Source organism: Chiloscyllium punctatum, chromosome 2 (assembly GCF_047496795.1).
Source record: "Chiloscyllium punctatum isolate Juve2018m chromosome 2, sChiPun1.3, whole genome shotgun sequence".
Taxonomy (NCBI): domain Eukaryota; kingdom Metazoa; phylum Chordata; class Chondrichthyes; order Orectolobiformes; family Hemiscylliidae; genus Chiloscyllium; species Chiloscyllium punctatum.
Window position 1 is genome coordinate 150,802,228 of NC_092740.1, and position 144,179 is coordinate 150,946,406.

General features: G+C 39.1%; 1 protein-coding gene across 4 annotated transcripts; it reads right to left on the reverse strand.

Annotated features, from left to right (window-relative positions):
- Positions 1-16,815: 16,815 nt before the first annotated feature.
- elavl2 (ELAV like neuron-specific RNA binding protein 2) lies at positions 16,816-109,972 on the reverse strand. Of its 4 annotated transcripts, none has more exons than XM_072590371.1 (8): positions 109,954-109,972; positions 76,624-76,714; positions 72,887-73,142; positions 54,775-54,878; positions 40,868-41,021; positions 32,850-33,075; positions 20,285-20,323; positions 16,816-19,490 (listed from the first exon to the last, which is right to left on the reverse strand). In XM_072590371.1, exons 2-8 carry the CDS (start codon positions 76,693-76,695, stop codon positions 19,163-19,165), a joined length of 1,179 nt encoding a protein of 392 aa, XP_072446472.1. In that variant the 5' UTR covers positions 76,696-76,714; positions 109,954-109,972; the 3' UTR covers positions 16,816-19,162. The 4 variants fall into 4 exon arrangements, with proteins under 4 accessions (XP_072446472.1, XP_072446463.1, XP_072446481.1 ...); XM_072590362.1 differs by lacking the exon at positions 109,954-109,972 and adding an exon at positions 98,472-98,916; XM_072590380.1 differs by lacking the exons at positions 76,624-76,714; positions 109,954-109,972 and adding an exon at positions 98,472-98,916.
- Between the last annotated feature and the right edge of the window lie 34,207 nt (positions 109,973-144,179).

The following is a 144,179-nucleotide window of genomic DNA, read 5'->3' on the forward strand; positions in this document are numbered from 1 at the left end:
ATGCTTCCTCATGTGAGGCAATCTGGAATGAGGAAATCACAATTTTAGGATAAGGGGTAGCAGATTCAAGTAGAGATGAGGAGAAATTCACTGTCCAGAGTGTGGTAGATTGAGGAAATTTAAGGAGGTAAGGCAAAGTTTTAATCAATAATGGGCTGAGGGTTTCGGGGAACCCAGTTGGAAAGTGGAGTAGAGATCAATATGAGACATGACAACTCCCAGCCATAATGAAATGGATAAGCCTCAACGGATGTGCAAAGTCCTATGTCAGATCGGTGTTGGACACCTCAATTTCCTTGACATGGATTGCAGACTTTGACACACCCACATACAAACTGACAATGCATCATCCAATGCATTACGCATTTCATAATTCACAGCTTTCTTCAATCAAGCTATCCATCAAATTTCTCGAGTCCACCACAACAGTATTTGTGTGACCTCGCCCTCTAGTGAGATGCCATTGCATTACACTATCCCTTGCTCTAGCTGTGAGTTACTTCTGCTTGGTTTCACACCCCCTACAGATCCTGCCATTCAAGCTGTCTTCTGTAGTGGTAACTGAGTGAGTGAGTGAGTGAGTGACAGACATTGTTTCTTCTTCAATATGCTCCTGCTCTTCCTTTTCCTTGATTTCTAGCCAGTCTGCAGTTCTGAGGAAGCTAATAGGAAAATAGTACAAAGGTAAGATTATGACAAGGGTAATGTAAGAAAAACTAAACCCGAACATGCTTACTCTCTGCAGCTTGTAAACTACAAGGAATTGTGCAATGTGGGATGGGAGAATGACACTTGCATATCATCAGCTTCAGTTACTTCAGCTATGTCCTTGCCAAGAGGCCTGGGGTCAAATTCCACCTGCTGGACGGGTACATAATAATATCTCTGATCAAGTTGGTAAAAATTCCATCTGGCTACACCCTCAGCACTGGCCCTTCATTGATAGTTAGGACCATTTTCATCAGGCCAAAAAGCAAGGACACAGAGTGGTACCTGTCTCTATTAATTATGTCAATTTCCTGCAAGATAGGGAAAAGCATACCAGTGAGTGTAGCAGAAAGCTGCACCGTAATAGTTGAATAAGTGGCAACGTATGCAAGGGGAGACCCTGTGGGCTATGGGGAGAATCTCTGGAAGTTGCATTCTTAGCCTGTGCATGGGTGTCTGAGTCTTCTATTGGATTGACAAGTGAAATCAGCGAGTGGTGTAGTTGGTGGGCTATTGTTACGAGGACATACCTTATCCTTTTGTACAAACTCATTAAATTTCTAACAATTGCATCCAAGCGCTCAGGGTCAGATTTCTATCTGACTACCACAGCACCCAGCTCCCACTGCCTTCTCACAAGCGGTTTGCAATACCTCCTGCTGATGAAAAATTTCTTTTCTCCCTTTGACAGTCATCCAGAAATGGGTCCTAAATCAGAGAAACGTAAGATCTGTCCTCTTTCACCACAATACAGTGTTTTTACTTACTCTTAACCTGATCCCACCAAAGGCCAGGAAATGATACTGGTGATCTGTGGCTTTGGCAGGTTACCAAGATTTTATAACAAGGCAGATCAGGCTACGCTAAGGTATGGGATTCAGGCTCCTATTTCTACAGGGCCATACACTTGAATCCAAAATGCTAAGCCTGGCTATGATCACCATTAGCAGGTCTAGGCTCTATATCCACACCAGAGTGTCCTTGAAAAGGGAGTATGCACTGTCCACTGCCAACTTTGAGTCCTTCTATGGCCAATGGGCAGCATAGCGTTCGAAGGCCTTGTCCATCACCAAACTAACAGCACGGTGTTAACTAACTAGGGCAGCACGGTGGCACAGTGGTTAGCACTGCTGCCTCACAGCACCAGAGACCCGGATTCAATTCCCACCTCAGGTGATTCTCTGTGTGGAGTTTGCACATTCTCCCCGTGTCTGCGTGGGTTTCCTCCGGGTGCTCCGGTTTCCTCCCACAGTCCAAAGATGTGCAGGTCAGGTGAATTGGTCATGCTAAATTGCCCGTAGTGTTAGGTAAGGGGTAGATGTAGGGGTATGGGTGGGTTGCGCTTCGGCAGGGCGGTGTGGACTTGTTGGGCCGAAGGGCCTGTTTCCACACTAAGTAATCTAATCTAATCTAATATGTTGATTTGATGATGTTGTTTCAATATTAAACATTAATTTTAGTTACAGTGCCTCTTTCAGGGCCAGTACCCTTTTTCATTTAACCCAGTTGGTTCAATTTAATTTGTTTTTTTAAGAAAAATCATTATGGGGGATGTGGGCTTCTTTTGCTGGGCCATGTTTATTTATTTATTGCTCAACCCTAAAATACCTTAAGAGTTTACTGCTCCTGCCTCTACCACAAATTTGTGCACTTTGTCTGACTAAGTACTAATGCTGACTTGAAATGATGTTAATGTCTCACAAGCTTGGAGCTTCTATTTTAATTTTATTCTTGGTACGGGGATTTTTGCAATATGTACTTCACCGGTAAAGACAATAACTTGTTCTACAAGAGTCAGGCGGGAAAACATCTTCACATTTAAAACATTTAGATTTATTTGCAAATCATATTTTGCAGTCTACAGTATTGCTCTGAACACTACCAGAATCACTGAATTAGAGCTAGTTACTTGTAAAATAAAACTAATTTTTACGTACAATTTGTTCAATGTCAGTAGAGGAAAATAGCATACAAATAAACAAGGGAGCGTAGCCTCCCGTTATAAATGTAATTATGTGTCCCACACATGTGAAGCAAGCAAATAAAGTTTGGAGGAAGATCAAGTTTAAGACTGGCTTATGAAATATTTTGAAAATAACAGTTCTTGTTAGTTCATAGTCTCAAATTAGAGACAATTCACCATTCTCAACTATTCATTGTTTGAGATTATGTTTACACTATGCAGTAATGTTTGGTGTAGACTAAAATGGTCATCGATTGAAGATTACTGTAACCATTGTGCTATTTCATCATTTCAAATCACAGCTGGATAATCAACTTGATACAAATTCACTTCAAACAGCTAACTTGAAAGTATACTACAGCTTGGATTCTTCCCCAGGTATACTGAAAATGTTCTCACCATAACAAACTACTTCTGAATATCTTTCATTCTCAGCAGCAACAGTAAACATGAAGCAGCTTCCAAATTGCATGTCTAAATTCAAGGGGATTCTTCAGCAAGCATACACTCCTCTTTCCAACCAGCACATTCCTTTATAACCTGTAACTTCTCTTTCCTTCAAGCTCCACAGAGGCCACCATCTCCCTCAACAAAGTTTAACGATCCAATTTCCTTGACTATATGCTCATCACTTAAGTGTACTGTCAGTTGGTTTACCACTGGTTGAGAACATCCTATTGTTTTATTACTTTTCATGGGATATGTGTAACTCTGGCTGGGGCTGCATTCATTGCCCATCCCTAACTGCCTTCAGGAAGAGCGATGGGAGCTGCCTTCTTGAACTGTCACAGTCCACATGACAGAAGTACACCAACATTGCTAGAAAAGCAAGTTCCAAGATCTTGACCAAGCACCAGTGAAGAAACAATAGATCAGGTTTGTGCATGGCTTGCAGGCGGTGGTGTTCCATGTAATTGCTCCCCTTGCCACAGGTTTGGAAGGTGGTAACAAAGGAGCATTGGTGAGTTAGAGACAATGTGGAGGAAGTGAATGATAGTGATGATGGGGGTACTAATCAAGTGAGCTGCTTTATGCTAAATGGCATCAAGCTTCTCAAAACATTGTTGAAACTGTACAAACCCAGGTAAAGAGAAAATTTCATCTCAGTCTTGCATTGTAACTCCTAGATGGTGGACAGGCTTTGGGGAAATGGTGTGGAGAGTTACTAGTCACAGCATTCCCAAGCCTCTGATCTAATCCTGCAAACACTGACCGGTCCAGTTCAGCTTCTGGTCAACAGTAAACCTCAGGTTCGGGAGTGTGGTGCTGAAAAAGCACAGCAGGTCAGGCAGTATCCGAGACATGGGAGAATTAAATGTTTTGGGCATAAGTCCTTCATCAGGAAACCTGCTCATGTCTGAAACATGGAGGAGAATTGCTGTTTCAGGCATAAACAGGCTGCCTGATGAACAGCTCATGCCCAAAACATTGATTCTCCTGCTTCAATGCTGCCTGACCTGCTGTGCTTTTCCAGCACCATACTTCTGACTGATGTCCAGCATCTGCAATCCTCACTTCCTTCTAGTTGATGTAAGCAAAGTTGTTGGGGCAAGGGAATTCAGCAAAGCAAGTGCCATTGAATATGATTCGCTCTCCTTGGAGATAGTTATTGGCTGATAGGTATGGCACAAGCCTGCAAGTTGCGTTGACCTTGCAGCATGTATATACATCATGCTTAAGGAATCTCAAATGGCGCTATATATTGGGATGTTCATTACTAATGAACATAGCTAACCACATGACATCTACTGACTGAATGGAAAATAATCCACAGTAAAGCCTGCAAGTGTCAATAGTTTAAGATGATTTAACTCCAACAACCACAACCATCTTTTGTTCTGGGCTTACAATCAGAGATAGGGGAGGTTTTTTTTAAAAAACACTTTTGCAGGTACAATGAGCATTTATTAGATCAGTTTGCAAAGTGCTTTGTTTTGCCTTGCTGTTCTTGCAAAGGTGAGCACAATAATAATGAAATTCCATAGAAGGCCATGGCTTGAGTGAGTCATCTTGAAGCTTCTAGGACCGAAGGCAACCTACAAATCAATCTATTGCAAAATTTCTGCTATTACATCAAGATGTAAACCACGTCTGCTTTTAACCTATGGTAAAAGCACCCAGATATGCCTTGAAATGTTACATAGGGCTCCTTGCACCTGCTTTTGACAAAGCAATTGTCCAATTTTATTTCTTGAAAACTTTTCACAACTGTGGGCATCTTAGTCTCTAAAAGCCAAGACAGTTACTTCCCCCACCCCCCTATGCCAGAATGCTCCCGGATTCTATATGAAAGCTAACTCTTTAAGCTGGCTGCTTTCTACCACAAGGCTGTGTCAGGGCTCTAGATTTCTTTCAATACCTGCATATTCAAGTCTTCCAACTGCATCACCTCACCGAACCCAAATTGTGAGATAGGTAAGTGTGGTTCAATGAAATGATTAGGTTAGTAATGTGTTTGGCATTTGAGCCTGTTATGTCAACAGACCTCTCAATCCAGCAACTTGCCACTTACCTCACCGAAAACACCAGATCAGAAAATGCCCCTCCATTCCCCAAAGAAACCACCTACCCCAAAGTCCCACCTCTAATGACTTGACTTGTTCTTGGATTTGATCCAAGTGTAAACAAGTCACACTATGCTACAGACTGATTCTACAAGCTATGCAAATATTTTCATTTCCTGATGGAGTTTTAGATTTTTTACTTTTTAAATGTAGATAATACAAATCCAAAAAGGTCACCCACTTCACTTTTCCACTATCGACTAACACACGATAAATATAGTTTACTTTTTAAAAAGTGCATTTAACCCAAGTTTTATCTACAGCAGTTATCACTTTCTCAGATGTCCACTTATCTTCCATTTAACACTAACCTCCAACCTGTAAGTTATATTTCAGAAACTAGATTGTGTTCCAAAACCTGTAATTCATAAATTGATTTTCACAACAGATTCAAGAATACTACAAAAGAGAATCAACAGCCAGACTGGAAACTAGTACACACCAACGCAAAAATCTTTAACACTTCAGCTTTGTGCCATTCTTAAATGAAATCCACTTGCTAGATTAAAAATCTATATAGTCTTCCTAATAAACAGGAAAAGAAGAACTGAGGTAATTTTGTCTGTAAACTTTACACTGTTAAAGTTGCATAAAACAATGACTTAATGAAATACTTTTCCAAGTTTCACAGTTTAAAAAATCATGTTAAAATAAGTTTCTGCGTGTTCAGATTGTTGCTTCATTTTTAAACAGTATGAAGACAATGTATAAAACATCCAAATAGTTTATCTGGAAAGGAAAGTCAACTCAATTAACCTTTAACATTGTAAAACATCTCTTTTGAGGTGATGTTATTTTCAGACTAGGACTTAACCTAAAGACACAAGTACAAGAGGTCTCTATACATTGGAATATCTCAATTTAGTGACACGAGATGCATACAATATGGATACATGTGGGTGTACGTTAGTGCAGCCCACATGTGTACTTAATAAACAGCCTGTTTAAATGAATCAAATATCAGTAAAGCAAACTTCAAAAATCTTTTGATCTGAAATTTGTATTGTATGCAAACAGGCATTGTGTAGTGAGAACAGCTAACTTTGGTGGAGCAAAATAATTAACTTTTGCACTGACATTTATTCTTAAAAAAAGGGAAAAAGCATTCATAGATCTGTAGTGTTCGCCTTTAGCCTTATTTCAGCTTGCTGTTTCTTTCACACTGTTCTGTGCCTATAATTCTGACTGTCCCATTAGCCTCATGGATATCAAGTGACCTATCGCATATCACCTATTGAAGATGGATCCCAAAAGGAGACCTGGGATTAGTAGTATTCCCACCATGATAAGTATCTGGCATAAAGTGGCTATCATTAGCCTTGAATATACATGAGATGGCAGTATTCAGCAATTCCGATCATTAGGGAATAAACAAACCCAGCTGCAGACTATGACACCATGACTTGAACAAAAACAAAATACTGAGGATGCCCAAAAATCAAACAAACAGCAAATACTAGACAAACCCAGTAGGTCTGGCAGCATCTGAGAAGATCAAATCAGTACGCTTAAGGACTCTTCCAGAACTGGGAATGGGTTGAAAGGTTATTAGGGGTGTAGGAATACCATCTTGAAAGAAATAAAAAGTGCCTTCCCAGTTATTCTGCACTGTATGCACGTGGAGGAATACCAGAATTGAATGAATAGAGACTTCAAGCAATTCTGATATTGCTAACCGTCCTTATTGATGCAAATGTAGATATTGTTTGACCATCACATATCTAAATGACAGTTCGAGATTCCTCAAACAGCTGTCACTTGCAGCTCAATTCATTTCACTGCTTCACTTGTCAAGTTTACTAAACACTGCATGGCTGAGTGCACTGCATTTATACCACATGATTTATTGTATTATGCATCATGGTTTGAGACTGCTGGACAGCTCAGTCACTATACCAACTCCCATCAGCCTACTTTTAAAACAATTTGGTTCCTCTTCCCATTAGCTCGAGCTAACACTCCACAAGAATGTAATCACGTGCCAGTCCTCACTACAGCTCACTCACCACAGACCTTTCACTGCTAAAAAAGGTATGCACTGTTGATTTCAGAGCTGGTCTTTGAGGTGTTCTCATAAATTGTCATGCCACCTGCAAAGCAAAAGTGAGGGCTACGAATGCTAGAGATCAGAGTAAAGATTAGAGTGGTGCAAGAAAAGCACATCAGGTCAGGCAGCATCCAAGGAGCAGGAAAAATTGACATTTCAGGCAAAAGCTCTCCTGATGCTACATGTAACCCCAACATGCTGTTCTGTATTTGTAAAGTCTTCCTTAAGGACATGTTTTGACATCACTTTAATAACTGATGACCTCTACCTTAGTTTGTAAGGTTTTGGGTTTTTTTGTTACTTTGGTTAAGGCACTCAGCATGCGACTCATACCTATCATATTATCCCAGCTGTTTGGTTTGTCTCCAGCAACCACCTTCTTATTTATTTTTTTGTAATTAACTCTGCCTCAGCTAATTGGATCAGAGGCTATCCCATTCATTTAATGTGACACTTTACCCACACCATCACTTTTGCTCACCTGGAGAGACTTATTATTCAGCCTATTGACACTCCACTCAACAATTTGTATGATCTTTTGATCTCTCTGCCTATAAGTTTGTGCCTGTATGGTTTTCTTCACTTCAGCTGATGCAGCAGCACTCCAAAACCTTAATTTCAAAAAATCTGTTGGACTATAAACCAGGTGGGACTTCTCACCTGGTTTCTCACATTGCCTCTTTGTTCTACAGTTGTTGCCAGAATGAGAAGGATCTAGACAGGAAAAAAATGGAGTTGGCTCTTGACACTGGAAAGCAGGTAAGTGGCAGCATGAAGGATCAATACTAATCAACAGCATCGAGGAAAAGTCTAATCTCAAGAGAAAGAAACACTACTAAACTTCATCTATTGCACTTTTAGGATCTCACTATCAGACAAGAGGCTCATATCAATAACTACCTCCATGGTGGAAGCTACTCCTGTAAGTCCATTAGCTACTCCTGCAGCAGTGCTGGAATGCTAGTATGGAAGTTAAAGGGTTACAAAAGGAAGTAGAATGTGGAAAGGGCACCAGAGGGTAACTCAGGGCTGAGTGTATGTGGAATCACACCATGCAGCTATTTGACCCATATCTGCAACATCTTTCTGCATAAACTTATTCCCTTTCTGCGATTCTCCCTGTAACCCTGCATATTCTTTTTTCAGGAAACAGTCCAATTGAAGGGTTTCATTGAACCAGGCTCCACCACACTTAGGATGTAGATTCCAGACATTAACCACTCACTGCATGGAGTTGGTTTTCACAATTACTTTAAATGTGCGCTTCATTTTGGATTTTTTAAACGCAAAGCAGTTTAACTTTGTTCAGATCCTTTCCTCTCAACTATTGGAAAGGATAATGTCAATCTGTCTTCCTAATCCTGGAATCCTCTTTCTGCAATATCTCCAACATATGCATAGTCTTCCTAAAGGGTCACATCCAGAAGTGGATGTGATACTAGACTCTAGTTAGGCTACATCTGGAGTAAGTTCAGCACATCCATGCTCTTGCACTGCTTTTAAATGAAGACTAGCATACTATATATTGCCTCAACCCATCTTGCTAACTGCAATAACATATGCATGCCTGTATTGGGGTCTTATGTCATTTAAAGGGATGCATTGGTAGAAAGAATGTGAAGTGATAACCAAAACTTGAGTTAATTTCTCTACATCAAACTTAAACAGCTGTTTGACTATCTGGTGCAATGGGCACTGTACGATTGAACTACACAAGATTACAATGCATCCAGGTTTTGCATTGCCTACCGAATTACAATCAGAAGGAAGCATTTAAATGCTGCTGTTTCAGGCAGAGAGATAGTAAGCAAGGATAGCTTGGTTTGCAAGAGCACAGATGACAGAAGGATGTGTGGAAAACAGCTCTCGTCAAGAAATTGTTTTTCTACTTTGATGCCTGGAAATTGTAATTAGATTACTCAAGTCAATTCTTTTGCTTATGCCAATTTCCATGGGACACCCCTTTCCTCATTACTTGTGGCATCAAGATTTCAAGTAACTGAGGAAGGTATAAGACACCTATGTTGGAATTAACAAAAACATTTTCCTTTCATGACAGCAAGGTTACCTATAGATTGATGAATGTGTTATGTATTTAAAATAGTAAAGTTGCCAATGAAAAACAAGTTGTATCAGCAATTGAAAGACGAAGTATCAGCCACACAAGATTTACAGCGATCATTTCAGATGTTTCAAAGAAATTGACAGGGTAGGTAGAAAATAAACTTCGAAGAGAGATTTTCTCAACTTCACACTGGTGATAATCTACCTTGGTCAGTGACAACGATACCTCCTAAACATTGTTTTGACATCTCAATCCACCCATTTTCAACTTCTCTGACTAATAGCGTCATGATTCTCCATTTCCTTTTTTGAACCTTTAATAGAAATTACCTTAGACCTTTTTATTCAAGGATCACCATCTTCAAATCAAAGCCATGAAAATGAGCTAATCAGCTGCTTTATATTTCCAGCTGAAGGCTGAAAACGATAGCAATAAATAAATTTTAGTAAACATTTAGTAAAAGCTTTAGTAAAATGTTTGAAAAAGTAAAGCAAATAGAAGTACAATTGCAACATTCAAAAAAGGCATCTGGATGGGTATATGCATGGGAAGGATTTGGAGGGATATGGGCCAGGTACTGGCAGGTGGGGCTAGATTGGGTTGGGATATCTGGTTGGCATGGATGGATTGGACTGAATGGTCTGTTTCCATGCTGTACATCTCTATGACTAATTTAATAAGTTGAAGGATCTATATAGGAAAAAAGCTTGGACAAGTGTATGGAAAATTGGAAGTCCTGAATGCAAGCAGAATTGGAGTTCTGATAAAAAAGTAAACAAAAGGCAGTTTTTAAAAAAGCAAAGGAGACCCTCATTAGTTCCATCATACCAGTATCAGCTCTTTGAATGCTCTGTAATTTACATTTCCCTATTTTCCACAGTTTTCTATTCCCCAGCCACCTGCAAGAATATTTCCAATGCCTCTTGGAAGCTGCTGGAGACAGGCAACCCCACTCTAGATGATAGGGGTATAACAAAAATCTCTTTACTCCTCTTCATGGTGCCAAAATTCACCTTCCAGCCTGTCCTCACCTCCACTCAGCACGAAACGCAACCATGAACAAGTTCTTGTTCTGGTCATTTGTACTTAGCTGACCACATCTGGTTTTAGTTTGTGATAATTGCAAAGAGCTTCACTAACAAAGCTGGGAGCAAACAATCAAGAACTATCAAGTGACCGTAAAGAAAAATGCAAACGACCATTAGGGCAGGGGTTAAGTCTTAAGCTTAAAATCTGCCTGACCTGCTGTGCTTTTGCAGCACCACTCTAATCTTGACTCAAGTCCTTAATGTCATTGACACACGCACCAATTCGGAGAACACCTACTTGGGTTATAACTGCTCACTCTTCATAACCTTGTCCATATATCCATCCACAAAATACAGGACTCAGCATTCTTTATCTACATTTCTCCTCACTTCATATGGCATAAGGGATATTTGTTCATTCTAACAAGTTCCAGCAGAAATGAACAGGAAAGATTTGGAGGGAGATGGATCAAGTGCAGGTAGGTGGGACCAGTTCAGTTTGGAAACATGGTCAGCATGGACTGGTTGGGCTGAAGGGTCGGGATTCCATGCTGTCTGACACTATGACTATGTATTAGACTAAAATTACTAGTATAGCAATGCATCATCCCAATAACTAGCTCAGCGATTGCTAAGTGTTCACTGACAAGTGCAGTCTTCAGTTTAATTCAATAGCTTTAATCAATCCTAAATTGCATAAGGATTCATTAAAGTTAAACTAAACAGGATTTTCAATCACAAGTATGCATACTTGCACTCCAAATGAAATAATATTTTAGCGTATCAAAAATGTTTCACCACTTGCAGAATTCAGGTTTAATAACGTGAAGCAAAAATTAAACATCACTTATACCTCTTAACGTGATTTTGTATGCATAACTTCTACTCTATTTTAAATACAGGAAGCTAGAGGAAACTTCCTTCATCTGTTTCATCCCAATGCATTGAAAATCATGACAAAAGCACCGGATTGCTCATGCATGTCAATGGGTCTCAATTTTCACAGGTAAAAATTTTTAGATAACAATTACATTTCAATTAACAGTGTTATGTAGAACAAAAAGTACCACAAGACCAGTCACCAGGATAACCTCTGAAATGAGTAGGGAGATTGGTAACATTGCCTTTTAGCAATCTATATGCTGTGATTTGGGAATAGTTTTAGTTGCCTCATGCAGTGAGAGTGACAAGAAAGTACAGGGTAAGATTAAAACACAACTGAAACTATTCTATTACTGGAAGAATTTAAAAAGCTGCGACTCCAGAAAAGTACAGACTTAGACATTATTTGAATGGTGAAGGGAATAGATTGCATGTGCATACATACCTTCAAATAAAATAATTGAGAGTGTAGAGGGAGATAGTGCCAAGTTAATGTACAGCCAAAATTTGGTTAAATATTGGATGCAGTTTTTTTTTAAAAAAAAAACTGGTAGCAAATGCATTGGCTCCTAATGAATACAGGTACACAATCCTTTATCTGAAATCCTTGGGACTATTTGTTTATTGGAATTTTTCAGATTTTGGAATAAGTGACATTTTCACAGTGAAATAAAAAAAGCTAAACAGTTTGGTATGCTTTCCTTTATTGGTCAGAGTATTGAGTACAGGAGTTGGGAGGTCATGTTGCAGCTGGACAGGATATTGGTTAGGACACTGTTGGAATATTGCGTGCAATTCTGGTCTCCTTCCTGTCAGAAGGATGTTGCAAAACCTGAAAGGACTCAGAAAAGACTTAAGGATGTTGCCAGGGTTGGAGGATTTAAACTATAGGGAGAGGCTGAACAGGCTGGGGCTATTTTCCCTGGAGCGCGGAGGCTGAGGGATGACCTTATAGAGGTTTACAAAATGAGGCGCATGGATAGGATAAATAGACACAGTCTTTTCCCTGGGGTCGGGGAGTTCAGAACTAGAGGGCATAGGTTTAGGGTGAGAGGGGAAGATATATATAAAAAAACCTAAGGGGCAACTTTTTCACACAGAGGGTGGTACTTGTATGGAATGAGCTGCCAGATGATATGGTGGAGGCTGGTACAATTGTAACATTTAAGAGGCATTTGGATGGGTATACGAATAGGAAGGGTTTGGAGGGGTATGGGCCGGGTGCTGGCAGGTGGGACTAGATTGGGTTGGGATATCTGGTCAGCATGAACAGGTTGGACTGAAGGGTCTGTTTCCATGCTGTACATCTCTGACTCTACTCGTGGTGTACTGCAAGTGTGGGTGTTGGGTCCACTGCTGTTGGTCATTTTTATAAATGACCTGGATGAGGGCGTAGAAGGGTGGGTTAGTAAATTTGCAGACGACACTAGGGTTGGTGGAGTTGTGGGTGGTGACGAAGGATGTTGTAGGTTACAGAGAGACGTAGATAAACTGCAGAGCTGGTCTGAGGGGTGGCAAATGGAGTTTAATGCAGACAAGTGAGGTGATTTACTTTGGTCCAAGTAACCAGAATGTCAAGTACTGGGCTAATGGTAAGATTCTTGGTAGTGTCGATGAACAGAGAGATCTCAGTGTTCATGTACACAGATCCTTGAAAATTGCCATCCAGGTTGGCTGGGTTAAGACGACATACAGGCATTTTAACTTTTATTAATAGAGGGATCGAGTTCCGGAACTGTGACGTTATGCTGCAGCTGTACAAAACTCTGGTGCGGCCGCACTTGGGAGTATTGTGTACAGTTCTGGTCACCGCATTATAGTGCGGGATGTGGAAGCTTTGGAAAGGGTGCTGAGGAGATCTACTAGAATGTTGCCTGGTATGGAGGAAAGGTCTTACGGGGAAAGGCTGAGGGACTTGAGGCTGTTTCCGTTCGAGAGAAGGTCAAGAGGCAACTTAATAGAGACAGAAGAGAATCAGAGGGTTAGGGTGGACAGGGAGAGCCTTTTTCCAAGAATAGTGACAGCTAGCACGAGGGGCAAAGCTTTAAATCGAGGGGTGACAGATATAGGACAGATGTCAGAGGTAGTTTCTTTACTCAGAGTAGTAAGGGTATGGAATGCTTTGCCTGCAACGGTAGTAGATTCGCCAAGTTTAAGTGCATTTAAGTCGTCATTGGACAAGCATATGGACGTACATGGAATAGTGTAGATTAGATGGGCTTCAGATTGGTATGACAGGTCGACGCAACATCAAGGGCCAAAGGGTCTGTACCGCGCTGTAATGTTCTATGTTCAGACATGAGTGTACTACAGCACTGAGACACAATCGATGCCCGCCAGTGCTGGGCCATGCTGCCATGTCACATCTGTGTAGAGTTTGGTCACCTGCTCACACTCCAAAGTAATGTTCCACACTCCATTTTAAAAAAAATCAGATTTCAGCTTTTGGTATCTTGAACTTTTAAAAATCAGATTTTGGTATTTTGGATAAACACTAGAATGCTGTGGGGGAATGAACACATTTTCAAAATTAATCTCCAACATTGAGAGAATTGAATTCTTGAAAAATTCCAAGTGAAAGTTCATGTTGAAATAAATTTTATGCTGAACTAATTCAGCATTCTTTCCCACAATTGAAAGATCCACAAATTAATAGGGGTCAAATCTTTTCACCATTAATACAAATGTGAAAGGTTGAAGATTTCCAGTGTTACATTGACGATTATCTACTTTCCTCCTTGCCCCAAAAAAAAAGTGCATCCGTAGCAATAGTTCAAATATTCCATTTGCATCATTCAGCATTCCAATAATACAGACCAACTTGAAGGACAGTTTAGCATGGGCTTACAGAAATGTAAAGATTTGGCCACACCTAGAAAAAAAATTAAATTTAAATGCAATACAAAAATCTGTGAAAGTAATTGCTCAGTCCAATTTTAAATTGTGTCCATGTGAAATAGCTAACAAATGCAGTCAGATTTTTAAAATTCGTTTTGGAAGCAAGGGTTATAAGGGAGGGGCAGGGAAGTAGAATGGAGGATCAGATCAGAATGTCCTTGTTGAATGGTAGAGCAAACTCGCTGGGCTGAATGGCCTCTACTTCTGCTCCCATTTATGGTTGAACGGTATTAGCTTGTGAAATGTGATAGGGAGATTTTTGCTCTGCTAGAAGAAACAAGGAGTCAAAGTGTGAAAGAAAAGGCAGATCTACAAGCGTTTCCCTTGGCTAAAATTCAATATTTTATTTCACATTTTATGCTTCCAGCAACCTGATAAGTTATTTTACTGCATCATGCTGCCTATTATCTTTGAGATCAGTGAGCAAAACCAAGCCTCCAATATAATTAGCTTTTTTTGTTTTATGGTTGGTAGCAACCTACATTTAGCAGTAAGTACAAATAGGGAATTCAACAGTCAATCACTGTTGGTTTTGATGAGTGATCGCGGGCAGTATTCGTACATCCACCTTGAGTGGATCTGACAGCAATAAAGAGGGATCCATGATGCGAATATTAGATTAGTGTGGAAACAGGCCCTATGGCCCAACAAGTCCACACTGACCCTCTGAAGAGCAACCCACCCAGATCCATTCCTCTACATTTACCCCTTCACCTAACAGTGCGGGCAATTTAGCATGGCCAATTCACCTAACCTGCACATCTTTGGACTGTGGGAGGAAACCAGAGCACCCAGAGGAAACCCACACAGACACAGGGAGAATTTGCAAACTCCACACAGACAGTTGCCCGAGGCGGGAATTGAACCCGGGTCTCTGGTGCTGTGAGGCAGCAGTGCCCCACCTTGCTGCCCATATGAAGGTGAAGGATTAGGAGTGATAGACCATCAGTTAGAAAATACAATAAGAAATCTTCAGTCCCAAATCAAAACTAATTTGGTTAATCATCCTTGCCTGTATTGGTAGAAAATACACACTGACTGATTTCAAGGTGAGGAACTCTACATTCACTTAAAGCTATTAAACATCCAGCAAAACTGATTATCTCCATTTACAAAATGATTATGTAATTGCATTGGCATCAATAGTATGCCCTTGAAAACAAGTTGACAAGGACTTATGGATGAGCTTTTAATTTCACAATTGCAGGGTCACTTCCCAGTCTTGGGAACACTTTACTCCAATTATTGATGCATGTTCTGTTCTTGTCCAAAGACAAGTAGGAAATCTAGAACATCAAGTTCAAGAGTTTGAGGAATCGGTTTCCAGTAGATACCTCCACTTCAAGAGAACATTCAACAAATCTACATGCAAAAAATATAAAAGTAACCCCTTACAGGAGTTATCACAAGCAAATGAGATTTGAAACCAACTATAATCAGTGAAGAGAGACTAAATGTCAGTCTGCTGCTGGGCAAAACCTCAGACTAAATGCCCAACATTAAAAGTCAAATTGAGGTGCTATATAACTTGCACATGAAAAAATTAAATAGCTACTTAAAGTGGCACTTTGATTTACATAGCACTGGATGCCACAAAATGCTCAATACATCATTACTGTAAGGCCAAGTTGTTTGAAGCTTTTACACACGAGATTATAAAGAACTTGTGCATATTTAAGCAGGAGAGCAATGATACAATTTAAACCTCTTCAGATAACTTCTACTTATCTTTCATATCCATATCAGAACAGATGGAGCCTTGGGAACTCATTCAAGTAGCCAGGAGCTCCTATAACATTGCCCTTCCTCAGATTTTATGAAATGTTAGCCTGGATTTTGCAATCAACTCTACACAGTGGGGCTTGGAAGATAACTAAACGTAGGAGCTGCTACTGAACCAAAGCTGACTGCTTACGTGCACATGGTGTTTGAAGGTGTTCTTCTGCTTTTAAAAGTCATAGTGGGTATGGCCACAGCTGAACTGTACCTCCTGAACTAATCAAATATCAAATCTACTGACGTCAGAAAGAACAAAGCTCAATTTCAAGTATTTCAAAAAGGACCTTCAGGCTCCTCACTGGATTTCTATTACATACATACTCTATACAGAGTAATGGTATCACTCACGTGGATAACCAATTTGTTTTCATTAAATGCTCGAGTTGAAAGCATATCAGACTCAAATTGGATAAAAGGTTGGTGAGATAATAAGGAAAAGATGTAGTAAAAGTGATTCCAAAGATGAGCTGAACAGTCATTGGAACACATTTGGGAAGTTGAGATTTCAGGAATGGCCAAAACACTGGCTTGGTGAAAGCAGAAAATCGATATTTTTTAAGCAGTCAGCTGCAAATCAGTCTTTGCTCCAGCTTTTTTGAAGCAAAATTAATAAATTTCCCATATTGTATTATGAACTAAAACTAGTTTCATCTGTACAAAAAGATAGCTCAACAGGGCTCACTGGCCCAAGACAGGATTTATTTTGATTAAATTTATTTTGATTAAATTCTTTGCAATGAGACATCGGTGCACTTCCAGGTTGAGTCAGAGCAACAATATCTTACTGAGCAAGATTTCCATTATCCGTTTGAAGATAACCAATTCTCTCCTTTTCCCAGTTTCACACAGCAGACAAATAAAGGCAAGTTCAGAGTCAATGATTAGGTGTACTGAACCTTAAAACAAGTTTTAATTCCCTTCAACTTTTGTTTATTGATGTACTGAACATGAAAAAGTACAAATGATCCAAACACAATATAAGGAAAGAAACATGTACAGCCTCTTAAATACTCAAAGGAACATACATTCTATTCAACCAACGTAAATTTAGTCATACTTTACAACTTCAAATAAATACAGACTTACATTTTATTAAGTGCTATGATAAACATCGTAAAGTGAAGACCAATTCACATGCTTTCCCACTAAGTTTTGCTGCATTTGACTCAGCTACAAATAGGCTATAGGCCAGAACATTCATGTTAACTATTGGCTTTAACAATTAACTGAAAGGAGTCTGTTTTTAAAGCTGCACATGGTTTCTTTTGCAACCCTTCTGTGCAAAGCCTAAAGGTTAGTCCTATATGACAGCATTGAGTGGGTTAGCATGAAAACATGGGTGTACACTTTCACGTGCTTCACAGTATATGTACTTCAACTAGGCTGAGAATTTATAACTACAGTATTCAAAAGCAATAGCAAAGATAAATGTACAACTGTTATGCATAGCACATTGCTTGTTCTAAGGGGAAGAGCACATGAGCATTTCAGTTTACACAAAGCAGGACATTTAACTACAGTTATCAGTGCACCTGGTCGAGGACTGCAATTCCACAACCAATTTGTTCTTAGAAGAATAAGTTAAGCTAGATGCTTCTCTGAAAATAGAGTTTTTCAAATTTATTCCTGTTATGATAAAGAACTGCTATATCTCCCCATAGTGATTTAAGCATTAATTGCAAATTTACTTTAAACGTTTCAACAGGATACCTTCCTTTTTAGTATGAAAATGTAAGCATATTTGTTCAAACTGTGGCTTTACCCATTGTACCACAAATGCATATATAACAAAAGCAGTGTCACTATAGTTTTAAAGAGCTGCAACAAGACTATCTACAGACCAACAACAAACAAATCTGATGCACTGCAATTCTGGTCATTAGGACAACAAAACAAGTAAACTTCAAGTAATGTTAATGCAGTCTACAAGAAACAAAAAACATACAAAGCATTCAGGTTCCTTAAACAGCACTTGGCATGTAGTCAAAAACAAAAAGCAGAAAAAGGTCCATAACACAAGGACTTATTTACATTACACAATGCTCAGGTGCAGTCTATTATATTTTTGCATTTTCTAAATTTATTCTGACCGCTTTGTAATCTGTATTGCAAAGCAAATCCAATCATTTTTCCACCCAATTCCAGCACAGACAATACAGCAGGAGAGTGTACATCACTAAACACCTTGAGCTTTAACAGAAGGGAATACTTTCAGGAAGAACATATTTCCCCCAATTTTCAATAATTGATATATTTGCATGCACTCTCAATGTTAAGCCTCTTTTTAATTCTTGAAATCACAATTAAACGTGAGCCATTTTGTCACAAATAACCAGGATGATCCACTGATTATACAAATGAAACCCACAGTGCCCACTGGTTCTACATCTTGGTAATACAAAGGTCTTCAAGGTAATCTCTACATCACATGTCTTTCCAATAAATGCCAGCCACTGGAAATTTCCTGGTTTTAATTTTTTCAAAAGCTCACTAGATGTCGTATGAAGAGATTCTCAAAGTAACCAAGTCAAAATATTTGTTCCAGGTCCTGTAAAAAGTTTCTCCAAATTTCTTTTATAAAAATAGATGCTTTTTTTTAAACCCACTTCAGCAAAGAGGCTCTCTCTCTTTGGCAAGGTACTGTGTTATGAAAAAAAAGGATTTCCAAGAATCTTACAATAAGGTATAATTGCAGCCCACCCTTTTCCCAATCCAAAATCTTATCAAAATAAAAACTTTACTTAACATGTAAATAAAGAAAACAAATGTAAACCAACACTTTTGAAACTGATCACTTAAATGCAATGAATTTAAAGGCAAATCAAATACTTGACCAAAATATATTTTCTTCTAAAAAAGAAAAAGAAACAAAGCCTCACAAATTCACTTTATGTACTGTTTCAAGGCAGTTGTGTAAAAATCTAGGAGTCTTTCTTCCTTCAGCTGAAACAGTTTCTTTTTTTAAAAGGTCCACCTCCTTCAAAAGGAGGTTACTAGAATGTTGTGTGACAGGTAAAAAACCCTGCACCTCGTCAATTTTCAAAACATAAAAGCTATGAAAGAAGATTTAATGCAAAGTTACCAGCAATATAAAACCTTCTCATATTCTTAGGATGCTAAATAGTCATACTTCTGTCTTAACACTGACTTACAAAGTCTTTGCACTAATATATAAAGTTTTGCTTTAACATGTCTTTTTGAATAGCTATATAACAGTTATGTTACATATTAGGCTTTGTGCGTTTTGTTGGTTTTGAAGGACACCTGCAGTACTCTGTCCCCTAGACGGTATCCGTTTAAACTGGCTATTGCCATGGCTGCTTCATCATAGTTGGTCATAGTCACAAATCCAAATCCTTTACACTTGTTTGTGTTGAAGTCGCGGATGACTTTCACATTGGTCACAGCACCAAATGGTCCAAACATTTGCCAAAGAATACTCTCATCTGCATCAGGTGCTAAATTGTAAACAAAGATACACCAGCCTGTTCCAGCATGTCCAGGGATATTGATGCCTGCCAAACTGGTCATTCCATCAATAGTCATTGGCGAAAACCTGCCAAAAATCAAAACTACAATGTATCCTCATACATAACAAAGTTGACAAGATTTTTAATATTGTTGCTTTACAATGAGTGTGATGAGTCCTGTATTTTTACTTTTTAAACCATAAATAGTTCAAATACTGATGTTGCATTATATATCAACATCCCATTGAGACTAGCCAATAACAATTAAGCATTCCAGTCTAACATTAAAATGGTCACAATAACTCGTGGGATGTGGGCCAGCATGTAATGTTCCTCCCTAGTTGCCCTGGAGGCATTAGCAAGCTGCCTTCTTGAACCACTGCAGTCAGTGCTGTAGGTAGACCCACAATCTGAGCAATTGAACACCCTCATGCATTCCTTTCTAAACATTTTCCTGTTTCAGAGAGTCTTAACTCAAAAGTTTTTGCTCTCCACAGATGCCGACACATTTACCAGCATTTCCTGTTTGATTTCAGATCTGCAGGGTCAAGACCTTTGTTTTTATGTTTCTCTAATATACTTAAGTTATTTTCACTTGGAACATAACCAAGAAACGAGAAAATAAAAATTCAAATAGCACTTTTATAGGTTGAACTTGAAACATGGACAAAAGAGCTGCATGGAAGTAACAAGTCTGATTAAAGACTAGCCTTATTCCAAAACTAGTAAATCGATTTCATAAATGGGATTATTGCAAATTGATTAATTGAAGTCAACATCTCAATCTAATAGACACTTGGAGTGCAATTCCTAAATACAGAAGTAAACTAGGAAAATACTTATCCTAAAATTCCAAATTGCTGGAAAAGGGGATAATTACCTTTTGACGCCATAAGCCATATTTAGAAGATTGTCCAACCTGCAAGACAGATATTTTGCAATTCAGTTGTGCAAAAAACGAAGCTGTCTACCCCAAAGAGATTAATATTCATTGTAGAATTTTTCTTGTTTGCAAATAAACTTGGGGAAAGCACTGCAGTGCTTTGTATTGTCAAATGAAGATTAAAACTGAAGCTAATCAAATTTGGAATGGGATAGGATGTTACGGAAGGGGAAAGGAAGGATTGGAAAAGCAGAAACATGATCACCCTTATACCCAGTAATCTCATGCAATTATACAAAAAGCCTTGCACTGAATTGACTCATCAGATTTTGCATACAATGAACGACAATGCATATACATCAAATAATAGCTTCAAGCAGAGCTTCGTACAAGGGAAGCTTTATTTTGTTTTGAATGAATTTATCTTGAATCTTGACAATGTTTAACTAAATTACTGATTATGTATAATTTGATATTCATGCCAGTGGACACAAGCACAAGTTTCCTGGTGTATTTACAGATTAGAAAAAAAATGTGCATTCAAGCAAAAGCACCAGTCAGTAATTACCTTATGTTGCAAGACAAGATTAAATTTCGACCTCACCACTTCTGGAGACTGGAGTTGCTCAACAATAGGATCCAACACATGTTGGATCCCGTCTGAGGGGATATGGTTTTAGAACCACTTTAAATCAAATCAGTTACTGGAAATAATAATGGATGGGCAAGAACTGAAAGGCTTTGTATTCAGTGAGCAAACTTCACCTCAACTGGGCAAGGTAGGTTCCCAATAAGTACTAAAGGTCTATGGCAAAATTTCTCCATTTAGAAAGGATACACTGCCTTGTTCCAGAATGGCAGTCTCATCCCAGCCATGGCTTCAAAAGTATCCCATTATTCAAGTTGGTGCTCCCCCAGCCCAGGAGCTGTTAACTGAACTGTCTTAACTGTACTTTTTGTTTTAGTTTGGTGCTTACTTCAAATGACAGAAGTCCAGAGTGGCAACTTAAGTTTTTACTGTTTTTCATATACAAGTACACATGACAAATTTACTATTAGTGGAGATAATATGTTGCAGAGTGCCTGTGCTCCAGAAGGAAGAATGTTGAGAGGTACAGCGAGTATCATGCAAAATTATAGTGTACAGACAGGGATAGGAGAACACCTATGGCTATCAGAAGGATATACAGCCGCCAGCTCTTCCCTAGTAATACTAAGTATCCAAGCTAATGTAGCTTTTAACGTATTGTGGTTGGTAATTAGGTGCATCTTGTTTAAAAGAGAGCCTATTCTCAGAAAATCAAATCAGAGACCTGTCCAGCTATTAGGTCAAAAACACTATGGTGGTAGCAAATGTAGTCGATGCACCATTTCCAAAGAGTCACAAGTCACAGCTGTAAAGCACCCTTTGGTCAAACATGTCCATGCTGACCAGATAGCCTGACTTAATCTAGCCCCATTTGGGCCCACATCCTTCTAAACCCTTCCTATTCAGATACCCATCCAAACGCCTTTCCGACTTGTGCATCCCAGGCGAAAGACGTGCCTATTTACCCTATTCAGGTCATGATTTTATAAACATCTATAAATCCCTCAGCCTCCGACACATTGAGGGGGGGGGGGGAAAAAAAGTAGCCCTGGCGCATTCAGCCTTTTCCCATAGCTCAAGCCCCCTAACCCTGGCAATATCCTTTTAAATCTTTTCTGAACCCCTTTCAAGTTTGCCAACATCCTTTCTATAGCAGGGAAACCAGAATTGCATGTAGTATCCGAAAGTGGCCTAATCAATGTCCTGTACAGCCAAAATATGACATCCCAACACTCTACTCAACAGCTCCTAAAATAGTTTGGTAGCCACCAGTGAAGATATTCTTCAATTTAACTAACAATTATTCAAATACATTTCTTACATAATGAGCCCTAACTGCATTTTACTAAATTCAAGACAGTTTCAATATATTGAGTCAAAGTCAAACCATGTTTATATCCAAAGATAGATTTGGTCAAAAGTGAAGGAATAAACACTCAAAAAAAGTCAGACCTTATTACTGGTGGCTACCAAAATATTTTAAGTGCTATCTTCTCTATTTTCGAGTTAAGTCAGTGATCAGCAACATTTTGAATGGTGAAAGAAAACCAAACAGGAGATTGAGCTGCTCAGTTTGATCAAAGCCCTCAGATTGTAAACAAGTGTGCTCACCTGGGTTTCAGGGCAGCAAATCACACCAAGTTGGTTTTTAAATTCATCATACAGTGCTTGTCAAGTTGCAACCCTAGATTCCTTAGCGCAAAATCTTTAAAGCAAAACTCCAGCATCTCACTTAGAAAGCAACTTTCCCAAATGCTCTTTGGGGGCAGCTGCAAATTTGTGAACCTTGCTCTTTTGTCAATAACCTTAGGAGCTTGAGAAGATTTGGAAAATGGCAGAGACTGCATTATTCATTACTTTTGGATCCACAGAACCCCATTATAATTGGAATTTACTTAAGCAAAAGCTCAAAAATTAAACTGTTCAAAGTTAAAAAGATTGATCTGAAATGTTAAAACATTTTTTCCCTCACGTGCAGCCACTTAGTTGATCATTTCTGGCATTTTCAGCATCTGCGCTGTGCATTTTTGTTTTCAAACATTTACTGGTCCATGGTAATTTTTTCCTTTGTTAGTAGAATAGATTGTTATGGAAATTAGTAAACCTTAAGAAATTTGAACTCCAATTAGTAAAAAGATATACACCTTTGGTTTTGTGGCTTTAAAAAAAGTCAATTGGCCAAATAAATTGAATGCTTTCTTGTTGAAAAGGTACAAGATTGAAGGGGATTAACAGTAAATGTTACATTGTTGTTTCTGCTAGTCAGTAATCTATGATGTGGGTGCAATGACATTATCAGGAGCTAAGTGTTTGCAATCTTCTGGAACTGAATATAAAATCAGCTGAAGTGAGAAATTTCCTCCAAATTGTAGAGTTACCTTTGACTATATGCAAGACTGGGACGGAAAGGGTTTTGGCTACAGAGAATTATGGAACGTGGAGGTGATCAGGAAAGTAGAACTGAAACCTAAGATTAGCCACAGTCATATTAATGGAAGCTCAATGGCCACATGCTCTACACCTGATTTCATTTAAGTTATACGTAGAGCACAAACAGATCCTTTGGCCCAGCTCATCCATGCCAACCAGATATCCTAAATTAATCTAGTCCCATTTGCAACATTTGGCCCATAACTCAATCTTTCCTATTCATGTACCCATCTAGGTGCCTTTTAAATGTGGCAATTGTACCAGCCTCCACCACTTCCTTTGGGAGTTCATTCAATACATGCACCACCCTCTTCATGAATCAAGTTTGCCCTTTCAGTTCCTTTTAAATCTTGCCCTGCTTACCTTAAATCCACATCCTCTACTTTTGGACTCCCCTATCCTGGGGAAAAGACCTTGGTTATTCACCCTATCCATGCTCATGATTTTAAACCTCTAAAAGGTTACTGCTCAACCTCCCATGCTTCAGGGGAAAACAGCCCCAGCCCATTCAACATCTCCCTGTAGCTTGTATAAGAGTTAAAGCCAAATTATAAACATTCTTTAGGCTCAAACTCAATATGAACCCCCAAATAAAATTCCATTCTCACCCAAGAGTATCTTGTATTTTGCAAGATTGAGATTGCCTTCATTTCTCCAGGAACCAAACTAAAATGCATCACAGCTCTCGTGAAATTCCAGCTATTGCAAGGCATGAGTTTTTCAGGAGTTCAATAACCTTCTGACTTCAGCTTGTTGCTACACTGCATCACATGCAGATTTTGACATCACAAATTTTCAAGCTAATCAATCTACCTAGGACAGGTCAAGTCCCATGCAAAATGTTAGGCTTAAAAACAACATAGCAATAAGGGGATGCAAAGAATGCAGCTGAAATGCTTAGCAGCAATGATTTGTCTGCAAATTTACCATTGGTAATACACACCTAACCTTGGTTAGTCAGTATTTGAGTTCACATACCCACTCCATACAAATGGAGTTTAGATTAAGTGAGCCAACTACTGAATGACATGTCCAACTGCATAGCTTCTTTGGTCACAGATCTCAAAAACAAAAAGTTGTGTATTTAAGGGCACACTACTCGACACAGCAACTGGCTCAAAAAAAGTATTTCTGATTCTTGGGATACGATCCATCCATCCATCCAAGATGGACAGATTTCACCTGAACAGAATTGGGATCTGTCCTTAAAATGATTACTAATCCTGCATGAGATGTTCTGGGAGTAGATGAGATGAGATTGTTCTTGAAGTACAGGAACTCTCAAAATTCCATTTTGGTGAGAAAGGAGAAACTGGTCTGTTAGTAACCAGAGATTGGTTGTTCTGTCAAATGTTTAGTCTAAAGCAATAAGGGAAAAACGTTAGGCAGCAATTTGGGAACTGGAATGCACTGCCTGAAAAAAGGTATCCAAAACAGGAGAATTTGATGAATTTTCCCTAAGTATTTAAGGTTTATGGATTGACAGCAAGGGAGTGGGACTAATTTGTTATCTGAAAAACTGGCTCAGGTACCACGTCCAAAATGATCTTGGTGTGAAGAACAGTTGTCCAATGCCGATGGGAGAGAGACATTCTTCAGTGATTCTCTAGAGGGAAAAAAAGACTTATAGCTATTTAGCTTATACAAGACAGATATGGACAAAAAAAAAACAAAATTGTAGCTTTGCCAGTGACATTAAAGTCAAGATATTTTGACCGAGGTGGGGGAAAAACGAGGAAAAAGGAGGAACAGCTGACCAGTCATAACCAACTAATTTGCTGCAATGGATATCCTTCGAGCACAGCTGAGGAACCAAACCAAATTATCCTGTGCACTAAATCTGCCAAGATGGAATACAACTTTCAAAGTGAACCCTGTGGTAAACGGATAGACGTTTTCAGGGGGAAGTATTTTGTGCTACCTATGCAGTCGACTGATGGGATACAACAAATCTATCCCCTAGTAGTGATCAAAGATCTGATCTGGAAAAGACACTGCTCCAAAATCTGTGGAGGACACAGTTCTGTAACATCCTTGCAGAGTCAAGCTGTAAAGATCAATAATATTTGAAAGATAAACAAACAAAGTAGAGAAAAAAAAAACAAAAGAGCAAGAAAACGTGAGTGATGCACAAGAGAATATGGACTGCTATCACACTTTCAGTAAAGAGCTATTGTGTTTTGTTCTCCAGATCGGTGATCTTGTTTCCTGTGCAAACTTCTCCAGAGAGAGGTACCTACCTCAGAGCTCTTACTAGCAGCCTACATCTGTTGGTCTTTTGGCAGTTCTCCTCCAACTGTTCATTATTTTTTGGTTTTATACCCCCAAAGCATCAGATTGTTTCATGGTGTTACTACTGTCAAAATTCTAAATTCAAACTTGGAGTTTGATATTTGAGGGATAATTTAAACTGATTGACAGAATTTCAATTTGTTTTTGTCTCCAGACAACCCAGCTAATCTAGCTGTTCAACCTGATGTTACAGAACACTTGCTGTTGTGTCAAGTAGTTCTGCTAGCTTTTAACTCTTATGGTACAGTACCCCTTACACCTTCATATCAACTTGCATAGTGTTAAGTTGAATGGACATTATTCTTAAGCTTCTAAAAGTCAAGATGTTCAGTTATACAAATAGCACCCAAGTGGGGAAATCTCAACTTTATTTTGTCTTGTTACTTTCACACTTCGATGAAAATGACCAGATTTCACTTAAGTCTGTATCATGTAGTTAATTGCACAGACCACAGTCAGATATTAAAAATAACTATGTGAGGTGTTCATTATATAACTGCTAAATCTGTTCTTAATTACACAAGAAGTGGAATTCAATTCTTGAAGATCAGTAGTTCAGGATTAGTGGCATACTTGAATAAGTATTTTGGAGTAACAGAAGGTAAACAAGCATGGAAACTTAACTTGTTTGCCTCTTTGCTTTTAGGTTTGCTTTTACTGGTTAATTTCTAAAGGTAATTAATATCATGGAATGGTTACAGTAGGAATAGTTACCCTGCTAGATCTCTGCTAAAGTGTGACTCAGGTCATTCCACTTCTGCTTATTCCTTCCCAAGTCCCTTTTTTATCCCCCCAGGTATTTATTCAATTCCTTCTGTCAGCCATAACTGAATCTGCCTCAACTCTCCTCCCTTCTCCTCCGCTCCCGCCCCCCCCATACATTCCAGATCTTAAGTCACATGAACCAACAGACACAAAACACTTTAAATCTGTCCTCTACTAGTGGGAGCAATATAATCCAATTACTCTATTTTAGACAATTATTTTGACCTGTCAAACTGCCTTTCAACTGTCTGCTCCAAGATGAAACCCAGTTTCTCCAGTCTTGGAAACTAGAAGCCCTTCATATCAAAAGCCACTCGCATACACACCGAGGAACCTCGATTATTCAAAGGGCACAGGTGGACAGTATTGTGTTCAGTTAGTCAAATTCCGGATTATCGAATGTTAACAGTTTAGCCCAACTTTGCGATTTTGGGGGATAATCAGATATTTGGATAATCAGATGCTAGATAAATAGAGATTCTCTCGACAGTTTCTGCATCCTCTCAAATGCCTTCACATCTTTCATCAAGTATGGTATCCAGATTGAATACACCAGCCGAGCTCACTTTTTATAGTGGATTAAGTACTAAAGCAAGGATGTTTATGACCCAAGATCCCTTAGCTACTTTCTCAATTAGTTCTAGCATCACAATCTCCACATTATTCCAAAAATGCATCACTTCACACTGCTCTACATTAAAGTGTCATGGTTATCAACTTCATCAGACCACATTGGTGCTGATATCAGCACCATCTTCCGTTCACAATATGGCCACATCTTCAACAAAAACTTTGCAATCATGCCCTGCATAACCAAGTTTAGGTAATTACAAATCATAGTCAGTCCTTAGTCTGCCAGTCTTTGTTCAGACCATGTACGTACCGTTTGCTACTTACTATTATTTAGCCAGTTTTGTACGCATGCTGCGACCACCCAGTTTAAACTATGCATTTTGATTCTGCTGACAAGACTACCTTGCGGCACTTGCCGAATGCTTCAAAGTTCTACGTTATCTTCAAGATTCCTTTCATGTCCCAAGATATATTAATTTCAGTTGTGAGTATGTGACAACTGAGCACCTGTAAGCCTCTGGGCACAGAATTATTAAAGATACCCAACCCTAAGTGAAGGAATGCTTCACCTCAGTCTAAATAACCTTCTCACCCAAGGATTCAGATGAGCAAATCTAAGTATATCCTTCCTATAACAATTTGACCAAAATTGCACACAGTATTCTAGATGTGGACTGAAAGAACTGCTACAAGATTTTTCTTTAAACTTGCATAAACTAGGTTCCTTGCAATAAAGTCCAACCCATTGTGTAACTGCAGCTGCATGCCTTAAAGGAAATCTAAATCTTTCTCCATTAATTTCAATATGGAGAGAATCTTTGCAAAACACTTGGTATCTTTCACCCTGACAAGTTATCTAATTCAATGAAGCAATCAGAGTACTAGTAACAAAACCAAAAATCTGATTTTAAAAGACTTCAGACTTAGAAGCCAAAAATGTTTACATTGACAAATGCAGTCATCATGATAGTGCACATATGGGTGATTTTGCTACTGTAACAAGCATGATTGCTAACAGCTTCACAGAGCATGAACCCAAACTCAGTCAGGAAAGGTCATTTTAACTAAATTACACTGTCTGCAAACACAATGGAGATTTACATTTTGGAACAGTACAGGTATCACCAGATCCACTTGTGTTTGTGCATGTTGGGGAGGGGTAGCAGCAAAGAGGAAGGGGGTGGGGAGGAGAGAATGCAGCATGAGCTCATTCCATCCACTGATAAAAGGAAGAAGGAGGAAGGAGAGGGGGTCAATACATAAACGTGGTAAGTTTTATTTGAACCAATATCAGTTGTATATTTAATATAGTTATTAATTCACTGTATATACTCAAGTGATTACAAGAGTCAGGTTTTAATTTTGACTTAAATCCTTAATGTTACATGTACCTAATGCTGTGTTTTTTTTAAAAAAAACCACAGTATACTTGAGGGAATTCTTATTATACAATTGTTTTTCATTTAAAAGAGCTCAGAAGTACTGATAAAGCCAGGGCAGTCATCCCCCGATTTCAGGACCAGGGCCAGCAACCAAAGTGAATGAGGATCATTATGAAACCAACGAGCCCGATTCAGTCACGGGTTCCAATCTTCAGCAGGCCATCTGTCCCTGCCCATTCTCAGTGTGGGACAGCATTTCCAGCTGGGCATGCTCTGTTCACCACCTGCTTTCTCTGGAGCCCAGCCAAGCAAAGTGCAGTGTGATATATAAAAAAAACTTGCATTTGAACCCAAGAAGTGCTCGACTTAAAACAAAAAGGAAACAAAGAGCTGGGTGGCAGGTATCTCGGGAGACACGACCAAAAGGAGAACCTGGAATTCATAAGATGCAGAGTGGAAAACTGGCAGAGGAGCCAATAAAGGCGGTTTCCAGGTAAAAAGGAACAGAGCTAGTTCCATGTAACTAGGGCAAAAACAAACCCGGGAAAGCTCAGAAGGAGCTGCAGTTAGAAACCAGTTTATAATGATTAGATTGAAGCATGGGGTGGGGTACTTGAGATGTTCTGGTACAAGTCACAACAGCAAGGGGGGGGGGGGGGTGGGTGGGAAGACAGGGGAAGCAAAAGGAGAATTCAAAAACTGGCTCTGACAGCAAGGAGTAGAAATTCCTCAAGAGGAACACAACATAAGACTGTTTGATTGTCTGGCCAGATTGCTCACAAATGCATGCATCCACCATTTATAATGCAGCATGTTTACTTACTGGCTCTGTAGTTGGCATGGTGCAAGGTAAATTTTGCAAAGCTGGAAATAAAATTGCTTACAAAGTAAAAATTCATTTTGGTTCTTAAAACTTATGGAGTTCTGTTATAGCTAATTAGAAAGGATTTGAGATTTCCAAACCTCAACCTATTTTTAAATAAGGTTAGGGGCTTCCAACCAGGTCATCAAAACAGAGGTCTCAGCCAGGATAATTTGTTTGATAGGTGAGTCATGGATTCTAAGCCAAGTATTGTGTGAAAGGAGAAAATCTGCACTTTTTGACTAAGTGATAATTCCATAGTAAAAGGGTGGCAGGTTTCAATCATGCGTCTAATGTCTTGCGTTTAGATCAATTCCTACAGTGTTAACAAAAATGTTTTAAGAATGACCTTGGAATTGATAGCATTGGACAGACAAAAAAAAAGACCCATTAACAGCCTAAATGAGACCAAATTGTTTTTTCCTTCAACCAGCCAGGCTGCAGTGGGGGACATGTAACAGACATCTGCTTTGTTTGTATGAAAACTGACTGGGTGCGGTTAATTAGAAAAGGACACTAGTATAAGACAAATCAGCTTTTTGTACTTTTATAGCTTTGAGAAACAGATCTGTTTCACTCAAGCAATACAAGCAAGATCCTATACTCCAGCAGTTTATTTTAACATTAAGAAAGCCATCCCACTGTTTGCCCAAAGTTGGTTCAATCTGCTTATTGATGTATAGGAGTGTTTAAATGCATGGAGATTGTACTCACTTCTATACAATCTTATTTCTACTATTCTGAATTACATTCCTGGCAGCCAATAGGTGAGCAAGATCAAAAACGTATCCTCAATTATTTCTGATCTGGATAGCATTCAAGAGCATCAAGTTCAATTCCCAAAAACAAACATGCTGAATTTAGAGGAAAGGAATACCAAGACCAAGAGTGGTTATCCTGAGGAAGTTGCAAAGGTCTATACTTGATTGCATGCAAGAACAATAATTTTCCAAGTCAGTAAAGCCTTCCAGTTCAGAACTCCCAGGTCTAACAGATCCTGAGCACAAAGTGTTATTTAGTTTCCCAATAAATTCAAATGACCAATTCAAAAAAAAATGTACAAGGTGAAGAACCTATTCAGAAAATCAAAAGTGATCCTTTTATGTGAGAGCATATGGCAGTAATGTTAATGGGCGGCACAGTAGTTAGCACTGCTGCCTCACAGCGCCAGAGACCCGGGTTCAATTCCTGCCTAAGGTGACTATCTGTGTGGAGTTTGCACATTCTCCCCGTGTCTGCGTGGGTTTTCACCGGGTGCTCCAGTTTCCTCCCACAGTCCAACGATGTGCAGGTCAGGTGAATTGGCCATGCTAAATTGCCCGTGTTAGGAGAAGCGGTAAATGTATGGGTGGGTTGCACTTTGACGGGCCAGTGTGGACTTGTTGGGCCGAAGGGCCTGTTTCCATACTATCTAATCTAAACACAGCAACTGGCATCCTTGCGACATTTGATGCAAGCCAATATAGATAGTGAACCAAAGCGAGAGAACCATGCTCAAGGTCAATGAGGCTGCCACACTGCTCAATACTCGGAAGTGACAGACTTGCTCCTCAAAGTCAGCAGATATGAACATGTTCATACCAGTAAGCAGTCGATTATAGGTCTCCAAAACAGAAAACACCCAACACATCTACTGTGTGCATTCAATCTGAACATTAGAAGTTACATTTGTGGACAATGGGCTCTAACAGAAGAGAGAGGGGTTGGGAAGATTTTGAAACTAGTTACAGCAAGCCTCACAATGCAACTTGCTCAGGAAGATCAATCTGAAAATCCAAAAATAAGTTCTTATAGAAAGGCACTGGAGTGGATGTTGACCATGGTTAAGCTCAACTAAGAGAAGGGCAAAACAGGTTTTAAGAAAATCTGACAGGAAAATGGTGTCATTGTGATTAAGACAACAGGATTAAACTGTGTCTAGTCTTTACGGTCCTTTCAGTAGAAGTATCGCACTACAAATAGCCACCTTTGTCAGTCAGCACACAATCAGATTTTGGGACAAAGGATTATAATTCCAGACATGCCTCTTCTCAATCTAGGAGAGTTAAACAGGAATTAATGTGCAAATATGCAGAATTATAAACTTTGTTGAATTTAAACTCAAACAGGACTGCCAGCAAGAATCACAATCAATAACGTGTAACCTGCAATTTCCTGATATTCTTTTGAAGTGTACTCGATCACAATCACTAATACTTCCTTTTCATAAAGAGCAGCCACCTGACTGTACAAATGGAATTTTTAAAAACTGCTAGTCCAAGAAGTTGGCAAAAATATCATTGATTTTCCATCCCCCACCAGCTATGTGACACAGATCCCAAATAATTACTTTTACGAATCGACAAACAATCACAAAGACCAGCCAGAAAAATTCTGAACAAAAAGCTTAAAAATCAAGTTCCTGATCTGTTCAACATTCAGATCCAAGAGAGAGAATCTTGAGTAATCCAAGACAAATCTTTAACTTGGAAATTTAAAAAATCTCAGCCTTTTCTTCTAATCACCTTTGAGTCACTGTCTTAACAGTTGAGACTCGATTACATCATAAATTGCACAGTTAATTCAAGATCAATGATTATGTTCAACTGTTGAAGAAATTAAAAGCTAGTTCAAACTTGGCCAGACTCTGGTATTACAACCATAGCAGGGGAATATCAACTCATACTGCCAAGCACCAAATGCAATGACCCAAGGTAACAAGTCAAGCCAAAGAGGTAATCCTTGGATTTGATTCTGTACTTGCAAATACACTCATAGCTGCAAAAGGGCTGGAGTTAATAACCAACATCTTAATAGAGTACATACACTATGTTCATTGCAGAGAAGATCTAAACTAAATCCTAGAATTTCAAGTTGGACAAACTCCTTATTAAAAGTATTTGAACAATCAAAAACCTCAGGCAACACTCAGTACTCAACTGCATTTTTTGGTCTGTTTTTCTTTAAAAAAATACAATTGGAACAAAAGTACTGCTGGTCAGTAGTCACCAAGAATCTAACTAAATTTTTGGCTTTTGAAGGTGGGTCGAAGGACACCTGAGGCAGAACTAAAAATCAGAACTAGAGCAACATTACACACCTACTGATCAACTTTGAAAAGCAAATTTCAAAGTGCACTTGCAGGAAGCAGCCAACAATGTCTCAACAAATCAGGATTTCACAAAAATGAAGAATGTTATGGTGACATGGGGATCAGAGTAAATCAACATTTCCAGGTAATTTACTGACAGAAGCTGTTGAGGCAGACAGTTGAATAGAAGGAACAAACATATGTGCTGATAATATCAAAAGATGTGTGCTTTTCCTGGATAAATGGACAATACTTTGATACAGACTAAGCATAATGAATCAGTTAAAAACAGAAGAAATCAGATAAAGAAATATGCCTGTAATCAGAAGCAATAGAATTTGGATAATCTAATTACGTGGGTGCATTCAAAATATGGCCCAATCATACTGTGGCTTGCTGCCAATGCACTTCATTGATCAGTAAGGAATAATTTGTATTTCGCAAACATTTGGTACATTTTAAACTAAATTGGGTAAAGCAACATTCAGGCATTTGCATGCTTAGAACACCAGTTTTACTTCATTCAACCCCTTGGTAACTTCCAAGTAGCCTTGTTTTTATTAGTTATTAAAGCAGCTATTTTGAGTAGAGTTACATACCTTAGCCTTTGCGCTTGATGATGGAGGGGTCCTGGGTATCGTCTATTTGGGGACTGATACAACTGTGACAGAATTGCTTGGTTGGTCTTCTGACTTGGATTATTGGCAAACTTGACAGTGATTGGCTCTGTGGCACCTGGAGGCTTTTGCCCATTCAAACCTTTGATTGCTTCCTCAGCTTCTACTCTCTTGTCAAACCGAATGAAACCAACACCCCTGGACACGCCTAAAACAAAAGCAGGCTCAATTAATTGTTGTCTAATTTAATCCAACATTATAATTCTAGGATCTGAATTAGAATTAGCAAATTGTTAACCCACTTTAACTTGCTAAAATTGCTCAAAGCACAAACCATTTGAGAAATACAACTAGGGATAAAAGAAAAACAGAAGTTCTATAAATTCCAGCAAACCTTAAGATTCCCAACTACAAAATAAATGAGAAATTTGCCGATTCAAGCCCAAGCATGGCAATTCCTGCTAGTAAATCTCAATCTAGTAAATTGAGATCCATCTCATAAGAGATGACTCCCTTTGAAAACTTAACTACTGGAATGTTTCAATCAGAAAAATGCCTTGTGGTAGCATGATCAGCAGTAATTTGAGATTACAAATCAATGCTTGAAACAATTTGCTTGCTGAGTCAGATGTGAAACTGGTTTCTACCCATGCAAAATAGCACTAAAGTCTGTCAAGTTCCTTTTCATCATTTTACCCTGTATCTAGATATTTTACATCATTTCAATATACGTTTAATTTGAAACCTTGATCTGGTGACCCCAGTTGAACCTTTGACTTTGGAATATACAAACTCACTATCAATTAGGTAAAGGAAAATTGAATGAACGTTACCTTGATTTGTTAGTGTTACTACTAGCATCACAATTCAGCTTTCAACTCATCCAGTCCTTCCCCTCAACCATTTTAAGTCCACAAGCAGCTCCATTGTAACACTATGCAGCACTTCAGACACAGATGCAAATTCTGAAGTGCATTACAGATTTAGTGCAGTAAACTATCATGTCTTCTCAGCAATCGGAGTGTTCTGATCCTTACTTAGAAACCCCCCACACTGCACCACAAGTGCTCAAATAATGTAGTGGTCATTTTCTTACCTCTCAGCTAAAGGGTCAAAGTTTCATGTGCCCCATCAGATTTGAACAGGCTGATTAACAATATTTGGAACCAGATTTCAAAAGTTGCCTAAACTAATGAAATGGCTAGAAAAAAGGTTCAGTTTCAACTTAGTTCATTGTTGAAAGGACAATAAATTAGCAAACTTTGCAGCTATTCTTTTGGGATACTGAACTTCAAATCATTGGAGATCTGGAGCAAAGCTGAAGATTTTCAAAACAAAATACATTAAGGCTGACCTATACCTTGAAATTAAAAGGCAACATTTAAAGAGCTCTTCCTCAGGATATAAACGTGTATATTGCAAGTGTAGCACAGGAAGAGATGATTAAATTACAATTGTCAACTAAAATTTGAAACTCATTTTGTTCTGAGCACTAGCACTAAAATGTAGAATTCTATACTGGTCATCACCTAATTTTAAGCATGAGACACCAGCTAAAAAACAAAGACAGGTCACAGCTTTAGATCTATTTGGTTTTGTGCTTGACAGGTCTTTCATCGGTAGCAGGGAAGCAAGAAGGTAAAAATTACCCAAGAGATCAAAACCACCTAGAAATGTATTTACTATCAAAAAATCATACAGCTTTAGCATAAAATGGTGCAATAAATATGCAGAAATAGAAAACGTAGTTCAGAATGCACTTCTCTATGCACAATTGCTCAAAAAGTCTGAATACATGGCCAAGTACTACATTTCTCCCTTAACCAAGGAAGGCACAGCAACAGTTCTTGAACATGTTGTGGTTCTGTTCGCCGAGCTGGGAATTTGTCTTGCAAACGTTTCGTCCCCTGTCTAGGTGACATCCTCAGTGCTTGGGAGCCTCCTGTGAAGCGCTTTTGTGCTGTTTTCTCCGGTATTTATAGTGGCCTGTCTCTGCCGCTTCCGGTTGTCAGTTCGAGCTGTCCAATGCAGTGACCGGTATATTGGGTCCAGGTCGATGTGTTTATTGATAGACCTGGACCCAATATACCGGCCACTGCAGTGGACAGCTCGAACTGACAACCGGAAGCGGCAGAGACAGGCCACTACAAATACCGGAGAAAACAGCACAGAAGCGCTTCACAGGAGGCTCCCAAGCACTGAGGATGTCACCTAGACAGGGGACGAAACGTTTGCAAGACAAATTCCCAGCTCGGCGAACAGAACCACAACAACAAGCACCCAAGCTACAAATCTTCTACCAAACTGAGTTCTTGAACATGTTTACTTTTCATTTGAGATCAGTTTCACAATGCTCACCAGGTACACCAGCCAAACAGACAGCCCGTAAAGTTACAATAATCATTAATTTTTTTTTAAATCAGGTGCTAACAAAGTGACTGCAGATTACCTTTTATACTTCAAAATATACTATGCAGTTACAGACACTAATTCTCAAGAACCTGAACTACTTAGGTCAGCTGCCTGAAAACTATTAGAGCATGTTAAAATTGGATGAGTCCAAAAAACCCCATTTTGGTCAAGATTCTGGAAATTCCTTCATAACAGCATTTAGAATGTACCCAACCACCTCCATGGACTGTAGCTATCCCACACAGCCGCTCATCACCTTTCAGAGCAGAGAAAAGGCAATACAATGCTGACATAGCCAGTGACATGCACATTTAATAAAACACATTTGCAGAAATATTACCAACTATTGAAGTGGATAAGTAACTAGTTTTAAGTTAAATCTTGCTGAAATTAAGTAGCAATGGAGTTATTTTGAAACGAGTTCTACATTGCTAGCTTGCAATTTAAAAACTATTTAGGCATGCAAAAAGCACTTGGAATTTTATCAGAATCTTCCAATTTGAGCAAGGGCTCAATAAAATTCAAGATTCTGCCCTATAAATGAGAAACCTCAGGGCTCCAAAGACCTCAAGGATATGCACAAAACAGCTACATCACCTAGTTCAATACAGCACTAGATCTGGACTCAAGTCTGTCCAAGAGAAAGGAAAGATCCACAATTAGAAGTTTATAGATGGCCCCAGATTTACAAACATGGAGTTACAATTGCTCATACAGTACTCACAAAATCAAGATTCAAATGCTTCTCTGTACTTTCGAATAGTTCTTATATTGTCCTGCATTGCGTTTGATATACATACACACAAGGGAAGCTGTTTGCAACCCAGGGAATGCCTGTAAGATTAATGGAAGGCGCAACAAACTAGGGAGATAATTATAGTAGGTGCATAGGTTAGTTGATATTTCTGCATAAAGCATGTTTTCACTTGCACAACTAAAGAATCAGAGGATAACTTGCAAGCACTCATGAGCACCGACCTACAATATTCCATGTCACAGGTCATGACTTCTACAATGCTTGCCTGGCTGATGAAACAGATCCAAGGGCTATACCTCTAACCAGAATCTGGCAGGTTTTGGGAGGTGAAATTAGTCTGCCTTCGGCCTTTAAAGTCACTGCATTCCTTACTGTTTATTTTCTGAACTTTGAACACTCATTGGCAAGTTTTCCCTTCATACAGGAACGTCCTCCAAAATCACTTTCTTTTGAAGGTGGGTCTCCTGCACTGACATTTTTGTTGCAAGAGACTCTCTCAAGGTAAAGGGAGATAAGTTGCTTTGGCAGCTTTGAGGTGATGTTTATATGTAGTTCAAGTTTCAGAGACAGAGTCAAAAGAGTAATTACTTTATACACAAGGACTCTGACAGTGATATTTGTCCTGATACCAGTGATATCTGACCTGATACCAAAGACTCTCATTCTTAGGTATCCAAAGGCAGCATGTTTGCAGACTGGAAAGCCAACACTGGAAATTCAATGTCGGGTTGAAAGGTAGCTTCCCAGGTAGGGTAAATGTTCTACATTTGAAGATTTCTCCACTGATCTTCATACAGAGATAGACCAGAACCTGACCTGGGATAGATTGGTAAAGGATTTGAGTCTTGAGATTGAGGCCAAGATCAATGATTTCCATTAATTCTGTGACAATATTAAGCAAGTTTGAAGATTTTCTTCTGAATGTAGCAATAACATTGCCATCCACATAGAAAACTACTTGCAGGACTGGACTTTTTGAATTTCATCCAATTTAGGGGTGAAGTGTTTTCCATCCATTCTATAGACAACATCTACACCACTTGCTCTCGACAAGAACAGCTATGAAGATAGAAAAAAAAAAGACATCCTGCTTGACCTCTCAATTGTGATATTGTGCGAGAAGAACTGACTTACATTTTATTTTGGAGAAGCAAAAGGATGATTAATTTCTCTGGATAGCCATAGTGCTTCCTGATTGATTTAGGCAAAAGCCTCAATAACCACAGAATGATTGGTATCTCAGGCATGTCTCAGTTGCTGGGCAGTGAAAATAAATGTCTATAGTTCCATGGCTTGGTCAGAATCCACACAGCAGCTTTCAGGGAAGCATTTCCTCAGATGGGAATGCAGTGCCTAGTGAGGATTCAGGCAATAATCTTCCTTAATGGACAATAGAAGATTCTTTAGTTCCCACTGCTTTTCTCAAAAGTGGTGGCAATGGCAGCATCCCAGATTGGCAGGAATGTTGTTTTCTTGCTCCAGATTTTCAGCAATGATTGAATTGAAGGGTAAGCTCTGGTCCTCCAGATTTAAGAATTTTATCTCTTATTATGGTTTTTCCATTCTTCACAGGTCTAAAAAAGGTGGTTTCAACTTCTGCCAAACTAGGTGGGGGTCAGTTGGGGTACTTCCTCAAACACCTTCAATCGTTTGCATTACAGTTTGTGTGGTCCTGAAGGCTTACACGCAAAATGCCGACTTTTCCACCTTCTGATTCTGCCTGGCTTGCTGAGTTTTCCCAGACTCCTGCTTGTCTACCTCCTGTCCACTTGAGGCGGATATATTTTCTCTCACTCAAAAGGGTTCCATCCTTTACTCGACACCAATTTGAGATCAAAAGGTGTTGAGCCCACATATTGCTTTGGTGGCAGAGGAAAGTGGTTGTTGTGCTGGTCAGCAAGGAGTTGAAGCTCAACTTTCCCAGTTCTTGATTTCTTCTAGGTAGCACTTTGTACAGGACAGCTTTTAATGTGGGATTTGCACATCAGCAAATACAGCCCTTGACAAAAAGGTAGACCCAGTTCCAGCACCAAGGAAACCTTGTTGACCTGGCACCCCTGTACTACTGTAGCCTTCATCTACCATACTGTCAACAGGAGAGAATTATCTGCCACCTGGATCACCATTCAGCAATTGCTTTGGATTGCACTTGTCTGGTTCCTCCCCTCAGACCTTACAGTTCCAGGTGGGTCTGCCAGGAGTTGAAAGTTCCCAAAAGCGCCTCTTGTTATAAAAGTCACACAAGCCTCTCCACTGCAGCAAGTGACAATCCATGGAATGGTGAGGTTGACTAGCCCAACGTTAAATTCAGCAGCAAGGCATGAAATCTAACATTTTTAAAATAAGGCACAGAAGAAACAAGAGTGATTCTTGTTCCTGTTGCACTGCACCATGGACAGTGGTTAGGAATTAGGAGGAAAACCATTTTGTAAGCATCTGGAAAGAATCTCTGCAAATCATCTTTTCAAAATGACTACCATTGTAGCCAATCTTTATAGACCAAAGACTTTCCACATCCTTTGCTCCATAAGCCTCCCATAAATGTCCCCAGATTCTTCCCCTGAACCTGTCAATTTTCATTCCCTCTTCCTTCTCTAAAGCCACCATTGATCAGTTCTTGCACTTCTGTACTACTACCAAAGCCCTTCCAAGTGGTGTACATACCACCCAAGAGGATGGATAAGTTGTGCCTTCAACATTTTTGAACATTTGAATGATAAACTTCTAGAAGACAAAGACACTCCCAGATCCTTCAGTACAGTGACCTCCTCAAAACTCAATTAGGTTTGTTTGACAGAAGCATCGTAGTTGTCCTTATCTTCCTTTTTCAATTTTTGGAATTGAAATCTTCGGGTCCTGGGTCTGGTTGTTGTGTTGCTGTTAAATTCTGCTCTCCCACACACCCCAACCCCAAATACTTGTTTCTTTTGTCAGGGCCTCTATTTAGCCAAGGTTATGGAATACCATGTACAAGTTTGTTGATAAAAGATCGGCAACATTAATGTAGGTGGGATTGTAACATTGTAAAGCAACAATGGATAAAATATGTATGCAATTATGACAGATGGGATTAGGGCTCTGGTTCAACAGTATTTATTGCCAGTTTTAATTGCTCATAGTTGAATGACAACCTGTGGATCTGAAGTCATGTGCAGGGGAGACACAGTAAAGGATGGCAGGTTTCCTTCTCCAAATAACACTAGTCAACCATTTTTGAAGAAAACTTACAATAATTGATAACACATAGTCAGCAGACCAGTGAGTAATTCCATATTTTTCAGAATTCAAATTTCCCGACTTGCCATGGGTGACGGGATTTGATGCTTATCACTGGAATTTCAGCTGGTGCTGCAGATTAAGTGCTTCAGTGACATTATATCACCATCACCACCTCCCAAAATGCAAGGTGAGAAAACAGATTGGAATTTCCTTTACAATAAGCTATCACCATTGTCATAGGAAGCAACTTTCTTACAGTAATCCAAAAGCTTTATCTGATTAGATTTAATCTGGAGTGCACTCCACAGTTCAGTTCTGGGCATTTGCACCTTCGGAGAGAATTTATAGTATTTTAGTCTTGGAAGGATTGCACAAATTCAGACTGTTGCCAGAACACCAGTGTTTCAAGATCTCAAAACAAAAGAAACCAACTAGAAAAGTTAGACTCTCTCTTCCCCCACACCCCCCCCCCCCCCCCACTCCCTAACACCAGCACCAGTATATTGTATTATTGCGGATACATGTCCAATTTTTAGAAATTTGAGAAAGTGCAAATTGCTACAAGTAGAGCTTCCTCCCCAAAATTAAACAGCTCAATTAAAAATTTTCAAATTTGATTTTCAATTTATGTTTGCCTACATATAGGGGATATGCAACCAAGGTGCACAGCTGCTGCTAATAAAAGCAGGGGGTGAATGCCTACTCTGGCTTACAACAATACAGGTGCTTTTTGTTTGTAATAGGAAAGCAGCGGTTAAAATACAAGCTTGTCAAAAAAAAAAGCCAGAACTAGAATCCACAGGCGGAGCCAGCCAATCACATCCAAAGAGATTTCCCCAATAAAGATAGCAAGACAGAAAACACCAACACCTTCAAAATGAGCTGCTCATGAGCAAGACCAGCCTAAAGAATACCCAATAGTGAATACTTTTAGTTACATGCTCAAATCAATAAAATCACTTATTCAAACTGCATACATAGCACAAGTAGTCAGTATTTAAATTTCAAAAATCAACTGCTCAATTCACTTTTCTCCTAGATGTAAAGATTATTCATAAAGATTCATAATTTGAAGAACATTTCCCTCCACCTGCATTGCAGCATGACAGAAATGGTTTCATTTACCGAACGAATCAGGAGTTCCGGACAATTCACAGTGGTACCTATCTATACTATGCAGACGTGCTACAATTGCATAAAGCTATGTTGAAAATATGATTGTTGTTATAAGTACAAGTCCCATTTCTAAGCGTTTTAAGTTTGCTTTACATTCCTGCTTAATTTAAAAACACATTAGCAACACTAAGGATTAGAACATCATCCTCTATAGCAGGTTTAAAATAAAGATTATAACTGCTTTAAATTTATTACTTCACCAGCCGTGAAAGCACAGTTCAAACTCGCACCTCCAGGGTGGGAAATGACTCAAGTCAGCGTGAGCTCTTAAATCTATTTTTGTCCATGCATATTTATGAACAATTCCAGCAGAAAATTACATTTTCTGGCCCACATCTCTCAACCCTCGACAAGTCCTGCAGGCAAGATAGTAAGAACTGAAGAACTACACAACTATCAGTCTTATAAAAGACATGAACAGTGGGCATGTACTTACCAGTGACCTGGTCCACAAGAATCCTTGAGGTAATTATGCGTCCATATTGGGTGAAAAGCTGTTCCAGTTCTTTTTGGGACATAGTTTTTGGGAGCCCGCTGACATACAAATTTGCATCTCTGATGGAAGCAGAGCTGGGACGAGCATAGGAAACCTGAAAATAAAACAATTATTCATAAACTTACAAAAGTAAAATATGTAAAATCTTCTAGTGATAGTGATTATGCATAAAAGATTTGTTAGGATAAAATAAAAAAAACCTCTGGAAATACAGGAAAGAGCTGAATGCATCTGAAACAATAGCTGGTATTTTAGGGTGACCAAGTAGGCGATCAGTTAGAATACTGAAGGGCAAAAACTTTAACTTTAGTTGATTGAACCAGTTTTCCCAGCTTGTTGATTTTTAAAATCACATTTCAAAACAGTTGGGGTAAAAACAAAATGCTGCAGATCCAGGGAATACACAATTTCAGCAAGTGGTTACAGGAAAAGGAAGTTTTGGTTGGTGATCTTTGGAACACATTCTCGCCAGAGACACTGCCAGACCTGCTGAGTATTTCTAGCATTGTGTGCCAATTATTTGAAGACAAATTATATTCTGTCATCACAATGTTTCTGAATTGTGAGCAACAAGTTTACTGGTGTGATAGAATATTTATTCAAAATCAAGACAATACATAAACACTGCATCAGGATCAGAATATCTAGCACAAAACACTAATCTTGTGTGAAATAGTGATTTACTTTCCTTTCAACTATGAAGTAAAAATTGGATAAACTTGTTCACGCAGATAATCAGAATGTCTACCTAATCAATGGATCGGTTGTGCACAATGGATGGTAAATGCAAGCCAAAACTGCGATTAACAAAACAATGTGAAGTAATACCTTTATTTTAAGTATCAAATTTACTCATCCAGCCACACTCCGGTTCTGAGAGTTCCCGAAACTTCCTTCAGCAGCTCTAACTTTATAGAAGACTAATACTGCAGATTTTCTTGAGTTTGCCCATCACCAGTTCAGTTCCCAAAAAAAGGAACAGATGTCAGGTGACAACTTGACTAAAACTAAACCCCAACAGATCAAATTAATATTAGTCAGTCTTTGGCTGAAAAGTCTAAACACCTGCCAAAGGAAACTCAGCTAACTTTACAAAGCAATGAACACAGAAGAATTAGTCAATAGCTGGTGCCACTTTCTATGCCATGACAGTATTATAAAAACAATTACCATTTTCCTTGAACAGTTTAAACACACCCAGGATTAACACTATAGTTACTCACCTGACTAGACACTTAATAGACAAGCTGAATTAGACAAAGTCTCACAGTCAGGGACATAACGTATGGCTTTACAGAAAGAGCGAGGAGATACTTTATCACAATGGTCACAGGGCCATTGTTGGAGATGGTCACTGATGGGCAGCTGTGTTGTAGATATTACCTGACCCTTGTTCAGCCTAAGTCTGCTGTAGGTTGGCATCTGCTTGATCAGAAAAATGCTGCATGGAATCAAATATCCATAAGCTCAATCCCCCTACCTTAGTTGTTGGAAAAAAGGTCATCTCCCTTAAGACTGTTGCATATAAATGAGTTTAAAGAATTTAAATAAAATAATTTGAAGCAGACGAAAAAATTACAAACCTCAAACAAGGTTAAAAAGTTCTGCTGCTTTCCACAAAGGCAAAACTGAATGGAGATAATGTAGAACAAATCTAATGTTCACAGTCAGATGTACAGCATGGACATTGACCCTTCGGTCCAACTTGTCCAATCCCAAACAGATATCCCAACCTAATCTAGTCCCATTTGCCAGCACCTGACCCAAATCCCTCTAAACCTTCCTTATGCATATACCCATCCAGATGCCTTTTAAAATGTTAAAATTGTATTCTTCTTTACCACTTCCTCTGGCAGCTCATTCCATTCACGCACCACCCTGTGTGAAAAAATGCCCCTCAGATCCCTTTTACACCCTTCCCATCTCACCCTAAACCTATGCCCTGTAGTTCAGGACTCCCCCAACCCAAGGAAAAGACTTGTCTAATTATCCGATCCGTGCCCTTCTTGATTTTATAAATATCTATAAAAGTATTGCATGGGAAATGTGTTATAGTTTCAGGTCATCTAACCATTTTATACCTGTTTAATCATTTTAATAAGTAGGTGGCTTTTTTCACCAATCTCTCAAAGGAGACAAAAGACTGAAAAATCAGTTTTAATTAAGGGGTAAATGCTGATCAAGACAACAGAAGAAATTACTCAACATTAACTTTTCACAAAACCGTTCATCTATAGACTCAGCTAGCAACCAAAAATACAACAGAATTATGTACTGGTATTAGAATGGCATGATATTAAAAAACTACAGAAGAAACATCAGTTCTTCTTAAGTTCTGTGGGTGCTTCAATTCAGCAAATTTGAAGTGTGACCATGAAACGTTTACAAATTTAAAATTCTCACATTAGTCAAATGCTAAGATAGAAACAAAATGGGAGCAGATGGGCATCATTCAGCTCTTTATGCCAGCTCATCCAACTCCATATTCTATTTCCATTTTCTTTCCATACTCTTGATCCCTTTAGTCTCAGAACTTGAAGAAAATAATCAAGTATTTTGGCTTCAGCTGCTTTGTGTTGCAGAACATGACCAATCTGTCCTGGACCTTCCAAACAGATCCAACAGTCAAGGTAGCACAACTCTCTTCCTCCTCAGGAGGCTTAGGCAATTCAGCATGTTCATAAGCACCCTCACCAACTTAGACAGCTGGGGTGGCAACTGCTCTGCCCAGGACCTTAAGAAACGACACACAGTGGTATACATATCCCAGACCATCACAAAAGCCCACCGTCCCATTCATGGACTCCATCTACACTTCTCATTGCTGTGGGAAGACTGCCAAAGATCCCTTCCACCTCAGTAACTCTTTCAACCTTTCCAATCAGGTAAAGATACAGAAGCTTAAAACACACCGTAGCTTCTTCCCTGCTATTATTAGCTGCTGATTGAACCTCTCCAATTTCAAATTTGATGTTGATCTTGCTTTTGTGCATCTCCTGGGAACCCATAACCTTGTATCCCTCATTCTGTCTAAACATCCCATGATATGTGTCATCGTATGATCTGCCTATACTTCTCTCAAAATAAAAAAAACACTTCTTATATTAGTGACACAACAAAGGCTGGAGGTTAACTCCATGGAATTAGAGATTAAAAATCAACTGGGGAACAGACTACTTGACAATCTAAAGACATTAGCCCTGTCAACATGCGATAATAGGTTTTAGTGTTCAAATCAACTCCTTTCTCAGCCACAAATGCTATACATGCAGTGGTCAGCCTTTGCTTATACACCACCAGTATCTCATAACTGGGAAACAAAAGCAGCAGACAATACAGATGAGTTTGAAAAGACAAAAGGAGTTCCCAAGACACATTCACCCGAAACATCTATTCTCCTTCTCCTCACGCTGCCTGATCTGCTGTGCTTTTCGAACACCACACACACTATTCTGATCTCCAGCGTCTGCAGTCCTCATATTAACAACAAAACTGGTATCTAACAAAACTGGTATCTAACAACACTGACCGTTCACTTCCATTCAGCAACTAAGTCAATCTCTGTTCTTGATGGTATTCCAAGGCTCCTGGTGCATTTCACATTGAGTGCTTCAGTGAGCTAGTTAGGCAAAAAATTTTACACTTTAAATCCAATTACTTAGGAATCATCACTAGAACAAACTTAGTTGAAGGTCTGCCTTGCACACAATTAGCACTGAAGCATACTTTCGGGGATGGGAGGGCTGTTATGAAAAGGAAACATTTTAAACAGCACGTGATGACAGTGCTGATTGCTTAGACATTATGGGCACAATGAGATGCAGCAGGAATAAATAGCCAATCTTAGTTCTCAGACCAAAGAAATGGATTCTGACTGGTTAGCACTGCTGCGGAAATGCAGAGATTGGCAGCCTCCTTTACTTGTGCCTTTTTCCCCCACTCAAAGATGCAAATCCAGACTGAAAACTGAGTCCTATGCATTAATGAGCAGCCAATGGCATGCACAAATGCATCATGCTGAAAACAGTCAGTCAATCTCAAATTACTTCTGGTGTGCCAAGAGTTTCAATCTGAAGTTTTAGTAACTGTGGTCCAATAGCAGAATCACATTAATATTAGACATGGAGCGCTGAAGCTTGTAAGCACTGACTGAGAATGATTGGTCTGTTGCCTGATGCAAACAGTCAACACAATGGACCATTTGATACACACCACAGCTGGCATCACAGCAGCACAATAAAAATCATACCTGTGTGGTTACTGAAGTATCTTTCATTTGACAGCAACATCCTGTTGGTGGAGCAAACTATTCATCAGTTTGCTGTAAAACTTCTGTACCCTGGAGGCAGACTGACCATTGCTCAGGGTCAAGACTGTGGACATGGGCCCTTGCATGAATTTGTGGTGTAGTGCATCAGATCAGTGTAACTATCATGCAGATGAATTGTGACATGGCCCAACTCATGGAGACAGCCGAGGGCACATTAATGAGGTTGCCTCTAACTATCTAGATCCCAAATCTAACCACAGGTCATGAGATATATTTTAACCTCCAGCTGCTTAAACTCCACCCTGCACTCAAATTTACCACTGAAATAGAGCAAATAAATAAGCACCCTTTTCTCAAGTTTTTTAAAAAATATTCCTTTCAAGATGATGCCATTTGTTGGGCCAGCACTTATTCCCCCTCCTCAGCTGCCTCAATGTGGCAGTAGTGAGCTGCTGCCTTGTAGAATTCTAGTCCATTTAGTGTAGATGCCCACTTGCCGCTGCTGCCGCCACCACCACCATCCCTCCACCCCAAACACTTAGTCAGCAAGCTCTAAGAAACCTGACAATGGGGCCTCTAAAGATCTCCCAAAAGGTTATGAATTGGAGGTGCCAGCATTGGACTGGGGTGTATAATGTTAAAAAATACACGGGTTTGACTAGAACCTGGTGTGGAGAGATTTTTAACCCCAAAGAAGGTTAAGTTGACTTGTCAATTTACAGGCTGGAACATCCTACTAGAATTCCATGAACAAGATTAACATTACTGAACCTCATGAGGGTCATTTACTTACTGTGAAAGCTTGATGCCATGAAAGGGCATATCAATACAATCTGTGGCAACTAACCTAAATTAGATCATTACTCCTCGTGTATAGCTCAAACTCATGAAAGGGCACATCTCTACACATTTGGCACTGAAGTGGAGCCCTATTTCTGTCAGGTTAGTGAAAGGGCAGTATGCTGAACATGCTCAACTAGCCTGTGCTTACAAGTCTCAAAATACTACATCTAATATTTAGATACTATTCTGCTATTGCACATCTATTAAACACTCCATACTGTGTGAAGAATTACACAGGAAACCAATTTAAGATTCAGTTGGGTGCTCAGTATGATACATTTGTGAATGCTAAAAAATAAGTAACGCAGGGCTCCTGTTTTGAGGCAAAGAAGAATTTAATAACTGACTGTCAATGGCCACTGCATTTCCATGGCAATGTTGTGAGCAGAGTCAGCCTGACTGAAAAGAGTGCCATTTAACTGTTCATGCTGAACTACCAAGCCAACCTGCACTCTTCCATGCTGCATAAATTGCGGTCCTTCACAAAGCACATTTCTTGCATGAGTCCTGATGATTACATGATTGAAATCTACAACTTCCTGCCTCCCTTTTGACATGTTAAGTCAGTTGCACAGATGTGGAATAAGTGGACTAAAGTTAGGTTAGATGGTACGTTAAAGGACTTCAATCTCAACCAACTTACATTTGTACAAAAAAAAAAGAGAGATGACAGCAGCTAACTGGCTAAAAAAGGAAAATGCTCGTCATGTGGACTGGGAAGGTTATTTGAAATCAGCTAACTATTAAGAAATTGGTATGAAGAAAACTTATGAAACAAAAATAAGTTTGCAGAAGCAATATGCAAAGGAAAAATGATTAAAACTTAAGTCCCTTGGAGGCAGGAGAAAAGATAATAACGAAAGAACAGCTTGAACAAATCAGTACCCACCCTCAAAGAAAAAAAATGTAGGTAGAAATCAATGATCTAAAAGGTAATGGAACCAAAAACATCTTACATGCACCTAATGCCCTACTTTCCCAAGTTTGAAAAGAGGCAGCTGCAGGGATGAAGGTTCCTGATTCATACAGCACAGAAAAAGCCCTTTAGCAAGTTGAGTCTACACCAACATAACTACCATTTAAAAATTGCACAAATCCCAGTGCCCTGCACTTGTCCCATATCCTTGAATGTTATGACATTTTAAGTGCCCATCCAAATATTTTAAAGGTTACCAGCACCCACTACCTTCCCAGGCAGTGGATTCCAGATACCCACCATTGTTTTAGCCTTACATTCCCTGCCCCTTACCCTAAAAGGTACCCCCCACCACCCCCCAAACTGAGGGGAACAGCTCCTTTCTATTCACTCTGTCCATTCACCTTCAATCACATCCCCACCTCAGTCTTTCCTGCTCCAAAAAGAACCCAAGCCTATCTATTCTCTCCTTATAGGAGAAGTTCTCTATCCCAAGTAACCTCCTAGTGAACCACCACTGTGACAAGGTGACCAGAACTGCACAGTACTCCAGCTGTGGCCTGACCAACACTTTACAACTCCAACATTACATCCTTGCTCTTATGCTTGATACCACGACAGCTGAAAACAAGTGTCCCATATGCCTTAACTATCCTATTCACACGCTCTGCTGACTTCAGGACCTGAGTAATTTCCCCAAGATTTTTCTGTTCCTCTCTGCTACTCAGTATCCCGCCATTCATTAAATACTCCCTCATCTCGTTTCTTCTTCCAAAGTGCATCACCTCACTTATCAGGGTTAAATACCATTTGCCACTGGTCTGCCCATCTGACTAACCCATCTATGCCTTTCCATAACCCACAACCATCTTCTCTGTTAGCTGTTCTATCAATCTTGGTGTCTCCCTTTTTTGCTCTAATAGTTTTAAGTTCTCTCCTGCACTTCCTATAATGTTAAATGGCCACAACTGAATTGTTCCCTTTGGGCTCGTTAGAAGCTCTACACTTTTGTCCAGTGCCGAATTGTCCTTGACAATCGGGGTTCTCTGAACACCTTACTCCTACATTTCCCTCTGAAGGGTACATGTTGGTCCTGTACTCTTCCCAGCTGCTTTTCTATTTTAAGGTTTGCCGTCCCCCTAATCCAAAGGGATCGTTTTCCTCGTCCAGAAGGAATTTGAACCATATTATGTTGTAGTCACTACCACTAAAAAATATTTTCCCCAGTACCACATTGAACATTTATCTGGTCTCTTTCCCCAAAACCAGATTCAGCACCGTGCTGAATTTGGGTCTTCTACAAATTGATAGAAAAATAAAAAGCTCTCCCAGATACATCAAGAAATTGGCCATGTCTCAACTCTGACTATCCTAAATTTTGTTCTGAAAGTTAAAATCCCCTAGCATAATTCCCCAGTTATTACTCTTTCAACTCTGAACTAACTACATATTTCTCCAATTCCTGCTGACTTTGGGGGCCTACAACATACTCCTAGTAAAATGGCTGCCCCCCTAATGTTCCTAAGTTCTACTCACAAAGCCTCATTTGAGGGTTCTTCCAAAATATCACCCCTCATTACAGTAATCTACTCCTTTAACTGTGCTGCACCACTCTTTTTACACCCTCTTGTCTTGCCTAAAGACACTACACTCTGGAGTTGCCGGTCAGCCCTTCCTTCAACCATGTTTTCATGATGACAATATCACATCGAAGGTATTGGTTTATCTTGGAGATTCTCGATTGGCTCCTACAGACCAAAGTCAGAATATGTTCTGTTTCTTGAACTGGTGGGGGGGGAGGGGAAAGAGAGAGAAAACACGAAATTACAAATGGGCTAGGTTGCCTATATTGTAGAAAAACTCTTTGGGACGTAGTAACATGACAAATTCAAAAGGTCAATATGGTTGCATCAAATAGAAAAAAAGTGTCAAAACTGTGTAACCAGAGTGAATAAGTTTTAAAAGGCATTAGATAAAAGGTCACAAGAACAGGGCTCGTGGGACTGAGGGTAATTAGGTTTGGTTAGTGGATAGAACAGAGGAATAAAAATTAGAAACCACAAAAAAGATTGGCACTGCAGTCTGTCTACAAATGTGTTAAATGATTTACAAGATCATTAAACATAACCACATTTGCAAAAATACAAAATCAAAACTACTGAAATTATAAAGCATTTAAGTAAATTTTGAGCATGGTTCCAGATAAAGAGTATAATGAGAAAGGAAAAAAAGTTAGAAATCAACTAGCATGCTGCAACTACGTTGCACCAAAAGCATGGTGGCTCAGTGGTTAGCACTGCTGCCTCACAGCACCAGGGTCCCAGGTTCAATTCCAGCCTCAGGTGACTGTCTGTGTGGAGTTTGCACACTCTCCCAGTGTCTGCGTGGGTTTCCTCCGAGTGGTCCGGTTTCCTCCCACAATCCAAAGATGTGCAGGTCAGGTGAATTGGCTGTGCTAAATTGTCCACAGCGGTAGGTGCATTAGTCAGAGGGAAATGGGTCTGTGAGGGTTACTCTTCAGAGGGTCAGTGTGGACTTGTTGGGCCGAAGGGGCTGATTCCACACTATAGGGAATCTAATCATTACCTGGTGTGTTTGGCTCTAGTCACTTCAAAGAAAATACACACTTCATAAAGTAGTAAGAGGAAGGTTCGCGCAATGAAAATTTCCTTTTGAACTATCAAGAACATGATGCCTATTACAACATACTGACATCTCATTACAACATACTGACATTTTGGACAGTATGGAAACAATATGGGGTATACCAAGTCAAGAAAGGCAGGTGACCAAGGGGGATTGTTCGGAAGAATCAAGCAGATTCAAGAAGCTGCAAGACCTACATGTTACTTTTTGTTCTAAAGGAACTAGACAACCAGGGGCACAGGATATGTAAGTGGGACAAGCTGATCAAGACAAGATGCATCTGTATTGTTGGAAAGACAAATACTGGGGGGAGAAAAAAAAAGGACAGTTCATATGAGCCTGGATGACAAACATGTACAAAAAAGTAGTAGACTTTAATTGAAAGAATAAATTTAATACACAAAACTCCCAGTCATAAAATCTACAACATAATTGGGTACGAGGGCACGTTTACTCAATCATGTACCAGTTTTGCAACACATCCTTTGGTGATGCATTACTTTTTCCTAGCACGAAACAAGGAGAAGCAGAACAGGGCAAGAAAACCTCCATGGTACAGCAAAATGTTGGAAAAGACGAGGCCAAAACAGAGGTGGAATCACGCACGAGCACATTATTCCAAAAAAGATTAGAACTATACAATTAATTGGACACTCAGCAGCATACTGCAAGAAAGTAAGTGAGGACTGCAGGTGCTGGAGATCAGAGTGGAGTATGGGGTGCTAGAAAAGCACAGCCAGTCAGGCAGCAGAGGAGCAAGAGAATCGATATTTCGAGCATAAAGCTCTTCATCAGGAGAATTCCTAATTAAGAGCTTATACTCAAAACGTCGATTCTCCTGCTCCTCGGATGCTGCCTGACCAGCGGTGCTTTTCCAGCACCTCACCTCAACAGCATATTGCAAGGGTTGGTGGTCTTATCGAAACTCTTTCCCGTCAGGTAGTTTCCAAAACACCCCATTAAAAGATCAAGTCAGTGTGGCCTGCAGAAGAGCTGATATAGAGGTTAGAATGATGGACATCTTGTTGGGCCAAGAGGGGCAGGGGAAATGCCACAACACCTGGATTTCATACTTGCACCATCCAGTGGTCAATGACCAAAGATGCAAATCGAGTAAGAGTGCTGTCACTGGCTAGCAGTCTGCACCTCCAATGTCTGTCAAAATTCTTCCCCTACTGATAAACACAAATACAATGGAATTCGCTACAAGGTACATCCTGATGTCCAAAAAAGTAGATTAATTGACCTAACTGTTCATACCATTGCGTCTAGTCAATGTTAAAAAAAATGGCAAATTTAAAAAAGCATCCTCTCACCAGAGGCAAGAGACCACAACAGAAAAGCCAATAAACTGAACAAAACGCTAACACTGCAATTGCAAAGGGTAAAATGTTGAACTTTTTGACCAAACAGGTAGATGGGAAGCAAAGTTTGTGGACTGAATTAAATGCCCCATTTGAGAGAGCTGGAAGCAGTACTTATGAAATGATGCAAACAGCAGTTTTCAGGTCATTTTCATATACTGTTAGGTAGTCAGGAATTTTGAAATTGATCATGTTTAATTGCTTCAGCAATTATAATAGGTTGAGATCTATGTAGCAACCAGACCCTTTAAAGTTAGTATAAATAATGTGGTACAGAAATTTTAGCGAGCCAACATACACAGCTGCACTGGATTTTTTTTTTAAGATTGGTCATTGGTTGTGATAAAGTCTTACAAGCATTCATTCATTGATCAGATTAGATTCCCTATCATGAGGAAACAGACCATTTGGCCCAACAAGTCCACACCGACACTCAGTAACCCAATCCCCTATATTTACCCATGATTAATGCACCTAACAGAGCAATTTAGCATGGCCAATCCACTTATCCTGAACGTCTTTGGATCATGGGAGGAAACTGGAACACCTGGCAGAAACCCATGCAGACACAGGAACTCCACACAGTCACTCAAGGTGAGAATTGAACCCAGGTCCCTGGTGCCATGATGCAGTAGTACTGACCACTGAGCCACAGTACTGCCCCACTGGATGTGGGCATCACTATTACAGCAGCATTTATTGCCCATCCCTAATTTCCCAGAGGGCAGTTAAGAATTAACCACATTGCTGTGGGTCTGGAGTTAGATGCAGGCTAGACCAGGTAAGGACAAGTTCCTCAAGTAGTGAACAAGATGAGATTTTCCTACAATAAAAGAATGTTCCACAATCATTAGGTTCTTAATTCCAGATTTTTGAATTCAAATTCTACCATCTCTCATGGCAGGCTTTGAAATCAGCATCCCAAAATACTGGAATCTCTGGTTTTATCGCTGGACTATTTACCCAGTGAGCCATTGCATGCTTGTGCCATGGCTTTTTCATGTATTCAAGAGTTATGCTTCTAATCACCACAGAATTTGCCAAAGGAAACCCTAGAAGAATTACGCAACCATTCTGAAACATTTTAAAAGTCTGGAATTGAGTCAGAACGGTAAAGCTTTTGCAGTACCAAGTACAACAAGACAGGTTTGCAGTGTAGATTGAAATTCTGAAATTGACCCATCTGGGGATGTCTTGGTGAACAGGATTATCTTTAGGATTGTTTGCATACTTGATATTTGACAGAACATGAATCCTCAGCATAATATTGTGTGCGTACTGAAGTGATTTTTAGAAGGAACCCGAAATCAGATTACATACAAATTCTGCCTGTAAAGGAAGGAAAATTGGCTAAATCATGGTTGCTAGTATACAGGTCCTTCATGCATGCAAAAAACAAGTATCCTATATGCAAAGTTTTGCCCACCCTTTCTTATACTGGAACTTGACTGGATTTACTGGATTGAACCACGAACATTCATTTCACAGGAAGAAAAAATATGGTTGACATTGATTCAAATATAACATTTCTCTAATGATTTCTAATTAATCTGGTACCAAACAACAGGACAGAAGGATTGATCTTTTAAGAGGTTTTTTTTGAGTGTACCTCCAAAATTGGGATACGGATGAGAAAAGAATACAACTCCAATAAGACTAACTTTGCATTGTGGGAACAACATGCTATGCAAGTCTCGGGTTAAAATTATTGCATAGTTCGGACTTCTTTTGAATGATACGTTGTACATTGTTTCCACTTTGGCCTTTTCCAAAAAAGGATTGGCTGAACCACTGGGATTTTTAGCTTAAGTGATCAAGTAAATACAATTTCTGACCTGTAATTTGTGCCAAACTGCTTGTCTGAGGATATCTGGCTTGGGAGGAGCTGAAATTTCCTCCATCTAAAAACAGTACAAAGTTTAAAGCTAATCATTTCTAGCCCCTAGCTGAACGTCATTCAAAACCAACTCCATTCCTCTTGCCTTACATTCTCACCTCAACAGCTCTGAGTGAACTTGACTTTTAACCTCAGCATTCAGAGCTGAACTTCTAGCCCAATATCTTCATCAGAAAAACTTTATTTCAAGCTCCATATCAAAGCATGCCTCAAAAAAAATAAAGTTAAACCTTTCTCATCTTGATTCTAAGAGTCTTTAATCACCCTTCAGCAAAAAGGTTACCTGCTGCCAAACTACACTGTCTGCATCATACAGTAAACACAAGTCCCACACAAAATGCCCACACTTCTGACCTGCAATTGCATGCAAGTCATTATCAAATTTGCATTTTAATTCTCAACAGCTCTCCCCACTTTCCATATCGACCAGTCCAAACTTCACCAGCTCCTCCTTTTGCTCACTAGTAGTTATGCCTTCGACTGCAGAGGTCATACTCCTGAATTTCCTACCAAATTTCCCACTTAAAATCCATCTCTGGCCAACTTTCAGATCATAACTTTGCTTTAGTCCTTTGCAACATGCCATGGGATCTTTAACAGTTGGCTTGTTATCTCCTGTTTAAAAAAACCCAGTTGAGAAAAATGTAGTTTTCCTTTGTCTGCTCATTCAACTACCTTGGCTTAGTCCCATGAAATTACTTCATTACATGGGAGCAAATCAAACTATTTATAGAAATGTATTTCAGCATTTTAACCATGTTTCATACCAAGTTGTTTCCACAGTTTATGTATGCAGGAATATTTTGAGACAGCATCAAGCATCTAGGAGTAATAAATTCTCAACCACAGCTATCATTTTGCATCTATTTTTTTTCTAAAAATATGAAAGTGAGTTCCAAGAGACCATTGTTACGTAGTGCTCGCTCTCAAACCACATAGCACCAAGCTCTTGGCCAATGTTAACTGAATCACTGCAGCACAAAAGCAAAGCTGTACAAGATCAAAAATCAAATTGGGTCAACATATAAACACTAACAATGTAATTTAACAATTGAGGTTAAAATATGAAGTGTTGTACATCACAAGAATCTGGATGTTCTTGGTTTACTAATGTTACCTGGACAAACAGTTAAGCAAACCTTGTAGACTACCCTGATACATACTGAAGCGCCAAAAAAAAAAAGTCCCTTTAAAACAACAAAAAGGATGCAGTATCTTCAGTGCAAAATACATGGGGAAAGCTGTTTTGTGTAGTGTGATGAAGTCACCACAGTCCAACTGGAACAGACTGCTTCTCTTGAAAGTTTTGTTTGGGGGGGGCGGGTGGAAGCTGGAAAGAGAGGAAGGGGCCCTGAACTAATGGTGTCTTAACTGGAGGTACACCATACCTAGGTGAAGAGAGGGGTTGAGGGGGGAGTGGTAACCTCAGAACCTCAGCCAGTGCAGGAACTGAACACTGCTGGCATCCCTTTACATTGCAAGCCAGACAGACATTCAACTAGGATATCCTGGAAGTCAAACAGCTATGACATCCAAATAACTTAATTAGACAAAGCTATAAAACCACCCAAGGAAAATAAATCCCTTTCAGATAACTTAAGACTGAACTACACTTTAAATAGTCAAAAACAGGATCCAATCTGTGTCTCAATGTAGCAGATCTGCACTCATCAGATGCAGAACTGTAGTCAGCCCCTCAGCTGAAAAATGAGGCGCTGCTCCAATTGGTTCCTAGCTTCTGAACTGAAGATGGTATACAGTCAGTCATTAGCAATGGGCTTTGGCCACAACTTTATAACAGATATACCGAACAGGCACGATGACAACCTCAAATCTACCCTAATGTAGTAAAAATGAAAACAAAAAGTTAAATTCAGAGTCTAGTACAAAACATGGAAGCCAAATCTGTACCTTTATTGTTTTGGTTTGAAGTCGGAGACCATTTAATGTGTTGATGGCTTTTTCAGCATCCTTGGGATCCACATAGTTTACAAATCCATAACCAAGGCTCTGACCTGAAGGAAAGCAAACATATTTTAGTTTCATAGCCTCACTTGTACACATTATTAACATGATAGAAAGTGGACTGTCAAATCACTACATATTTTTGTATCATCTCAAACTAATGCCATTTTATAGCAGTATAGCAGGCAGTCACCACTATACAAATTCAGTACAGTAATTAAATACTTTGAACACAGTTTGACAACTTGATTCCTCAAATTATGGAAAGAAATATGGTTAAGTAGATTTCAAGATGAACTGCAATAAAAATTGAACAGGTTAAACTGTAAAATTGATATTTATAGAAGCACAACTGCTGCTCCTTCCCTAGGCTGGTGTGTGCACCATTTCTCATCTACAGCAAGATGACAATTTTTAAAAGATCTGGGCAGATCGGAGTCATGGCATGTTGACTATGCTTGCTGGGCTAACAATTATTGACCTTGAAAAAAGATGGCGAGGTGCCACTTTGAACCACTGCAGTTAATTTGGTGATACTTGGACTGATGGGGATATTCAGAATGCATTCCTCCAGACAACTGTTCAATTGTTCATTGCCTTTCCCAACTGGATGCATCAAAGACAGCAAGAGCTTGGACCCAGTCTGTTGGTTCTGGAATTGCTGCATCACCCACTGCCAATGTGGCTTGGCATTAAAGTAGTTCTTTATTCCAGCTTCAACACGACTACTTATTTTTAAGCGATGCCAATTTCTGGCATATACCCTTTTGCACTCTTCATTGAACCTGATTAATCCCTTGGCTTGATGGCTTAGAGTACGTAATATAATCAAACTCAACATTATCACTACCTTCAGAGAAACTAGAGAAAAAGGACATGACCACTGGCCTTGCATAACCACAATAAATATATTGAACTTGTCCATCTAACACATATTCCATTTTCCCTCCAATCCCAAGGAGGGATAGTGTATAGTATTTCTTTGCAAAACAGAGTCAATGACTATAGCTCCTAGGCAAATTCTAAACAAAGCTTGCAGTCTTTCATGTTAGCCCTTTACCACCGTAACTTTGACTTATTATTCTACCTATTTTGTTCAGTGATGAAACTTGAACTGAGTTTCCCAGTCCAGGAGTGAACATTCATCTCACATCATATCAAAATATTACATCCAAGTTTTGAAAGCATTGCAGAATTATGCAGTTTTAACATTACAGATTACTGAACACAAATTCAAGCTACACAGCAATGACTTCAATAAGTTCTTAAAATCAATGCAAACTAATATCACTCCTGCAATTAAAACCTAACCTTAGTGGTAACAAAACAAATTAAATTTATTTCTGAATTACATGAAGTGCCACAGTCATACATGCTTAGAAAACAGAACTCTAGCTCGATGCAGATAGCCATGTGGCAGAAGTGAAGTGATCCAGGATTTTAAACTCTAAACCCTGGTTTCCAAATCAGTACTGAAATGGGAGTGTCTGAGCTTCATTTGGCATGCAGGATGCAAAAAAAAACAGTAAAATTTTTACTGCACAAAGTTCCTGTATTTTAAATTCCTGAGAGATGTAGGTGGCATTAGTTCAGCCAGCTCAATTCCAAGGTGGTGCTGAGGCAGCAGTTCAAACCACTGAGCCACTGTGCCACCTAGGTACACCCAGAAATCGAATAGTAGGCAATTCAGCCGTGAGCCTGCTCCACCATTTCAACGTGATCTAACTCAACCAGAACTGCACACAATACACAAAATGTGACCTAATTATGTAAAAACTTATGGTTGCAGCATGACTTGCCAACTTTTATGCCGAATGCCCTGACTGATGGAAATAAGATTTTTTTTAAAAGTACCTTATCAACTTGTGCTGCCACTTTCAGTGAGTAATCGACTTGCACCTTAAGATCTATCCGTACAATGCTCTAAAAGTACGGCCAGTTACTGTATATTTGGTTTTGCATTTGACCTTTTAAATTGTATTACCTCTCACTTGCTTAGATCAAACACATTCTGCCATCTGACTAATTTTTCAACAGATCCATATCCTATATATGGACAAGCTTCCTCATAATCCACAACTGATTTTCACATGTCTACAACGTTATTAAATTAGACCACCTACATCCGATCCAGAATTCCTTTGTCATCACGATCTTCCTTCCTGCATTTAGCCCTTGCAGTCCTGTTAGAAACAAAATCCAAGGAGATTTCATACCACCCTCGCCCTGCCCCACAAACAGCACAATCAATAAAATCTCCACTCAAACTCATCAATTCAGTCTCTTCATACATTAGTTTGGGCATCACAGTAGTCAATCTGGTAAATCTTTGTTGCACCGCCTCCATTGCTCTGCTATCCTTCCTGAGGCCAAAACTGCACACACTACACCAGGTGTGATCTTACCAATGCCCTGTACAAATACAGCAAGACCATCCCACTCCTGCATTTAACATTGGTGCCTGTTAGGAAGGAAGCTCCAGTATTTTGATACAAAAGGGAAAGAAAGGCAATATTTCCCAGTGCACGGAAGTTATTTGAATCAATTAGATCTGGTGAATTCTGGTGCCCCAACTGTAGGAAGGGGTTGTGGAACTTGAAAGGGTTCGGAAATTGACTCAGGTTGCTAGGTTGAAAGTTTGAGCTACAGAGTAAATAGGCTGGAAATATTTTTTCCTGGAGAGTTAGAGGCTGAGGGGTGACCTTAGAACTTTATAAAATCTGAGGGGCATGCATACAGCAGATAGGTTATATTTTCCCTGGGGTAGTTGAGTCTAAAACTAGAGGAAAGAGGTTTAAAGGTGAGAGAAAAGAAATGAGTGCAATGGAGATCAGCAACATATGGGCAGGGAAAGCAAGAACACAGCACAGCAATACTGAAAGGTGGAACCAAACATACCAGAGGGCTGTAGGACATCAGCTATATACCACAGGGGGCACCTGACAACTGAAAATAGCAGCTAAATACAAAGTACACCACCACACAAAAAAAATGCAAGTGATTCCAAGCTACTGAAAAATTCCATTGTGTACACACGAGACTGGACAGTTACTGTGTCAAACTTGCCAACAAGTTTGAGAATGGTTCAGGATGTTCTTGACAAGGAGTCCCATTAAAAAAACCTACAGCTCTGAACCTCAACAGCAAATGCTAGAAACACTATGGTACTTGAGTGCTGCCTAAAATGCAAAACAAGGGACTGTGACAGATGGAAGAACAGAAAGAACAGGCACATTGAGTTATGAAAAATAACACTTATGACACAAAGGGAAGACTTAATACTGAAATTTCTAGGTAATTTTATGGTACAGCAAAATTTGACAAGCATAGTAACAGAAATTGATCTTAAAATCAGATTTAATATTCTATTAATCCAAGCAAACGGTTTCTAGTTCCAAGCAAAATGGTCAGAATACCGGCAATTAGGAAGGTACATCAAATCAGAACACTGGGCATAAACAACTTTAGCATGCTGGGGATTTACTTTAAATTCTACTTAAGTTAGGTCAGGTGATCTGTTCTGCAGTTTGCCTAAGCCTGGGATGCTTTGATTATTAGACAAAGACTTGGATTGTTTTAGTTAGGTGGTGGCATTTACACAGAACTGAAGCATCAAACTCATTTTACAGGTTAACAAGCTGAACTTGCAGAAAAGGAGTTGAAGGTACCAGGTTGATTGAATAAGTGGACCTGTTGCACTCAGAGGGGGGAAATGGAAGAATCGGCATCAAGGATGGGCAATTAGAATTCCAATTTAAGTAGAAGATGCACGTGTGACATCACTATGAAGGAAAGGAATGTCATTTTGACATGAAGAAAAAGCAGTTAGCAGAAAAAAAAAGGCCATTTAGTTTTGGAAGCTACCAAAGCCAGATGTTAAAAGATGACGGTTGCAAAGGAGGTGTGTCATGTAGGTTTCTACAGATTACAGGGGATTTATTCTGGGCGATGGGCATATTAAGTACAATCAGAACAGACATCACTGCTAGTGGAGAACTCCGAACATAAATACGAATGAGGGTCAGAGTTACCACTCAATGGAACAGGATTATGGAAGCTGCTGGGTTGAGGAGGGGGTGCTTTTAGGACTAATTCAGTGAGTAGCATGGTGTATGACAACTAAAGGAATTACTTTCTGTAGGTAGCTTGCACTTTTAAGTACTAGTGCTTTTTATTATTTGCTACAGTAGCAAAAGTGGTTTTAGCCCTTAACTGGAAAGTCAAATTCTCAAGTTTGTCTCAGTATACTATAGGATTTGTTTAGATCGATTTACCTCTGAATCCCATGAAAAAACTCCATTTCAAATACATAAGCAAATAGCACGTAAAACATACTGAAAATAAAATGGGTACTTTCAGCAAAGCACAAGCAAATAGTGTAACCAGAAAATGTTTATTTCAGCCAATATATAGGGACCTGAGCTTATCTAGAATAAAAATCACAGCTGAAACAGAACTAAAAAGGTAATACCAAAATGGTAGCAAAGTGCCATTAGGGTGGAGATTCGTAAAAATCCGAAATTAAGTTGTGTTGCGACAAGTCAAGAACCTTAAAAGATGGTTAACTTACTGCATCAAGAAATATTTCAAGTCTTTTATTTTAAATAACTTTCCAACATGCAGGTGATTCGGATATAATGCAATAGCTCCCTTCTCATGTGATCTCACTAAAATCACAACAGCTGTGCCATTTAAACTAATGGGGCCAGAATGACTTTATAGCCAATACAGGCAAGTTTGGGTTCTATAAATAACAGATTTAAATTCTATCACATTAAAGCCAATTCACATTGAAGAAAGTAGTTTTTTGGTAGGCACCTTAATTACACAAGGAGGTAACAACTTAGTCTACATAAAAAATCCCCACAAGCCTTAAAACCTTGCCCCAGAGAGACAAACTATTCCAACCATCAAATAAGTTGAAGTTAAGCTTCTTGCTGTTAACAGGTGATGTGTCCAACTGGCTTGGGATCTAGTAAAGTCAGACCTCAAAACATATTTGAGTAAAAATAACCTGGTTACTCACTGTAGAAGTGCCTTTTTTTGGAAGGAGCACATCTGATCACATTGAACATTTTCATGTTCAAAACAGAGGTACAGTTTTACTCATGCATACAATATAAAGTTTGGAAAAAAAAAACTCTACCAGTATCATACCAAAGCTGCCAGCCTTGAAGTAGTAACCTTTCTGGCTGAAAGTTTTAAATTTTTTTAAAGGTTTTACATTTGCATATTGAAATCCACCCAAACTGAAATGAGATTCAACATTGGAAAAAAATTTTAAAGCATCAACACTACTTGAAACTTAAAATTTTCAATTATTTTCCCCTCAAGGCACAGGTTGTGGAGTCATTCAATACATCAAAATAAGTATTCACACATTTTGAGGACACCCAAAAGTACATCAAGATAAAATTAAAAATCACAACACCAGGTTGAGTCCAACAAGTTTATTTGGACGCCCTAGCTTTCAGAGTGCTGCTCCTTCATCAGGTGGGTGTGGCTCTGAAAGCAGGGTTTCCAAATACACCTGCTGGACTAAATCTGGTGAGATTTTCAGTTTTTTCCCACCCCAGTCTAACACCTTCACCTCCAAATTACATCAACATAATACAAATGCAAACCATCCATAAGCAAAAGGCAGTTAGTTAACTGAACAAGGGTCCGCTTTCCCCCATAATTGGAGAAAAAGATTCTCCAAGTCACAAACACAATACTCTAGTAAATTATGTTGGATATAGCAACACAGTCAAATTAAAACTGCTCAAACCAATCTTAATGAAACTACAGGAGAGAGGATTGGAAACAAAGATAAATCTCAACAGCTACTACTCAGCGAGCAAAACAAGGGAAAGTCAACGCTCTTTATGTAGAGGGTAAGCCTTCATCCACTGCCTGGAGTTATTAGAAGTGTGATATGATATTTTTGGGACAACTTGCAGTCTCAAGTGTTCTATCCAAAGAAAAAAAATGCAAGGACTGTAAGCAACAGTCCTCCTCAAGTTGCAAAACCGTTCAAATTAGATTCCCTACAGCATGGAAACAGACCCTTCGGCCCATCAAGTCCACACCGATCCTCTGAAGAGTAACCCACCCAGACCCATTTCCTTCTGACTAATGCATCTAACACTACAGGCAATTTAGCTTGACCAATTCACCTAAGCTGCACAGGGAGAACACACAAACTCCACAGAGACAGCTGCCTGAGGCTGGATTTGAACCTTGGTCCCTGGTGCTGAGGGGCAACAGTGCTAACCACAGACAGTGCTGCCCCTTCAGATGAAGGCTGAATTATAATACTGACTTGAATCGCTCATTAACAAGGTTTTTGTAACTACAGAAGAACCTTGATTATCCAAATTTCAGATTATCAAATGGTGATTGAGGTCCTAGAAAACAGTTACAGAGGTAAGTGCATTTTATTTACCTGAACTGAAGAACATGTGAAAACACTGGCAAAAACACAAGCAGCTCAAGCATCAGAGACTGGATGTGTTGTGTGTCATGATTGTAATAGACCTTTGCAGAAGGGCATGTTTTACATTACTGTAGAGGTACTCCTGTCATTTTACTGGCCATTAATTTAAAATAGCCAAGAACGTAAACACATGAGAGGCAGTGTTTCAGTCTTTCCACGGGGAGACAGAATTCCCAGAAACTGAAATGCTGTTGAGATTGTAGAAGCTGTTTGGCACTTGGTTTAACGCGGCCTTCACCACTCCTTGCCAAATGATAACTACTGCTGAATTTTTAAAACGTTTTCTCGTGTTATCATTGTTTTATTTGTTAATGTGAAATCTGTGTCCCTTTGCGCACAGTACATTATAGATTTAAATAAATTCTCCAGTAGAGCACAGCATTTGATAAACAAGGGAAGCAGCCATGCTTAAGGGAAAATTAGTTATCCAAAATTACCCAAATAAAATAGTGCCCGCCCATCTTGGTCAGATAATAGAGGTTCCACTGTACCTGAACTCAATTGGCACCTACTTTTGTTGAAGTGAACTGCTCAGCTAAGATGAAGCTGGTATTGACACACTCAGTCTTTGTTTTGTGAACCCTTCCCAGTTTGGCCAAAGGGCCATGCGATAGTTACCAATTCACAGACTAATGGTAGGATTTGAGCATGTTAAGAGGAGTGCATATTATATTGGAAAAGTGCCCTCTTTTAGATGTGATGCTAAGGCACATTCCAGCATACTATTTAAATGAAATGTTCTGCAAGCACACCAAATTCAAAACGGACAGCAGTCTCATTAACTGTTTGTGGGACCTTGCTATGCAGTTGGGTTGCTTGTAACTGCACTGCTAAAGTCAGCTGAAGTAGTATACAAAATCTACATTAATAGTACCAAAAGAATGGATAATAGCAAACATTGTTCCTTTGTTTAATGGGAGTAGAGACAACCATGGTAAGTGAGCCTTACTTTGATTGTGGGTAAAGTGTTGGAAAGGATAACAAATAGGATTTACAATTATATCAAAAGGAATACGTTGATTAGGGATAGCCAACACCATTTTGCGAAGGGTAGGTCATGCCTCACAAACCTGGAGATCTTTAAAATAGCGACCAAACAGGTGAATGAGGGACAAGCAGTTGATGTGGTGCATGTGGATTTCAATAAGGTGTTTGATAAGGTTCCCCACGGTAGGCTATTGCACAAAATATGGAGATATGGGATTGAGGGCATTATTTAGCAGTTTGCAACAGAAATTGGCTACCTGAAAGACAACAGAGGGTGGTGATTGATGGGAAATATTCATCCTTAAGTTCAGTTACTAGTGGTATACCGCAAAGATCTTTTTGGGCCCTTCTGCAGTCTGTCATGTTTATAAACAAACTGGTTGAGGACGTAGAAGGAGGGATTAGTAAATTTGCAAACGACACTAAGGTCAGTACAGTTGTGGATAGTGCCGAAGGATGTTATAGGTTACAGAGAGACATAGATAAGCTGCAGTGCTGAGCTGAGGGGTGGCAAATGAAGTTTAATGTGGGGAAAAAAAGTGAGGTGATTCATTTTAGAAAGTAACAAATACACAGTACTGGGCGAATGTTAAGGTTCTTGGTAGTGTAGATGAACAGAGATCTGTGTTCATGTACATAGATCCCTCAAAGTTGCCACCCAGATTGATAGGGTTGTTAAGGCAGCATACAGTGTGTTAGCTTTTATCAGAGGGATTGAGTTTCAGAGCCATGAGGTCATTTTGCAGCTTTACAAAAAACTTTAGCATGCCACACTGACTATGGTGTGCAGTTCTAGTCACTACATTATAGGAAAGATGTGGAAACTGTGGAAAGGGTTCAGAGGAGATTTACTAGGATGTTGCCCAATTATGGAGGGAAGGTCTTACAAGGAAAGGTTCAAGACTTGAGGCTGTTTAAGAGAAGGTTGAGGGGTGACTTAATTGAGACACACAAGATAACCAGAGTGTTAGATAGGGTGAACAGTGAGCGCCTTTTTCCTCAGATGGTGATGGCTAGCATGAGGGGCATAGCTTCAAATTGAGGGGTAATAGATGTAGGACAGATGTCAAACGTAGTTTCTATACTCAGTAGCAGAGGCGTGGAACACTGCCTGCAACAGCTGTGGACTCGCAAACTTTATGGGCATTTAAATGGTCATTGGATAGGCATATGGATGAGAATGGAAAAAGTGTAGGTTAGATAGGCTTCTGATCAGTTTCATAGGGTTCACAATATTGAGTGCTGAAGGGCCTGTACTGCACTGTAATGCTCTATGTTCTACAGAACTATGTCCCAGAAACACTATTTGGAAGTGTTTGCCATTTGCCAACTATGTTCTCTACATACTCTAGAAGTAGACAAACTATTTCAGGACACCAATAAGTCCAAGCCTAAAACAGACAACACTTCCCATTTTGAAGCAATTCCAAGTACGTAAAAGCTTCTTATGGATTTTGATCCATGATTAAGTCTAGACAAATCCTTACCTGCAGCACTCGTGCCTAAACTGGGCCAATCTTGAAATCTAAGTTTAGTTTTAATTCATGCACCACCCCAGATTTTACTGAGTATCCCAGTTTAGGATGCCAGTGGTACCACTTACCAACACCTGAACATTTCAAGATACACCATCTTAAAACACTTAAAAATTGAACGGCATGTAAATGGACCCTTCAGTCCAACCAGTTCATTCAAACCATAATCCTAATCCATACTAGTCCCAGCTATCTACGCTTGGTCCATACCCCAAACATTAATGTACTTAAATGTCTTTTAAAATGTTTTAATTGCATCCACATTCATCAGTTTCTGTGGAAGGTCATTCCACACACTAGCCACTTTAAACAAATTGGTAACCCCCTACCCCCCCAACAAAACCCCCATCTATAAATCTCTCTCCAGTCACTTAAAAATATGCTCCTGGTCTTATATCTCCTGGCTTCTTAGGATCATAGATGTGACAGTAATATTAAATATATTACACACTCCCCTACCAAAATTTACAACATTTTGGTATGTTAATGCACAATGAAAAAATAAAATTACTTAAAAGAATGCAAGGTTATAATTAATTAGTGATTCACTGCAAGATCGATATCAATGTATTCCTAATCTTTAGTGTCAGAGTGCATTTTACCAGGCTACTGTGTCATCATACCCTCTAAACTGCTAGAGGGTGACTGACAAACCTAAATATTGGACTTCTCCCACAAAGATTTTCTTATCGAGGCAAACAGGTTAGGAGCAGGATTGCAACATTTGTCCATGCTGCAACCTTTCCTCAAGATGAGCTCTTCATAAGAATGAATCAAATAAACTTTCTCTGCATTGCTTCAAATGTAATTAAGCCTCTTATCTAATGAACTCAAACAGGACTACTAATGCGGTTTCAATGCTCTTCCTAACTGTAGAAAAGCTGCATTTTACTCCCTTGTAAGGAACATCTAATTTACCTTCTTTTTTCAGCTCCTATATCTACATATGAACTCAATACTCATACCAGAACACCCACATACAACCCTGTGGTGTACTACAGAAGGAAACCTGTAAATGTTCTTTTGTTTTAATTATGCTTCTTTGCTGCTCTACCAGTAGACACTTCCATATTTTCTCATGCACCATGACTAAAGGCATAGGAGACAAACCATTCAGCCCATAAAGTCTCTTCCGACATTCAACGAGATCTTGAAATGATCTGAATAACCCTTAACCCACGATTTTCTGCCGAGATTTAATCCTAATGTAAAATATATTAACAACTTACACACCCCTCAACTCACTGCTATCCATGTGCATGTCCAGTCGCTTAAATGTCCCCAATGACTCCGCTTCCACCACCACAGCTGGCAATACATTCCATGCATTATCCTTATCCCAACAGCCCTTTATTCCCTGACTGATAAATCTCTCAGCCTTTAATATTCTCAATGTCTCCACCATAAAACAATTACAGATTCACAAGCCTCTAAGAAACCCTTTTATTCTGAGAATGCTCCTTCTGGTCTTATACCCTCTCAAAAAGGAGAATCCACCTTTCCATGTTACCAAGTCCCTTAAGAATCTTCTATTTCAATAATGTCACCTCATTCTTGCTGTTCTAGTATGTACAGTTTCTGCATGTTCTATTCTCTGAAATAAAGGCCAACATTCCATTTACTTTGTGGATTCTAGTTTTCATATTTAAGAGGACTCCCAAATTTTCTGTAGTTCTTTTCCATTGAAAAGACATTCAGCTAGGAAATAGGGAAAGTAGGCCATGCAACAACCCCTTGTACCTGCTCCTCTATTCAATATCATGGGTGTTCTGTGGCCTAGCTCCATGTGCCCATATCCCTGATACCTCCAGTGAACCCTCAGGTAGCCAGTGTGGTACCTTATCAAGCACTTTCTGAAAAACAAAATGGATTATATTCAAAGCTTCCCCTTCATCAATCCTGCTCATTATCTACTCCAAAAATTCATGTAAATTTGTCAGACATTATTTCCTCTTCATGAAGTCACACAGACTGTGCTTGCTAGTACTATTTTTGAATGTCATTACATCATATATAATGGACTAACTTTCACAACAATGAATATTAAGCTAAAGGTACACAGTTACCTGTTCTTTTTCTTGCTTTGTTATTTAAGGGTGTTGCATTGGCAGTTTCCCTCATCCTCTGGGCTTTTCTAGAATCTAAAAATTTGTATCTGCAGAATTTCTGCCCACAATCCTGACACAAAGCTAGTCCTTGTTTGAAAAAAAAACTTCCTTTTCTCAAGGATACTGCATCCTTGGTTTCCACATATTCAGTCCCTTCATCCAAGCCAAGCTTTCTAAGTATTGGAGGTCTCAGCACTATGTATATTTATATACAGCCTTACTAGTTACAAAGTGTACATTTAACATTGATAGTCATGCTTGTTTTTGTAACGCAAACCTAACCAGTTAAATCCCAAAACTCTGTCCACCTCCACACAAGGTACAGCTTGGGGAAGAATCAATTCTAGCCTGCTTCAGTTATTATAAAAGGAATGAGAAATGGCAGAGCTTGTGCCACAACAGAAGCACATCAGATTCCAGATCAAATAAGTGCATGTTCAAATCACATCTGTCATGGGCTTTACTGCATCCAAAGTTTACTGATTTCCTAGCAGTTCGTTATAGGGGGCCAGTTAGAATTTAATCTTTATCAAGAAAATTGCTATTTCTGCGCCTTCGAATCGACAAATATTCAATGTCACATACTGGGTAGCAAAATAGCTCAGTGTTTGATATAGCTACCTCACAGCATCAGGGACCCAGGTTCGATTCCACCCCGAGCCACTGTATGTGGAGTTTGCATTCTCCACATGTCCATGTGGGTTTCCACCAGGTGCTCCCGTTTCCTCCCATAGCTCAAAGATGTGCAAGCTAAGTGGATTAGCCATAGGAAATACAGGGATGAGGTGGGACACTCCAGTAGGACAAATGGTCTGCTTCCACACTAGGGATTCTGAAATGTTTCATGCAGATTGCTTCAAAAAAGTCCATCCTTTCATAATTAAGCTTTAAAAAGGTCTTTAGCTAAACTACTGACAAGTGTGCAACACAGGCTTTCAACCAAACATAGACTTTCCTGCTCCACGGGTGCTTCCCCAGCACCACTCCAATCTTGACTGAAATACGAATACTCTATTCTTCTCACTTGTACGATTATTCAAAGCAAATTTGCAATGTGTTGCATTGTTGTCAAATTCTAGAGGCCTTTACACAACTTTCACGTTACAGGCCTCCATGAGAGAAACATTTCAAATTCAAATATCCACAATATATGGTATGCAACTCGTATATCAATGAACAGTTATATTGGCAACTGGACATTGGGCCCAATCAACTTGTTGCTTCGTGTCCGTATGATAGAAGGTAGAGGCAGAATCAACAGTTTCTAGTTTCACTTTACCAATCTTTTCAAATATCTAGGTATGGGCCTACTTTAAAAACACAGCACTGCAGAAACAAAGTCCCACTTTAACCAAGAAATAAAAGTTGCACGAAAAGCCTGATGCACATATGCTGCAAATCAATGTTCATAAAGAAAACATATTTTAACTCCTTTTAAGTGAAGGAAAATCTTGGTAATTAAGCTTTAAGTAGTCTTTCAGCAAATGAAAAAAAAGAGTGTCCAGGGCACTCTTGCCAATTAGATACAACATTGGTGGTAGAAGGCTGCTTCTCAGACTGGAGGAGTATGACCAGCAGCATTCCAAAGGGATTGATTCCCTGTCCTCTCAGACAGAGAGATGTACAGCATGGAAACAGACCCTTTGGTCCAACCCGTCCATGCCGACCAAATATTCCAATCCAATCTAGTCCAACCTGCCAGCACCCGGCCCATATCCCTCCAAACCTCTCCTAATCATATACCCATCCAAATGCCTCAAATGTTGCAACTGTATCAGCCTCCACCACATCCTTTGGAAGCTCATTTTATACATATACCACTCTAAAAAGGTTGCCCCTTAGGTCTCTTTTAGATCTTTCCCCTCTCACCCTAAACCTATGCCCTCTAGTTCTGGACTCCCTAACCCCAGGGAAAAGGCTTTGTCTATTTATCCTATCCACACCCCTCAATTTTGAAAACAACAGATGATTTGGATGAGTATAGAAGCCATGGTTAGTAAGTTTACAGACAATACCAAAATTAGTGGCATAGTAAACAGTGAAAGTTTTTTTTATTAGAAAGGGATCTTGAACAACTGGGTCAACAGGCAGAAAAATGGCAGATGTAGTTCAATCAAGGTTTGCATTTGGTACAACAAACAGATAGGATTTACAATTAATGGTAGGTCCTTGGCTAGTCTTGTAAAAACAGGGAAACCTAGGAGTTCAGGTACATAATTCTTTGAGGTTTGTGCCACAGACAGGGTGGTTAAAAAGGCATTTAGCATGCTTGCCTTCAATGTCCAGACCTTGAGTAAAGAAAGGAAGTCATGTTGAGGTTATACAGGACATTGAGGCCACTTCTGTTAGGGTATTAAGCTGGAGAGAGTCCATAAGAAAACAAGAGATTGTCCAAAAAACGATTTTCTACCAACAAGGGTTTCCCAAGTATGGAAAGGTTGGAACCTTTTTCACTGGAGCATAGGCAGTTGGTACGTGATCCTATACATTTAAAATCAGAGGGGTACAGACATGATTAAATGGTAGGCTTCTTTTCCCGAGGATGGGGGAGCTTTCTTTAAAGAAAAAAGGAGAGAGATTTAGCAAAAGACACGAGGGGCTGTGTTTTCTCCCCCCAAAGAGTTCACGTTTGGAATGAACTTCCTAAGGAAGTGATGGATGCAGGCATAGTGACATTTAAAAAGACTTGGATGGATACATGAATAGGAAAGGTTTGGAGGGATAGGGGCCAGAACCAGGCAGGTGGGACAAGATTAGTTTGGGATTATGGTCAGCATAGACTGGTTGGACCAAAAAGTTTGTTTCTATGCTGTATAACTCCAACATAGCTAGTATCACCTGAGCAGCAGTCAGGCTGAGAAATAGTAACAAAGGTCTTGGGCTCAGTTGATCACAAATTGTGCAAAGACAGGGAAAAAAAATCAATAAATATCAGCTGTGCAGTGTCAGAAGAGATGGCGTCAAAAAGGGAAAAGAATGAAATGGGAAAAGCAATGTACAAGTTGAATCATGCATAGTAGCAATTAATATTTAATGTTATAAAATGAAAAATGACAATTTCCAAGCCTCCTTCCCCCCCCCCCCCCCCCACCCCCCACCATCCCATGAAAAAAATGCACAACCAGAACAAGCAGGACAAAATAATGAAAACAAGAAACTGCACCATGGGGCATCCTGGTTTTAGGCTCTACAGAAACAAAGGTGTGGAAAGGTTTATGTCAAGGCAGCACAGGCTTAAATAGCTAAAATTTAAATAGGAATGGCATGATATCGAAAATTCACTTAAAATGGTCTGCAAAGTATTAAGATTGAGCTATGCAAGTATAGCAACAGTACAAACTATTAATCCTGCCCCAATTACTTATTAAATCTATAAAAAAAAGTCAAACATTAAAACTGTGCCTCATTAAAAAAAGTGCACAAATGACAATACTTTGAAGTGTAGCTTAAAAAAAAATCAAGAATGCTAAGACTTCAGAAACAGAAATTAGATCACAATTCAGCAAGTGTAAATTTAACAGCATCAAGTCAAAGCATGGAAACAGACCATTCTGTCCAACCAGTCCATGCAAACCATAATTACAAACTAGACTAGCCCCACCTGCCTGCACTTGGCCCATATCCCTTCAAAATATTTCCCATTCATGTACTTATCCAAACGTCTTCTGCACGATTTATTGTAGGCACATCCACTACTTCCTCAAACTTCATTCCATATATGCAAAACAAATTGCCTCATGTCTAAATTTTTCTCTTCTCATCTTAAAAATATGCCCCAAGTCTTGAAATTTCTCATCCTGGGGAGAAAAAAAACTTTCTATCCTCATTTTATAAACTTCTATAGGGTCACCTTTCATCCTCCTCTCCAGTGAAAAAAAAAAGTCCCAGCCTATCCAGCCTCCTCATAACTCAAACCCTCCATTCCAAGCAATATCCTGCTAAATCTCTTCTGAACACTCTCCAGCTTAATAATAGGGCAACCAGAACTGGAACACAGTACTCCAGGAGGCTTCATCAACATCCTGTACAACCTCAACATGACATCCCAGCTCCTCTACTCAAAAAAGGTTCAGCAATGAAGGCAAGCATGCTAAATGCCTTAATTATATACCTGAACCCCTAGGTCCCTGTTCTACAACACCCTAGGCCCTACTTTTAATTCTACAAGTTTTTTGCCCTACATCACCAAAATGTAATATCTCTCATTCTTCCAAATTAAACTCCATTTACCACTCTTCAGCACATTGATCCAATTGATTAAGCTATTTGTACTCAATCCTCTTTACTGCCCACTACACCAATTTTGGTATCACAGACAAATTTACTAACCATGCGCTATATTCTCATCTAATTCACTTGTAAATTAGAAACAGAAGTGGACCAGCACTGATCCCTGTGGAAAACCACTGGTCACAGGTTTCCAGTGAGAAAAACAACCCTCTACAGTCTCCTGTTAAACAAATTTTGTATCCAATTGGCAAGCTCACCCCCAATCCATTGTGATCTAACTTTACTAATTAGTCTACCATGTGGAACCTTGCCAAAGGCTTTACTGAAGTCCAAGTAAACAATGTCTATCACTCTGCCCTCAATCTTCATTACTTCATCAAAAAACTCAAACAAGTTTCAGATATTTCCCTCACAGAAAACCATGCTGGCTATCCCCAATTATTCCTCTCCAAATGCATATTTGTCAGGACCAAAGTCAGACTCAGAAGTCTATAAGTCCCAGGCTGCTTCTTAAATCCCTTCAACAAAGGCACATTAGGCACACTCTAATCATTCAGCACCTCACACGTATTAATAGGTGAATCAAATACATTTTGTTCAAGAGCCCCACAATTTCCCCCCCAAACTCCTCTCAAAATCCTGGGATACACTAGATCAGGTCCTGGAGATTTTTCCACATTTACATTTTCTATGACCTTCAAGACAAATGAGGAACAGTAATAGGATCTAGACGGCGCACACAAAAAAAACTTACAAAGTGGCGTGAGACAAGTTCATAAGTTGACAAGACAAAAGGTGGAGTATAAAACCAGGAAGTTATGCTCAAATTTGTCTGAAAAAGTTCAGTGATTAGGATTCTGCTAGGGTAACATATCCAAAAATAGGCTCATGCTTTGGAAAGGATGCGAAAGAGTTTTACTTGAATAGTACTAAGGATGAGAAACTTTAGCTAAAGGAGCTCTTGGCCCTGGAATCTCAACCCAATATTCTCACTTGCTGGGGAAGCTAAACAACTGAGGCAGTCAGCTCAAATTGCTGTGCCATAACTGTAGCCCAACAGCCTGCTCCAACAACAAAGTAAATATTGATCCTTCTGAAGCGGGGGAAGAGGCATAACAAATTTATTCACAAAAAAAGTGAATTACTAGACAGTAACCTGACAGCTTTGAGTGAGAAAATTAGTGTAGTGTAATCATTAGAGAGAAGTACTAGAGAAACTGAACAGCCTAAAATCCATGTCCTAAATTCTAATATTTTTGAGATAGGTGTGCTGGTTTTCCAAAACAATTCCAGTTGTGCGCAAGCTCACAAATGTAGCGATATTAAAGAAAAGGAGAGAAAAGGAAAGTAGACTTCCAGCAGTTGAGAAAGTGCTGAAATAAAAAATGAAATATTAATACACAAATGTCAACATGGTTTTGTGAAAGTGACCAAGTTGATGACAAAGATTAACCCTGATCATAATAAATGGCAAGAACGGAACTATGCTCTGCTAAAAAAACTCAAGTACTTTGCTCAAGGTGCACTGCATAAATCTACAAATCCAGATGGCCCCCAAGGTCAATATCCGCAGCTTGTTTTGCCTGTAATTGCGAAGTATCAGAATTGAATTACTTCCATTCCTAAAAACAATTTTCGATTGAGTTGACATTTACTTTGCATCATGTGAAATCACGAGAATTTAAATCTTTTGAAATGACTCCATTACAGGCTCCAAACAAAAAAAAATGTTGAAGGGCTACTTGTTAGAGCTTTAAAATTAAAAAGATTTTCATAGCGTTGATATAGAACGCATTTCTATAACCAGGGCCAATGAATATAACAATCACCAGTAAAGCAAATGGAAATATGCATTAGAATACTGTACTTCCTGTCACAGGAACACATGATCAGAACAGGTTACGTTTTAAAGGAAAATAAGAAAAAGTAACCTGCAGGCTGTTAGGGGGTGATTAATGTTAGAAGCAGCACACTTAGGACGTAAAGCACCCAGATCTACCTAATCAAATGGCCTGTTCCTGTGCTGTATGCTCTATGTTATGTTCTCAGAAAACAGAAAGCAATGGGAAGATTTAATAGGAGACAAACTAAGGGTTTAGACAGTGAATAGTGGAAAAACTTTCCCATTGGCATACAGGCTGGTAGTCAAAAAGATACATAACTAAGTGACAAGAGAACCAAATGCAACTTGAGATAAACACATTGCATGGCGTTAACCAGACTATACTTTAGAAAAATGAAATAGAAATTTCCCAAAGGCTAATTAAATATTTTAGTTAATTTCAGGGTTTTGAGAAATTATAGTTGAAAGAATTAATTGGATAGCTTTTTAAACAGACAGTTTCCATCAATGTAGGACTCAACCTGTGATTTTTGACATCAGCTTGCAATAGCTCTACAATAGTAGCTCTACAGGCAATAGTATAACTATCCTATTGTAAACAGCTGTAATCGTAACTTGTTACAACAAAAAAGCAACAGAAGTGAATTTTTTTTTAAAATGGAAGAACCACCACTATGGGCCAAATGGCCTCGCTCTGTACTATGATTCTGATAAAATAACTGGCAAATAGCATCAAAAGCCTCAGGCTAGTATGCACCCAAATAGGAGACATTGCTGCAGAAAGAAAAGCCTACAAACATCCTACAAGTATATGTTGAGTTAACAAGCAGCTACAACACTGAAGCAAACAGAATAAAAACTCTCAAGTGTGAGATACCTGTTATTTTGTCCCGTACAAGTTTGCAGGATTCTATTTCACCAATGCTGCCAAACAGGCTTTTCAGCTCTTCTTGTGTCATGTTTTGAGGCAAGTAGTTGACTATCAAGTTGGTTTTGCTGTCCTCTGGCATGGTGTTACTGTCAACAGGTGATGAGCAGTTGTTTGTGCCAGTGTTGGTGTTTGAAGGACCATTTGTTGTATTGTTACAAGTTGGACCATTTGACAGTTGTGTTTCCATGGCAGCAATTACCTGCTATAAAAGAAAGATAAATAAACTGTTACTCCTTTGAATTCTTTTACAAGTCATTGAACGTAGCCTAATTAGTCTTGTGGCTTTCTCAGAAATGGCAACATGACATTTAAAAATTTTAGGAAAGTTACAAGTTAAGCCCCAAACTTGCAGGCTAATAGAGCTTTGAAAAGCTGGAGAAAGATAAAGTGACATTTTCATCTACACTTTGGGAAAATTGGTTGTAATTCAACATGTATCGAATGTCAAATCCATTCCCTGATTCACTTTTACAACAAACAGGTTCCCAAAAGTTCAATTTAAAATTCAATCCACATTGGAGGTAATCGTGTAGGAATAAAAGTAAATATGATTTGATAGTGATATAATAAGTTGAATTGCCCAAGTCATCTATACTGAGCCATAAATTTGCACTACCTTTGTCATCTCCATCCTGGATATTCAATTTAGTAGGCCAGCCAATTGAGCGGATGAGGGCAAGTTTAAAAGAAACAGGTGAAAAAAAAATGAAGTGAATCAATCTGCCATTCTACAAAAAGCAGAATTCTCTCACTGGTGAGAAATAAACTCACATGGAGCAAAGAAATTGGGATGTTCAGTTTGATAAAAGCAACGCTGGTGAGCGGATACCAAAAATAAAACCAAAAATGCATTATTCAGCTTTCTCTCATGGAAGATATGCCATCCCACTGTACAAAACGAAAAAGTTTTTGGGACTGAAAGACCATTCATTTTTGAAACTTTGCTCCCTGATGGATAACTTTAGCATAGTTATGGGTCAGGTTACAGTAGACTTCTTGTAATCAAGTCTTTAAGCATTTATGACCCAATTAACCTGTAAGTCAGTGTGGAACATAACTTGAAGTTTTGGCATGTTGAAAGCAATAAGCACAATACAAGAATGCAACAAGCAAAATGTCAAAGTTACATATTTATAAAATGTAATAACTTTACAATTCTGTAACTTGAGTTTACTATTTAGGACTACCAAGCTTAACTTATCAAATAGCAAGAAACTTGTGTCCTGTAGCTATTATCTCACTGTTAAAACAGCTTCACAGGTGAAGCTTCCAACTCTTCACTTATTTAAAATTAGTTTGCAATTCATGTTTCAACTATACTGCATGATCACAAACCATTAGACATTTACATCCACAGCTACCAGACCAATGCCATCTGGTGGTGGAGCACTGCTGTTTGTTGCAGACTATGACAAACTGCCATTAATAAAAATATTTAATGACTGATTTTGCTGAAAACCAACTGGGATGTGCATAATGATCACAATAGCATTTACATGTTGTATGCCAACTGTCTATTTTGAAGTCAAAATTAATTCAACATACTGCACACATCAAGCTAAACTAGGAAAAACCATTTACTTCGAGTAAGCTGCACCAGAGTTCCAAGGTAAACCAGAGATCATTTCAATTTCCTTAAAGTAATTTCCATTGATTAGGACAAAAACCATTAGCTGGTGATAAATTTAGAAACATCTGAAAAGCACAAAATTAAATTCATTATGCTTGGTACCTTTTACTGGATATCTTCATCCACCATATCTAGTAAACTAACTCTGCTGAGCAGAAAGCAGATTTGTCAGTTCACCTTTAGTCTGGTAATATCTCTTGCCCCTTTCCTTCTGCACTTAGCCTTACCCCACTCCAAAAAGGCCTTTTTCTAAGTTGAATTGAGACTTTATCCTTAAAGGACACTAGACAAATTACAACTTGAAAGCAAACTCTCAGTCACGCTTGTACAGATCAGGGAGTTATAGAATTTCTCCATCGAAGATATATATTGATGAGGATGGGGGGGATGAAACAGAGGGGTAGGAACAGGTTGGTTCAACTCAGTTCAATACACAAGCAGCTCTCAATCATTGACCCTTCATTTCTTCCTGTCCAAGTCATATACTTTGCTACCAGATGGATGCAGACACGTTAATGTTTCAGACACAGGGAAACAGCTATCAATTGTCTGTACTTGCAGACAAGCAGGCTCTGCACACAAACTACTGCAATCACTCAATTACAAAAATTGGAAGTGATTTGCCTTTTCTGGTAAATGTAGCTTCTTGACTTCAAATACTTAAATTTGCCCAACTTGCCTCTTTGGGCTGTCATCCGCTGTGGAAAGCTTCTTTCAGCAGCACTCCAAGCTAACATTTAGAAATCAAACTGTGCATTTCAGATGCTAGATGCGTACACCATCTAATCTTCACCATTCTATTTATCCTTTGAGCTTATGCTAGCTGTATCACAGCACTGAATGTTCCACAAAATGCAGCATCAATACAGAACACCAAATAGGGCAGTCTTGAAACAAGCAGGAAATATGCAATTAAACAAAACTGAGCACCTGCTACATGTTCTGATAAGGACCCTTACAGAAAACAGGAGTAGGGATGTGACAGTGAATGCTGAGCTCAGAAAGAAGTTGGTATTCCAAAACTGGTTCAGCCTAGCAGTCAGATACAACAACTTTGGAACCAAGGTTAAGGGAGGGGGCAGAATAATCTAATAAGAACTTCAAGTATTTTACATTTTGGTAGTTTCACACAAGTATTCTGTTCAAGCACAAATGCCAAGTTCACAGTACACCAGCCAAGTACGTACTTAATGAAAATTCTGTTCAATGAGTATCCCTATACTGCATAAACGATCTGTTTAAAAATAAGTTTGAGGCGTGGCATTCAAACAATAGAAAAATTTTTTTAAATCAGCACACCATTAGCGAATTTGGGGACAGTCCTTATAGTTTGAAATTTTTGCTATCTCAGAATTACAAGAGAAAAGAAAAGAATGAATTGTCAAAACAAGTGTAGAGCACTTGCAAGAAAGGAACAAGCTCAGCATTTTTTGCAAAGTTTTGTCCAAGTATTTTAAGATATCTGTAATGACAGGTCTATAATCAATTTACATTTGCATGCGGAAATACAGAGTTAGGTCAGAATTCCAGTGAACAGTTGCATTCACCTATGCACTTTGCAGAGCAATGACTTTCTATCCAACCAGCATTTTCTCTTTTTGATAGGGATCACTATACATCATGCAAGTAAATTTGCATTTGAGCCACCACATACACTGAATCTTACAATTCAGATTTAGTGGATATGAGGGACAAAGGGGTGGATCAACTGGTATTAGGATGAAATTTTCTACTCAGATGCCATTTGCAGAGGGTAATAGCTGTTAAAACACGTGCACCGCTACAGCAGACATAATACAACAAATCCACTTTCAGTAAATACTTTTATATACAAGCTTTATTAGACCATACCAAAAATAATTGCATTGGCTTCACTTAGTTATTTTTTGTAGATAAAGACTTGCTGTTTCAAAAGAACCAAGTATTTCTGAATCAATTTCATTTTTACAAGGGTACAGGACCTATAATATGCATTTTATAGGTTTTTGGTATGGCCTCCAAAGAAAAAAGAAAACTTAAGTCACTACTGAATTTAAAGAAAAGTCCCACAGACCCCAGTCCAAGGCTCTGCAGCCCACGAACCACTTCTAAGCAGAGTAGCCACATCACACAGTCTGACTGCCATGTTAGTTTGGAGTTGCCGTCTGCAATATGGACACAAAAGAGTACCGTATGTTAGATTAACAATATAATGCAACAAATCAGTTTACAATGCCTTATGTATATTCAGAGCATGTCCATGCAGTTTGAGCTCAACAATGAGGCAATTCCAACCTAATCTTGTTCGAAAATAATTAAATATGGATGACAATTCTCCATGCATAAAAATTAGTGTAATGAATTGGCTATTGGAAGTGAAGGGATATTGTCAGATGTGGAAGATTGACAAAATTGCAGACAGATTCTGCAATTTTTGAAATCAACATATTGAGAACTACATATAAAATAGTAAGCCCAATATTCTACTTCCACACAGACAAGCCAGCTTGGGGGATGCAGAAGCAGATTTCAGCCATGTCTAAATCAGAAGTGTCTAAATGCAAAGATATTAACACATGCTGCAAATTTTTAATTCAGGTTGGACTCAAGTAGACTTTTTCCTAAACAAGAGGCTTTCAGCATTTTATCATGCACACGACCATCTGATTTTTTAAATTAAAACTAGAAAGTGTTTCAGATGCACAGGGTTCAAAAACTGGAACCAAGTGAATCTCTAGAATACAGCTAGAAAGCAGGAGCTCCCCTCTTCTCACATACCAACTAGACACTGCCATATTTGGAAACAATCGATGACCAAATTAATTAAAATCGAGCTAATTTGTTGTGCGAACCGTGCTTGTTACATTTTCATATCAACACTAACCACTCCACACTTGGTAGCCTTTCAAAAAATTTCAACTGGAGACCATTTGTTTAAAATCCAGGTTACACCTTAACTTCATAAGTTCACAACTAAAGCCCAGTTATTCAGTGTAACATACTAAACATTTGGAATTGTTCAGAATTTCAAAATACATTGTGCTATCAAGCAATACTTCATCATAGCTCATGAACTTCATTAAAATTGTGATTAATTACTGTTTTAGACAGTCACACTGAACATAGCTAAAAGGCAACTTTGTATTATCCCAAACATGCTCATATTCTTCACTATACTGAAGAGGTGATACAAGGCTGCAACTTTAACATCACAAAGCATATATATGCATTTTCCATAAGCAAACAAGCATTCAAGAATTTAGCCCATCTACCATTAAACAATAGATCACCACTGCACAACGTTTGCTTGTGATTCTGATGAGTGCCCAAGCAATGGACACCTAAAAATACTTAAGGGTTACAGTGCAGATACCAGCTTGGACCACTTGATTCAACACAATGAGCAGAAACAGACACTTTTCTGCACACAACTTTAAACTCGTTACCAATTAGTTCAATAAAGAGGCACCATTTAATTGAAAGTAAAGGGTTTCTTTTGAAAACAAAATCAATGTTCAGAAACTCTGATGAGTGTTGTGCTATGTGCAAGTTCCTGAAATTAACAAAAAACTTAAAAACATTAATGTAGAGTTTCCAAAGACCTAAACAAGTAGACTTTTTCAGGGGGGGGGTGGGGGTAATCAGCCTCAACACTTTGAACTTCATGCTATTAAAGTTCTTAATAATCATTTCAATCCATTTTATCTCAGGATTTACAATTTTAAGACAGGGTGCATTATGCACAATTAAACATAGCACTGAAACCTTCACAAGGCAAACAATAGTCAAAAAAACCTCAAATTTCATCCTTCGACTAAATAGTTTTAGGATGTAAAATAGAAAGCATTTGAGCAGTTAAATTCTAAATGTTGGACATACCCACAAAATACAAACTTCAGTGTGTGGCAGGGGGAATGAATAAAAAAAAGTGCCCAAGAATGCTTACTGGGTGCCACATTATATAGAATTTATAAACCCAAATGAATTGGCAAGAATTTGGCAGGAAGAACAAACAGATTTAAACTCAGACAATAGAATCCTACAGCTCAGAGGGATCTCTGCCCTTGCACATGCAATTATCAAATTAATATGCAGGATCATCAAGTGGTGAGGAAACCAAATGCAATGGAAAAATATTGAGTATTGGGAGAGGTCTTGCTACAACTCTAGAGTATTGTGGAATCTGCACAATACCATATAAAGTTTGCCTTCAAGGACAATACAAGGAAGCAATTCAGAGAAAGTTTCCTAGATAAGAGGTCATTTTACAAAAAAAAATGTACAAGTTGGGTCATTGAGGTTGACAGGAATGGAAAGGCTAAAATTATTTAAAATAGATTGTCAAGCTTGACAGTATACACTGAGGAAATCTAGAAATATGAAAGTTTTAAAATAAAGGCTCTCTAGCCAAGAATTGGATATTGCCCCCCCCCCCCGGGTCCTGATTCATTGGAAGTCCTCACCCTGCAAGTACAGCGGAGATAGATGAGTCTCACTGCTTCAAGGCAGAGTTAGATTTTGATAAATGAGTCAAAGGTTACAACCTGGGGTGGCAGGAAGGAAAGTAGAATTGAGACCATAATCAGATCAACCACAAAATCTCAGCCAAAGTAGACTCATTTGGCCAAATAGTCTGGTCTTGCTACTGTATTACTTTTACCTAACTACTTATATCAAGATCAATTTGCAACCAGAATTTCTAACTTGTGCAGGGAGGGTTAAACTTTGACTTACAACCTGGTACAACAGATTAAAGCTCCTGACTTGACAATTTCAAGATGCCCAAGTTTATTTCCATCTCCACACAATACTCCTGGCTCCCCAGCATGATTAAATAATTTTTGCAGATTACAGTCCACTGTCCCAAAAGATTTGCAATTTTATTTAAACTGAACCTTTGAACTAATTCCATCCATTTGAAGATCAATATATGCAGATTGTTAATGCGCTCAGATTGGATGGAACCTTGTGACAGTTCAACTTGTAAACAATTGGTTTCTGCCCATTTGCTAGCAAAAATACAAATTTAGATTGGCAACTATTTGTAGTGCATTTCATGACATTCATCCAGCCCAGAGTCAACAGCTACATGTGCTGCATAAAGTCAGCAAAGTTTTAATCCCTCTCCTCCCATACAAAGCTATTGCAGCACCACACAACTTCCAAATTACTTAAAATCACTCCTGGTTCTGTGGTCCCACCCCATAAGATTCAAAACAGGGAGAAATCTGACCACTTGCTTCACCCAACTGCATGGATCAAGCTTTAACTGGTGAGAAAGAAAAAGTCTACTAGACAAAAAGTCTGATTTCAAAGTCAGGAAAGCAAATGTTATTAAACAAGTTTAGGGGGGAAAGTGGGGTGGAGTAAGGAAGCTGAAAATTGAGAATACATCAAAAAACGCCTAAACAACATTGTGCATTTTGGATAAGATTTGATCAGTTTTTTTTTTAAAAAAATCAACCTTTATACAAAAGTTAAATAAAATGAATTATGGCTTATGACGAATGCCACACTTTAATGCCATAGATGGAACAGATGGACCTGAAAGCAACAGTCACCTAATTCAACCAGTTAGTTTGATTTAATTATCCATCCTGAAGTGTCAGTAAATACATTCTACAGGTTGATAATTTTATTGATTAGATGTCAGCACCACTAGATATCTAAAAAATAAATTTGTAACAGTTCATTTTCACATTGCACCAGGAAATTTCCCCACTATCTATACAGGAGTTAGCTGCTTAGCCTTTACTCCACTAGGCACAGATTGCAGTTGAGGGTTATTAGTCCAAAAAGTTACCACCAGCATTACATTTGCCAGCAGGACTTAAAATCAATTCACAATTGCATACAGCTTGAAATGGCTAGGATATTGACAGGGCATTGACAAGTTTGACTACTAGCCCTGAAATGAATTGTTTTGTGAATGAAGAAAATTTCTTGTCTATTACATTCACAAGAATTCAAGCATGAAAAAAAACTTAATTCTGATCAAGCTCCTTCATACATGTTTCATTATGTTCTGTCCAGAACTAAAAAAAGGGAGACTTGGCTTAAGGAATTTAGAAACCAAATCAGGAGCAGGCATAAGAATCCAAATAGTCATCCTTAATTTTCTAATTTACTGTCCAGAACCATTTCTTCAGTTACATGGCTACAAACACTAACAACATGCCCCAACTTTAAAATTGTACAAATAAATGTTAAACAACTAAAAGAATTTTAAGTATACCACTACACCCGTATTTTGCTTTTGTCTCATCATCTTGCCATGCAGATCGGTAACCAAATACCCAAAATGTTTATTTAATCAAATAATGCCGTTAGCCACATCTGACTGTTGCACACAATTTGTTGGAGTACTGTTGCTTGTAAGCCCTGGACAATACTGGAGAAACTCATTAAAATAGGTTGTACTCAAGATACATTTTACTTTAACTTTTCCTTTTGATATTTGATCAAATTAATTCATCTTCAATCAACATACCTGAACAGCAAGTGACAACATAAACATATGAAATCTCAAACCTGGTCACAATATGTAGGAACTTGGGCGATGTTCTCCAACCCTCTACTTTACACTTACACCTCTTCCATCTTACCCCATTTCCATACACTCAACCACATAATTTCTTGGTCCACTTCATTAAAAGCCTAATGAGAGACTTCAATTATAATTCATACTGAGCATCAGTTTTTTTTCCTCCCAAATAGCTTAGCTGCAAATGTTTCACAACAATGAAAAAAAGGTATGCTGCTTGTAGACGCAGTTTTGCACTTGCTACAGCTTCCAAAGCAATCAGTTTAAAATAGACTAGGTAAAAACAATGACTGCAGATGCTGGAAAACAGATTCTGGAGTAGTGGTGCTGGAAGAGCACAGCAGTTCAGGCAGCATCCGAGGAGCAGCGAAATCAACGTTTCGGGCAAAAGGGCTTTTGCCCGAAACGTCGATTTCGCAGTTTAAAATAGACTATCACTCAACTATTTTAAGAAAAAAGCTGACCTTTTTCCAAAAAGAAAATGCTCTAGAAATCCCTGTAACCAATCCAAAAGGCTGCAAAGACAAAGTATTTGACTCTAAAAGCAGCATGCATCACAACTGCCCTCCTGCTCAAACCCAGAGGTCCATTATGGATAACTAAGTATTTTATCTGACTAGCTCAGTCACAATTTTCTGGTAAAAAAACGAACATCCATTCTTCCCAAACAGCTGCTACAGTTGGGACCCATATTCAATGATTAGTTATATAAAAAGTGGCACATGTGGCATCGATGAGACAACAAGCCTCCATAATAATACCAATGAACAACTTGAGTGGGATGTCAGGATCAACTGCAAAGAAAAGGATGTCTTTAAAGCAATGCTCCAAACTCTATTTAACCAATAACCCATTTTGGGCAATGCAGAACAATGTTCTTAGTCATATGTGACTCACTGTCAAGGACTAAAATTATTGATTTAAAACAGAATTGATAATGCCAAAGCTTGCAAGCTTAGTTATAAATTTACATGTTAACAAAAGCAACTTTACCACCTATTCAGTTTTCAAGCACTTGCACTAGGAAACAATAATTAAAAGTAACAAGAAACCTTCTCCGTATCAACTCTCAAAACTCTCTCAAATGGTTTTAAAAACACTTTCTTGGAACAATTCCACAGTTTAAGATTAGTCAACAAATTAAGCCATTGGACAAGTTTGTCAAGCAGAGGTATTAGTCTTGACAGACAAAAATCCAACCTTTACCACAAAACCGCATCACCACACCCAAAATAGCTTATTACACTAAATCTAGGATTCAGCAACACTAGTCCCTCTTAAAACCGGAATGGATGTAGAGGTATACAGCAGATGTATGCCTACAATACCAATTGCACTTGTTTGCACACTATCCATGCCAGTTAGTTAGTAGTTGTCTAGCAAGTAAATTCAGCAATCTAAATTAGGACAATGTTCTTATTTGTACAACAAACTAAACTTTAATTCAAAGTAAGAAACTTTTTATTTTTGACACCATCTAGCTCACATTCAGGCAATTTGAATTCAACTTTGGCATCAATTGTATTGCACATACAACCATAAAAATTAAATCTGGAGAGAATGGGACTAATGTTTACGAAATGAATGCCCAAGCTGTGGTAACTTATAATATATCTATTACTCAGTTATTTTACTAACCAAATAAATACTTTTTAATCACACTAATCTTGTAATACCTTGAACCTTCATAGTTCTATATTCTTGGTCAAAACTGACTAAGTGCTTCGCTTTGAGTGGATACAGATGAAGAGGATGAAAAGAGAAATGCACTTTGATTTATTCAGCTTCAAATTTAAAAACCCAACAGCAGTAGATAGTTGAGGGATAATTGAGGAAAAAGCAAAAAAGGTAACTCAACTTGAGTCAACATCTTGAGTCCTGACCTTTACTTTCAACTTAGTTGAAAACAGAATTCCAAACCAATAAAAATCTCAAAATTCTTGACACTTTGAATATTATTCCTAAAGTTCAGTTTACCATTATGGAAGTAAGATTGAAAAATGCATGCTTAATCAAATTATTATGCCTACCTTTTCATCAAAAGGAATTACACTGAACAATTTCAAGAATCAAACTAATCCAAGTTTCCTAAAATGGGCTGGATACCTTACAAGTCAAAATGCCAAGTGCAGTAAAACCTGTCATAAATATAAAACTAAGGGAATGTTTTAAATATTAGACTAAAACATGGCAATGATTATATTTGATTTAGCACAAGCTTTTAATGCAAAAAAGCCTATCTTAATACAATTGTATCTGGTCCAGCAGCCATATTAGAAAAATAATGGCCATCAGTAAGGAGGATATGATTAGACCAAGTTACTTAAGTGGAGAGCAAAGGTTTTGACTCAAAAGCAAATGCTGCAGATGTTGGAAATCTGAAAAACAAAAAACTGGAGAAACTGAAGTCACTGAAGTCAAGCCAGACAACTAGAAAAGTTAACTCTGCCGATGTTGCCAGACCCAAATTTCTCCAGCATTTAGGTTCATAAAAGGGGCCCAGCGTCCATCCTTAGCATTTCTAGAATAATGGATGTAAAATCCATGTCAGAAAGATTAAAGAAAAATGAAGCTAATTTAATTTATTGTTATTGTTTATTTTAGCACCTTCTTCCTATTGAATTGCTCCAACAGCGCAGTTTTGATTTAAGACAGAAATTACAGATTAAACATCCCATGGCTGGTCAATATAAAATACCATACAAAGCCAAAATTAAATGCATTCTTCTGATGATGCAGTGCATAAAGTATGGAAGCCCAACATAAAGGAATGGATTTCCTTAAAGACTCAAGCCAAAATTTTAGTTTTTTGTTATCTCTGTACTTTGAAAGATAGCAACCTGTCTAAGTTAGCACATTTTTCACAGAACAGCTCAAAAGAGTCAAGGATTGAGAGTTTGATAACTTAACCTAGATGGACAGAACAATCTAACAAAAAGTGTTCCAAGTCATTGTTACAGATTTGGAATACTGCACTCAATTCACTACCAGTTCAGTGACACCAGAGTATTCCTTTACTAGGATGCTATACTTTAGATCCTTTAACATGTTTCAAACAACCTCTATTTCCATGATGTTGTGAACTATACCATGCATTAGATAGAAAAGCTAAACATCCCAACAATTGACAGCTGGAGTAATTACACATTAGGACAGAGTTCAATTATGCCATTAAACTGAAATTTACACAGATGTGGAAAATTGCCTAGCATACCCTGGCCACAAACAGGACAAATCCATTGTGGCAAATCAAAGTACTTTCACCATACACCACATCAGTAAGAGGTAGCCAGAAGTAGTGTTTTTCAACTGCCACTTAAACTCGTAACAACATCACTAGTACAAGTAAGACAGCACCACAACTTCACTTGCTTTGATCGAAAGATGCAATGTCAAATTTCAGACTTAGGGTGGCTGCCCTTGATATAAAGGCAGTCAATTCAGTGCTGAATTTAGTGAAGCAGAAGTAGTGAATGGAGATAAGGAAGAATGGAGATAAGGAAGTACCTGTAAATCATACATAACAAAGATGGTCACAATTAGAGATCAACGTCACTGTGACCTAGCTACAGCAACCCTCAAGCAACATTTGAGCTTTAACAAGTTTCAGCTGCTTTAATGACCTTCTCTCATCAAGTCAGGTGAGAATACCTATTAAGAGTTAGACCTCCAGCACAAGTTAATTCCCCAGATAATTAAGCACTTCTGTGCCTGTAGGCAAAAAATGTTGTCCAGGTTAAGTGAGGCTGACCATTTCAACAAATCTCGTCGTGTACCTGTGACGTTACACCACTGAATTCTCAGACATTACATTTCACTCAACTACAGCCTTGCCAGTGATATTCACAACCTAAAAATGAACTGAAGTCAATGATTCTTTATTCCTTGAATATTCTTTAACCAATTCCACCTATAGACCTGTGAGTAAAACATTGGAAAACAATTAACACCTATAATTAGCCAATTGATTAACCTACTGAAACAAATTGAGATTAGTTAGAATTCAATTCTACTAGGTTCAGTTTTAAATTAACCACCACAAACAAATAGCTGGTCAAACCAAATCAGTTCCTAGTAAAATAGCAGTAATCCACATTAGATGAACAGTTTATGTATTCCAAAGTAAATGAATGTAAAAAACTTTAAAACTCAATTAACCCAAGCCAAAAAAAACCAAGATAAATATTCATGGAACTCCAAACACTACTCTAAATGGACATACCTGTAAAGAGAATAAACTATTTAATAAAACAATGTGTTTATTAAAATCACTGAGGGTGTGGGGTTAGTGAATAAAGTTGGAAATTAAAATATTAAATTCAATGAGGTGGGAGTGTTAAGCTCATGATTAAAAAGATGCTCCAATAAAGAATGGCATAAAGAAAACAAGCAACAAAATGTTAGTTGAATTAACCATTCATTAATACCCATTAGGAAACTGCCACCCTTACCTGGTCAAACCTCAACATGATTCTGGATGCACAGAAGTGTGGCTGACTCTGAACAATTACGAATTAGCAATATATGCTGGCCTGACCAGAAACAGCTTCAATCCTTAAACAAAACTAATTGGACTGGAACCGAACAAAGAGGAGATAGGGAATCCATAAATTTCCCATCTAACAGTAGCTCTAATACCAGGAAACTTAAAGTACTCATAACAGTACTTTAGTGGGCAGCACGGTGGCGTAGTTAGCACTGCTGCCTCACAGTGCCAGAGACCCGGGCTCAATTCCCACCTCAGGCGACTGTGGGTAGAGTTTGCACGGGTTTCCTCCGAGTGCTCCAGTTTCCTCCCACAATCCAAAAATGTGGTTAGGTGAATTGGCCATGCTAAATTGCCCGTAGTGTTAGGTGAAGGGGTAAATATCGGGGAATGGGTCTGGTGGGTTGCGCTTCGGCGGGTCGGTGTGGACTTGTTAGGCCAAAGGGCCTGTTTCCACACTACGTAATCTAAGTACTTCAGTAATATCGCAATCTGAACAAAAGCAAACTATGGAGGCATGGGAGGATCAAGTTGGTGAAGTTTCATTATTTGATAAGCAGCACAAAGATGAATTTATAATCTACAATGATTATATTTCAATAAAAACAGCCATATGAAGCCATGTGACCAGTGGAGTGCCACAAGGATCGGTGCTGGGTCCTCTACTTTTTGTCAATTACATAAATTATTTGGATGAGATCATAAGAAGTACAGTTAGTAAGTTTGCAGATGACACCAAATTTGGAAGTGTAGTGGACAGCGAAGAGGGTTACCTCAGATTACAACAGGAACTGGACCAGATGGGCCAATGGGCTGAGAAGTGGCAGATGGAGTTAAATTCAGATAAATGTGAGATGCTGCATTTTGTGAAAGTAAATCTTAGCAGGACTTATACACTTAATGGTAAGGTCTTAGAGAGTGTTGCTGAACAAAGAGACCTTGGAGTGCAGTTTCATAGCTCCTTGAAAGTAGAGTCACAGGTAGATAGGATAGTGAAGGTGGCGTTTGGTATGCTTTCCTTTATTGGTCAGAGAATTGAGTACAGGAGTTGGGAGGTCATGTTGCAGCTGTACAGGACATTGGTTAGGCCACTGTTGGAATATTGCGTGCAATTCTGGTCTCCTTCCTATCAGAAAGATGTTATGAAACTTGAAAGGGTTCAGAAAAGATTTACAAGATGTTGCCAGGATTGGAGGATTTGAGCTATAGGGAGAGGCTGAACAGGCTGGGGCTGTTTTCCCTGGAGCGGAGGCTGAGGGGTGACCTTATAGAGGTTTACAAAACTATGAGGGGCATGGATAGGATAAATAGACAGTCTTTTCCCTGGGATCGGGGAGTCCAGAACTAGAGGGCATAGGTTTAGGGCGAGAGGGGAAGATATATATAAAAAAAACCTAAGGGGCAACTTTTTCACACAGAGGATGTTAAGTGTATGGAATGAGCTGCCAGAGAAAGTGGTGGAGGCTGGTACAACTGTAACATTTAAGCAGCATTTGGATGGGTAAATGAATAGGAAGGATTTGGAGAGATATGGGCCAGGTGCTGGCAGGTGGGACTAGATTGGGTTGGGATAGCTGGTCGGCATGTACAGGTTGGACAGAAGGGTCTGTTCCCATGCTGTACATCTCTACGACTCTGGCCTAACTAATTTTTAGAGTCAAAGAAAGAGTATGACATCGCTAAAAGAGATAAGTCCAAGGAAAGCAAGAATTCTAAAATTCAGAAAGAAATGAATGGAAAGCTGGAGTAAATTATGCTTATATTTAATTTTCAAACATTTTCACAGTGCAAGTGTTGCTGGCTAGGCCAACATTCAATGACCATTCCTAATTTAGATGTAATTAAAACAAAATTAAGACACTGGCTGGACCAAAGGATCTGTTCCCACTATCTCTATTTCACCTGGCGCTGCTGTAAGGACATCTCCCTGACTGGGAAGCTTAAAACCAAGCTTATTTTAGAATTTTAGAAGGCTCAAGATGAGGAACAATTTCTTCACACAAAAAAAGACTGAGAACTTTTAAAAATAGTGTTCACCCAGACATTACTTTTAAGTTGCCTGTCCAGACATGTAACCTGCACGAGAAGGCTGGCAAGGCTTAATCCCGTTGTTTTCTTTAGATGTAGGGAACACTACCATGCCATAAAAAACCTACACTAAAGAGTATATACAAAAAGGAAGAATCCAGATTTTGATATATAAAAAAAGAAATCAAGAAACATGGACAGTGTAGTCAGGGGAAAATAGGCAGAAAACTGATCCCAATATCTTACTGAAAGAGGACAAACAGAAGGCTGGAAGAAAAGACTGGAATAACAGTAGACCAGGCAGTTTCAGGTGGTGAAGAAGTCAATGCTTCTGGTATTAACCCTTCTTCAGGGCTTCCAGCCTGCTGGTTGTCTACTTTGGATTCCAGCGTCTACAGTTTTTTTTTCCTCTTACTGAAAGGAGAACAGTCTCAAGGGATGGAATAGTCTCATTTTTCATTTTATCTAAGGTTGGGAGTGAAGTGACCTGTGAAAAGTCTCAACTTAGAGCTGCAAAAGTAATTGAAATTCTAAATTAGGTTTGCTTTCCATCATGGATGACACAATAGTACTTTCAAACAGCAAGATTCTGGAAAAGCATTTAATAAACTTACAGTCCAAGTGACAGATACAATAGCAAAAAACGTTAACAGGCATTTGCCAGCTTTTCTGCAACCAGTTTGAAAAACCCATCTGAAGTGTCAACTGTACCTGGTACAACATGCCAATGTCTCATTTTGAAAACATTGTGGAAGCAAAACAGCACTTTTTGAATCAACCAAGCTGCAACACCTCTAGTACCAGACTATTCCATTTGTTTCAAATAGGACATTTATAACCACCCAACATATTCAGTCTTCTAGCAAATTGATAATCATATTATCTGCAAGACTGTACATTTCATCAATCTTAGGCATAATACAAAGGTAGTGCTGTACTGATGAGATCAGCAAGATATTACTAAATAGTTAAGTTGGAACGCTACTTTTGAATCTTGTTTTAAGAGGACAAGGGAGTCATTAGGCATCAGTCTTCACATTTGATTTGCAATTGGTCAACTCAAATAGGTTTACTTAATTCAGTTTGATGTAACTAGTACTCAAATAGGCTTTTTACAGTTACTTGGTTTATCTGAAATGTTATAATCAGAGTACCTCAATTCCAAGCATACATGCAATTCAGCCTAATGGTATTAAAACTGAACAGCTTTGCCAAATCAATATATCCTAATAAAGTTCACACTTAAGTCTAAAGGCAAAGACATTGGCAAGTAATATTTTCACCATACAAATGCCAGGCTATGTCCAATGAGAGACTAACCATGACCCCCTGACATCCTGTGGTTATCACTGCTTGTGGGGAGTCCAGTTGAGTTTCTGGTCAGTGGATACAAGAGGAGGTTAGAGATTATAAGTACTGCGGCAAGTAAATCACCTCCGGACTCGCCAAAGCCTGTGTACAAGCTACAAGACAAGTCAGGAATGTGACGGAATACTTGCCACTTTGCTTGGACAAGCGCAGTCGCAAAAACACTCAAGCAGCTTGACATCATCCAGATGAAAGCAGAATACTTGATTAGCACTACTTCCACAAGCATCTACTCCCTCCACCACCAACACTATAGCAGTGTGTACCATCTACAAGATGCACTGCATAAATTCTAAGATCCTCAGACAGCACCTTCCAAACCCACAACCACTCCCATGTGGGAGGACAAGGGCAGCAGATACATAGCAATACCACCACTTGTGCATTTCCCTCAAGCCACTCACCTTGCTGATTTGGAAATAGATTATCAATGTCCTGGAATTCCCTCCTTAAGGGCAGTGTGCCAGCCCACAGCAGGTGGACTACAGCAGTTCAAGACAGCAGCTCACCAACCTAGAGGGCAATTAGGGGCAAGCAATAAATACTGACCAGCCAGCAATTCCTATGTTGCACAAGAGGAATAAACTAAAGTGTAATTTCATCTGAATGATAAAAGCACCAACACTTGACGCTCAACTTATTAATTTTGTTTGCATATTCTTCATTTGGTTTCATCCAAGCCCATCTGCATAGCTGCCTCCTATCCATAAAGCTTTCAAATGTTTGCATTTTCCCACTTCTGGCCTCTGTAATCCTGCCTTTTATTCACAACTGAACCATCAGCTAACAAGGTTCTAAACTGTGGAATTAGTTTTCCAAACCCTTCATTTCTTTAAGGCACTGGAACAGAATTAGGCCATTAAATCTATCAATTGCACACTGTAATTCAATGACATTACAACTGACCTGTGAATTTGGAACTCCACTTTCTCGTCTTTTTCCTTATAAACTACAAAAACCCAAAAAGTTAAAAATCTCAGCTCTGACTATACTTAAACTGACCAATTGATAGCTGCGTGGGGTAAAGAACTTCACAGATTCACAACCAAGAAAAAAATTCCTGATCTGCTTTAAAACGTGCAACCTCACTCCGAAAGAGTGTTCTCTGATCTGAAGTACTCTCAAAGGCAAAAATCCTCTCTCTACACCTATTTTGTCAGGCCACCGCAGCAATTTTGTTTTGTTCAATACCTAAAGCTTCTACATTCCACCAATTTCAAACAAAGCAGACTCCTCCTCCTTACAAGGTAACCCATCCATACCCAGGATCAACTTAGAACCTTCTTTCCATTGCTGCCAATGATAATCTTTGATTAGAAAGGGCCCAAAAACTGTTCAGCTTTCCAGCTGTCATCTGACCAGTACCTTGTATAGTTTTAGCAAGGCTTCCTTATTTCATAGGGGATGGCAAAAGGTAAAAATAAAGGCCAACATTACATTTGCCTTCCCTATCACCTGAATTGGATGCAGCCTTGTAATGCATGCACAAAGACCTCAAATTGCAATATGGCCTTTCTCCATTTAATATTCAGCTCCCCTATTTTTCCCAAAATGCAGAACCTCATTTCTAGATAGTGTATACAATCTGCCAAGTTTTTTGTCAATTCACTTTGTCTACATCCTTCTAACTCTTCATGTGCTCACCACTTGCATTCTCTATCAATTAATGTCATCCACAATCTTGGCATAGTACATTCACTTCCATCATTCAAATCATTAATGTATATCATAAGCAATGATACACAAGTTACAGATCGCCACCCTAAAAATGCAGTTCCATTTCAATTTTGTCTTAGCCAACCCTCCTTGCATACTAAAGTACTCTCTCAACACCACTAGCTCTTAAGAAACCTGAAGTAGCCTAATCAAACTCCTCTGGAAATCTAAATAGTTCAGATTTACTGCTTTCCTTTTATCTAGCCTGCTTGATATCTCCTCAAAAAAAAAAAGGAGTGATAAGTGTTAGCCACAAGTCCCCTTCATGAAACCATGGTTGATTACATCCTTCATGACAGACAACATTTCTCCAATGTTAAGCAAAAATAGTCTATTGTTAGCTTTGTGTCCTTCCTTTTTAGGCTAACAGTGTTACATTGCCAAGAAACAGGAAAACTTCACTTTTCTAGTATCTCTTGGAAGGTTAATACCAATGCACGTACACTCTCCAGCTACTTCCTTTCACATTTTAGGATTAACTCATCACATCTGGGGACTCATCAGAATTTAACCTCAGAAAAACTAGGGAAGCTAGTGATTGGTTTTTCATCCCCTTGATTTGGAATTTTTGATAAGCTAAAGTCTTCTATAGGAAGACAGTGCAAAGTGTTCAGTCGACTCCTCTGCCATTACCTGATATCCCCATTTTTAAAAAAAAATCCACCAGCCTCAAAAAGGGCTTATGTTCACTGTGAAACTTATTTTGTTTAAATTTAAAGCTCCTGTCTGTTTTGATGTCACTTGCTGGTTCACCTGGAAGACTAGTCTTATTTTTCTTTTAAAAATGTGTTGATATTTAAAATGTTCCCATTCTTCTGACCAACCGCTAATCTTCGCTATGTTGCTTTTTTCCCCCCCAAATTTGAAATCCTCAATTCCCTTAGTTAACCATAGTTGTGCCTCTTCTAGAATCCTCCTTCATCACATCTTTGTTGAACCATGATCTGTTTTTAAGTATGCCATTGTACATCACACCCGTTCCCAGGCCACTCCAGCCAACTCTGCACTCATTTCTTCATAATTGTGTTTAAGTTTACCACAGTTGCTTCCAGGCCAGGTTTCTTAATCTCAAAATTGACTACTAGATTTTACCATGTTATTGTCACTGTGACCTAGATGACATTTTAGTCGGATTAATATCTTACCTAATGACAAATTCCAAAATAATCCAATCACTGGTTACATCCGCAACATTTGTTCTAGGAAACTATCCTAAATACACTCCAGACATTTCTTCTTCTCCACCCCCTGCCTTCATGACTACCTCAACTGATTTCATTTTCCAAATGGACAAAGATGAAGTTACCCATGAGTAATGTACTGTTTTTCACTACTCCCCCACCCCTAAAAGAACATCTTCATTATCTTGCGATTGTAGATGTCAGGAGGACTAAAGGCTACTGCCAAGGGTATTTTCTTCCCTTTGTTACTTAGCTCCACTCCTATGGATTCTATATCTTCCAAACAAAAAATATTTTTTGCTATTCCACCTAATGCTTTTGACTAACGAAGCTCCACCTGCATCTATTCCTCCTTATCCTTTCTAAAAAAGGCAAATCCCTAAAATATCTATAACAAAGCTTTGATCTCCTTGCAACCATGCCTCCATAATGACTTGAATCAATCTCTATTAACCCCTACATTTCCTCTCAAAGCTCCAACAAACCTATGTTCAAGTTTAGTAAAGTGAAACTTGGACTAAACAAAAGTGAAGTAGATTTATTTGGTACATTTAAACTATCAAAGTTGTGATTAACCCTGTGGAAGCTTCTACCTACAAGAGTCACATGAGAAAAAAACATTGGGTTCTTAAACAGCTTTAAAAAGCTATATAAAAAAAACCAGACTTCTCATTGTGTTCCTTTGATAAAACAATTATTCCAACTCAATTTCCATTGACTTGCTAATACCTAGTGCAACATTAATAATCTACCAAATAAACTTGCACAATTTCGCCTTCTTATCCACAACTGATTGCAAACATTCATGCTTTTTGCTTCTTAAAGTGAAAATGTTGAATGAATTATAGCAATAACTCAAACCATTGTACTCAAGACTTATTGGTAGTTATATAACGAAGTGACAAGCTTCATTTAAAAAGCATTACAGCACAACATTGAGATTGTCAAAGAACTTTACCAGAGTACAAACTATGCTTCTGCTCATGTGCACAAGGCTTAAAGTTTTACTAAAACAATTGCACTTGCACAAATCTTAACTATTTCTTACAATCATGCAGGAATTGGCAAATTCTTTGAAGCTTCATTCTGAAGATTTAAAAAAAGTTTTGTTCCAAAAAATCAGGGATTTTAACAGCAAACAAATTGGGTTATTTCAACACATTACTCAGTTAATTCAAACTAGCAAGAGACCAATTATTTAATTTTCTCAAATAGCTTAAGACATCAACACAAGGTATATACAAATTCTGCACTGCTCGCAATCATTTTACATCATGACCATTCACAAAGTGCTGCACTTAAACATCTCTTACAAAGTTCAAAATGTTGCAACATGAACAAAAGATTATATTTGCATGCTTGTCCAATTACTCGCATTGAGACAATTACAAGTCTAAACTTTCTTCAGAAGAATCGATAACCCAGCTAAATCAGATACCAACTGCAAACATCTACAGTAGAATTTGAACCATTTCTAATTCTACCAGAGAGAAATGCAGAAGCAAAGATAGAAAAGGATTAAGTGTAATGTCTCCATCAATGTGATCACTGTACACAGCTGAAAGACTTCATTACTCCCTTTAATAATTCAAATTAGATCAGTTGCACAAATTAAAATATGAAGTTCTTCCCCTCCCTGCAAGTAGGAACAAATCAAATTAAGCTAACCCATCAACACCACCTCTAGACAAAAATACATGTTTCCAATAGCACATTAGATAATTTGAATTATGACATTTCAACTTACAATGCTGCATCAGGTAAATTAGACACATTATAGGGTGCCTCTTCACTAGAATGAATACAAAAATTCCAGTTACTAGTCATGAGAAACCACAGTTACTCCCCTTTGAACAAGGAGAAAAAGGAGATTTGAAGGAAATTTTAAAAATCATGAAGCATTTAGATTAAATGAAGCCATGTTCAATCTATGAAAGAAAGATCAACAACAAGAGAACAGACCTAAGACTATTTGATAGGAAATGAGGGTTTTTTGTTTTAAATCATTAGCGACAAGGATTTGAATTTACTGCCCACGTTAATTCTGATTTAACAGTTTTAGAAAAGAGAACTGAATAAACATTTTAGAAAAACACTGTACAGATATAGGAAAAATTGGGGAAGTCATCCTAACCAATTGTCCCACATTAAACCTGACTGAACCATTTCCTTTGGTGTTATACTAAAGACTTTACATATTATACTATAGTGAAACCCTAAAACAAGTGCATCAACTGTAAATGCACAAATGGTTTCAACAAAGTTGGCGTACTCCAACTACTCAACATCCTAAGAACGAACTAGCGGCTGGGTGAGCAGACAACGTAGGCAGAGGGACAACGCAACCAACCAAAAACAATTTAGGCCAAGTGGTCATAGCACACATGAAAATTATTAAATCTTAACTGTGTATACAGTTCACTTTTTTTCTTTGAGCTATATTAATAATGGATGAACATTTCATGGACATAGCACACCAATCTAAATTCTGCAGAAAAGCAAAGCAAACCAAATAATTAATATAGCTTAAGCTCTGTCATGTACAAAGCAATTGAGCTGTACATTACTTGGTCAACATATTCAGTCCAGTTCAAGTCAAACATTTGTAGTGCACAAAAAATACTTTCACTAAGTAGTTCCAAAGTTAAATTAATTTTTTTGCATTTTAATACCAATGGAAATTTGTATTGTTTCCTCATGCATTGCAAGAAAACGATTCTGTAGTTAAGCCATAAAACTGGAGATTTGAAGCTTTTGTTCATTGCAAATGTACAGTGCACAGGTCAAGAATAAAGTTAACAATTTTTATATTTCATTGGTATTGTAACTTGCAAATTAGTCAATGAATCACAAAACCTGCTTTATCCAAGTTTATGCAGGAAGTGACAAGATTCATCTGTTAATGACTGCCACTAACAGCTGTTAAGTATTAACATCAAATTATTGGCATTTGACAAGTTGTATTTTAGAATTAGTATTATACAAAAACATTTCCCCATAAAGCAGATTCTCAATTTGAGATAGCCTGCAAAACAAATTGCAAATGGGAGTTCAACTTTGAGATCTTAAATGGCATTAATATGGAGTTGGTACAGAAATTCAAAAGGGTTCTATGAAAATATTTTATCGCATGTTCCAGCAACATGACGACATGCAGTCAGTTACGAAAAGCTTTTTTTCTGCCTGGAAGCAGGAAAACAACTTCCATGGAATAAATAAGCTTCTCACAATTATCATCCACTTGGATCCATCGTAAATATTTCACCAATACAGGCCAAGTACCTCACTTCACAACTCCTTTCAAAGCATGAAGACAATAAATGAACATCTTTAGCACAAAGAACTGACTAATGTTGGAATTACACCACTACTCAAATAATTAAAAATATTTTTTTAAACTAAATTTTGAATCTTGATGCCACAAGATACTGTATGTTGCATTAAGGACCCTATTAAAGACCGCACAAAGACTGATTTCTGAGATTCTTCTACTAAAAGATAAATTGATAGTTTCTCTCAACAGGATAGTCTATCAGCACTGTTATACAGCAGCAATTATTCACAAATAAGTCAAGATATGAACCAAGACATGGCAACTGAAAGAAAGTCACTTATTTCAGTGTATAATGAATTAATATGAAACATGATACAAGTCTCTCAGCCTCATTTGTTTGCACCATCAGTAAACTGGTTAATTCCAATTATTTAATTCAAGACTATATTTCTTCCACAAACAAGTGAAAGGCATTGTATTTTTTTTTCCACAATGCCCCTCAGTGGAACTAGATAAAGAGTTGCAGACAACTCTACAAAGATGGGTTTTAAGGGCTTTCCAGCCTTAATGCACATTCAAATCTTAACTTACACTCCACTTCTGTTTGGGTGTGCGCCCTGTATAAACGCTTACCACGCAGAATCCAACATAACTGCATCTCAGTGCAAATTGTCACGTCTAAAGAGAAATTGCTGTCTCTACTTTCTCAACTATAGTCGCTCATGGTATTCAGTCCTCTGGTGGCAGAAGAAATTCTACCTGAACAATGATTTGCGTCTCAAAAGATTCTAAATATCTGTCGAAGATTTAGTCATGGCCAAGGCAGGAGATTCTACGAAATTACAGCAGAATATACCTTAGGAAAACTATACTCAGAACAAGAGATGTAAAGCTTGGTCTTCACTGTGAAGCACCGAATACGCTGTATGCAATTTTTGCACCCGTTTGAGAAACAAAAATACAGAAACGTATTAACCACTCGGGTTAAAAAGTCCAAGATATCGACACGAATAAAAAAACCTGCCTTCGTAACGTCAGGAGCGACTGCAGCTTCCCAAACCCTGACCCTCCGACATAAACTCAATAAGACACCGGAATGGTATTAGCATGATTTTATTAACAAATAGCACGTGTTTTCCCCCAAAAAACGAGTTCCACTGCATCGCAGCAGAGAGATACCCCGAATTGTTACAAACTGGGAGGTAAATGCAACTCTGGGCTTGGGATGTCTGCTCTGGCGCCACAGGGTGAGGGGGAGGAGGTGGAGGAGGATAGAGACAGACATGAGTCTTCTGACAGTCCATCCCAGCTCTCCACTCATCCCTAATGGGGAAGGAGTGGAGGGGAATTAAAAACAAGACAAACCTCCACCCCATACACACAAACGCAGACAGAGACACACACAAAGGGATGACGATTCTGTTCCAATTTCATTCAATACCAGCTTGCCTGCCGCACACTGCAAAGTGAAACCCACTTCCTTCCTTCCCTCCCTTCACATTTCTTTGTTACCAACTATCCATTGAACCTGCAAGTTTGGCGGGAAAAAAAAAAGATATCCTGATCTCTGCAGGGTTGACAAGTGACCGCGTTGCAAATGAAGGTTGGCGCCCCTGCAGTGCAAGCTGAGCCAAGGACTCCTCTCTTACACCTTTTCCAAAATAGACAACATGGGAGCAAACCAAACATAGGGCCCAACACAAAGATGCATTGGTTATATGTTTTTTTAAAGGGGCTGGAGGGAAAAGGGGAAGCTTGTAACCATAAGAGACACGATAATACCCCACACACGTCCGATTATTGCAACCTGCACGTAAATGCATAAAATGTTCACCAACGAGCATGTGCAAGCCTCATGCTGCCTGAGGACCTCGTGTTGGTGTAAACCCAAAGAGGTGCGAGACCGAATTCATCCCCGCCCCAATCCTCGCCTTTTCCAGGCCCTGGGGGTCCAAATGCATGGAGTTTCCGCGGCGTTTGACCCAAGAGCAAAAGGGAACGGTGCAAGCCCCTAACCCAGCCTTGGGGATTTTAATATTTGCTGCTATTCATTCATACGGTTAAAAGGGAACGAGCGAACCGATCGCCCACTGCCACATCCATTCCCGAGTGCAAAACTGGGGGGCGGGGGAAGAAGAGAAAGAAGCTAAAATGCGGAATGTGCATTTCTGCAAAGCAGATAGGGAGAGGTTATGAATCTCCAACTGAACACAGAATGACTGACTATTATACCAAGATGGGAAACATTCTGAACGGACATTACTTTCCACTATAAGGTACACACACTCTTACACACACACGCCCTTTTAGCACAGCCTCGAATAAACTGGATTTTTGGGGTGGGGGTAAAGAGAAGAGGAGAGTCTTATCTGGGGGGGGGGGGGGGGGTTGCCAAACTATAACCAAATAGACACTAAACGAGAGGGGTCAATACATCCAAGCTCCAGAACATAATCCGCACAGATTGCATTTTTTTTAAAATCCCAAAGCATACCTTTGTCGACACGAAGTTACCCGAGTCAATCGCTGTATCTATGAAAGTTACTATATTTTAAAATTCAAACACTGGCTTCACCCCTCTTTTTTTTTAAAAAAAATAAGCTTCCTTGCAAAAACCCTATTCCGAAAAAGACAATCACCGAGCTCCATTCATTCCTTGGGACTATCGAGCCATGGGGGTATCTCCCAACCTTAGAATCTAAGCCGAAAAAAAAGCCAATTAAATCTGAAGCTTCAGTTGCCAAGGAGGAAATTTAAAAAAAAGGGAGAAAGACAAAAAGGGAAGAAGCTAGATGCACCAATAACTGCATTTTTTACAGACAATCAGATACTAAAGGAGGGAAGCAAGGAGACCTCGCCTATCTTTAGGCATCATTTGCTTTGTGATGGATATTTCTCAGCTTTCAAGAGGAATACACAAATAGATCCAAAAGCCAAACCATCTCTGAAATGCACTGTCAAAGCCCCCATCATCACATACCAGCTAATGTACCTCCAACATCCAAAGACTATTGAGAATTATTACTGAAGATGGGCTTCACATTCTTAATCTTTCAAGTGGCTCCCAAAACCCTTTCTATAACCACTACTGCGTTTAGCAGAGGATCGAGAAACAGCCAACATTCACATTTACCAACTTATTTTCTTAAACAGCCTTTTTCTTTAAAAGAGAAAAAAATACATCTATAGCTAACTGCTGAAAATCTACTTTCCTACTGCAGGTAGTCGTCTCTTTCAAACCAAAACCCAAATCACTACACTAAACGTCCAACAGGAAGATAAAACAGTTAAATGCAAAAGCAAGACAAGTAGAGAGCTCACTTACCTTTTTTTTTGTTTTTTTTCTAAAAAAAGTAGAAAAGTTAAGTGTAGTCCTTCTACCAAAGAAAGATGATCTGACACAAAAGGGTATCAAAAAACACAGCAAAACCCTGAAGTGAAAGCAACCTGCGTTGAGGAGGAACAAAAATGAACCCAAAAGCAGGGGGAGAAAAATGCACAAAATAAACTTTAATGTATAACAAAAAAAAAGGGTGGGGTGGGGAAGGTAAGGTCTAATTAATTCAATGGGTGGTTAAAACAAGAGGTTAAATGAAACACACGGAAAAAAAGGTTATGTATATGTGTGCGTTTTTTATATATATATATATATAATATATAAAAAGAGGGGATGGTGAGAGCGGTTTTGTTTGCCCCCCTCTATAACAGAGAGAGAAGCAGCTGCAGCATCGCCCTGCTCAGGAGCTCTGACGCACGCGGCAAATAAAGAAGGCGCTTTTTCTGTCACCGGGAGGCGGCTTCGCGCACTCCTTTATAGAGCCGAACAACACCCACCGCAGCTCCGCGCCTCGCCACATCCGCCACTCACCAGGCGCCCGCCCCACAACGGCCGCCGCGCGCAGAGAGCCAGGCGGACACGCGCACAGTCGAGGTTGGTGGTGGGGGGGGAGGAGGGAAGAGGATCTCGATCTCTCTCACACACACACACAGAGACAGACAGACAGACACGCTCGCGCGAGTGGGCGGGCCGCTTCTTCACCTCGGGATCTCGCTGCTGCTGCCGCCGCACCAACCGCTTCCCCCCCCCACCTTCCCCAACCCGCGGCGGACGGATACCGTCGCTGTCGGCACGCGCGCAGCCGGGTCGGAGATTGGGTGGGAGGGAGAGGGGTAACTGGGCGGTGCGGATGGGAGGGAGGGGGAATGGGGATACATGGGGAAGGGGTTTTGAGAGAGTGGGGATACCTGTGGGGGAGGGGATAGTGGGGAGGAGGATAGATGTGGGCTGGGGGTGTGGAATATTTATAGGATGGAGATGTGAGATGGAGGATATTGGGGATGGAATACATGGGATAGAGAATATTATAGGATATATGTGGGATGGGGGAATTATTGGGGGGTGGAATACATGGGATAGGGGATATTATATGATATGTGGGATGGGGGAATATTGGGGGGTGGAATACATGGGATTATATGATATGTGGGATGGGGGAATATTGGGGGGTGGAATACATGGGATAGAGGATATTATATGATATATGTGGAATGGGGGAATATTGGGAGGGTGGAATACATGGGATAGGAGATATTATATGATATATGGGATGGGGGAATATTCGGGGGTGGAATACATGGGATCGGGGATATTATAGGATAAATGGGGAATGGGGGGTGGAATACATGGGATCGGGGATATTATAGGATATATGTGGGATGGGGGAATATTGGGGGGTGGAATACATGGGATAGGAGATATTATAGGATATATGGGGGATGGGGGAATATAGTGGGTGGAATACATGGGATTGGGGATATTATAGGATATATGGGGGAATATTGGGGGGTGGAATACATGGGATAGGGGATATTATAGAATATATGTGGGATGGGGGGATTTTGGGGGGTTGAATATGTGGGCTGGGGGTTATTGGTGGGCGGAATATTTATAGAATATATGTGGGATGGAGGACATTGGGGGTGGAATATGCGGGGTAGGGTATATTAGAGGAGGATATGCAGGGTGGGGGATGTTAGAGGAGGATATATCCGGGATGGTATATGTGGGGTGATAGAGGTATATAGGGAGAACACAAGGGTGGGGGATATTGGGGTTGTAATAGTGGGGTGTGTGAGGATATGTATGGGAATATGGGGGGGGGGGGTAGGTGTGGGGATAATATGGAAAGTCTTCTGTCTCCGAATGGTCACTGCCCCTATTCCTCCCCTCCCTACCCAACCGGGGCTGACTTGGGAAAGGCCCCCAGCTCCCTTTGCACCGTCAGCCGGGGTCTGAGCGGAAACCTGGCGTTTCTATTGAATAACCAGAGAGAGAGAGAGAGAGAGAGAGAGAGGTGGGGGTATGGGGAGGGGAGGAGAGAGAGAGAGAGAGCTGGCAGACGACCGCAGACTCTCCTCTTCCTCATCCCTTCCTCCCCCGCACTATCGTATTCTTATTGAATACACAAGAACGGATAAAAAAAAAGACCGTGGATTTACCGTCGCTTCCCACCCCCCACCCCACACAAAAAACCGCTTTATTGTTTTAAATACCCAGTCGAACCACTCATTTTAAAATCCGGTGCGACAAAATTTAACTTGACACGCTTCAGCTAAATCTTTGTATTGGAATATGCCTTACTGTATTTACTGTTGGTAAGTTACTTCTGTTATTTTTGACCCTTCCTGGGTCACTTGTGGTCTCGATCGGTTGACTTGTCAGTATACAAAGCCACACAAAAAAGTGCAAAGCGTTTTTTTTTAGTGATAAAGGCGGTGATTGCATTTTCTTTTTTAGTGTGTTGTACGTAGTTAACACTGTTGGTGAAGACAGCGCCTGGTTTCTGAGTGAAACAATAGAAAACGAGGTGGGGGGGGGGGGTTGTTTCCTGCTATCAGAACCAATTTCCCCATCTGCCGAGTCATCTTTCAAAACTGGAATCCCCTTTGCTGTGAGAAAACAACATTTGGCTCAGCCGTCCTTTCACGGAGGGTGACAAATCACGTTTTGGAACTGTTCAGGTCTCTTAAAAAGGCAAAAGAGACATTGGCCAGAGCGGTCCCAAATACTCGTAACTGTGCAGCGTGTTTATCATTTTAAAAATGACAACAACACTGCACGCTCAGTGTATTCAGGTAACTGTTTTTTCTCGGTGACTCCTCAAACAAAAGCAGCAGTTTGTGTTAACATTGGTGTTAAAGCAAGACCGCGCCAGCGCACAATTCCATTTCCTAATTGATGGTGCACAGCAACGTTCTCCTGCTGCTTTTACGGTACGTTAGATCATCTCAAAGAAATCCCATCAAGTCATGACAGGTATGAAAAGGGCTTCTGGTTAACTGCTGGTGATATCACAGCGGGAATATGGCCATTCCTGTAATATTAGGCGGAATAACATCATGCCGTAACGAGAAAACTAACAAAACTTGGCAGAGCAAAAACGCTAATGTATTACATCTGCTCGGAAACAGTTGTCAATAATTGAGAATACTGATGAAAAGTACGTAACACTATGATTGACAACAGCTTGAACTAAGCAATACACTTAAGGAGACGGACAGTTGTAACGGTTCATTGTATCTTCGGTCGAACAGTAGCAGTCTAAGCAAACGGATGTTCATTTATACATGTATAGGAGCTGGACACATGAACAAATGAGATTCGCAAGGTCTAGACCAGGGGTAATGAAAATGTCTAATTTACATCCAAATAGGGCTTTACGAAACAACAAAACTTTCATAGCGTTTGCAATCCACTATTGATTCAAATTAGCGAGAACCATTTGTTCATCGTTTCTGGTATTTTATGCGTGGAACAACAATTTTTAACAATTTCTGCTTAAACAATCAATGGTTCACATAAAGCATCAAGAACGCCTTTAACGTGTTAGTAGGTGCAATGTTGATTGGAACTGTACTCCAAATTAAAGACAAAAAGGTTGATAATTGTGCAAATACAAAACATTTAAATACACCAGTTTCTTAATAGAAGTTCAAAATTGAAATTCCTTTATATTTACACTAGATAGAACTAGGCTTAAGTTAACTACTTGCAGAAAGGTTAGGTGTATTTTCAAGCAGCTTCGTAGAGGGGAACCCCTTTCCTTTGACATTTACCAACCAATAATAGGATACAACATCTCAAGTCAAGATCTCATGGCGAACCGGAACTCTGTCTCAAAAATCTTAACCTCAATGAGGGTTTCTGCTCTTTGTTTCCACTTCAAACTGTTTGAAATTTAGATTACTTTCCTAACTATGAATTCAGTGCAAATACACCCTTTCCAATTTAGTGATAGAGACTCAATTTCACACATTCCCTTTACATAAAGATTAGGCATGCAGTATATGTGTTCTGTATCAATAACCCTCACTCGCTTCAACACAATCCTCTGGCCCCTTCGTGGTGTGCGCCTGGGCCAAGCTGAATAATTCTAAACAATAATTTAAAATGCATATATAAAACAAATTCGTTTTAGTGAGATATGTAAAGTTGTAGAATACTGTCTACGTCCCCAATTTAACTTACAGTACTCGGGTTAATTTGTACGTACAAATGAATTTGTCTATGCTTACACTTCAGACCTGTCCCAAATACTACACAGGAAAATGCATCGGTTGTAAAAATGAAATAAAAACATTCAAGTATACAGCGAAGAGAAGGATTTATAAGTGTTTCATTGTTTATCTTACTATTGGAGTCGAAATATTTAGGTATAAACCTTACAAATCCTTTAACTGTTGTTCCCTTCAATGTCATATTAATTTTCCTCCTTTATAAATCAGTTTTGTTTCACTTTGGATAGGAAGCGAAAAGTCATATAGCTTAAAATGCATAGAAGAAACGTATAGACCTACAAAACATACAACCTGCAAAAGTTTACCGTGTGTCCCAATGATTTAATGTACAGATTAGTGTAACAAGTACATGAACCACAACTTCAAATCGTATTCACTTTACGATTAATGAGCACCAGGTGGACCCCTTGCTGATTGAACATTATCAATTGATTTCGATTTAATTCCGTATTCATTAGAGCATTGACAAATTATTCGTGTCTCACTTTAAGCAAAAACCATGTAGAGAAGTTGTACTTACAATTGCATGAGCAGATCCTTCTTTATGCTATTCTATCCCGATTTGCAAAGATTTCGGTATAAGATTTTACTCATCTGATTTATTGCGCGCTGTGATCGTAGGCGATTAAAAGAAAATCGGAGTTTGCAATTTATTAATGGATTTAATTAGTATCAGGCTGCTTGTTTTCGGGATTAGAAGTTACAGAACTAAAAATTCGTATGGATATCAGAATGAGAAAATGTTAAGACATGTTTAGTATTTTATAATTTTGTCCCATTTTAAAGCAATACATTGTTGCGAGTGAAAAAATATGTGCACCATCTGTACTCAACACGATCAAGCTAATAACTGAAACTGAGAACTAAATGTACAACGAATTGTCAAGGTCAATAGCTTTCAATTGGCTGGTTCTATGCTGCTTTTGTGATCTCCTTTCAAGTCACTTAGAGCTGAAGTACAAAATGGCGGCAGCATAGGAAGGCAAGCTATTGCATTTTGGATAGATAGACCAGTCTGGTCCTGTGCATTGCAGTCATAACAATGATTGTTATCTAAACACTGGCCAAGAGTTAGCAACGTTAACATGATCCACTGACTATCATTCACTTAACGTACCGCCAAAGCAGGACATTGCAAAATTTATTTTTTCTCTCTGATTATTCTCCAAATATTTATTGTTTCTTCGAAAAGAAACCTAAGCATTTTAAAAGTAAATTACGTATTTTCTTAAGGGACCTGGAGGTGCTCGAGTCTATTACTAGACTTTCCAACCAACGCCTCTGTACTGAACCTGTTTTGTTTTACTAAAGAACATAGAGGCTCGACATAAATCACACATAAGGGCCGTGCGCTGTGAAGAATTTGTAGGTTTTCAAATGTGATTAGTATTCAAGACCACGATCAATAGCTAAGAAGCCTTGGGTTGGAGATTTAGTATAGGCACTTTAGCAGTTGTACTAGCGGATCAGTGGGATTTTATGCCTCTGCTGCTTGACCCTAGCTATAACATCCAGATGTTGAGAATGTAATTCCTTGCACTTTCAGCTTTGCCACAAAATACGGAATCTTGTAGGGAATGTGTGTTTACAATTTTGTCTTCGTGACAAATTACAACCTCGAGGAATCACATTCAGACTGTCACTTTGACTTTGTTTGTTACTTGTATAGACATTTAAGATGTATTGATTACCAATGGTGACCTTTACCCTGACTGTTAAATGCTTATTTTAAGTAATTAGCAACTGTTTGGCTGTGGAAAGCGCCCTACGTTGAATCAATGCGAAATGTGTTGTTGCTGGTCGGTAGTTTAGTCCTCGAACCGAATTAATATATCGTATCCTACAGCCACTACTAACAGCTTCGTTTAGATTATTAAACGTTACTGTAGGCAGCCCAGCTTTCGCTTAGTTAGGCGCATTTGTCGCAAACAAAAATGAGCTAGTCGGCCAGTTTACTTGACAAAACGTGAGCACGTTGCCTGGAAAGTTCTAGCATTGCGAAGAAGAGATTGTTGCGTGAATTTTATTTAGGGAAGCAAGTTTCCCTCTGACATTGAAAAATACGTGTTTGCTGCTGATATTTTTAAAAATATTAGAATATTAATTGTAATTAAAATGTAAGCGTTATCACTGCGAATTGAAAACACGTTTCAGAACGCGCTAGTCCTTACGACTTTGCAGTGATTGTTATCGACGGAGGTTTAATTAATTTTCTGATTTTGCATTTAGATTAGTGCAATTCCGCGGAAGATTCGCGCAGCCGTTGTGGTGCAGTATTTAGTTGCATCAATCAATCAATCTTTCTATCAACCCCTTTGTCTTCAGATCAAATGCTTTCAGAAGAGAGCAAGTGATAGCACCGGGGCGTAATAACAAAGCTACACTATATCAAAAGCCGACTAGAGTCCAGCAGCCACAGGAACAGCTGTCTTATCAGCAGAATGCAGCGACGGAGATGACTCGAGAGGTCCTCTACAGATAATCACTTAAATAGGTTTGCAATGCACCAAACTTCACGCTTGATAAGACCTGCCCATGGTAACAACAGCACCGATCCAGCCCCTGCCACTTTATCTCCACTGCAAATTAAGAAATTGAAATTCAGGTGCAAGTGGAAAGGTTTTCAGGATAAAATAAACATTAAAAGCTGCAACACAACGGGATTCGGTTTATATAACCATCTTGTTCAAAGGGTAGTGGACAAAAAGAAGACATGGACTTTGTTTTTATTTTCACAGCTGTTTACTTTCCCTTGTGGATAGTGAGTTTAATTTAAAAGAAACAATTGAATTCACTTCTACCTGCCCAATATCTTTAAGCTGTATTTTCACTTCTGTTTGAACAAAAAATCAGCTCTTTATTAGGATGCAAATCAATCCAGATCACCGCCACCGGTCTTTCTCTTCCGGAGGCTGTTAGATCGCAGTTTTGATGTTAAAAAAATCATGCAGCAAGTCATAATTAAAAATCAATTTCCTGTTTCAGAATATCTAACGGTCATTTCAAAACCAGCCTTGTCTACCTACTGACCTTTGGACTAACAGAGGGGTTGTACGTTTGTATATTTAAAAAAAAACATTCGTGTGGGTATAAATTCCAAGGTATGAAACAAGTTTCGCAAAGTACAGTAAACTAAGATAATTTCACCGCAGAGGGACAAGTACAGAATTAAATTAGATCTACAGCATCCATAAGGTGTTTACCCTTTCCTAAGTACGAGAAAAGTTTGTATTTCACTATTTAAAGGTGGCTTTTAAAGAGAGGCACTATCAAATTTCCAAGTGAGTTTTGAAAATATGGCAACTATCCTATTTACTTTGGATCAAAGAGATTCTCAAGGTTAGATATAACTTTACCGCTTCACTAACCAGAGAACAGTGAGATTGAGTGTTTGGTTCAACTCATACCGACAAATGTGGTTCTCTGACCTAATTCGCGGCACGGTATTAATGCTCTGACTGCAAGTAACGTTTTGCGAGAGACAGAATAACTCTAACACTTTTTAAACCTGGTTATCGAAATACCTTCTCGCCACGAAATGGTTCCAGATGTAATTTGAACATTGTGATCTCGTTGCTGACTGGGCCGATTTAAGAAATTTATCAATTAGATATCTTAAAGGCGTTTTTTATATATAATTCTAATTGAGAATCTATTTGCGTTGGATCATGAGAAGTAAGACATGTATCATTCAATGTCAAAAGTTGATCATTTTGCCCTTGCATTCGTAGTTATAGACAGTTTACATATGCAGGTGGACTTCTTAAAAAAAAACATCCTGCTAAAGGAGAAAAATACACACGGCTATTTGAGTTGAAGAACATTCAACTCCCCCTGCAAAAGGCTGATGGTGTGTGCGACACTATATAATACTTTTCCCCTCCAAATACACCACAGGTTCCAAGCGCCTGTGCTCTCCTCTGATGAATATGGAGATAATGAAGGAGGAAATAAGCCGCTTCATCTCGTGTCTTTGTGGTGTTCCACAAAGCTGCAATCAGCGTCTATTCGGGCCTCTTGGAGGCAATAATTACAATCATTCGAGTACCTGTTGAGTTAGGAAAAAAGTGAAAAGGCATATACCTTGCATTTATTTGTAGACTACATTGTTCACAACACACTGAGTGTCTCAACTAAGAACGTGGCTTTTCGTTCTGAAAAAAAACTATTTCGCCAGTTTCTGTCAGAATTGCAGGAGGGGAAAGGAAGTGAAAACACCCCCATGAAATTTAATCTCAAATCACTCCATGTATATAAAAAAAGTGCAAATCGCCTGAGAGCAATTGAGGAAATCTATTAAAGAACACTATCGCAGAAATTGGGTTCAAAAAGTCAACTGTGGCTGTTTTCAGGTATTAGTATGCTCTTGTTTTTGTTTAAGTTCCACGTTTCAATCACATTTAAATTGCATCTGGGCAAATGGAGCAGTGTTTCCGAGCAATACGTATTATGGTTCGAAATATTTCCCAAAGAGACTGTGATTGAAGACTGGCGGATGGGAGATAATGGGAATAATTGTTGTAAAATGCCTCTCGACAGCCCCAAGTGCTCAGCGTACTCAGTTGCTTGGCTACCACAGCGTTAGATGTTAAACCAACAAAGTATTTTATTTTTGTGAACATCAGTTGGCTGCAATGCGACTTGGTCAAAGGCAGTCAATTTCTAGGGTCACCTCAGGAGGAGAATGTGCTTGATAGCGAGGGGGCACCAGCTGCTGTTAGAAATAGTTGTCATTTACCTCAATTTTAAAATTCCGTGATATGTAAACATTTTTCTTAAAATCCGTAAGACAAAAATACTCTAATCGTAACACGTCTGTATTATAAAATTTTATGATTCCATGTCGCTAAGATATATTGCCGTTTCAATCTAAGTGGGAGAATGTTAGGAATCACGTGGAAAACTGCATACAATTCTGGTCGTCCTTTTTGTAAGGATGTTGATCAACTTGAAAAGGTGCCGAAAAGATTTACAATGATGTTACTGGAATTATAGTGTTTGAGGCTGAGGGGGTGACCTCTTATTAAGGTTTATAAAGTCACGAGGGGCCATGGATAGGGTAAACAGCCAAAGGTGTTTTCCCTGAGGTGAGGAGTCCAGAAGTGGAGATCATAGCTTTAAGGGTGAGAGGGTAGAGATTTGAAAAGGACTAGAGAGGTAACTCTTTTTCACGCAGAGGGTGGTGCAGCTATGGAATGAGCTGCCAGAGGAAGTGGTGGAAGTTGGTACAACTACAACATTTGAAAGGTATCTGGATGGATATATGAATAGGAAGGGTTCAGGAGAATATGGGCCAAATGTTGGCAAATGGGACTAGGTCAGATTGGGATGAATGTTAGATGTGGATAGGTTGGACGAAAGGGTCAGTTTCCGTGCTGTAAAACTCGGAGAATAACTCCTGCAGAAGCCTGTCAGTAAGAGCTGTCCATAGTTCTGAAAGAACAAGCAAACACTAACTTAGCGTGCTTCAGGGCTTGCACACCTCCTGCTACCAAGTATTCCGGCAGCTCAATGCGGTTACACAACTATTCATTGTGGCACCTAATTCGATCAAAAGAGTATCGCCTCGTGGGATGTTAACTATTTTTCCCCCGTAGAATATTACATTAAAATGTATTGCTATCATGGGGGGGAAAAGAAACTAGAAGTTTAGTGCAACCGACTTTTTGTACGACTGGTTTTCGGATTGAGACTCATTCTTAAGTGTGTTACAGCGAACGAGAATCCTACGTTCCCCTCCACCCCGTCCCCAAACAGATTCACCTGTGGAAAATTAAGTTTCTATTAAGTAGAATAAACTTACTACTGATAAATCCCGCGGCTTTTGTGTTCATCGACTATAACTACAAACCATAGCGTATAATACAATAACATTATTTTCTATCAGCTTATTAAAATAATTCCAACCGGTTTTCAAATAATTTATCAATACAAGTTAATTGCACACCTTTCGTTAATTACACACGGTACGAACTAAATAAAGTGTTTAAAAAGGCAACTATTTACTTTGGTGACATGAGTCCAGGCTGCGATCTAGATTGGAATATAATGACATTGTATCAAATTGGAGAACTACCTTACAAATTTTTTTAAAAGTTGCTTCCCCCAAAATATCTCATTTAAAGTGGGTGGTGTGAGTTTTGAAATATTCTGGACGAATAAAACCGACTTTTGGATAACACGAATACTGTTCATTCGTGGCTGTTTGGTTGCGAAAACCAAATGCAAGAATATTATTACGCGGCTCTTTAAAGCAGTTAATTCGCCCACAAGATAGCCCCTAAAATGACTTATTCCAAAACCATGGACCGGATTCCTCACAGAATTCAGTTAAAAACGTCAATATAATAGTATTCTAAGCTGATGCAGCAAAACTCTCCGATTTATTAGTACTTTTGGCTGTTTAAGCACAGCCAGTGTCAACATTTCACGGCCACGTAATCAGAAGTTTGGAAATGAAAAGCAAACATTCCTCTCCAATATGTTGTGGCCTCTACCAAGGCTTATATTCGTTTGTTTATGTCCATGAAATATCCAGAGGATTGAGAACACCGTAGGTAACCTCACAACAGAAGTTTGTTACTCTCTGACTCGGTAACATCAACAGGCTAAATAAATTGGCATAACGTGGCAGTTCAGAACCAAGTGAGAAGCGAAATTCCAGTCCTCAACCTTCAGAAGACCGAAGACTCACTTTAATTGAACTTTCACTTTCACTGCAATTCACTTGCCATGCGTAACACTTTACCAGAATGTCTGCAACTGTCGTTGAAAGTGGTGTTTATCTGATTATTATTGTTTATTTCACCGCCAGTCATCGCCAAAATTTTGACGCCGTGACCAAAAAACTAGTTTACATTATTGAAACTCATCTAGTCACCAGCTGACGCGAATTAAACTCGAGGCAATATTTGTTTTTCCAACTTAAAGCCAGATGGGACAGTCTTGCTGCACTCATTTAAGCAGCTTCGGAAAACAAAGCCAACTTGTTCAACAAGTCGTAAAAACAGGGGGCTGCTTGTGAAACACTCTGTTCACGCCTAATAACGTTGCCCTCGTTAAAGAATGTGAGGAAAGTTATATTTGGAACAGCGAACCTGAAATTGGAGGCCTTTCAGAATGTGTTCGCTAACTGCAGGACACAATTCTCGAACAATTAAAAAAATGCTGTTTTCTACAAGTATCTCATGACGACGATAAACGTTATATTTTAAAATAATACGTATTACCTCAAGCAACAGAATGTCTATCCGCGAATATCCTATTAGCTCGCGGTAACCAGATGGAGCCATTTTGACTACGTGTGCAGGGAGATATTGATCTAGTCAGTGAGTCCTTGGGGAACTCTGGATCCAGTAAGCAAGTGGGCAAAACACTTGGCTGTATCGCGGGAAAGAGCACGGAATTTCAGTTAAATGTGCCATGCTTGTGAAATTTATTAGTTTTTATCTCCCAGACGGGGAACGACACTGGGCAGCAGCATTTGTCATTTTCCTTTGTAATAGCCTGGTTTAAATGGTCTGATTGGAAGGCAGTTGGATGGCACCATTATTTGTGCAAAAAGCGAGGGAGCAGGTGCAGAAGCGCCGTGGATCGATTTAGCTGTGCACAGATAAAATAAGAAATCAAGGATTTACACATTCTTCTTGGCATCTCTTCACAGTAGGAGAAGATTAGAAGGAGACTTTTTTATGACAGCAAAAAGGGCATAGTTGAATTGTGGACTGGCTTACCTGTTTCTCTGTTAAAGTGCAATAAAAATGATTTATACGGTAATTTTTTTAGTGTTTGTGTTGACATCCAGCTAACACAAGCTAGGATGAAATACAATTACGCAATGACAATGTTAAAATGCTCCAATGCGTTTTTTCCCTTCGTGTCTCTATCTATGTTGGTGCAAACATTTCCAAGCTATACACCTTGGCAGTAAATTCAGTGGCTGCATAAGTCACACGAAGGGAAAATACTGCAGACGCTGCAAATCTGAAATCAAAGCCAACAAACACGAGAAGTGCTCAGAGGGTTTGGCAGCCAATGTGGAGAAAGAAACAGAGTTAACGTCCCACCTGGTTGATGCTTTATCGGAGCTATATGTGATATAGTTTCAAATGACAAATTATAAGTATGTCAAATATCAGACTAATAGCATTACATAACTGGTGTTATAAGGTGATCTGCATTTAGTTTTTGTACAACTTAGTATATTAACTAACACACCTTCAGCAACTCACGCAAGGACTCTAATGAATATAATGTTATTTAAATGTAAAAGGGCAAAAATGGGATAATTATAATGGCCTGCTGTAGGCTTGACAATAACCGGATTGAGTTTTACATGTGTGCGGATCGAATTGTGCAAACCCTTCTTGATTATATAGGTATTCAATAAGAGAGTCTCTTTGCACACCCATAACTAGCCAGAGAAGGTGCAGCAACTTCATAAATTGAAGAGAGGAGCTGTGTCAGAGGGCAGCAGGGGTGGGAGATAGAAACCATTAGCAGAAAACCCTCCAATCCTTTCTGGAGGTAGTGAGGACTGGAGATGCTGGTAAGTCAGAGTGGATTAAATGTGGAGCTGGGAAAAAAAAACACAGGTCAAAAAACACAAGCATCAGAAGCGCAGGAGAGTCAATGTTTCAGGATCCTTCATCAGGAGCCTGCTTTGTCTTTACCAGTTCTACCTTCAATTCTTTCCACCACTACAGCCCAATCCCAAACTCACAGAAAAGCAGCGAGGTGATTAATGTGTATTTTTCTATGTCTCTTTTGTGAGTTCAAGCCATTTGTCATTACAGCTGATGAGCACAGATTATTACATTTAACATCCAAAATAATTAATTAAAATGCAATAGAATAGAGATGGCTGGGCAGGTGGTGTGATGCTGCTATAGTATGTGGGAAATGGGGTAAGTGTTGGCTGCTCAAGGAACTTTGGCACAGAATTGATGCACTGGAGTCTAATTTGCAGGTACAACTATACTTGGGGTGTGGTTGGGGTGGGAGTTACCTGGACATTCTCTTTCAGGAGACAGTCTTGTATTAATTATATCAGATTTGATTGGTGGTCAGAGACAGGAAGGCATGCTTGCAAATGAGACAGGTATGGGCATTCCAAAATTTAGTTTTGGAAGAGCTTCAGCCAGTGCCCTTTCTAAAATGTGTGAGATTCTTGATTGTGGCATGAATGAGTGGACTGACCACAGGGAGGTTGAGTGCACTGACTGAAGTACATGATAGAGAATGCCATTCAAATGGGGAAGAAAAAATGAATAAATATAGCAGTAGTAGGGAATAGTCTATTTAGGGGAATAGATACGCTTCTCTGCAGCAAAGACACAGAATCCCAAAGGCTGTGTTGCTACCTGGTGACAAGGTTGAGGACATCGCTTCTGGGCTGGAGAGGAACGTGTGATAGGAGAGGAGTGATCCATGTTTCGTGGTCACACTGGAGCCAAATACGTAGGTAGGACTATGGAAAAGATTCTGCTGAGGAATTACAAGCAGCTCGTGGCTATATGACAAAGTAGGAACACAAAGTCAACAATCTCAGGAGTATTACCTGATCCATGTGCAATTTTCATAAGGTAATTAACTTAAAGAGATCAATGCCTGGCTCAAAGATTGGTGTGGGAGAAATCGGTTCCAGTTCATGGTGTACTGGTACCAGTACCGAGGAAAGACAGAGCTGTTCCACAGGATGGGTTATATTTGAACTATGTTGGGACTAAAGTGTTACGTAAGATTTTATACTAATTAATGTGGAGGGTAGGGGTCATAGAGTCCATAGAGCTGTACAGCATGGAAACAGACCCTCTAGTCCAACCTGTCTATGCTAACCAGATAGCTTAAATTAATCTAGTCCCATCTGCCAGTATTTGGCCCATCTCCCTCTAAACCCTTTATGTACCCATCCAGATGCATTTTAAATGCTGAAATTGTATCACCTCTTCCAACTCCAATGGAGCTCTTTCCATACACACACCACCCTCTGCTTGAAAAAGTTTCTCCTTAGGATCGTTTTAAATCTTCCCCCTCCTACCTTAAACCTATGACCTCTAATTTTGGACTCCCCTACCTGGGAAAAAGATCTTGGTTGTTCAAGCTATACGTGCCCCTTATGATTTTATAGGGATCTATAAGATCACCCCTCAGCTTCTGATGTTCCAGGGAGAAAAGCCCAATCTGTTCAGCCTCTCCCTGTAGCTCCAACCTTCCAACCATGGCAACATCCTTGTGAATCTTTTCTGAACCCTTTCACATTTAATAACATCTTTTCTATAGCTGAGAGATTAGAATGCAGTATTCCAAAAGTGGTTTCACCAATGTCCTGTACAACCGCAACATGATAAAGTTTAAAAGATCAAAAAGAAATGGGTGAGCAGAGGTTCAGAGTAGTGAAGAAGTGAATAGTAATCAAAGTGTATCAGAGAGGAGTAGAAAAGATATGCAGAAGTGTGCAGAAGAAATTAGAACCAGGATCTGTAATAATGGTAATAAGTCAAAGCTTCAGGCTCTTTCTCTGAATGCATGAAACCATTTGTAACTAGATAGATGAGTTGACGGTACAAACAGAAATAAATTAATATGTCATGATAGCTATTATGGAGATATGGTTGCAGTGTGACCAAGAATGCAAACAATTTCCATCAATTGGAAAATAATGGAGGCATGCAAGAAGTACACTGAGATTTTCATGAGTAAATATAATCCGCATATTGACTGGTTAAGTCACATGGGCATGGATAACTTAGCAACAAAATTCATAAAGTGCATCAGGGATTGTTTCTTAGGGCAGCACATTGGACAACCCTACCCAGGAACAGATTTGGTTTAGATCTAGTAACGTGTAATGAGGCAGAATTAATAAACAGCCTCATGGTTAAGGGTATTCTTGAAGATAGTGATCGCAATGTGGTGGGATGTCAAATCCAATTTGTGTGAGTGCAGCCAGAGCATCAAACCAGTGTTCTCAATTTACATGTGGTACAGAGGTATGATGAAAATATACTAACCAGCAAGTCAGTGGATCAGCAGATATAAACTGAAAAAAAAATTCTGGTGAGAAAAAAGACTCGATTAGCAGGATAAACTACTTGGGGTTAACGTAAGTGGTTAGGGAGAGTATTCAATCAAAATTAAGGTGCACAAAGCAGCAAAACGTAGTGAAAGGTTACAAGATTGGGGGTCTTTTAGGAACCATAAATGTATGAGAAAAAGCTAATAAAGTGAGGGAAAATTATGAAAACAAGTTTATATGAAACATAAAAGCAAAGAGCGAGGGCTCCTACAGATATATAAAAAGAGTATAGTAAGTGTGGGATTAAAGGTGATGTGACTGGGGGAGTAATAAAATAGAACAGATAAATTAAAATAATATTTGCATTGGTCTTCACAGTAGTGGATGCTGTAAACATCCCAAAGATATCAGGTAGGCATGGAAGGAAAGTTCTTGTAATCATCTCTATCATGAGGGACAAAGTATTTGGCAAGATTTACAAATATTTGACTTACAAGCAATTGCACTAATTTCATACAGGGGTGTAATTTTATGGAACTGATATCTGAACATTTCCTGTCCTTATGAACCCCTCCTTTATATTGTTCTGCATTATGTCCTGACTTGGGTACAAAATGATTTGCGAACAATTCCAGAATGGAACTGTTTGCAACCCAATGACTGCCTGCAGTGGAGATTGAAGGCCAACATGTCACCAGGACTTGATGGCCTGCAACTACAGATTTTAAAGGAGGCTATTGAGATAGTGCAGGCATTTGCCAAAATATTGCAGAAGTTGCTGCATTCCCAGAGGGCTCCAGCAGATTGGAAAATTGCTTGTGTGATGCCCCTGTTCAAGAAGACAATACGACAGAAAAATTAAAATTATAGACCAGGTCATCTATCTATCATTGAGGAAATGCTGGAGTCTATTATTGAGGTAGAAATAGCAGGACATTTAGAAAAATTAAAATAATCATATTAAATGCCTTTGTTAAAGGAAAATCTTGTTTGACAAGTGTTCTGGAGTTCTTTGAGGCTATAACAAACAAAGTTGATAAAAGAGAATTAGGGATGTAGTGTATTTGGATAGTCAGGAGGCATTCAATAAGATACCACAGAAAACACTATTGCACTCAAGAGGAGTTTGACTTTTTTTGGGGTAATGTTTCATCATGGATTGATGATTAGCAACAGACATAAGAAAAAGAGTTGGGATTAATGGAACTTTTTCAGAAAGATTTAATCAGCGGAATACCACAAATCCCAGAATCTCAATTATTTACTACATATATTAATGACTTGGTGGAGGGGACAGAGTGTAATGTATCCAAATTTGTCTGATGATACAAAAGTAGGTGAAAAAGCATGTTGTGTTGAGGAGTTATAAAATATACAAGAGCATATAAATAGGTTCAGTGAAGGGGCAAGACACTGGCAGATGGAGTTTACTGTAGGAAAGTGAGAGTCATGTTATTTGGCAGGAAGAATCAAAAACAGAGTATGATATAAATGGAGAGAGATTTTAAAAATGTGCAATAGAGAGCAATTTGGGTGTTCTTGTGCATGAAACATAAATGCTAGCATGTAGGTGCAGCAAGGAATTAAGACTGAAAGTTTGGTCTTCATTGCTCAGAGTTTGGAGTTTAAAATTAGAAAAATGTTACAACTGTACAGGGTGATTGTGAGGCTGCACCTAACGCATTGTATACAGTGTAGTACTGTATCGAGCTTTGGTCCTTGTCTTTGTAAAAGAAGTGGTTCAAAGAGATTCACCAGGCTGATTCCTGATATGAAGGTGTTGGCTTATCAAGAACGGATAACATGTTTGGCCTTTATTCATCAGACTTTCAGAAAGCTTTTGATACATTCCCACAAAGGAGATTAGCATGTAATGTTAAAGCCCAGGGATTGAAGGTGGTGTAATGATTAGGACAGAGAATTGTTTAGCAGACAGAAATCAAAGAATAGGAATAATTATTTTCTGTGTGGCAGCCAGTGACTACTTAGGTTCTGCAGCTATCAGTGTTTGGACCCCAACTATTCACAATATATATTAATGATGTAGATGAAGGAAATAAATGTAATATATACAGGTTTGCAGATGACACAAAGTTGGTTGGGTGAGTGAACTGTCAGCAGGCTGCAAATATGCTTCAGTGTGATTTGGACAAGTTGAGTAAGTGGGCAAATGCATGGCAGATCAAGTAAAAAAAGAAAAAAAAGCCAGATTATTATCTGAAAGGTGATAGATTGGGAAAGAGACAGGTGCAGATGCAGCAGGCAGTAAAGAAGGGAAATAATATGCTGGCCTTCATAGTGAGAGGATTCAAGTACAGAAGCAGCTCTGGCTTGTTACAATTGTACAAGGCTTTGGTGAGTGTTGTGTGCAGTCGTAGTCTCCTTATCTGAGGAAGAAAGCTCTGACTATGACAGGGAGTGCAATGAAGGTTTACCACACCTATTCCTGGAATGCCAGGATGTATGAAGAGAGATTGGATCAATTAGGACTGTGTTCACTGAGTCACAGAAGAATGAGGGTCGTCTCATAGAAATCTATAAAATTCTAACAGGACTGGACAGGGTAAACACAGGGCACACGTTCCTGATGACCAGGGAGTCCAAAACTAGGGGGCATGGTCTAAGGATATGGGATAGATCATTCAGGACTGAAATGAGAAATGACTTCACCCAGAGAGTGGAGAGCCTGTGGAATTCCTTGCCACAGAACGTGGTTGAGAACAAAACATTGTATGTTTTCAGTCAAGATTTAAATGTAGTTCTTAAGGTTAAAGGAGTGAATGTGTATGGGGAGAAAGAGGGAACATGGGATTGAGTTGGAAGATCAGCCATGATCATATTGAAGGGCAGAGCAGGATACATGAGTCAAATGACCTATGCCATCTCCTTTCTTATGTTTCTGCAAATTTAGGAGATGAATGGGCGATATTGTTGAAGCATACAAAGTTTTGAGGGGGCTTGATAAGATAGACATTGAGAAATGTTTCCATCAGTGGGGGAGCCTCGAACCTTGGGGTGTAGTTACAGAATAAGAGGACATACATTCAGAACAGAGATGTAAAGCCATAATCATCTTGAATGGTGGAGCAAGGTTGAGGGGCATATTGGCCTGCTCCCATTGCCTACATTAGTATGTAATTGTATATTGTAATTCAAGTTTAAAATATATCAATACTTAAATAAATTATGATGACTTAATTTGTATCTAATACTAATGTTTGACAGCTATGTTTATTTTTACCGTTCTAAGCCACCATATCTGTACACCATGATGTTCAATGCAATATCTAGGTATGACCAGCTAGCTAAAAGGTTTCATATACTAAATTAATGTGAAAGTTGCTTCACATTACTAGTCAAAGCTGCTCATTTGTTGGCAGCCATTAACTGATGTGATTTTTGTCAGTGAGACCAATGCAGTAGTATTATGAGATGTTGATAAAGTCAAGAAAAAAATTGAAGCGTGTCAAAACGTTGATTTACATTTTGGGATAATCTTGATTAAAATCATTGCAAGAATTTATGTACCAAAGATATTGAAGGACACAGTTGATGAAAAGACTGCCACCCTTGAGTTATCCATTAAATTATCCCTGACCAAATGGGATGGAAGTTTATGTGCTTATGAATTTTGATTTTCTGGTTCTCTCGCTCACAAATGGAAGGTCATACCCCAATGGCTCAGTCCTTGTGTGCAGCAACATATTGTTTCTCCAGGCAATACTTATTGCCCTCCTTTAAATGTGAGGATCATTGCTATTCCCATTTATCAGACCCCAGTATGAAATGATGGAGCTTTCTGCAATTTGCCATCTGATCTCATATCTTTGATATTTGAGTTCTGATAGGATCTTGGTAAATACTATACATGTCTGATGTGGGACCAACTTAGATAAACCTCACTGCATATCATTTGAACAGATTCTTATTTGGCTCAAAGCTATGATACTACCTGAGTTGGGAGTTTATCCTGGATGTGAGAATGACCAAAATGAGCATCAGAGGAAGCTAAATTGTGAATAAAATTTTAAATATTGTTAAAGACCTCTGAAAATGATGAAACATTTGTCATATCACTATCATTCTTAAGTTCTCTTACTGCAGTTCTCATTACATTCATCAAGATGTACAGCCTGGAAACAGACCCTTTGGTCCAACTTGTCCATGCTGACCAGATATCCTAACCCCATCTAGTCCCACCTGCCAGCACTAGGCCCACATCCCTCCAAATCTTTCCTATTCATATACTCATCCAGGTGCCTTTTAAATGTTGTAATTGTACCAGCCTCCACCATATCCTCTGGCAGCTCATTCCAAACATGCACAACACACTGTGTGAAAAAGTTGCCCCTTAGGTCTCTTTTATATCTTACCCCTATCATCCTAAACCTATGCATCTAGTTCCGGACTCCCCCATCTCAAGGAAAAGACTTTGCCTATTTATCCTATCCATGTCCCTCACAAATTTATAAACCTCGAGAAGGTCACCCCTCAGCCTCCAACGCTCCAGGGAAAACAGCCATAGCCTTTTCTCCCTATAGCTCAAATCCTCTAACCCTGGCAACATCCTTGTAAATCTTTTCTGAACTCTTTTTCAAATTTCACAACATTCCTCCAATAGGAAGGAGACTAGAATTGCACACAATATTCCAAAAGTGGCCTAACCAACACCCTGTACAGCCGCAACATGACTTCCTAACTCCTGTACTCAATGCTCTGATGAATAAAGGAAAGCATACCAAAATGCCTTCTTCACTATCCTATCTACCTGCAACTCAACTTTCAAGGAGCTGTGAACCTGCACACCAAGGTCTCTTTGTTCAGCAACACTTTCCAGGACCTTATCATTAACTGTATAAGTCCTGCTCTGATTTGCTTACCCAAAATGCACCACCTCACATTTGTCTAAATTAAGCTCCATCTGTCACTCCTTAGCCCATTGGCCCATCTGTTGTAATCTGAGGTAACCTTCTTCACTGTCCACTACACCTCCAATTTTGGTATCATCTGCAAACTTACTAACTGTACCTCCTATGTTCACATCCAAATCATTTATATAAATGACAATATGTAGTGGACCCAGTACTGATCCTTGTGGTACTCCACTGGTCACAGGCCTCCAGTCTGAAAAACAATCCTCCACCACCACCCTCTGTCTTCTACCTTTGAGCCAGTTCTGTATTCAAATGGCTAGTTCTCTCTGTATTCCATGTGATCTAACCTTGCTAACCAGAGTCCCATGGGGAACCTTGTCGAACGCCTTACTGAAATCCATATAGATCACATCTACCACTCTGCCCTCATCAATCCTCTTTGTTACTTCTTCAAGAAACTCAGTCAAGTTTGTGAGACATGATTTTCCATGCACAAAGCCATGTTGACTATCCCTAATCAGTCCTTGCCTTTCCAAATACATGTAAATCATGTCCCTTATGATTCCCTCCTACACCTTGCCCACACTGATGGCAGGATCACCGGTCTGTAGTTCTCTGGCTTGTCCTTACCACCTTTCTTAAACAGTGGCACCACGTTAGCCAACCTCCAAACTTCCGGCACCTTATCTGTGACTATCAATGATACAAATATCTCAGCAAGGAGTCCAGCAATCATTTCCCTAGCTTCCTCCAGAGGTCAAGGGTATACCTGATCAGGTCCTGGGGATCTATCCACCTTTATGCATTTCAAGACATCCAGCACTTCCTCCTCTGTAATATGGACATTCTTCAAGTTGTCACCATCTATTTCCCTACAGTCTATATCTTCCATGTCCTTTTCCACAGTAAACACTGATGTAAAATACTCGTTTAGTATCTTCCCCCATCTCCGGCGGCTCCACACAAAGGCCGCCCTGTTGATCCTTGTGGGGCCCTATTCTCTCCCTAGTTACCCTTTTGTCCTCAATGCATTTGGAAAAAACCCTTTGGATTCTCCTTAATTCTATTTGCCAAAGCTATCTTATGTCCCCTTTTTGCCCTCCTGATTTGCCTCAAGTATACTCCTACTGCCTTTATACTCTTCTAAGGATTCACTTGATCTATCCTGTTTATACCCGGCATATGTTTCCTTCTTTTTCTTAACCAAACCCTCAATTGCTCTATCATCCATCATTCCCGACACCTACCAGCCTTGTCTTTTACCCTACTTTCAAGGAGCTGTGAACCTGCACACCAAGGTCTCTTTGTTCAGCAACACTTTCCAGGACCTTATCATTAACCGTATAAGTCCTGCTCTGATTTGCTTACCCAAAATGCATCACCTCACATTTGTCTAGATTAAGCTCCATCTGTCACTCCTTAGCCCATTGGCCCATCTGTTGTAATCTGTCTCTGGACTCTTGTTATCTCATTTCTGAAGTCTTCCCATTTTCCGTCCTTTTACCTGCGAGTATCTGCCCCCAATCAGCTTTTGAAAGTTCTTGTCTAATACCACCAAAATTGGCCTTCCTCAAATTTAGAAATTCAATGTTTATATCTGGTCTATCCTTTTGCATCTCTATAGCACTGCTGCCTTACAGCACCAGGGTCCCTGGTTGGATTCCAGACTCGGATGACTGTCTGTGTGGAGTTTGCACATTCTCTCTGTGTCTGTGTGGGTTTTCTCCGGGTGCTCTGGTTTCCTTCCACAGTCCAAAGATGTGCAGGTCACGTAAATTGGTCATGCTAAATTGCCCATAGTGCGTTAGTCAGAGGGAAATGGGTCTGGGTGGGTTACTCTTCGGAGGGTTGGTGTGGACTGGTTGGGCCAAAAGGCCTGTTTCCACACTGTAGGGAATCTAATGTAATCCATTTTAAAATGAATAGAATTATGATCGCTGGCCTCAAAGTGCTGATACCTCAGTCACCTGCCCTGCCTTATTTCCTAAGAGCAGGTCAAGTTTTGCACCTTCTCCAGTAGGTACATCTACAAACTGAATCAGAACATTTTCCTATACACACTTTATAAATTCCTCTCCATCTAAAACCTTAACACTATGGCAGTCCCAGTCTATGTTTGGAAAATTAAAATCCCCTACCATAACCACCCTATTATTCTTATCAATTGAATTGAATTGAATTTAAACTGAATTTATTGTCACGTCTACCGAGGCACAGTGAAAAGCTTTGTCGTGCAAGCAAACAGGCAGATCACATCGTTAAGTAGCATAGATAGTAAATAATAGGTAAACAGCGGCAAAAACAAAAACACAGGTACAGGTGAATGTTAAGAGTTTGTAAGTCCATTCAGTATTCTAACAACAGTAGGGTAGAAATTGTTTTGAAACCGGCTGGTGCGTGTGTTCAGATGTCTGTACCTTCTCCCTGATGGTAAAGGTTGTAGAAAAACATTGCCAGGGTGGGATGGATCTTTGAGAATGCTGGCGGCCTTTCCTTGGCAGCAGGCCTGGTAGGTGGATTCTATAAATGGGAGGTTGGCCTTTGTGATTATCCAGTTCGAGTTTACCAATCTCTGTAACTGTCTCCAATCTTGAATGGTACAGTTGCCACACCAGGTAGTAATATATCCAGACAGAATACTCTCAATGGTGCATCTATAAAAGTTGGCAAGGGGATTCGCCATCATGCAATGTTTCCTCAGCTGCCTGAGGAAGAAGAGACGTTGTTGGGCCTTTGTAACCAGTGTGTCCATATGAAGAGTCCAAGAAAGCTTGTTGTGGATAACCATTCACAGGAGCTTGACCCTCTCCATTCATTCTACCTCTGTGCTGTTAATGTGTAGGCGGGCATAAGTAATGTCCCGCTGAAAGTCAATAATGAGTTCTTTGGTTTTGCTGGCATTAAGAGCTAGTTTGTTCTCAGTGCACCATTTTTTCAGATAACTGAAATTGTTTCTCAATTTCCAGCTGACTATTAAGGAGTCTGTAATACAATCCCAATAAAGTGATCACCCCTTTCTTATTTCTCAATTCCACCCAAATAACTTCCCTGGATGTATTCCCAAGAATATCCTTCCTAAGTACAGTTGTAACGCTAACCCTTGTCAAAAATGCCACTCCCCCTCCTCTCTTGCCTCCCTTTCTATCCTTCCTGTAGCATTTGTGTCGTGGAACATTAAGCTGCCAGTCCTGTCCATCCACGAGCCATGCTTCTGTAATTGCTATGATATCGTAGTCCCATGTTCCTAATCATGCCCTGAGTTCATCTGCCTTCCCCGTTAGGCCTCTTGCATTAAAATAAATGCAGTTTAATTTATCAATTCTACCTTGTTCTCTGCTTTGGCCCTGCCTGCCCTGACTGTTTGACTCACTTCTTTTCTTAACTGTACAAGTCTCAGATTGAATTCTTTCCTCACTATCTCCCTCGGTCCCATACCCCCACCTTACTAGTTTAAATCCTCCCAAGCAGCTCTAGCAAATCTCCCTGCTAATATATTAGCCCCCTTCCAATTCAGGTACAATCCATAGTTTTTATACAGGTCACTTCTACCCCAGAAAAGATTCCAATGATCCAAAAATGTGAATCCTTCTCCCATACACCAGCTCCTCAGCTATGCATTCATCTGCTTTTTCCTCCTATTCCTACCCTCACTAGCTTGTAGCACCGGGAGTAATCCAGATATTACTACCCTTGAGGTCCTCCTTTTTAAATTCCTGCCTAACTTTCTATATTCTCCCTTCAGAATCTCATACTTTTCCCTTCTTATGTCATTGGTTCCAATGTGTACAATGGCCTCCTGCTGGTCCCTCTGCCCCTTGAGAACATTCTGCACCCTTTCTGAGACATCCTTTATCATGGCACCAGGGAGGCAACACGCCATTCTGATTTTTTTCTGCTGGCTACAGAAATGTCTGTCTGTGCCTCTGACTAGAGAGTCCCCGAGCACAATCGATCACTTAGAACCCGACATACCTCTCAATACATTAGATCCTGTGTTGATATCAGAAACTTGGCTGTTCATGTTACGTTCCCCTGAGAATCCGTCACCCCCTAAATTTTCCAAAATAGGGTAATTGTTTGAAAAGGGGATAGCCACAGAAGACTCCTGCACAACCGTCCTACTTTTCTTACCTTTCCTGAAGTTAACCCATTTATGTGACTGTATCTGCAGCTTTTCTCCCTTCCTATGCCTGCCATCCATCACACCCCTTTGCTCTTGTAAATTCCACATTGTCTCTAACTGTTGCTCCAACCGATCCATTCTATGTGACTGGATTTGCAACTAACGGCATTTATTGTAGATATAATCCTCAGTAACACATAAACCCTCCCTAAACTTCCACATCTGATCGGAAGAACATATCGCTCTACAAAGGGCCATTTTTGCTTCTTCAATACTACAGACCCAGGAAATAGCACCATCTTATTCCTCTACAAAACACCACTCCAGGCTAACTTAATACTTATGACTTAAGAGACATATCTCAATAAAACATATAATCAAGAAAGAACCCACTCTACTCACTATTGTAGATCTAAAGCAAGGCTGTACTTAAAGCTATTCACTTACCTGTTTCTGTGCTGTGAACTCTCTCAAACAGCTTATTCCAAGATCAGTTGTGAATTTTGTGGGTTGTTAAGTTTTCCTAGATGCACTCCGATGTCCAGCAATACATGAATTCAACCAGCAAAGGCAGTAACTGCACAGGTTCAGTGTTGTGTTAGAAAGCAGTGTGGGTTTCTTTCTCTCTCTATCCTGCACAGACCATGTGCTGTCTATTGTCTGTCTTTTTCCCCTTTAGCTTGTTTTGACTTTTCTTTCTCTAAAATTCCAAAACAATGTGACAGTATATAAAACAGTAAACGCTGCTCTTGGAATTCAAGGGAATCACCTCCAACACCTAAAATACCTCAAAAAAGGAGCAGCTTGTTACAGCCAGGAAATGTTCGCATCCTTCATCTTGGACTACACAGAAATGTTTACATCTCTTTTTAAAAAAATTCTTTTGTGGGATGTGTGTGTCACTGGATGGCCAGCATTTATTGCCTGTCCCAAGTTGCCCCTTGAGAAGGTGGGGGTGAGCTGCCTTCTTGAACCACTGCAGTCCACCTGCTGTGGTTAATCAACAATGCCTTTAGAGAGGAAAATCCAGGATTCTAACCCAGTGGCAGTGAAGGAACATTGATATATTTCCAAGTTAGGAGGATGAGTAGCTTGGAGAGGAACTTGAAGGTGGCGATATTCTTATGTGTCTACTGCCCATGTCCTTCTAATTGAAAGTGGTCATGCGTTTGAAAGGTGCTGTCTGAGGATCTTTGATGAATATCTGCAATTTATCATGTAGATAATATATACTGCTATTACTGAGCGTTGGTGGTGGAGGAAGTGGATGTATGTGAATGTAGTGCCAATTCCCACTAAGGGGAGGCAATGGCCTAGTGGTAATGTTGCTGGCTCTTTATCTGAGTCTCTGGGTTACGTTCTGGGGACCTGGGTTCAAATCCTGCCACAACTGTTGGTTGAATTTGAATTCAATAAATATCTGGGATTCAGAGTCTAATGCTGATCAGGAATCAAATGTTAATTGTTGGAAAAAATCTAGTTCACGATTGTCCTTTAGGGATGGAAACTTACTTGGTCTGGCCTACATGTGACTCTGGACCCACATCAATGTGGTTGACACTTAACTGCCCTCTGGGCAATTAGGGATGGGTAATAAATGCTGGCCAAGCCAGTGATGCCCTCATCCTGTGAATGAATGAAAAAAGTCAAACAGTCTGCTTTGCCTTGGATGGTGTGAAGCTTCTTGAGTGTTGTTGGAGCTATACTCATCCAGGAAAGTGGGGAGTATTCTAACACATTTCTGACTTGTGTCTCATAGATAATTTCACAGTGTGGGAGAGGAATTTCTTGCCACTTATTATTCTCCAATTCTTCAGCTCCAAAATGGAATTACATGCCCCAGCAGTCAATGACGCAATACATGTAATATACGCCTTCACCTGGTAGTGATGTTTGTCCTTCCTTTAATGTGAGAATTATTGTTATTGTCGGGCACTAGGTGCCAAAGTGAGATAGCAAAAGAGGAATTTGCATTGTTTTGTACTTATAGCATTATTCATACAAGTTTTCTCTGAACTACTCTACAGAGAGCATGTTCCTTCTAAGTATTATAAGATAACCCCACATTTCACTTTAATGTATCTTTCGTAAGTTCCTTTGAAATAGGGAATTTATCAACATTGCAGTGGAACTTGAAGATCAAAGATAGTTTAGAGAGTCAGCTAGCACCAAGTGTATTGACCTACCCTCCAGGCATAAAAAATGCTCCAAATTATTATGCACTATATTCATTCAAAAATGAGTTAATTTTTTTTCAATTTAGCACAAACCAGGTATGTCACCAATGTTAATGAACTTACCTGACAGCAACAAAGGATGCCATGATAATAGAAGATGTTTGACTTTATATTTTATAATCTCCATTATGATTTATTTCAATAAAACTTTGGCAAAATCAATATTTCATTAGTTTAAATTTGCCCTCCATTTAGCTGGATTCTTGAAAAGAAATCTTCCTGACATCGTGATGGGATAAGTACAGTGTAGGAATAATAAGTTATTTCAAATGCAGGCAGCAATGGAACTGGTTGATCAAAGTATTATCAGAACACATTTGAGGGCTTCTATCTCAGGTCTTTGAAATGTTGAAAGTACATAAATCTTGAAGGTGCCTGTCACACATTTTCAATTGTTCCTGAACTGCAAACTAATTGAATCATCGATTCATTGAAACAATACAAGTATGTTTTTTGTAAACTCCAATTAGCCAGACTTGAGTTGTTGAACACTAAACAGTGCAGGTTCCCCTGTTTGAATATCAAAAAAAAAAATTCATCAATTTTAAGGCCATTCCTGGATTGTTATTCATGGCTATACTTCTGATGCTCAGATTTTCTTTTTTTTTGGTGAATGTTGAATCAGTTTATTTTTCTCTGAGGTAGAACAGCAGTCATCAATGGAAATTCCTTTATTTAAAATATTGGAAACTAAAGCAGATTCTTTGGCAGGTCAAGATGGGTGACAAGTTCTCTGTGTGTACATACAATAGCCGCACTTTGGTAGCAATAGAGATAAGGTTTAGTAACTTCTAGATCTCCTAATCATTCTTGTCAAATCAGCCCTGGTGCTTCCTGATAGAGTATCTTAAGAAGTGATTTTTATGATGGATTTAAGGGCAGACTGGGCACTGTCGACAGTGTGCCTTGTCTATTCGTTGAGCATTGCCAATTTGTCTTACGCGGCATTGACTGAGCAGGTCATTCTTCACGGAGTCCTTAAGTTTATTCGTACTGAATTTCTTGTGAATTGCTTCTGCTGCCATTGCTCTATTTTTGGGCAGGACTGGATTGGGCAATGGTCACTCCTGTCATGGCAAGGGTGATACACCATCTCTCACTTGAATGATGACATTGGTCAAGCAAATACCAATATGTGCCATGGTCTTGTATTTGTATCTCTGATGAAAAAGGGTGTTTGCTATGACTAGTTCATACACTATGTCAGGAGGAGGATTCCATTGGTCTTTTCTTTCTCTATGACTTCCTTGCTTTTAACACCTTTTTAGAGGTTTGTATCCCTCCCTACTCTAACATTGAAAGCACCAAGGAGAAGGTTATCTCCCTCTATGCCATGGGACAGTGTCTAATCAATGCAGTGTAAGGCCATTGGTTGCAGTGATTTGTTGCATACACGTTAGGAGCAGCCAATAACAACTTTACATAGGAGGATTGCTAACATAAAAGTCATTGTTCACCTTAGCATTTTGAACTAATACTAATCCTATTGGGAAATAGAATGTCCTTTGCACAAAGTTATTTTCATGTGAAATGGCACAATAGTAGTTCGACAGTCAATTCTTGGAAAATAGACATTTCAGGAACTTAGCCTCAATGACCTTTGGAATCAAGAAGGAAGTTAATGTAGATTCACCTGACAACTGAATTTTAGAAAGGGAAAGTTGTAAGTTTTTCAGAGGTAGAGCATAGAAAATTTGAATTCTGAAAGGAAATTTCTTATTCAAGTCAAGACCACAGAAGGGTAATGTGTTCTTCTATAGAAGTAATTGCTTACACTTCTTTTTGGAGCATGGGGTATCATTGAAGCTGAGAGGATATTTATCATAAACTGCAATTTGAGTCCTTTAAATGTTATACTTTTCCTCATGGTTTACCAAACTCTGTACTTTTCAGTCAGCAACAAATTTTAACTCTCTAAGTCCAAGTCTATAAAAGATTTCTAATATACCATCCAAATAAGAGCCAATTATACTGCTGCTTAACTGAGTAACTTATGATTTGTGTTTTCATTATTTGTGCTTCAATGTTTTCAATCCATTTGCATTTTCAGCAAATGCTTATTTACAAGTCATTAAGGAAGTATTGTTCTTCATGTATTAACAGGTCAGTTGTCTTCATTTATTTCTGCTTTACTGCATGCTATGTCTGTCATCATTTTGGAAGAGGATATTCATTGACTGGGTGCTGGAAAATGATAACAGTGAAAATTTGTATAATTTAACTACTAAATCTCGCTTGGCACAACCAGATTGTTGGGAAAATTTAAATCTGTTGTTTGGTCCTCCGCAGGGTTTTCTCTGAACTTCAGAATCGAAGTGCCTGTAGCAACACCAATGAACACACCATTGTTATGGATGCTGACCAGTTCAACAAGTCTTCCATCCCTAGCATCACCATCTCAGGCAATAATGCCACGTATAAAAATGTTCATAAATATGAATCATATGTTATTAAGCTGCATAAAGTTGTGTACTAAAACTGGTGACAAACGATGGAACAATTTGGTTTTATAATTGCACTGTTTGGAAAATAATAGCTTGCTTTCTGTCATTCTATTTTAGAATTTTCTCCAGGAGTTTTGACCCAATGTATAGTTCTTTTACAATTGATATATTACCTAGCTTACGGTGTTTCTTTTTAATTTTTCGCTCATTTTAAGATAAATTGTTTTTGTACTCTGTGAAAAAAGTAAAGTGCTTTTTCTGAAGAACACAAATTAAATTAGAATGATACACTTTAACATCATGGTGTCCTTACTCTTGATTAACCTTTTACAGTTACACACATTCTTCCTTTAGTGAGTAGAATTAAAGTGGCTTTTCAGTTGTTGTTCAGAAACATGCAATATTTTTGCAATATTCCTGCAATATTTCTGACTTATTTTGACTATATTTGTGCTATGGATAACCTCAGCTTTTATCTGTATTCTGTTTGTAACAGGAGGAAATATTTAATTTAGCTATCATATTTTGTGACACTTCAAATAAAACATATCATATTTATTTTGTCTTCAGTTTTCAATGTTATCTATACCTTATCCTGTCAATTTTTAACTCCTATTTCACATCTGAATGTGATATTCAACTATTCTTCCTGAGTTCATTATAATAGCTAATGAAATGTCCATATATTGCATTTGATTGTGATTCTTTATAGAATATCAAAGTGAAATGGAACAAGATAGAATTTGCAACATAGAAACAGGCTGTCCGAGCCAATCAGTCGAATTAGGTGTTTATCCTCCACAATCCTAATCCCTGTGTTCCCCATTTCTTCATTGTTCTTTTCTTCACCTGGTTGAAGGGTCGACCTTTAAAAGGTTTTTAAGATCATGAGGAGTATAGATAAGGTGAGTGGCAGTTATCTTTTCCCTACAGTTTGAAATTTCAAGATGGGGGGAAGATTTTTAAGGTGAGAGGAGAATGATTTTTAAAAAAACATGAAGTGCATTTTTTTTTGCACAGAGAGTGATTTGTGTGCAGAATAAATGTCCAGAGGTGGATGTGGATCCAATTGCAACATTTAAAAGACGTTTAGACGGATACATGAATAGGAAACATGATTTGGAGATGCCGGTGTTGGACTGGGGTGCACAAAGTTAAAAATCACACAACACCAGGTTATAGTCCAACAGGTTTAGTTGGAAGCACACCAGCTTTCGGAGTGACAATCACCTGATGAAGGAGCGTCGCTCGGAAAGCTAGTGTGCTTCCAGTTAAACCTGTTGGACTATAACCTGGTGTTGTGTGATTTTTAACAATGAATAGGAAAGATTTGGAGGGATATGGGCCAGGAGCAGGCAGGTGGGACTTGTTTAGTTCAGGATTATGGTCACGATGGACTCGTTGGACCGAAGGGTCTGTTTCTGTGCTGGATGACTCTTTGACTCTACAACTTTGTTCAAATAACTTTACTTTAAGTATTGACATGACCTTGACCAAAGTGACCAATGCCTATCATGTCCTATACATTCTTGCGTATTTCTCTAATTAAAATGTTCTTCTGCTGTCTTTCCCAAATCTTACACTTAATGTTATGTCAATATCAGCCTATTCTAGACTCCTCAACCATTAGAAATGCTTTGCTTCGATTTACTCTGTTCAGTTTTTTCAGAAATCACCTCATTAACTCCTTTGTTAAAATAAAACTCGCTGTAATTTTTCAAGTTGTTTCATGTATTTGTATTATCTTGTACCAGAGATAATCCTAATGAATGACTTAAGTTTCCCTGACATAATTTACTTCTTTATTTAAACACATGTCTTAAGACACACCATGACAAATGTAATCTTTTACTGGTATTTATGTACTGGCAGTGGCTGTTATCAGTATCAACCAATCAGATTAATTGGAAGGTATAGTTTGAAGCCTGTATAAACTGGGAGGTTGACCCAAGACTAATTAGGTGTTTCATTTTGTTTATTAAGCTAATAAAATGCAGCAAGATTTATTTTATTTCCCTAAACAAGAATCTTCTGGGGAAGGGTACAGTATGGTTAATGTGCAAATGTTATTTTGTTCAGTAACACAGCTGTTTTTGTTTAGATAAGAACAAAGTTTCCTGGTATGAAGGTATTATCCAGCTTTATGCCTGCCACTGTTCTTATGGGATTGCCAAGATTTGGAATTGAAATAAAGAGTGGGATTTGAGTGATAATGTATTTTACTTAATTAAGTACATTTATGGAGAAATGTGCTCAAGTGTAGACTTCAAAGTGCTAAACACTTCTTTGAATATTAATTAATGGGATGTGGACTTTGCTTTCTAGGCTATTTATTTCTCAATTTTGAATAAAGCACATTGCTGTCTGTCTGGAGTTACATGTAGGCTAGACCAGGTAAAGACAGAGGATTTCATTCCCTAAATTACGTTAATGAATCAAATGGGTTTCCATGACAATCAATAGTGGCTCCATGGGCACCATTATGGTGTCCATATGGCAGTACAGTGGCTCAGTGGTTAACACTGCTGTCTTACAGCACCAGGGACCCGGGGTCAATTCCAGCCTCTGGCAACTCTCTGTGCGATGTTTGCACATTCTCCCCGTGTCTGTGGGGGTTTCCTCTGGGTGCTCCAGATGCCTGACACAGTCCAAAGATGTGCGGGTTAGAATAGAAGATAAAATTGAGAATAGACATTAATGGGTCTTTAGCTGATTAGCAAGATGTAATGAGTGATGTGTCACAGGGACTTGACACAGGCGACTGACATGGACAGAGGATTGGCTTTGTCAGGATGGCAGCTAGTGACTAGTGGAGTTCCTCAAGGGTCAGTGTTGGGATCACAACTATGCATGATCTGGACGAAGGAACTAAGGGCATTGTTGCTTAGTTTCCACTTGACACAAAGCTAGGTGGAGGAACAGGTAGAGTTGAGGAACCAGGATGACTACAGAAGGAATTGGATGGCGAGGAGAGTGAGCACAGAAATAGCAGTTGGAATACAATGTGGGAAAGTGTGAATTTATGCACTTTGATAGGAGGAATAGAGGTGTAGATTATTTTCTAAACAGGGAAAGGTTTTGGAAATCTGGAGCACAAAGGAATTTGGAAACAATTGAGGACTCTCTTCTGATTAACATGCAGATTCAATTGGCAGTTAGGAAAGTAAACACAATGTTAGCATTCATTTCAAGAGTGCTAGAACATAAGAATAGAAATGTCCTGCTGATGCTGTATAAGGTTTATGGGTGGCACAGTGACCCAGTAGTTAGCCTTGCGCCTCACAACGTCAGGGACCCAGGTTCAATTCCAGCCTTGGGCAACTGTCTGTGTGGAGTTTGCATATTCTCCCATTGTCTGCATGAGTTTCCTCTGGGTGCTCCAGTTTCATCCCGCAATCCTAAGATGTGCAGGTTAGATGAATTGGCAATGCTAAATTGACAATAGTGTTCAGGGTTGTGTAGGATAATAAGGTAGGGGAACTGGTCTGGCTGGGTTACTGTTTGGAGGGTCCGTGTGGACTCATTGAGCCAAAGGGCCTGTTTCCACACAGTAGAGATTCTATGAAGGTTGTGGTCAAACTAGATTTGAAATATTGTGAGCAGTTTTGGGCCCAGTATCTAAGGAAGGATGTGCTGGCCTTAGAGTGGTCCAGAGGAGGTTTATAAGAATGATTCCCGGGATGAAGGACTTAACATAAGAGGAGCAGCTGGGGCCTCTGGGTCTGTATTTTATGGAGTTTAGAAGGATGAGGGGTATCTCAGTGAAACCTACACTGTACTGAGAGGCCTTGATAAAGTGGAGGTGAAAAAGATGTTTCCACTAGTAGGAAAGCCTAGGATTTATGGGTACAGACTCAAAGTGAAGGGGCAATCCTTTAGAACTGAGATGAGGAGGAATTTCTTCAACTAGAGAGTGGTGAATCTTTGGAACTCACTGCCACAAAGTGCTGTGGAGGCCAAGTCATTGAGTGTATTTAAGAAAGAGATAGATAGGTTCATGATAAATAAGGGGATCAAGGATTATGGTAAATGGTGCATACTGCAGATGTTATTGGCCACTTTAACGGGAAGTTTTAAAAAATCATGCTATCTAAATAGTAAGCGATTGCAGAACTCTGAGATACAGGAGGACCTTGTATGTGAATTTCAAAAGCAAACTAACGGAATGTTCTTATTTATTGTGAAGTGAATTGAATGTATAAGTAGATAGATTATGTTGCAGTTATACAAGGCATTGCTGAGACCATGTCTTGAAGACTATTAATTATCTTATTGAAGGAAAAATGTAAATATCCTGGAAATAATTCAGAGGTTTGCTAGACAAATACTTGGAATGGAAGCAGCTGTCTTCTGATGAAAGGTGGGACAAACTAGACTTGTATCTGCTAGAGTTCAGAAGAGTCTGGAAATGTCTTTATGAAAACATGTAGGATTCTGGTGGGTCTTCACAGGGTGAATGTGAAAAGGAAGATTTTGTTGTGGAAGAATCTGGGACTCGGGAGTCACTAATAAAACACAAGACATGCCCCATTTAAGACAGAGACAAGATGAAGCTTTTTTGTCACTCGGGATTGTGAATCTTGGGGATGGCTTTCCCTCAAACGGCAATGGAAGAAAATGATCCAATTACTGTTTGTGGTTTGAGTGCTCTGAGATGGGATGAAACATTTCTTTATTATAGCTAAGAGTGTGGATGTCACTAGCACAGCTTGCATTTATTCTCCCTTGAGAATGTATGAGTTAGCTTTCTTCTTGAACTGCTAAGGTCAGTTAGTTAAAGTTGATCCCACAATGGCATAAGGCAGGATCTTCCGGGATTTTGAATAAGCAAGCATCGTGGGAGAGCATTTTGGTCTAAGTCAGGATAGCATGCTATTTGAGGCAACTTAGAATAAATCATGTTTCCATACACCTTTGATCTATATGGTGGACATTGTGAGTTTGGGTATGCTGGTAAAGAAGTCTTGGTGTCATGCTGTCGTGTACCCTGCAGTCAATAGAAGTGTGTCATGCTGATTAAAGAGGGTGGGTGTTGAGATTTACAAATGGGTGCTTATCCAATGGGCTCTTTCATCATTGGTGATGTTGAGCTTCTTCTGGTGTTGTTGTAGCTGCACTCCCTAAGCATGAAGCAGTGTTCCATCCCACTCTTTTTTTGAGCTTCATAAGTGGCTTTGAGAGACAGAAGACTGGATATCTGTTGCAGAATGCAAAACTCGTTGCACATATTAGCAACATTTATATATCAATATCAGTCGCTTTTCTGATCAATGGTCCCAGCCCAAGATGTTGCTATAGGACATAGATGATGATGCTATTGCATGCTGTGAGGTGATGGTTTGACTCTCTGTTTTACTTCTTGTGCAGTGCAATTGATACTTGCTACTTTTGAGCCGAAACTTGAATGTTGTTTAGGCCTTGCTGCATTCATTCATGGGCTGTTTCTTTATCTGAGGAAATGTGAATGGAGCTAAATATTATGTAATCATCAACAAACAACAATAGCTTGTATTTATATAGCACAGTTAAGATAATAAAAAAAACCTCCAAAGTTCTTCTGTAGAATGTAATAAAGCAAAATTTAACATTGAGCCAGATAAGATAATATTAGAGCAGATTAGGCCAAAAATGTTTAATTTTCGTTTCATGGGATGCGTGTATTGCTGGCTATTTATTGCCGATCCCCATATACCCTTGAGTAGGTGTGTTGAATTACCATGCTGAAGTCCATGTAATGTACATACACCCTTATGAAGGAAGTTCCAGGATGTGGTTCAGTCTCAATGGAAAAATAGAGATGTATTCCAAGTCAGCATGATGTGTCATTTGGAGGGGAACTTGCATCGAGTGGTATTCCCGTGAAGCTAGTGCCCTTGTTCTTCTAGATAGTAGAGATCATGATTTGGAAAATGCTGTCAAAGGAAGCTTGGTAAGTTGTTGTATTACATTTTGCAGATGACACACACTGCTGCGGCACTGCATATGTGGTGATGGGAGTGAATGTTGAATCAAGTGCCAATCAAGTAGACTTCTTTGTTTTGGATGGTGTTAGGTTTCTTGAAAGTTGCTGGAGCTGCATTCATCTAGGGAAGTAAGGAGTATCCCATTATACCCCGACTTGTACATTGGAGATTACGGACAGGCTTTGAGGAGCAAAGAGGTGAATTCTCACTGCATACTTCCAACTTTGTAAACTAACTTGGTAGCCACAATATTTTTGTGGATTATTCAGTTCAGTTTCTGGTTTATAATAACCTCCAGGGTGTTGACAATTATGGGATCTAATGGCATCCCTTTGAATCCCAATGGGAAGTAGTTATAATCTCTTTCATTGGGCATGGACATTAGTTGACAATGGTGTAGCAACAAATGTTACTTGCCATTTATCAGCTACTATCAGTTCCCTTTGTGCTTGGTATAAATCCGGCTGGAGAGCTTTCTCGTTCATTCCCATTGGCTTTAGTTTTGCTAGTTTTCTCAGGATGATATCCTGACCATTCAGAGTCAACCTGACCAATTTAAAATTTAAACAAAGTCTGCCAGTTAACTATTATTAATTGTTTCATTAATTACTGTATTCTCTAAAGTAAAGGCTCCATTAAGGAGAGCTCACTTACTAAACAATTAGCTCTCTCCTTTTGTGCAGAATAAATGTTGTTTTCCATTTGAATTGGTATTCTTGCAAATTGTCCTGATGAGTGGAAGATAGAAATATTCTACAAAAAGTAATAAATGTTAGGTATGTTTAGGACTGAATACTGCTTTTAGTATTCCCTAATAGAGGGTTTGACATTTTTTGAATTTCAGTCATGCACTTAGAGAGCATTGTCAGGAATACTCTTCATTTGCTGGAATTGGCATTTGAGAATCTTGTAGTTTTTATTGAGAATGGTGATTATGTGTCACATCATGTAACAAAACTGGTGACACCATTGAATACAAAATCACACCTATAATGATCACAAGCTTGTCATTTATAAAGCCAACAATGATACCACACACAGCCTTGTCATCAACACAAGAAACCTTTTCAAATTTAATGCTGACAAAGACCAAAACCAAATCTTAGTATGCACATAACATTTTGCCCTTACATAAGTTTTTTTGAGATATAATGGTATTTATGGTTTATCTTTACCAAAACAATAACATTACAATACTGAAAAAAACTGTAAATAAGAAAAAGCTTATACATAGAATATTGCATAAATCTGCAGAGAATAATAGCATAACCTAAAATCAATGAAAGTATTGAAATTCTCAAAAAGTAAGGCGATTGCATCTATCTTATGTAAGGAAGATTATATCGAAGAAAGTAAAAATACGCTGAACAATCATAGAATTCCTACGGTGCAGAATTCGGCCCATCAAGTCTGCACTGACCATCCCATCCAGATCCATCCCTAACTCCCCCCATCCTTAATCCCTGTCATCTTGTATTTCCCATGACTAACCATCTAAACATCTTGGACACTATGGGCGGTTTAGCATGCTCAATCACCTAACCTGCACACCTTTGTCCCCATGTCTGCGTGGGTTTCTTTCTGGTGCTCCGGTTTCCTCCCAAGGTCCAATGTGCAAACTCCACACAGACAGTTACCCAAGGCTGGAATTGAATCCAGGTTTCTGGCACTGTGGGGCAGCAGTGCCTAACCACTGAGTTACTGTGCCACCCAGACAACTTTGAACAAACCCAATAAGTAGACTATTCAACAAACTCCAGTAATTTATTATAAATAAAGAGGAGAGTTAACCTTTCATGACATTTCTCTGCAAATCAATGGTAGAGATGTAAAAGATTTTAAAGTGTTTGCCTTCATTGCTCAGACCATTGAGTATCGGAGTTAGGATGTCATGTTTTGGTTGTACAGTACATTGGTGAGACCACTTTTGGAGTACTGTGCACAGTTTTGGTCACCCTCCTATAGGAAAGATACTGTTAAATTGGAGAGGGTGCAGAAAAGATTTCCCAGGAGGTTGCTGGGACTGGAGAGTTTGAGTTATGAAGACAGGCTGGATAGGTTGGGATTTTTTCACTGGAGCGTAGAAAGTTGGGAGGTGACTTATAGAGGCTTATAAGGTCATGAGTGGTACAGAGAAGGTGAACAGCAAAGGTTTTTTTCCCTAGGGTAGGGGAGTTCAAAACTTGAGGGCATAATTTTGAGGCGAGAGGAAAAAGATTTAAATGGGACCTGAGGGGTAACATTTTCACAGTGAGGATGGTTCATCATGGGCGGCACGGTGGCACAGTGGTTAGCACTGCTGCCACACAGCGCCAGCGACCCGGGTTCAATTCCCGCCTCAGGCGACTGACTGTGTGGAGTTTGCACATTCTCCCCATGTCTGCGTGGGTTTCCTCCGGGTGCTCCAGTTTCCTCACACAGTCCAAAGATGTGCAAGTCAGGTGAATTGGTCATGCTAAATTGCCCGTAGTGTTAGATTAGATTAGATTAGATTAGATTACTTACAGTGTGGAAACAGGCCCTTCGGCCCAACAAGTCCACACCGCCCCGCCGAAGCGTAACCCACCCATACCCCTACATCTACATCTACCCCTTACCTAACACTATGGGGTAAGGGGTAAATGTAGGGGTATGGTTGGGTTGCACTTCGGCGGGTCGCTGTGGACTTGTTGGGCCGAAGGTCCTGTTTCCACACTGTAAGTAATCTAATCTAAGTAATCTAATGTGTGGAATGAACAACCAGAGGAAGTGATAGATGCAAGTACAGTTATAACATTTAAATGATATTTGGACAGGTACATGAGTAGGAAAGGTTTGGAGGGATATGGGTTAATCACTGGGAAATGGGACTAGTTTGGTTTGGGAAACCTGGTCAGCATGGATGAGTTGGATTGAAGGGTCTGTTTCCGTGCTGTATGACTCAATGGCTCTTACACAAAGTCAGTGGATGAGAGAAAAAAAGGAAAATCTGTGACAGGTTTGAAGAGAGATGAAAGGCTGATTGCACAAAGTAGAAGTGATGGTATTGGGACAATTTTTGAAATGAATCAAGAGGAACTAAAACTGGCAAAAGCAGAACAATAGTTAGTGCCTATTGCCGAAAGAAATGGAATAATGGTACTTCTAATACTTTCAGTTTCGATTTCAGCTTTCCATCTTTGGCAGTATTTTGATTTTGTACCTGTAATTTATTGATTGACAAAAGGATGAACCAATAGCAAATAAAGGGTCATTAGAAATGAGTGATAAAAAATTGATATCTTCTTAATTTTTCAGAAATGTTCTTATTTATTTCGGGGAATCTGTGCTATATTACCACCAATGGTTAGTTAAATTGTCAGAGTTCTATATTTCTGGATTCAAATATTAGAATCATAGAACCTCTATAGTACGGAAGCAGGTTATTCAGTCCTTTGAGTCCACACCAACCTCTCTGAAAAGCATCCCACCCACACCCATTCCCCTACCCTATCCCTGTTAACCTGCATTTTCCATGGCTAATCCACCTAATTTACACATCCCTGGACACTGTGGGCAATTTCCCATGGTCAATCCACCTAACCTGTACATCTTTGGACGGAGGGAGGAAACTGGAGCACCCAGAGGAAACCCCCACAAACACATAGAAGATGTTCAAACTCCATCAGTCACCTGAGGGTGGAATTGAACTCAAGCCTTTGGTGCTGTGAGGCAGCAGCGCTAACCACAAAGCCACAATTATGGCAGAAAATCAGAATACAAGCTTCAAAGTTTCTTACCGTTTGAGACTTCCCATGTTTACAGTTGGATTTATAGCAGCTTTCTTTGGGTGTAGAGTCAGATTAGGCACAAAAGCTCTCTGGCAGGATCAAGCAGACCCTATTGGGCTTGTGGGATGTGGGTGTGCCCTACTTATTGTTGTTTCCATGGAGCTGAAAGTTAGTGATATGGAAGCACCCTTCCTACCTACACGTATGTCAGCAGAATCAGTGAAAGGGCAGAGGAGAGTACATTGCTTGTGAACTCATGGGTTAAATTTTTGTTTAAAATTCAGGGCTAAAACATTTGCCATGTTTAACTTCTGCTTTCACAGTAAGTTGCTTTTGGATTCTAAGTACATTATGGATGCAAAATGGTATAGAGTTCTCTCCTCTCAGAGTCAAAGTTATTTTATTCCATCTGTTCAGAGATGTTATTACATACTTCTGGAGCGGGTGGGTCTTAAACCCAAATCTCCTGGCTTAGGGGTGAAAATGCTACCACTACACCTCAAGAGCCTCAATGTGCTTAGCATGATCTCATCATTAATCTCAATAGAGTATTACTGAATGCATCAATATCTTTGATATTCCCATTTCCCACACTAATCGTTCTTCTGGCATCTTGGAATGTACTTGTGAGTTTATCACAAATCAGTATAAAGTTATGGAATCTTCATGATGTGGACTTGTGACCTCTGAGAAACCAGTACAAATATATGCAAACTTGTTTCACTTTGCACACTTAACTGTTGGCACGCAATGAAGATGTTTACTCCATGAATTTGGACAGAATTCTAACTGAATTCAAGTGAAAGGGCTGGTCCATTTTAAACCCCCAGATATTTTCAATGTTTTACCATCAAATGAGCCATATGGGATAGTCACAATACTTCTAATGTTAAAACAATCATTAAAAGTATCCTGTCCTTTAGTGAGAATTGCTTTGTGTATTGGCATAATATTTCTGTCAAATACCTTGCGCAAGCAATTAATGGACAAATCCTGGCAGATTTATTAAAAGTTCTAAAGCTTAAGCTAAAGCAGCAATGATGTCTTGTTATTACATACTTATTTGTATACTTACCACAAATAACAGAAACAATAAACAGACATAGCACTAACAGAACAGGTTTTGTAACATAGATGCAGAAGACGTTTCTGAGTTATTATATATTTTTCGTTCATCAGTTATTTGTTTTTGGTCAGTATAATTCCCTTTCTTCAGTTACAGCAGAGTCACATGTCCATCAAGTTGAAAATCTCTTCAAAAGAACAGCTCCCTGAAGTTTAAAAAAAATTGATAATTTGTGGGTTACAGGTAAATAATAGATAGTAACATAATCGGAATTAATTTTGATGATTTGGGGTAATATCCTGGATGATCGTGAATCCACTAATAAAATAAATCCACAATCAAATTCAGAAAATAAATATGACATATTGATAAAGATGATGCCAAGTCATTTAATTGCACAATAAATGAATGTCAATACAGATCGAATATAATTTAAATATGCCTCTAACATAAATCACTTTAAGAAGTGTTATTAAATAAGATTTTAACATCTGTTCAACTCAATGAACTGAAAGCTATATTCTCTTTCTGAATGCTAAATAACTACTGACATAATAATCACCTCCATTACAAATCTAGATAATTGAACAACAGCAGGCGTGCTCTTCTCATTTTAAACTAAAGGGAGACCAAAACCCACAAAAAAAATAAAATTAAGTTTACAATATGATCATCTGAGAAGAAATTTGAGAGAGGGAAGAAATTCATGCAATTGTTCTTAACTTTTCGAATTAAATTAAATAGTGCATTATGCAATTAATTGTTAATGTTTGAGTCCTAGGCTTCAACCTACCCCGAGTGGATTTCTGTGAAAATTATTTCCCTTGTTGTTTCCCATCTCCTGCAGCTGTCAATTTCATGTTCCAGCATGATTCTAGGCATGGTCCCCAGTCTGTCCCCACTCAATGTCCATACACACGTACTTTCAGTAAAAATGAATTGTTGGGTAGTAATTACAGGCAAACTCATCTGGGCCCACCCGAAGCTTTTAGAAGGATGGGTGGGGAACTTTAATGGGTAGGAAGCATAAATTCAGTTTCCTGACAGCAGGTTAAACCTTTCATATGAGCATTTATTAACTTAATACCTATTAGTAACAACTTGTTATTCCCTTCCAAATGGATTTGTGGGTCTACCTACAACACATGGAGTGCAGCAGTTCAAGAAGGCAGCTCACCACCACCTTCTCAAGGGCAACTAGGGATGGGCAATAAATGCTGGCCCAGCCTTTTCATATGAGTGGAAAAAAAAACAGGACACAGGAATCACGTTCGTGGACACAATCTTATGAGGCAAGAAACAGAAAACCCAGGTGTTCACAAAGCCTTCTATATACGTGAGGCATATATCCAGTGGGGTAGACTTCATCCAAGCTCCAGTGAGTACAAACCTCTTCAATAACTTGGCTCCTTTGTAACTAAACCGTTGTTTTTCATAAGTGCTTACAAATTAAGGCAGAGCGGGTCAGGCAGCTCATGAGAAGCCTCAGTCATACGTGGTTTTGCTCATTGTTCTTACAGTATAAGCGATGATCCCTGACTCAATCAACAGCTTATCCCAAAGAGGCAACTACACTGATGGATTTCAGCAAACTTGAGAGCAGCGTCAAAAAGGGAGCTCAACTCAAAAGGTTCAGATTAAGGTGGATATGATTGGAAATGAACAGTCGGGAGTGGCATTTAGAGGTCACAGTTGTGGGGGATACTGGAAGGGTCCTGAGGAACAGAGGCATGAAACTGGAGTGTGGGGGAAACGAATTGGCAATAGTGCAAGGGGGACATGGATGGTGGGAGCTGCAAAAGGAGAAAGAGAAAGTGAATTGAAGAAGGCATTGGGGAATCTAAGGTGAGGCACAGGGATTTAGATTGAAATAGATCTGGGGGAGGAGCAGGAATATCAAGGATGACAGTGAAAGGTCCAAATGCTAATCGGGTGCTGGGACAGTAATTGGAGAAGGACAGAGGAGATGAAAAAGGAAAAGAAGAAGCCATGTCCATGTGGTACATTGGGGAGAGTACAGAGTGAACTAATTGAATGAAGAATTAACAAATTAGCCATATAAAAAACTGAAAGAACTAAGGATGCTGGAAATCAGAAAGGAAAACAGAAATAGCTGGAAAAACTCAGCACGTCTGGCAGCATCTGTGGAGAGAAATCACAGTTAACTGGGGCAGAGGGTGGTGAATGATTTCATGCACAGTCATACTGGAGTGTTCACAGGCCCATATATGGGACAGACAAGGTCCTGGGGATCAAATCAGAATACAGGCTGTAGATTCCAAGGTTGCAGTGCTGTATTGCAGAAACCAATGAAGACCACCAAGAGTCCGATTAAACAAATTACTACATGCATGAAAAACAGTGTAATGATCAAAGTTACAAAGATTTTATGCATGGCATAATGTGGAAGAGTCAGACACTTCTCACCATGGCTCCAGTCAGATCCAACCCAGAATAGAGAGAACAGTTTTTAACCCCTTATTTAAGGAATATACACTGCCAATTCGGGCAGTCAAGAGAAGATTTGCTTGATTTCTAATGAGGAGACATTGAGCAGGTTGACTTGTACTCACTGAAGTTTATAAGAATGAGGGGAGACCTTATATGAACATATATGACAGGGTAGAAACAGAGATGTTGTTTCCCCTTGACGAGAGTCTAGGATCAGAGAGTGTTGCTTCAGAATAAGGGAGAAATAAGGAGGATGTTTTTGTCCCAGAGGATAGTGAATCTATGGAATTCTTTACTGTAAAGGACTGTCCATGTTGAGTTGTTGAATATATTCAAGGCTAAACTGACTGATTTTTAATCATTAAGGGAAACCAGCATTATGGGATAAATGAGGAAAGTGGCTCTGATGATTATTCAGGTCAGCCATGATCTAATTAAATGAAAACTCAATGGGCTGAATGGCTCACTTGTGTTCACATGTTGTATGGTCTAAAAGGAAATCCATGCTGAGATCATCAACGATGCACCTCACCCTGTCAAGGTGGCTATAGGGCAGTCTTTCACGTGGCATGTGGGTTCCCGGATAAGGAAACAAAAGGTAACTTGACTCTGTCATGATCACAAGTAAAAAACATGCATCTCATTCCTGATATTTCTTTACAGGAAGTACTTCCTTGCCAGATGATCAATTTTACTCAGCAATTGCGATGGTATTCCTGAGGTTAAGAAGGATGATGAAAAGGAGAAATAAGAATGCCCAGCATTGACACAACCAGCTCAGGGATTACAGTGATAGAGGAGCTAGCAATATCAAAGAGGGGAACCAGGATCTCCCGTGTCATTAAACAGTGCACCGAGAGAGGGTGTCCCAAAAATCATAACTCCCTGTAGATGCAAGACCATCTGACACTAGGCTATAGTATTTAGAACATAGAACAGAGAATATAGAACATAGAACAGTACAGCACAGCCATTTACATATATTTAATGTGATTTATTTTAAAGTTTGTTGTTTTGAATTTTGAATTAGTGACATATGGGTTTTTTTCTGTATCTCTGAATAATTGCATGATTACTTTGTAGGTATTTTTGTCAATGTGGTGATCTATTTTAAAACATTTTGAGAAAAACAGCCTGTCGGGAACTAATGGATTTTAGTTCACGTTAGGAGAGATTGTGAGTGAGCAAGTTACAAATACTTGGAGTTATCTGAATGTGATGAAGTTGTCTAATGAAGCTCTGGACTTGTTCTTTTTAAGCTTAGGGGGAGCACCTGGATCTGATGTAAAAGATTTATTTTTAAATTTTAACTTGACCAAATCTGCAGGAATCTTGTTTGAAGATGGATATGCAAGTTGGTGTTTGTGAGACAGGAAGAGGTTAGTAAAATTATATTGCCTAGAGTAAGCTGTTTAGTAATAGTTCCAGACAAGAAGCATTTGGGGAAAACCTTGAAGAGATATTTTGAAGCTGAAAATATTTAAGCTCAAGGGTTTATGCCCCTCATGACAGACATTTCCACCCTGGGAAAAAGTCTCTGGCTATCCATGCTATCTATGCCTCTCAACATCTTGTACACCTCTATCAAGTCACCTCTTATCTTTCTTCTCTCCAATGAGAAAAGCCTTAGCTCCTTCAACCTTCCTTCATTAGAAATACCCTCCAGTCCAGGCAGCATTCTGGTAAATCTCATCTGCATCCTCTCCAAAGCTTCCACATCTTTCCTATAATGAAGCAACCAGAACTGAACACAATATTCCAAGTGTGGTTTAACCAGGACTCCATAGAGCTGCAACAAAACCTCATGGCTGTTAAACTCAATCCCCCTACTAATGAAAGCCAAGGATTTAAGGAAAAGTTTTCCAATGATCTCGTAGTAAGATTAGTGCCCAGTATGTATTTGAACACAATAAATAGTGGAATTCATTCTTAATATGTAACAAACAGTGCTTTAAAAAAAGCTCAAGACTAAATACAATTCTTATCTTTGGCTCCTCTTCAACCAATCTGTTTTGAACACAAACTCTGGATACGACATAAAACCACATGTTCAAATCCAGAATACGTTAATTCATCACTGCAATAAAACAATTTTCTTAACAGCAATTGGCCCAGAAGTGTATGGTTTTATGATGTAGGTTGTGCCATTTACATATATTTAATATGAGTTATTTTAAAGTTTGTTGATTTGAATTTTGAATTAGTGACATATGGGTTTTTTCTTGTGTCTCTGAATAATTGCATGATTACTTTGTAGGTTTTTTTGTCAATGTCGTGATCTATTTTAAAACATTTTGAGAAAAACAGCCTGTCGGGAACTAATGAATTTTAGTTCACGTTAGGAGAGATTGTGAGTGAGCAAGTTACAAATACTTGGAGTTATCTGAATGTGATGAAGTTGTCTAATGAAGCTCTGGACTTGTTCTTTTTAAGCTTAGGGGGAGGACCTGGATCTGATATAAAAGATTTATTTTTAAATTTTAACTTGACCAAATCTGCAGGAATCTAGTTTGAAGATGGATGTGCAAGTCGGTGTTTGTGAGACAGGGAGAGGTTAATAAAGTTATATTGCCTAGAGTAAGATGTTTAGTAATAGTTCCAGACAAGAAGCATTTGGGAAAAACCTTGAAGAGATATTTTGAAGCTGAAAATATTTAAGCTTAAGGGTTTGAAAGCACCAGGAAGAGTCTATCTGATTTTTCTGACTGGGAGTAGAAGTCATAATTATAGTGTACCAATAGAGGTAGAAAGAAGGTGTTTTTTTCTCAGATGTGTACTGTCCAAAAGGGATACTTTGAGTTGTGAAGGGGTCTTAGTTCAGCTGGTTGTGGATGGTTGGTTATGATGCAAAATTACATCAACAGCATGCATCCAATTCCTGCTCTGGCTGAAGTTACTGTGAAGTACTGTCCTTTCCAATCTCTTCCCTCACCTGAGGCTTGGTGAACCTTAAGTTAAATCACCATCAGTTGTCTCCCTCTAATGCCCTATTGTCTGCTAAGACTATGGCAATTTTACCTTGAGGATCTGTAACCAAGTATTTTAATGGGATATATGTTACCACGTGTCTCAAAATCTTTGTTTGAATATATGTAAATAGTCTAACTTATTCTATTTTCTATCCATTTCTTTTCTTTAATAGCTTCTGTCTCATTGTTAAACCTAAATTTGTAGCATTGTGTGCTTGTGTTTCTGTGAGAGCCACCTCATTAAATCCAAACAAGAAATATACTCTATCAAGCCAGATTTCAAACTGGGATCATAACACATGCTAACTAGTCATTGCCCCAGATATAGAACATCTGCGCCATTTAAAATACTTATCATCAAGTTGGGGGAAGGCTTTAATCCTGAACTACTGGAAATAAAATGAACCAGTAAAACAGTGAAAGAATTACATAATAGAAACACTGAAGAGTTTATCATTACATTGGAACTTGGACTCATTGTTAACCTGTGTATTGTGACACAGATTTATGTGTCGTTTGATGGAAGGAAGAATTCAACATTACTGAACACAAAGCTTTATTT

Coding starts and splice junctions, on each gene's coding strand:
- elavl2 (XM_072590371.1), bottom strand. CDS start 76,695: ATGGCAGTCAGACTGTGTGATGTGGCTACTCTGCTTAGAAGTGGTTCG. Junction 73,143..76,623: donor CTGCAGAGCCTTGGACTGGG/GTCTGTGGGACT, acceptor TTTCTTTTATAG/CAGGTAATTGCTGCCATGGA. Junction 33,076..40,867: donor TCTTGTGGACCAGGTCACTG/GTAAGTACATGC, acceptor CTTTTGTTTTAG/GCGTGTCCAGGGGTGTTGGT.